Source organism: Oncorhynchus keta, chromosome 14 (genome assembly GCF_023373465.1).
Source record: "Oncorhynchus keta strain PuntledgeMale-10-30-2019 chromosome 14, Oket_V2, whole genome shotgun sequence".
Lineage (NCBI taxonomy): Eukaryota > Metazoa > Chordata > Actinopteri > Salmoniformes > Salmonidae > Oncorhynchus > Oncorhynchus keta.
This window is the reverse complement of record NC_068434.1, coordinates 42,855,222-42,988,030: the sequence shown is the minus strand read 5'-3', so window position 1 is coordinate 42,988,030 and position 132,809 is coordinate 42,855,222. Positions and strand designations below refer to the sequence as shown.

Here is a 132,809-nt window from a genome sequence, read left to right as displayed (position 1 = left end):
GCTTAAGTATCGGCATCACGGCCCTCGTCAGAGCTTTTGTGATTTAAAAAAAAATAGTACCCTTATGTAGACCTAGCCCCGCCCACATCCGTTCCACGCATGGGAAAGGGGTTGGAGGCAAAGGAAAAACAAATAAGTGCTTCCTGATATGACATGCATCTCACAAACACTACAAAATTGTAAAAATAAGACGCTTTAAACAATTCCATAAAACCACAATGAGGACACAGCAAGTTATCATTAATCATTGGGTACATCTTACGAAAAACAGAGTAATCTTAAATAGGGACATAATTCACGTTCAAATTCACAACATAACATACATAGACATTTCATCATTAAGTTCTTTAGGAAATACTGTCTGGAGGGTGAAAATCCAAAAACATTCTCTTTTGCTCAGAGTATTATTAATATCACCTCCCCTGTCTGATATCTTAACCTTCTCTATGCCACAAAATCTAAAGGTAGAAATGTCATGCTTTAGGTCATAAGTTTATTAAATATCAGTGATACTACCAAGAGCAGTGTGCAGTTTCGTTTTTCCTTCACCTTAAAGTTGGTTGCCAACTGCCATATAAAATCCACAGAAGAAGAATAACATTGCCTACAAGTGTGATCTGGGATTTCTGTTGGAGAAGCAGTTTTCGCATATCTTCATACTGTACCGTCTTTGGTTAATACAGCAAGTAGCTTTTCATGATCAGTAAACATAAACACTACATAAAGAGAGACCCAATGCAGCAACACATGACAATACAGCATGGTAGCAACACAACATGACAACAACACTACATGGTAGCAGCACAAAACATGGTACAAACATTATTGGGCACAGACAACAGCACAAAGGGCAAGAAGGTAGAGACAACAATACATCACGCAAAGCAGCCACAACTGTCAGTAAGAGTGTCCATGATTGAGTCTTTGAATGAAGAGATTGAGATAAAACTGTCCGGTGTTTGTTGCAGCTCGTTCCAGTCGCTAGCTGCAGCGAACTGAAAAGAGGAGTAACCCAGGGATATGTGTGCTTTGGGGACCTTTAACAGAATGTGACTGGCAGAACGGGTGGTGTATGTGGAGGATGATGGCTACATTACACAACATGTTGGAAATCAGGAATCCAACAATGAGTGGTTTGGAAGGAATCAGTGGCTAACTGCAAGCATTACAAAGCAATCATTAGCCTGCTATTCAGTGGAGCGGCTGTGTGGTCCCAAATCTAAGGTTAAGGGTCTCTTTTCCTTGTTTAAAATGATAAACATTCAACATTGGCCATGCTGTCAATGAAGCATGATTTATGTCGCGCTCAAAACAACTTAACTGCAAAATCTGACTTTAGTTTGTTCAAGACAACTGAGAACTCTGGAAAAATGAGCTACAACTGGGAAAATACGTTTTGAACTTTCATCCAACTCGGAATTGGAACTCGGGTCTCTTTCTAGAGCTACGACCTGAAGGTCACTGACGTCATCACTGATTCAACCTTTTTTTCCCGAGTTCCCAGTTGTCAGCACCATATGTCCAGAGAATGACAGACTTTGATGACAAAATTTGCCCATGAAGGACTGCCGCGCCACTTTCCTGTTCAAGTAAGCACAGCACAAAAGGTGAGTCCAAAAATGTATTGTATGCTGCTGCATAAATGTTGGGTAGTAAGTAAGCTGTTAGTAGCCCATGTGCATCACCCTAATAATTTGGTCTATTTTCACCTCTTAATTTTGCTGACTGTTCTGACTTGGTGGTGCATATGTAGCCTATAACCTGAGAAATGTTATCATAGAATATTGTAAGAGTTTTCATTGTCTGCATATATGCCTCCTTTATTTATCATATGGTGCTGACTTGGTGTACAAGAAGAATGCTGTGAGAACGGCCCATGTTCTGAATTCTGTCGCTGTACATTTCAAAAGTGCTGAACAAATAGTTATGTTGACTACGTCCGTCCCAGCTCGCTCATTAATGTCTTTATCGAAATTACAGATTGACGCTTATCCACTTGTCATCCACTTATGCCATAGTTTGTACATCTCAATTGTCAGTCGAAACCACATTTATTTAAGCAAGTCAGCCATATCAGCTATGTTTTTTTAAAGGCAGTAAATGAGGCTGAATGCTCTGTTTTGCTGATAGCCAGGGTGTAGCACTGGTATAGTGCAATTACTGTATTGTTTAGTGTTCTGTTGTGTAGTGACTTTGCTGGCATGCATCCCACATGTTTTTTTTGTGGTCCCACCAAGATTTACATGCTAAAATCGCCACTGTATACCACTATTTAATTTTAAAAAAAATCCCCACCCCAATCCAAGTCTGCACTTTCAGCTGATTGTTTCCTTCCAAATCCGTTGTGGTGGCATACAGAGCCAAAATGTTAATAACTTGGTCAATGTCCAAATATTTATGGACCTGACTGTATGTGCGTGTGTGTATATACACACACACATACAGTACCAGTCAAAAAAAAAAAGTTTGGGCACACCTACTCATTCAATGTTTTTTCTTTATATGTACATTGTAGAATAATAGTGAAGACATCAAAACTATGAAATAACACATATGGAATCATGTAGAAACCAAAAAAGTGTTTAACAAATCAAAATATATTTTGTTATATTTGAGATTCTTCAAAGTAGCCACCCTTTGCCTTGATGACAGCTTTGCACACTCTTGGTATTCTCTCATCCAGCTTTATGAGGTAGTCATCTGGAATGCATTTTAATTAATAGGTGTGCCTTGTTCAAAGTTCATTTGTGGAATTTCTTTCCTTAATGTGTTTGAGCCAATGCCAAGAACAGCGCAAGTAAGCAAAGAGAAAAGGTAATCCATTATTGCTTTAAGACATGAAGGTCAGTCAATCTGGAAAGTTTCAAAAACGTTTAAAGTTTCTTCAAGTGTAGTCTCTAAAACCATCAAGCGCTATGATGAAACTGGCTCTCATGAGGACCACCACAGGAAAGGAAGACCCAGAGTTACCACTGCTGCAGAGGATATGTTCTTTAGAGTTACCAGCCTCAAACATTGCAGCCCAAATAAATGCTTCACGGAGTTCAAGTAGCAGACACATCTCAACATCAACTGTTCAGAGGAGACTGTGTGAATCAGGCCCTCATGGTCGAATTGCTGCAAAGAAAACACTACTGAAGGACACCAATAAAAAGAAGAGCTTTGCTTGGGCCAAGAAATATGAGCAGTGGACATTAGACCGGTGGAAAGCTTTGATTTTTATTTCCAACCGCCGTGTCTTTGTAACACAGCGGTGGTTCCCACCGTGAAGCATGGAGGAGGTGCGGGGGTGCTTTGCTTGGACACTGTCTGTGACTTATTTATAATTCAAGGCACAGTTAACCAGCATGGCTACCACAGCATTATGCAGCGATATGCCATCCCATCTGGTTTGCGCTTAGTGGGATTATCATTTGTTTTTCAACAGGACAATGACCCAACACACCTCCAGGCTGTGTAAGGGCTATTTGACCAAGGAGAGTGATGGAGTGCTGCATCAGATGACCTGGCCTCCACAATCACCCAACCTCAATGCAATTGAGATGGTTTGGGATGAGTTGCACCACAGAGTGAGGGAAAAGCAGCCAACAAGTGCTCAGCATATCTGGGAACTCCTTCAAGACAGTTGGAAAAGCATTCCAGGTGAAGCTGGTTGAGAGTGCCAAGATTGTGCAAAGCTGTCAATCAAGGCAAAGGGTGGCTACTTTGAAGAATGTAAAATATATTAACACTTTTTTCCCCAAATGTGTTATTTCATAGTTTTGATGTCTTCACTATTGTTCTACAATGTAAAAATAGTACAAATAAAGAAAAACCCTTGAATGAGTAGGTGTGTCCAAACGTTTGACTGGTACTGTATGTGTGTGATGGAATGTATAGACATTATGGGTAGTATGTGGACAGAATACATAGTACATCTGAAGAATACATGTATAGAATTGTACATGTACAGCAATAGTTGAATAGAATGTACTTGACTAGAATACAGCATATACATATTTATTGAGTAACGCTGTATGTAAAAATGATTAACGTGACCAGTGTTCCAGATCTATGTACATAGGGAAGCATCCTCTAAGGTTCAGTGATGAGTAAGCAGGTGGTAGCCGGCTAGTGACAGTGACAGTTTTTCCACTTTGTCCCATGTCTTCCTGCACACTTCTCAAATCTTGGAATCTCCCTCCTACACTCTACTACAACATGACCATGAGCTTAGCATCAGAAACACTGTTGTGGGTTTGGCACAATAGCTTTCACTGAATAATTGACACATCCTATCATTACTTTATCAGGTAAAGACTCTGATTCAAAAGGACAGACGATGTCTTTTCAGTTTCACCACGCTCGCCACCGGGTCTGCATTTCACCAAGCGGCGGGCGTCATAGACACAGGAAGTCTTAAAAATTAAAGGGCTGCTTATTTAAAGGTATTACATTATTAGAAACATGCAATGTCCTAAATCTAAATCCTTAGTTCCAAACTGCCTCTGGAAGAATCATAAAACACGGGACGAGATGTTAAAAACTGTCCATTGTGCCAATAGATGGAATGCACTCGCATGAGATTTGCCGGGATGTTGACAGAGTGGCATGGGAGGTTTATTTCTTAGACTGGGGTAAGATGTCAATTTTTGGGACACATCCTCAGTAGTGTGCCTTCGAATCAGTGGGTGTTTCGGCCTTTAATCACTAAACACCCTCATCAAAGGTGGCCAGCTAAAGGGTGATCAAGCCTTAGCTTGTGTCCCATGCCCAATTAAGATGTCCCACGGGACTATGCAAGGCAGGGGCGTCCTCTTCCCTGAGCCAGCCATACAGCTGACCGCATACCTCATATGCCCTCCTCAAGTTGGAGGGATCTGAATTGGGTTCACAGGTGGGGGTGGGGGGGTCATGAATTATAGCCCAGCAAGGGTCCTTCCGTTTGATCCAGATCCACTGGCTGCCTCTTTCAGCTGCTTGAGAAACTGCTCTGACGGTCTGCCGCAGAGCCTGTCTATGGATTCCAAGTTCTTTCAGCAACCTGATGATGGAAGAAGCCACGAATCCTCTGCATCCCACTTCAACTGGCCAGACTTTTGCATTCCAGCCACGCTGAGTTGCGTCTGCTGCCAACTCTGTGTAACGCAGTTTCTTACGCTCGTAGGCCTCTTCAACAGAGTTTTCCCACGGGACTGTGACCTCTATGATGTACACAGCCTTTCGTGAAGGGGACCAGAGTACCATGTCTGGCCTAAGGTTGGTAGAAGCAATCTCAGGTGGAAAAATTAGTTGCTGGTCAATATCGACAAGCATCTTCCAGTACCGGGCCATGGCTAGGTGTCCAGTTTCTGGCTTTGTAGGAGGATACTTGGGCCTTTTCTGTCCCTCCCGGATGAATGTTGTTGTTTTGACGGGATTGCTTATTTTTGGAGGTAATGAATTGGTTGCACTCCTCTTGGTCTCAAGTGCTGCAGCCAGGCTCTTGAGGACCTGATTGTGCCTCCAGGTGTAGCGGCCTTGTGAGAGGCTGGTCTTGCAACCTGTCATTATATGCCTGAGAGTCGCTGGAGCTGGGCAGAGGGGGCAGGTCGAGTCCTCGCCATACCATTGATGTAGATTTTTTGGTGATGGAAGCACATCATAAACAGCTCTTATGATGAAGCTGATGTTGCTTGCCTCCATTTGCCAAAGCTCACTCCAGTTGATCTTTCTCCTCTCCAGGCTTTCCCACCGCGTCCATTGCCCAACATATGCACAAGAACTGTTAGTCGGGAGCATCATGAAATTGGTTTCAATAGCCGAGCAGCCGCACATAAGCATAAGATCACCATGCACAATGCCAAGCATCGGCTGGAGTGGTGTAAATCTCGCCGTCATTGGAAACGCATTGGAAACGCGTTCTCTCGAGTGATGAATCACGCTTCACCATCTGGCAGTCCGACGGATGAATCTGGGTTTGGCAGATGCCAGGAGAATGCTACCTGCCCCAATGCATAATGCCAACTGTAAAGTTTGGTGGAGGAGGAATAATGGTCTGGTCTGTTTTACATGGTTCGGGTTAGGCCCCTTTGTTCCTGTGAAGGGAAGTCTTAATGCTACAGCATACAATGACATTCTATCTAGACGATTCTGTGCTTCCAACTTTGTGGCAACAGTTTGGGGAAGGCCCTTTCCTGTTTCAGCATGACAATGCCCCCGTGCACAAAGCAAGGTCCGTACAGAAATGGTTTGTCGAGATTGGTGTGGATGAATTGGACGGGCCTGCCCAGAGCCGTGAGCTCAACCCCATCGAACTCCTTTGGGATGAATTGGAACGCTGACTGCGAGCCAGGCCTAATCGCCCTAATGCTCTTGTGGCTGAATGGAAGCAAGTCTCCGCAGCAATGTTCCAACATCTAGTGGAAAGCCTTCCCAAAAGAGTGGAGACTATTATAGCAGTAAAGGGGGGACCAACTCCGTATTAATGCCCATGATTTTGGAATTAGATGTTCGATGAGCAGATGTCCACATACTTTTTGTCATGTAGTGTATCTATATTAGATCATCAGAATAAATAGAAGAAAACAAATCAAATGTTCCTTGCCATTGGCGCTTAAAGGGTTTAATATTTGACAGGAAGTATTTCTCCGAGCGTACATTACTGCAAGTGTGCTTCCCGTAGAGAGAATATAGGTTGTTGGAACCTTTCTACGACTAAGTTGGGGACTTTTGTTATGAAAATATCGCAAATTCCGTGACCCGGAAGTGCTTTTTTAGTGTTGCTGAAGAGATGCTTATTAAGACTCTGATCTTATTTTGAACGATTCATGGCTTAATACATTTTATACACAGCGATTAGCTACAATTTAACCGCAGAGATAGCTACACACGATCACAATGAACTACATGCCAGGGACCGCGAGTCTCATTGATGACATAGACAGTAAGTAGGGATAGCGAATGTTAGGCTGAGTGACGGCAGCAGTGTGAGCAAGTCCGCACTGTTTCCAACCTTCGGAAAACAGGGATGATGATCATGATTATTAGATACAGTTACAGTTATATTGTAAACCCCTTCTTGTAACTATTTATTTTCCAAACTCAGTGTTGGGGACAACGATTGGATACTTTGTATCCGCTTGCTCTCGCGCTACTATAAACAGTCATTTTTATCTTGCAGAAAAGCATCTTGTACTTCTTCGCGATGGAAGAACGCTAATTGGGTTTCTTAGAAGCATCGACCAGTTTGGTATGGCAAATAAACCACCTAACAAATCCTATAGTAGTTTAAACACACTAGTTCACTTGGCATACTAAGTTAGCTCTAGTTTAGATCCCCTATGGATATCTTCCATACATTGAGATGGAATTGAATTTACTAAAACACCTACTACGTAAGCCTTGAAATAATGTGACGTATTCACAAGTAGCTACATTCAGGCAATCACAGGGAAAATTATATCACTGCACTGTCTCTTAACCTCTCTTTCAGCCAACCTAGTTTTCCATCAAACAGTTGAGCGCATCCATGTGGGCAAGAAGTTTGGGGACATCCCCAGAGGAATCTTCATTGTGAGAGGAGAGAATGTTGTTTTGCTTGGTGAAATAGTAAGTATTCATCCATGCCACCCTCTTGTTCTTTATCAATGATTATTTAGCCTTCCTCGTACAGTATGCCTACACATAGAAATGTGTTTGTGTTAAAGTAGCCTGTTGATTAGGCCAGTTAATTGAGTCTATAGCAGTTTTCCAATATGCTCACATGATTAATTTTGCCTGAAACTTTAGTTGTCACCTCAGTTGTGTGGTTCACACACTGATCACACAGTTGATGATAATCAGTTGCTGGGGTTTACATATGTGTGCCACTGCGATTGTTCTCCAGCAGGACATGTGTGACATGTAGGTTTACAGTATGTTTAATATGGTGTTTCCCTCTTTAGGACATGGATAAGCCGTGTGACACAGTCTTGCAGCAGGTTTCTATAGAGGAGATCCTAGAGGAGCAGCGATTGCAACAGCAAGCCAAGCAGGAGACCGAGAAAGCCAAGGTGACCGCACTGAAGGACAGAGGCCTATCCATCCCCAAGGCAGATAATCTTGATGAATACTGAAGGCACTTCTGTTCTATTTTCCTATGTTATACTAGACTTCCCAGTTCTGTGTTGAATATGGGATTATTTTGGCGATGGGGAGAAGAATGTGTGGTTTATAGATGAAGCAGCATCACACTAAATACTGTACGGATTTCATTTTGATAATGGCTCATTGGTGCAAAAGCAAGCAATGATTTAAGTGATGCATTTTTGTTAGATTTAATGACTGGCGTAATGCAGGAATTGAGGGTAGACCACACAAACTAAATTGTCTGGAAGACTACATTTCATTCGATAAATCAATTAAATATGATTTTCATACCACAAAACGTATAACTTGTCAATAGCACATAACGATGGGTTCTTTATGTTTGTGTAAACAGACTTAAACTGTAATGGTAAGATTTGTTTTCCAAGTGTTTATTTTAATACGGATGTTCACTTTGTAGAAATTGTAACAGGACTCTTTACTTGCGTATGACAATGGAACACTGTTCTACTTCATCAAGCAATACAGTTTGGGTTCATTCCTCCAGGCAACCGTTTTAACACAGATTCTCTGGGCGATGTTTACTGTGGCACAGGTTGCCACGGAGCTACAGCACTTCCTCACCAGTTGCATTTCAATTAGCTCAGGAAGTGTTATGGTTCAGGTGCAAGCTGTGCCACAGTAAACCTCTTCAGCTGAGTCTGTGGTGAAACAGTGTACATACAGTAAGGGTCGTTTTTGTACTTGGAGTTGATATGAAAGTATACTGTTTAAGGTTCCCACAATCAAGGTTTTATTGACATTGTGTGGGACGTTAGTGTGGGTCAAACAAAAACACCCTAATTGGTTGACAATAGAGCCACCCACAATGCAGGCCGTGGCTACAGGGTGCAGTTGGTGTCTAAAGGGTATGGGAATACTGAGACTTGAACATGGATGCAATCATATGACATCATTGTCCATTTTTGTCTGTCAAAAATACAACTCATCTCCACTTTTTTCAGATGTGTTCAGTCTAGTTGCATACTTAAAAAGATGGACAATTTGTGACTTTTTGGTCAGGAACTCTGTGTCATTTATCCGGTAACAGAAGACTCCTATTTGAAAAATAATTGCGTCCATATGGAATTTTCAGACACAAAATTGTAATGTGGCCATGGCCTAATGCAACACACATTGAAAGTTGGTGATCAACGATGGCCACTGACTGCAGAAATCTGATCTGCTCGAACACGCCCAGTAGTTGAGTTCCTTTCAACTTTCAAGCATGTGGCACATTGACTGAATTTGGATCATATTTGGATCCCTTGTCTTCTTTCTGTGTTATTAGGCCTACTGATGTTTTAATTTTTTTATATCATACTGCTCAATAGTTTCTCCTGTTATGAATAGAAGGGGAAAAGGGAGTGGAGGTAATACAAACACTCCCCCTAGTGTCCCAGGTGATGGTGCCAAATTCCCCAAATAACTAATAACTACACTGAACAAAAATATAAACACATGTAAAGTGTATTAAAGTGTATTTCTTTGAATTGTTCACAAATTTGTTTACATCCCTGTTTGTGAGCATTTCTCCTTTACCAAGATGGCAAAGTGTTGGTCCCATGTTTCATGAGCTGAAATAAAAGATCCAAAAAATTGTCCATATGCACAAAAAGCGTATTTCTCTGAATTGTTGTGCACAAATTGGTTTATATCACTGTTTGTGGGCATTTCTCCTTTGCCAAGAAAATCCATCCACCTGACAGGTGTGTCATATTAAGAAGCTGATTAAACAACATGCTCATTACACAGATGCACCTTGTTCTGTAAACGATAAAAGGACATTCTAAAATGTGCAGTTTTGTCACAACATATTCCCACAGATGTCTCAAGTTTTGAGGGAGTGTGCAATTGGCATATTGACTACAGGAATTTACACCAGAACTGTTGTCAAATAATTGAATGTCCATTTCACTACCATAAGCCACCAACAATGTTGTTTTTGAGAATTTGGCAGTACGTCCAACCAGCATCACAACCGCAGACCACGTGTAACCATGCCAGCCCAGGACCTTCACATCCAGCTTCTTCATCTGCAGGATTGTCTGAGACCAGCCACCGGGTCAGCTGATGAAATTGTAGGTTTGCACAACCCAAGAATTTATGCACAAACTGTCAGAAACTGTCTCAGGGAAGCTCATCTTGTCGTCCTCACAATGGTCTTGACCTGATTGCAGTTTGGCTTCGTAATTGACTTCAGTGGGCAAATTCTCACCTTGGATGGCCACTGGCACGCTGGAGAAGTGTGCTCTTCATGGATGAATCCGGTTTTCACTGTACTGGGCAGATGGCAGACATCATGTATAGTGTTGTGTGGGAGAGCAATTTGTGATGTGACGTTGTGAACAGACTGCCCCATGGTGGGGTTGTGGTATGGGCTGGCACAAGCTACGGACAACGAACACAATTGCATTTTATCGATGGCAATTTGAATGCACAGCGATACCGTGACGAGATCCTGAGGCCCATTGTAGTGCCTTTCATCCGCCGCCATCACCTCATGTTTCAGCATGATAATGCATGGACCTTTGTCTCAAGGATCTTTACACAATTCCCGGAAGCTGAAAATTTTCTAGTTCTTCAGTCGTCTGCATACTCACCAGAAATCAAATACAATTTTATTTGTCACATGCGCCGAATACAAGAGTTGTAGACTTTACCGTGAAATGCTTACTTAAAAGCCCTTAACCAACAATGCAGTTCAAGCAATGGAGTTAAGAAAATATTTACTAAATAAAATAAAGTAACACAAGAAATGTACTTAACAAAAACGAGGCAACACACAGGAGGTACCGGTACCGAGTCAATGTGCATGGGTATAGGTTAATTGAGGTAGTTTGAAAAGTGACCATGCATAGATAATAAACAGCGAGTAGCAGCAGTGTAAAAACAAAGATGTGGGGGGGGGGCATGTTCGTTGGTTGGTGATGTGGACACCAAGGAACTTGAAATTCTCAATCCGCTCCACTTCAGCCCCATTGATGTAAATGGAGGCCTGTTCGGCCCTCATTTTCCTATAGTCCACGATCAGCTCCTTTGTCTTGCTCACTTTGAGGGAGAGGTTTTGTCCTGGCACCACACTGCCAGGTCTTTGACCTCCTCCCTATTGGCTCTCATTGTTGTTGGCGATCAGACCTACCACTGTTGTGTTGTCAGCAAACTTAATGATTGTGTTGGAGTTGAGCTTGGCCTTGCACTCGTGGGTGAACAGTCCCAGGGTCCTTAGGTTAGTGATGAGCATTGAGGGCACTATGGTGTTGAACGCTGAGCTGTAGTCAATGAACAACATTCTCACACAGGTGTTCCTTTTGTCCAGGTGGGAAAGGGCAGTGTGGAGTGCGATTGAGATTGCATCATCCGTGGATCTGTTGGGGCGGTATGCAAAATGGAGTGGATCTAGGGTTTCCGGCATGATAGTGTTGATGTGAGCCATGACCAGCCTTTCAAAGCACTTCAATGTCACTAATTGAGCATGTTTGGGATGCTCTGGATTGACGTGTACAACACCGTGTTCCAGTTCCCTCCAATATCCAGCAACTTCGTACAACCATTGAAGAGGAGTGGGACAACATTCCACAGGCCACAATAAACAGCCTGATCAACTCTATGTTGCGCTGCATGAGGCAAATGGTGGTCACACCAGATACTAACTGTTTTTCTGATCTATGCAAATCTGTATTCACAGCAGTGGTGGTAAAAGTACTCAATCGTCATAAGATACCTTAATAGACAACGACTCAAGTAAAAGTGAAAGTCACCAAATAAAATAATACTTGAGTAAAAGTCTAAAAGTATTTGGTTTTAAATATACTTAAGTATCAAAAGTAAATTGAATTGCTAAAATGTACTTAAGTATCAAAAGTAAAAGTGTAAATCATTTCAAGTTCCTTATATTAATCAAATCAGACGGCACAATTTAATTGTATTTTTATTGACGTATATCCAGGGGCACACTCCAACACTCAGACATAATTTACAAACAAAGCATGTGTGTTTAGTGAGTCCGTCAGATCAGAGGCCGTAGGGTGTCAGGGAAAATGTATGAAAAGTACATTATTTTCTTTAGGAATTTAATGAAGTAAAAGTTGGAAAATATATAAATAGTAATGTACAGATACCCCAAAAAACGACTTAAGTAGTACTTTAAGGTATTTTTACACCACTGATTCCCAGTCATGTGAAATCCATAGATTAGGGCCTACTTAATGTATTTCAATTGACTGATTTCCTTATATTAACTGTAACTCAGTAAAATCTTTGAAATTGTTGCATGCTGCATTTATATTTTTGTTCAGTGTATATAAACCTATTGTAGACAGGCAGAGCATCACCAATGGTATAAATATTGGTATATATATATATATATATATATATATATATATATACTGGTAGGTCTATGAGATCTTGAGATCATACGATTTTGTATTTCATCAGTTTTTCATAATTATGTCAATTAAATAGAACTAGGTTAGGTTATCCAAACTATGTCATATGAAAAACAGCATATGACAGCCAGACACGGATACGCAATGGTCGTCACTAGCGTCTATACCAGAGAGGAAGAGGCGAAGAGAGGGAAAACTGGGCCCAAAATATGTCTTCTCCAGCAGGTGACGTTTTTTTCCCTTCACTAATCAAGCGAGGAGTTTTTGTATGGAGGTCAATGAGAGAGTATTGAATTTGGTGAACCAAAAAATGGAATTGCTTAGTTGCTACGTGTGGCTTATTTGGTCGAATATAAGTTTAGTTATGCTTAGGTTGTTATGAGTGTCCTGATATACGTAGAACATGTGACTTCCGGGCAACTTTGAGAAAAAAAAACTTTATATCGGAGTTGTGCCTGTTGTTCACCCAATATCTGCCCTCTCATTGGCTAGAATTGTCCCACCTGATCTTGACTCCTCCCAACTGACTTCCATTTTTGAAAAAAATATATTTCCAATGTTTGAGCGGCCACTTGAGTATCTGGTCAATATAAAGGATAATACGTGTCTTTAACCACAAGTAATAAACCCTGCGCATTTCTTAAATGTATCTTCTTAAAATTGCAAATCTTATGCTTAACCTTAAATGAAGACAAAAAAATATTTTTTTTGTTGCAAATTTGACTTTTGTGCCAGTGGAATCTGACTTTGTGGATATAGAAGTTAGTGGAAACCAATACTCTGTCTATTAACGTACATACGCCATGGGCCAAATCCGAATGGATGTGTGTAAAACGGGCGGTGGAATGGAATATTGGAACCAATTTGGTGGTTGAAGATTAGCGAACCGCTACTACAAATCACTCAATTTATATAGGCTGTGCGTTTAGCCCCCCTGCAAGCTATCCAAATGTAACCGAAATATTGACCAGACACACGCGGTAAACTGCTTGTAGCTTCGCCAAACGTGGGGGATATTGTTGGCCAAACCAAAAGAAAAAAACAAGCCCATTTTTTTTTATTAAGCCTTTGCACCGAGAGGGGGAGCACCTTGATGTTCAAGTACACTTCACCAACTCCCCCCAGTGCTACTGTGCTGTGCTTCAGCCGCTGTTAGGAATGCGTTACTAAATGATGTAGGTCTTGCCGTGGTCTCCGGCTGTATTGATGGCTCAACCGTGATCTATCCTTTGATGGGATTCCGCGCCAAATTACGCACGAAACACAACGGTCTTCGGAATTGGAATGGAAATGCCCTCCCAACGCTGCATTCGGAGCCGACGATATGAACCATGCCTAGTTAATTTTACAAGGATTTCTCCTTTATCCAGTGTGTAGACCGTGAACGAGTTTGAAATGTATACATTTTATTCGGATTTGGAATAAAACGAAAAGCAATTCATCCGTGAAGAGCGAGGTGTTGCTGTCGATTTCTTTTTTTTTAATCTATTCAGCAAATATCAAAGAATTTTAGATGGAACTGGAGAATATTGTGGCCAATACGGTACTGCTAAAAGCAAGAGAAGGTAGGTCTTCAAACAGCCTAATACAATTACTGGACAATTTTTACGCATAGAAGTGGTTTCGAATTCCATGTGGCGAATGCTACAGTGATGTAATCTACTTTGGCTGAAAACATCATATTTATACAGATGCTATGCTATTCAATCGAGCCTATAACATACATCATCATCAATATCAAACAACATGTTTTATTGGTTAATTCTAGGCTTTTAAACCGTATATTATTTATCTTATCTCCATTGATTTCCATAGCCTATTTCCAGGCCTAATATCAGTTTGACAGCTCTTACGTTACGGTGTGGGCAAAGGTCTCCAAATGCAACAAAACATCTAAATCAAATTGTTGACTGCGTGATTTATGATTAGACTATTGAGCAGCGATGAAACTGTAACCATTCAGCATTGCTAGAACTGGGGTCAAACTCTGATCTGATGATCATTTGCTTCAGTTGGCACATTTATGATGAAGAAATGACGTGATCTGAATCTAAGTTGCCATGGTGGTCTCCGTACAGCGAAATGTAGCCTGTTCCAATTCGCGACCCCAAACAACCCTGCGACTGTCGTTTTCATATTTACCGACTGTTTGCATCTGTGTTCAGCAGGTGGACAGTTTTAGAGTCGGGCTGCTTTGTTGTTGACATTCTTTGATCAAACACATATGCATACACCTTCACTTTAGACTCGACCACTGATCGAACTGCTGAAGTTAATGACACTGCCTTAGGTTACTAATGACAATGTTTTGGCTCTTATCTCGTGTTAATGCTGCAAGCTTCCGTCTATCTGAATAAATATTACAGAAACTGACAAGGCTGTGTTGCTCTTACTCAGAGAAACACACCCACACACTGTTGTGCATGGTGTAATGTGGCTATGGGTTCTTTGGGCCGCATTGGGTCACAGACAGAGACTGATGTTTGCAGTCAGTGTACCACTTCTGTACAAGGGTCCTTTGTTGTTTTGAAATGCTGGTTGAAACCATCTTATTACAGTGTAAAGAAACACCAGATCACAGATGATTCCAAAGAAAATCAGAGCATCAATCATAATCTCTATAGCACAGGTCAAGTATTTGGCAACCAGTCCTCAGGTGAACCAAGAAGATTAAAACCCAGTGGGGAACCGCAAGGCCTAAGGATGTGTGTGTGTGTATATATATATTCTTCAAGGTAGCCACCATTTGCCTTGATGACAGCTTTGCACACTCTTAGCAGTCTCTCAACCAGCTTCACTGGGTAGTCACCTGGAATGCATTTCAATTAACAGGTGTGCCTTGTTAAACGTTAATTTGTGGAAATTCTTTCCTTCTTAATGCGTTTGAGCCAATCAGTTGTGTTGTGACAAGGTAGGGGTGGTATAGATAAGATAGCCCTATTTGGTGAAAGACCAAGTCCATATTATGGCAAGAACAGCTCAAATAAGCAAAGAGAAATAATAGTCGATCATTACTTTAAGACATGAAGGTAGGCAATGAGGAACATTTTAAGAACTTTGAAAGTTTCTTCAAGTGCAGTCACAAAAACCATCAGAGAAACTGTCTCTCATGAGGACCGCCACAGGAAAGGAAGACCCAGAGATACCTCTGCCGCAGAGGATAAATTCAGTAGAGTTACCAGAGTAGGTGAACGGATAATCTCCGCATGTGTGGTTCCCACCGTGAAACATGGAGGAAGAGGTGTGATGATGTTGGGGTGGTTTGCTGGTGACACTGTCAATGATGCATTTAGAATTCAAGGAATACGTAACTAGCAGGGCTACCACAGCATTCTGCAGCGATACGCCATACAATCTGGTTTGCGCTTAGTGGGTACTGTGTGTGTGTGTGTGTGTGTGTGTATATATATATATATATATATATATATATATTTTTTTATATATATATTTATATATTTATATTTTTAAATGTATATTTCATCTTTACAATAATTGTAATGATCTTCTGATTTAATCTCTTCAGTTTGTATTGGAAAGAGAAGGGTTAATACTAAAAATAAAAAAATATATAATCAGGATTCTCTTTTGTGGTCTCTAGGTAGAAAAATCTAGCTAGCTCAGCAAGCCATTGGCTAGGCTTTCAGAAGTTGGACAGAAGGCCTCTGCCATTCAACTGTATTGGAGCAGAATTTGGTGTGATAGTGGAATGACCCAATCACATTTTGACTTACAATGGCAAAAAAAACTGAAAAGTAATGTGTCTAGGCCAGAGCTCTCCAACCCTGTTCCTGGAGAGCTACCTTCCTGTAGGTTTACACTCCAACGGCAGTTGTAATTTACCTGATTAAGTTTATCAACCAGCAAATTATTAGAATAAAATACGATAGATTAGAGTTAGATTAGAGTGAAAACCTACAGGACGGTAGCTCTCCAGGAACAGGGTTGGAGAGACACGTAACGACAGAGCACAAGAGAAAATAATCAGTGGAGGAAGCAGTAGTTTTCCCACGCTAACGATAGTATCGTTAGCTAGCTTGTGTTGTAGTGGTGTGATAATGAAAATGCTAGCTTGTGTTGTAGTACTATGACAATAGCGATGGCGGCAGCAGCAGCTCCTATCATCTTCAGGGTGGATGTTGTAGCTAATTTGTTAGCTACACCCTTTTCAAGATTAACTTTCAACCTTTGTTTACAAATTATCATCTGGTGAGTGGAACTGTTTTTTTTATGCAGCTCACATGCTGTTAGGTATCCCTTTGAAAATAATGACTGTGAAACATTGTTCCATTTAAACTTTAGATCACTGGTTAGTGTGGCGGAAATATATTTGCAATAAGAAGTAAAAGCTGGTTTGTTCATTTCATTTTTTAAATGAAATGGTTGTGCTTTTGTATTGTTATGATTTCATGGGGCCTACTGGAGTGAATGCGCTGCTTATTCTTTATAATTATTTCATGCTCTGTGTGACTGCTGTTACCTGTCTATCAGCCGTGTCTATGTGCACATGTATTATGGTCACTGTCCTTTCAGCAACATAAACCTGTCACCTTCGACGTGACACTTGTTGTTGTCACCAGTAGCGATTTTAGAATGTAAATCTTGGTGGGGCAAAAAAAGAAAAAGTTGGATGCATGCCAGCAAAGCCACAACACTAAACAATACATTAATTGCACTATAATGGTGACAAACGGTGCCCACAAACTGTTAGGGCCTTCATAAAGTTGTACCAACAGCAGTCCCAACATCTTACCACTGCTACACCTGGCTATCAGTGGAGCCTTGTCTGGCACCGAAACAGTTCATTCAGCCTCATTTACTGCTTTAAAAAAAAACAGCTGATATGGCTGAATTGATTAAACAAATGTGGTTTCTAATGACAGTTGCGATGTACAAACTATGGCATAAGGGGATGGCAAGCGGATAAGTGGCAATCGATAATTTAGATTAAGACATTTATGAGCGAGCTAGAACGGATGTTAATCAGTATAACTATTTGTTTAGCATTTTTTAAATGTACAGTGACAGAATTCAGAACACGGGCCGTTCTTACAGTGTTCTTCCTTGTACACCAAGTCAGAACCTTAGGATAAATAAAGGGGGCATATAAGCAAAAAAATAAAGCTCTTACAATATTCAATGATTACAATTCTCTAAAACAGATTATAGGCTACAGTAGAACAATACGTGAAATTAAGAGGGGCAATGAAACCAAATTACTAGGGTGAGGCACATGGGCTACTAATATCTTACTATACAACATACACCTAGTATTACTTCCTTAGCTGCTGTATACATATCTCCCTGGCATTATTACATCATTTATGCAGCAGCATGCAATAACGTTACATTTTTGGACTCACCTTGTTGTGCTGTGTTCACTTGAACAGGAAGGTGGCGTGGCGGTCCTTTTGTGGGCAAATTTTGTCATCAAAGTCTGTCATTCTCTGGATTTATGGTGCTTTCAAAACAACTGGATTTACAATTCCAAATTGGATGACCGTTCAAAATGTATTTTCCCAGTCAGAGCTTGTTTATTCCCAACTTCCCAGTTAACTTGACTTGACTTCAGAGTTCAAGACTTCACAGTTCCGAGTTAACAGTTGTTTTGAGCGTGGTACAAATCATGCTTCATTGACATCATGGCCAATGTTGAATGTTTATCATTTCAAACTTGGAAAAGTGCCTGTTAATCCCAGATTTGGGACCACACAGTGACAAAACACTGAGCCAATCACAGTGCAACGCTCTGTATTGTCTGATGGCTTGCCCCACTACCACAGAAAGCACTGAGCTAGGTTGAAACACATGCATTTTGGAGCTGCCTTACTCAAGAAAACAAAAAAGAGACCATGTTTGTATGCAGCTTTATTAACTCAATGATATATCTTATTTTTTACATTGTTTGCAAATTGATATGTGACACATATTAATGCCACAATAAGATATTAATGCCACAATAACATGCAAAACAGGCAAGCACCCCCAAAACAGGTGGGGCCCTGCCCTGAATGACGGGTTGCCACTGGTTGTCACTATTGGTGATGGTGGTGTTATGCTACCATAAGTTGTGTAAACAGTGTGTTTTTTGTTTTGCTGGTCGCATTATTTTATGCTGGGTGTCATGTGTTGTGTCCATGCCGCTTCTATCTCTGTGTGTGTGGCAGCCTGAAGCACGGCCTGTTTGTTTCATAATGTCGTTAAAAAGCATTGCTCCTCCTTCACTAGAACTAAAAGGGCCCGACTACAGAATATATAATATCGGACGCATCAAGTGATGCTATGTTTTCTGTTCTTGATTATTTTTGGGGGGGATACAAAGTATTAGAATATTTTTGGTCCCTCTGAATGCCTAGGTCCTATAGTCACGGTTCGCCGCTGTTCAAACCCATGGTATGACAACCCATGACATTCTTGTCGTCCCAGCTGCTCTATACCCGAGCCAGCATACGGGTTTGCAACTTGGCACAGTGTAAACCATGGTCTGATACATCGCCGGCAGTCGTGATCAACAGATTTTCCCTGTGAAGAGCTGTGGTATAAGATATTGGTGAAGATGGAGCCATAACAACTGATCAACTGTTGAGTTTTCTTTCACGATTCTTTGCTGATTTCAGTGTGTTGTATATTGGATCCATTGAGTGCTTAGTTGTTTAGATTTGGCCTGGTAATGTTAGAGTTACTAGGGGCGTTATCTGACAGAGCACATAGTGTCAAGGGTTGTGTGAATGCCTGTTGGAGTCTGCGGTGTACAGGGACGCTCCTATCTGTGTGTGTACGCACGCTGGTTGAGAGGTCACAGGCCAAGGACACGGCGAGAATGGGGAAGGGAGAACCATGTTTATTCCTGTTTATTTATGCAAGTATGTCTCAGCCAAAGCTGAGCGGAGAGACACGCATTCCCTGTCCAAATTCTCCCAGAGTAACAGAGACAACAGGAAGGCCTAGTTTACACTGCGCTTCCAGTGTTTACGCCAGTGTCCTCACACTTCCGAAATCACTGAAATAAAGTGAACCCTAGCCAAGCAGAGAAATAAAAAGCCATCAATATCCCCTTCCTTCTGCAACGCTGACCAGAGAGAAGGAGAGGCCCTCTTCCAGTACTTGGTAAATGCATCTCTCTGTTCTGCTTTCTTCCTTTTGAAGTAAGTAATCATCACTAATCTGACATGACTGGTTTGGTCTAAGCGTAAACTTTAGCCAATTCAGTTATGTTAGGTAAGTGATCACTCCAAAGAAGGATTTGTAAAAGGGGCCAGAGGACGGATTTGAACATATTCGGGCCTGCTGAAGAGGACTTTTGATGATGTCACAGTTGAGATTCCAGTAAGTCTATCTCACCTCCTCTCTCTCAAATACTAAGCAATAACGGAGTAGCGAGTAAGACCTGAGTGTTATTCAGAATCTGGAAAAGGCTAAACACACACAACAGTTACATTATTAAACGGAGTATACCGATCATTAGGAACACCTTCCTAATATTGTGTTGCACCCCCCGCCCTTTTGCCCTCAGAACAGACTCAATTCGTCTGGGCATGGACTCTACAAGGTGTCAAAAGCATTCCACAGGGAAGCTGGTCCATGTTGACTTCAATGCTTCCCATAGTTGTGTCATGTTGGCTGGATGTCCTTTGGGTGGTGGACCAATCTTGATACACATGGGGAAACTTGAGAGTGGAAAACAGCAGCGTTGCTGTTCTTGACTTAAACCGGTGCACTTACTACCATACGTCGTTCAAAGGCACTTCAATATTTATTTTGTCTTGCCCAGTCACCCTCTGAATGGCACACACGCTCAATCCATGTCTTAATTGTCTCAAGGCTTAAAAATCATTTAAATTGACTCCTCCCCTTCATCTAAATAAAGGTTAAATAAAAAAATCAAATCTATACTGATGTGTTTTGAGTACTCAGTGTATATCATGAATGTATCCTGCAGTGTTAGCTGAAGTGAAAGGTTGCATGCAGTTTTGATGACAGATTGACTGCGTTGTGGTCATCCAATCTCCATCCTTTTCTCCCTGGTGTCCAGTAATTGTGTCTTTGTGGAGGATGCTGAGGGGATGATGCAGTGAAATCCAAATGTCCATTCAGCCATTTCACCTCTGCTGAGGATCACCTAACAGCTCCTATTACCAGTCACAGACCACAGCATTTCAGAGATGCTGACATGTTGAACATAGAAATGTTAAAGGTACAATCCATAAGAAGTATTAAAGGTACAATCCATAAGTTCTCTCTCTTGTTCATAAGTTCTCTCTCTTCAAATGAAAACACAATGACTGCGCTTGTTGTACTGTTCCGCTGCGTTTTTGCTTTTGCGCTTAAAGACCTTTCCCCTCAGTCCTCCAAAAAGGGTTAAGACGACAAAATGTTTTTACGTTGATCTTTTTAATAGTAGTTTGAACATTAGGAAAGCAGAAGTGTGTGAACCCAGTAGGTGTTTTACCTATGACTACCCTGAAAGGGTTATACACGGAGTGTACAAAGCATTAGAAACACCTTTCTTATACTGAGTTGCACCCCCTTTTTGGCCTCCGAACAGCCTCAATTTATCAGGGCATGGACTCGACTAGGTGTTGAAAGAGTTCCATAGGGATGCTAGCCCATATTTGACTACATCGTTTCCCACAGTTGTGTCAAGTTGGCTGGATGTCCTATGGGTGGTGGACCATTTTTGATACACACGGGAAACTGTTGAGCTTGGAAACCCATCACCGTTTTAGTTCCTGACACAAACCGGTGTGCCTGGCTCCTACTCTGTATTGCAAACATACACAATCCATGTCTTAACTGTCTCAAGGCTTAATAATCCTTCTTTAACCTGTCTCCTCCCGTTCATCTACACAGATTGTAGTGGATTTAACAAGTGACATCTCTAAGGGATCATAGCTTTCACCTGGATTCACCTGGTCAGTCTATGTCATGGAAAGAGCAGGTGTCCTTAATGTTTTGCACACTCAATATATTACCCGCGAGAACAGCAGTGTTTTTGTTAAAATACTAGGCCTCACGTTTACTTGATTTTTAGGAAGCATTTCTTCAGAAATCCACTTCCTCTCTGTGCTGAGCTGTGGAAGGGAGGCATCTCCATTACAGAGGTGTGTGTGTGTGTGTCTCTCTTTAAGGAGTGTATGAATTCCTGTGTGTATGTAATTTGAGATAACAGATTAACATCCTTCAGTAGACCCTGAGTTTATTGTGTGTGTGTTCGCGCTTCCCCATTCATAACTCTCACATTGGCAGCAGCCGTGGAACCGCAGCTTAAATGAACGCCAACAGCCGTTTTAAATGAAGGCATAAGTAAAGGGAAAAGTTTGTTGTTGAATCCAGATGCTTTGTTGGTATTGCAGACTTGTAGCAACTGAACTGAAGCCTAGGTGCCAGCCTGAGATTTTTAGGTTCATGCCTAAACAACAAAACAGTCTAAGACAGCATTGCCAATCCACTTCTTCTCTGTTTTCAGATAGATACTCCTGCCCTTGTAAGTGAGGAAGGTTAAACTAAGCTATGTTGAATGGATGACCTTTAACCTGAGGCAATTATGTCATGTTAAGCAGCTGCTCTAAATTAAAAGGGTGTTCTATAAACTAGAGCGTAGGGACAAAGTGTTCTAGAATAAAGGAACAAGTGTTCTATCAAGAATGAACGGCAAACATGTTCTTGACCATAGAAAAGTGTTCTTGAATGAAGGAAAAGGATTATTGATTGTCTGATCAAAACAAACCAGCAGATTTTAGGGCCAAACAGACCCTAAACCAAAACCAAACATTGTAGAACAAACAACAGTGTAGTTACACCGATAAAAGGTAAGAATTCCACTCATTTCTACTGAGGAGAAACATGGCGAGTAAATGGTAGCCATCTTTCTCTAAAGCCAGCAGCTACCTCTGACCTGTACTTGACCCCACACACGCCTCTATGCACAGCAGTGTTATTGGAAAGGTCACCATATATTTCCAGGCACAAGATAATATAGCAGTTGGCTGAATCGGTGTGTTTTACTTCAGCAGTCTGTAGTGTGGTAATGAGACAAGGAAAATATGACATTCTTCAAGGTGATTTTGAAAGAAAGAACAAGACGGATGGATTAAAGGAGAACACCTATATTTCCAGGGAGGCTATACAGTGGGAAGGGTGAAATGGTGTGAGCCACCAACTCTGTCCCTAAATCCAGTGTAGTCTTTCATGTCATAGCTGACTATAGTGTAACCATGTCCATTCTCTTGTAGACTGATTTGTGATGGGTGAGTGGTTGGGTATACTGGCAGTGCCCTCGAAGGAAAGGGAACATTATAAAAGTATTACTAAAATGTTTTAACAATTTTGGAAAGGGGAAATTACAATTACAGTTTTACTGTTAGTTTGTACTGATAAACCACATTTCTATGATTTATTAAGTGATTAAAACCTGTCATTCTTTTGTGAAATCAGTAGCACAATGACTAAGAAAATCTAACAGAATAATTGCAACTGAATTGGCTGCAATGGGAATTCATAGTATTCACAGACCACAGTTGGGTCTCCTGCTACTGTCCTCCCTTCCACTGGCATACTGTTATGTTCAGCTCATAAATGTTGTCTTTCTCTTTCTGTCTTGTAGTGGTCTAAGCAAGAGTGTGAAAACAGTCTGGACATTTTCTCTCTTCTCACTCTCTCTTTCCAGCTAATGTCACTTCTCCCGGCTCTTACTGACACCTACACATGAGCCCCCCTCTCTTGCCTTTTACTGTAACCAGCCCTCTCACCCACTGAGCACCTACTGTCACCAGACGTCCATGGAAGTTGAAAAGTAGTTGAAATTTGGTCAGTCCGAATTGGAGCCAGTCAGTAGAGTAAAGAAAGTAGAGTTTAGTATTGGGCAGTACAATACAGTGCTGTAAAGTAGGGTTTAGTATAATAGAGCACACTAGAGTAGAGTACAGTAATTTAAAGTATTGTTCTTTACTGTACTGAACTACAGTGCCTTCGGAAAGTATTCAGACCCCTTGATTTTTTCCACATTTTGTTATGTGTTACATTTAGCCTTATTCTAAAATGGATTAAATACATAAAAAATCCTCAGCAATCAACACACAATACCCCATGCTTGCTAACCCGGCCTGCTAACTGCTAGCTTGCCCTGGTCTACTAGCTGCTAGCTTGTTTAGCTCCGGCCTACTAACTGTTAGCTTGTTAGCCTGCTAACTGTCTGAATCGCCGTGTCCCCAGCCAGCCCAACCACTCACTGGACCCATATGTTCACTTGGCTATGCATGCCTCTCTCTAATATCAATATGCCTTGTCCATTACTGTCCTGGTTAGTGATTACTGTCTTATTTCACTGTAGAGCCTCTAGCCCTGCTCAATATGCCTTAACCAACCATGTTGTTCCACCTCCTACATATGCGATGACATCACCTGATTTAAACATCTCTAGAGACTATATCTCTCTCTTCATTACTCAATGCCTAGGTTTACCTCCAATGTACTCACATCCTACCGTACCTTTGTCTTTACACTATGCCTTGAATCTATGCTATCATTCCCAGAAACCTGCTCCTTTTACTCCCTGTTCTGAACGTGCTAGACGGCCAGTTCGTATAGTCTTTTTCCGTACCCTTATCCTACTTCTCCTCTGTTCCTCTGGTGATGTGGAGGTTAATCCAGGGCCTGCAGTGCCTAGCTCCACTCCCACCCCCCAGGTGCTCTGTTGACTTCTGTAAATGTAAAAGCCTTGGTTTCATGCATGTTAACATTAGAAGCCTACTCCCTAATTTTGTTTTACTCACTGCTTTAGCACACTCTACCAACCCAGATGTCTTAGCCGTGTCTGAATCCTGGCTTAGGAAAACAACCAAAAACCCTGAAATCTCCATTGCTAACTATAACGTTTTCTGACAAGATAGAACTGCCAAAGGGGGTGGTGTTGCAATCTACTGCAAAGATAGATAGTAAGACAGAACTCTACAGGCTAAGTCTGTACCCGAACAATTTGAGCTTCTACTTCTAAAAATTCACCTTTCCAGAAACAAGTCTCTCACTGTTGCCACTTGCTATAGACCTCCCTCTGCCCCCAGCTGTGCCCTCGATACCATATGTGAACTGATTGCCCCCCATCTATCTTCTGAGCTCGTGCTACTAGGTGACCTAAACTGGGACATGCTTAACACCCCGGCCATCCTACAAACTAAGCTTGATGCCCTCAATCTCACACAAATTATCAATGAACCTACCAGGTACAACCCCAAATCAGTGAACACGGGCACCCTCATAGATGTCATCCTAACTAATTTGCCCTCCATATACACCTCTGCTGTTTTCAATCAAGATCTCAGCGATCAAATCAAATGTATTTATATAGCCCTTCGTACATCAGCTGATATCTCAAAGTGCTGTACAGAAACCCAGCCTAAAACCCCAAACAGCAAGCAATGCAGGTGTAGAAGCACGGTGGCTAGGAAAAACTCCCTAGAAAGGCCAAAACCTAGGAAGAAACCTAGAGAGGAACCAGGCTATGTGGGGGTGGCCAGTCCTCTTCTGGCTGTGTCGGGTGGAGATTATAACAGAACATGGCCAAGATGTTCAAATGTTCATAAATGACCAGCATGGTCGAATAATAATAAGGCAGAACAGTTGAAACTGGAGCAGCAGCACAGTCAGGTGGACTGGGGACAGCAAGGAGTCATCATGTCAGGTAGTCCTGGGGCATGGTCCTAGGGCTCAGGTCCTCCGAGAGAGAGAAAGAAAGAGAGAATTAGAGAGAGCATATGTGGGGTGGCCAGTCCTCTTCTGGCTGTGCCGGGTGGAGATTATAACAGAACATGGCCAAGATGTTCAAATGTTCATAAATAACCAGCATGGTCGATCACTGCCTCATTGCCTGCATCCGTAATGGGTCTGCGACCAAACGACTGCCCCTCATCGCTGTCAAATGCTCCCTGAAACACTTCTGCGAGCAGGCCTTTCAAATCGACCTGGCCGGGGTATCCTGGAATGACATTGACCTCATCCCGTCAGTAGATGATGCCTGGCTATTCTTTAAAAGTGCCTTCCTCACCATCTTAAGCATGCCCCTTTCAAAAAATGTAGAACCTGGAATAGATATAGTCCTTGGTTCACGCCAGACCTGTCTGCCCTTGACCAGCACAAAAACATCCTGTGGCGTTCTGCATTAGCATCGAATAGCCCCCGTGATATGCATGTTTTCAGGGAAGTTAGGAACAAATATACACAGGCAGTTAGAAAAGCTAAGGCAAGCTTTTTCAAACAGAAATTTGCATCCTGTAGTACTAACTCAAAAAAGTTCTGGGACACTGTAAAGTCCATGGAGAATAAGAGCACCTCCTCCCAGCTGCCCACTGCTCTGAGGCTAGGAAACACTGTCACCACTGATAAATCCACCATAATTGAGAATTTCAATAAGCATTTCTCTACGGCTGTCCATGCTTTCCACATGGCTACCCCTACCCCGGTCAACTGCCCGGGACCCCCCAAAGCAACTTGCCAAAGCCCCCATAATTTCTCCTTTACCCAAATCCAGATAGCTGATGTTTTGAAAGAGCTGCAAAATCTGGACCCCTACAAATCAGTCGGGCTAGACAATCTGGCCCCTCTCTTTCTAAAATGATCTACCGAAATTGTTGCAACCCCAATTACTAGCCTGTTCAACCTCTCTTTCGTATCGTCTGAGATTCCCAAATATTGGAAAGCTGCTGCGGTCATCCCCCTCTTCAAAGTGGGTGACACTGCTACAGACCTATATCTATCCTACCCTGTCTTTCTAAGGTCTTCGAAAGCCAAGTTAACAAACAGATTACTGACCATTTCGAATCCCACCATACCTTCTCTGCTATGCAATCTGGTTTCAGAGTTGGTCGTGGGTACAACTCAGCCATGCTCAAGGTTCTAAACAACATCATAACCGCCATCGATAAGAGACATTACTGTGGAGCCGTATTCATCGACCTGGCCAAGGCTTTCGACTCTGTCAATCACAACATTCTTATTGGCAGACTCGACAGCCTTGGTTTCTCAAATGATTGCCTCGCCTGGTTTACCAACTACTTCTCTGATAGAGTTCAGTGTGCCAAATCGGAGGGCCTGTTTTCCGGACCTCTGACAGTCTCTATGGGGGTGCCACAGGGCTCAATTCTCGGGCCGACTCTCGACATCAATGATGTCGCTCTTGCTGCTGGTGATTCTCTGATCCACCTCTACGCAGGCGACACCATTATGTATACTTCTGGCCCCTCCTTGGACACTGTGTTAACTAACCTACAGACGAGCTTCAATGCCATACAACTCTCCTTCCGTGGCCTCCAACAGCTCTTAAACGCAAGTAAAACTAAATGCATGCTTTTCAATCGATCACTTCCCGCACCAGCCCGTCCAGCATCACTACTCTGGATGGTTCTGCCTTAGAATATGTGGACAACTACAAATACCTGGGTGTCTGGTTAGACTTTAAACTCTCCTTCCAGACTCACATTAAGCATCTCCAATCCAAAATTAAATCTAGAATCGGCTTCCTATATCGCAACAAAGCATCCTTCACTCATGCTGCCTAACATACCCTCGTAAAACTGACCATCCTACCGATCCTCGACTTCGGTGATGTCATCTATAAAATAGCCTCCAACACTCTACTCAACAAACTGGATGCAGTATATCACAGTGCCATCCCTTTTGTCACCAAAGCCCCATATACTAACCACCACTGCAACCTGTGCACTCTCGTTGGTTGGCCCTCGCTTCATACTCGTCGCCAAACCCACTGGCGACAGGTTATCTACAAGTCTCTGCTTGGTAAAGCCCTACCTTATCTCAGCTCACTCGTCACCATAGCAGCACCCACTCATAGTACGCGCTCCAGCAGGTATATCTCATTGGTTACCCCCAAAGCCAATTCCTCATTTGGTCGTCTTTCCTTCCAGTTCTCGGCTGCCCATGATTGGAACGAATTGCAAAAATCTCTGAAACTGGAGGCTCACATGTCCCTCACTAGCTTTAAGCACCAGCTGTCAGAGCAGTTTACTACACCTGTACATAGCCTATCTGTTAAACAGCTCATCTATCTACCTACCTCATCCCCATACTGGTATTTATTTATTTATTTATTTTGTTAGTTTGTACCCCAGTATCCCTACCTGCACATTCATCTTCTGCCGATCTACCATCCCAGTGTTTAATTGCTATATTGTAATTACATCGCCACCATGGCCTATTTATTTCCATAACTTACCTCATTTGCACTCACTGTATATAGACTTTTTGTTTTCTTTTGTTCTACTGTATTATTGACTGTATGTTTTGTTTATTCCATGTGTAACTCTGTGTTGTTGTATATGTCGAATTGCTACGCTTTATCTTGGCCAGGTCGCAGTTGCAAATGAGAACATGTTCTCAACTAGCCTACCTGGTTAAATTACATTTTTTTTAAAATTATGACAAAGTGAAAACAGGTTTTTAGAAATTGTTGCAAATTTATACAAAATTAAAAACAGATACCTTATTTACATAAGGATTCAGACCCTTTGCTATGACACTCAATTTAGCTCAGATGCATGCTGTTTCCATTGATCATCCTTGAGGTTTCTACAACTTGATTTGGTGTCCACCTGTGGTAAATTCAAATGATTGGACATGATTTGGAAAGGCGCACACACACCTGTTTATATAAGGTCCCACAGTTGACAGTGCATGTCAGAACAAAAAGCAAGCCATGAGGCCGAAGGAATTGTCCATAAAGCTTCGAGATAGGCTTGTGTCGAGGTACAGATTTGGGAAAGGGTACCAAAACATTTCTTCAGCATTGAAGGTCCCCAAGAACTCAGTGGCCTCCATCATTCTTAAATGGAAGAAGTTTGGAACCACCAAGACCCTTCCTAGGGCTGGCCGCCCAGCCAAACTGAGCAATCGGGGGAGAAGGGCCTTGGTCAGGGAGGTGACCAAGAACCCGATGGTCACTCTGACAGAGCTTTAGTGTTCCTCTGTGGAAATGGGAGAATCTTCCAGAAGGACAACCATCTCTGCAGCACTCCACCAATCAGGCCTTTATGGTAGAGTTGCTAGACGGAAGCCACTCCTCAGTAAAAGGCACATGACAGCCCGCTTGGAGTTTGTGGAAAGGCACCTAAGGACTCTCAGACCATGAGAAACAAGAATCTCTGGTTTGATGAAACCAAGATCGAACTCTTTGGTCTGAATGCCAAGCATCACATCTGGAGGAAACCTGGCACCATCCCTACGGTGAAGCATGGTGGTGGCAGCATCATGCTGTGGGGATGTTTGTCAGTCGCAGGGACTGGGAGACTAGTCAGGATCAAGGGAAAGGTGAACAGAGCAAAGTGCAGAGAGATCCTTGATGAAAACCTGCTCCAGAGCGCTCAGGACCTCAGACCTGGCAAAGGTTCACCTTCCAAAAGGACAATGACCCTAAGTGAACCCAATTCAACATCTCTGGAGAGACCTGAAAATAGCCGTGCAGCAACGCTCCCATCCCCAGTATGTCATGGAAGGAGCATTTTCTTAATGTTTTGTATACTCCATGTATGTGGATGAGTGTACACTTACCGTTCAAAAGTTTGGGGTCACTTAGACATTTCCTTGTTTTTGAAAGAAAAGCATCATGTTTTTGTCCATTTAAAATCACATAAAATTGATCAGAAATACAGTGTAGATAATGTTAATGATGTAAATGACTATTGTTGCTGGAAACGGTAGATTTATTTTTTATGGAATATCTACACTGCCTTGCAAAAGTATTCATCCCCGTTTTTCCTATTTTGTTGCATTACAACCTGTAATTTAAATTGATTGTTATTTGGATTTCATGTAATGGATATACACAAAATAGTCCAAATTGGGGAAATGAAAAAAAAAAAATGGAAAAGTGGTGCGTGCACATGTATTCTCCCAATTTGCTATGAAGCCCCTAAATAAGAGCTGGTGCAACCAATTACTTTCAGAAGTCACATAATTAGTTAAAAATAAAGTCCTTCTGTGTGCAATCTAAGTGTCATATGATCTGTCACATGATCTCGGTATATACGCACCTGTTCTGAAATGTCCCAACACCATCAAGCAAGGGGCACCACCAAGCAAGCGGCACCATGAAGACCAAGGAGCTCTCCAAACAGGTCAGGGACAAAGTTGTGGAAAAGTACAGATCAGGGTTGGGTTATAAAAAATATCAGAAACTTTGAACATCCCACAGAGCACCTTTAAATCTGTTATTAACAAATGGAAAGAATATGGCACCACAACAAACCTGCCAAGAGAGGGCCGCTCACCAAAACTCACAGACCAGGCAAGGAGGGCATTAATCAGAGAGGCAACAAAGAGACCAAAGATAACCCTGAAGGAGCTGCAAAGCTCCACAGGGGAGAATGGAGTATCTGTCCATAGGACCACTTTAAGCCATACACTCCACAGAGCTGGGCTTTATGGAAGAGTGGCCAGAAAAAAAGCCATTGCTTAAAGAAATAAATAAGCAAACACATTTGGTTCCAAAACACATATGGGAGACTCCCCAAAAATATGGAAGAAGGTACTCTGGTCAGATGAGACTAAAATTGAGCTTTTTGGCCATCACTGAAATCGATATGTCTGGCGCAAACCCAACACCTCTCTTCACCCAGAGAACACCATCCCTGCAGTGAAGCATGGTGGTGGCAGCATCAAACTGGTCAGAATTTAATGAATGATGGCGCAAAATACTGGGAGAATCTTGAAGGAAACCTGTTTCAGTCTTCCAGAGATTTGAGACTGGGACGGAGGTTCAACTTCCAGCAGGACATTGACCCTATGCATACTGCTAAGCATCACTCGAGTGGTTTAAGGGGAAACATTTAAATGTCTTGGAATGGTTTCGTCAAATCCCAGACCTCAATCCAGTGGAATCACCAGTGGAATCCATCCAACTTGAAGGAACTGGAGCAGTTTTGCCTTGAAGAATGGGCAAAATTCCCAGTGGCTAGATGTGCCAAGCTTATAGAGACATACCTCAAGAGACTTGTAGCTGTAATTCTGCAGCTGGCTTTAACAAAGTATTGACTTTGAGGGGGTGAATAGTTATGCATGCTCAAGTTTTCTGTTTTTTTTTGGTCTTATTTTTTGTTTGTTTCACAATAAATATTTGGCATCTTCAAAGTGGTAGGCATGTTGTGTAAATGTGTTTAATTCCAGGTTATAAGGTAACAAAATAGGAAAAATGCCAAGGGGGAGAATACTTTCGCAAGTCACTGTACAGAGGCCCATTATCATCAACCATCACTCCAGTGTTCCAATGGCACGTTGTGTTAGCTAATCCAAGTTTGTCATTTTAAAAGGCTAATTTATCATAAGAAAACCATTTTGCAATTATGTTAGCACAGCTGAAAACTGAAAACTGGCCGACTTTAGACTAGTTGAGTATTTGGAGCATCAGCATTTGTGGGTTCGATCACAGGCTCAAAATGGCCAGAAACAAATAACTTTCTGGGGAAACTCATCAATCTATTCTTGTTCTGAGAAATTAAGGCTATTCCATGTGAGAAATTGCTAAGGAACTGAAGATCTGGTACAATGCTGTGTACTACTCCCTTCACAGAACAGCGCAAACTGGCTCTAACCAGAATAGAAAGAGAAGTGGGAGGTCACAGTGCACAACTGAGCAAGAGGACTAGTACATTAGTGTCTAGTTTGGGCTTTTGGCTGGTCTGTGTGGGGTCCTTGATGATGCTGCGAGACTTCCTCAGGCACCTTTTAAAGAAGATGTACTGGATGGGTGGCAGCATGGTCCCAGTCATGTACTGGGCCATCTTCACCATCCGCTGAAGGGCCTTGCGGTTGTGGACAGAGCAATCAGGATGCTTAGTCAGGATGCTCTTGATGGTGCAGCTGTAGTATTTGGAGAGGACCCGTGGTGGCATGCCGAATTTCATCAGCTGCCTTAGGAAGTAGCGTCACTGTTGCGCCCTCTTGACAAGCATGTTGGTCCATGTCAAGTCCTCAGTGATGTGGACGCCAAAGAACTTAACTGCTGATTCGCTCTACTACTTGATGTGGATCGGGACATGATCTTTCTTCTGCTTCCTGAAGTTAACAATCAACTCCTTTGTTCAGCCGACGTTGAGGGAGAGGTTGTTGTCCTGGCACCACAATGCCAGTTTACTTACCTCCTCCCTATAGGCTGACTTGTTGGTTATCAGGCCTACAACCATGGTGTTGTCAGCAAACTTGATGGAGTTGGTGTCGTGCAAAGCCATGCAGTCGTGGGTGAGCAGGGAGTATAGCAGAGTGCTGAGGACACACCCCTGGGGGCCCCTGTGTTAAGAGTCTGTGTGAAGGAGGTGTTGTTGCCAATCCTCACAGCCAGTGGTCTGCCTGTCAGGATGTCCAGGATCCAGTATACCAATTATAATGGCATACTTTTTTTGTTGCAAAGAGCAATTTCTCAAGCAAGAGGGGGAAATTGTAAACTAGCTTTTATTGGCACAGAGGTTTTGAATTCTCTTTTTTATTGGTCTATTAACAAATTTACCGCCTGGTGAAAATCGAAATATATTTTAGATTCTTCAAAGTAGCCACCCGTTGCCTTGATGACAGCTTTGCACACTCTTGGCATTCTCTCAACCAGCTTCACCTGGAATGGTTTTCCAACAGTCTTGAAGGAGTTCCCACATATGCTGAGCACTTGTTGGCTGCTTTTCCTTCCCTCTGTGGTTAGACTAATCAAAAACACATCTCAATTTGATAGAGGTTGGGTGATTGTGGAGGCCAGGTCATCTGCTGCAGCACTCCATCACTCTCCTTCTTGGTCATATAGCCCTTACACAGCCTGGAGGTGTGTTGGGTCATTGTCCTGTTGAAAAACAAATGATAGTCCCACTATGCGCAAACCACATGGGATGGCGTCTCGCTGCAGAATGCTGTGGTAGCTATGCTGGTTAAGTGTGCCTTGAATTCTAAATAAATCACTGACAGTGTCACCAGCAAAGCACCATCACACCACCTCCTCCTCCATGCTTCACAGTGGGAACCACACATGTGGAGATCATCCGTTCACCTACTCTGCATCTCACAAAGACATGGTGCTTGGAACTAAAAAATCTCATTCGGACTCATCAGACCATTTCCACCGGTCAAATGTTGATTGTTCGTGTTTCTTGGCCAAAGCAAGTCTCTTCTTTTTATTGGTGTCCTTTAGTAGTGGTTTCTTTGCAGCAATTTGACCATGAAGGCCTGGTTGAGAGAATGCTATGAGTGTGCAAAGCTGTCATTGAGGCAAAGGGTGGCTACTTTGAAGAATATCAAATATATTTTGATTTGTTTAACACTTTTTTTGGTTACTACATGATTCTATATGTGTTATTTCGTAGTTTTGATGTCTTCACTATTATTCTACAATGTAGAAAATAGTAATAATATAGAAAAACCCTTGAATGAGTAGGTGTGTTTAAACTTTTGACTGGTAATGTCTATAATATACAGTAACACAGAAAAATCATGTTTTTGACTGCACTGGGCCTTTAACTGGCTGTGACTCCTTTACCAAACACTAATAAATTATTTTAATGAAAGATGCATTTAAACAATTACTTGTTAGTATTGAATTAAAGCACTAACAAATACCTACAAAAACATACATAGCATTAAGACTTGGCCCTGTCTGTAAAAAAAGATTGTGACTCATTTACCACGTGACCTTGACCAAATGTAAATACACTATCTGTCTCATGCAGGAAACACAACTGTAGTGCTGCAAGCACCAACCATGCTCCAGCTAACTGCAGTTAGGATGTGAACCATGCACTATCAAGCTGCATTTTTCCCCCCCGACAGATGATGTAGATGGATCTGACCTCAGGCCTAGTTTATGAGGAGCCTTTGTTGTAAGGTGAGAAAAAAATGCTGCTTGATCGTATTATAGCACAAGTCTCAGCAAACCAGAAGTGCAAACAAAACGCTTCATGCTCTTTAAAGATTGAGTAAGTGGTCGGCCATAGGCTTGTGTGTGCTTATATATCGAAGTACAGTTGAAGCTTGGCAACTTTCTCGGTTTTCCTTTTTGTAACATTGGGTTTGGCAGTCCTCTCATATCTTTAGAGGGTGAGTCAACGAGGGCAAATTGAAGGGAAGTGAGCAGGTTATTGAATTGAAATCCACCTCTGTGTCAGACATCATTAGCCACTTTTTCAGTAGTTTTTACTAAACAAGCTTATTCTCATCTTGTGTCCTGTCTTCCACGATCACTTATCTGGTAGGTCAGTGACAGTCAGGAAAAACCGCAATGAACACGTATTTGCTATCCAGTGCATTTGTGAGGGAAAAGAGATGAGAGGATGCTATTAGACGGAATTTTGACACCGCCATCAAGTAGTGTGTTAATGATCTGTACACACACACACGCACGCACGCGCAAAGCTTGGAGTGTGTTCCCTCAGGGCTTCTCTCGGAGGGCTGAGCCATGACATAATGGTGAGGAGTTTTTATTGGGGAGACAACTGAACAACATTAATGGGAGGGGAATCAAATCCATAAGAGGAGAGTTGAGGACCAGGCAGGCCAGCCAGTTTCTCCTCTGGGTGGTTAAGTTTGTTTGCATGGCGATAAAAAGAAGACCAAGGGAAAAGGGTTTCCCATACGAGCTCTCTCTCACGCATAGCTACAGAGCAATGACTATCCGACTCTTACTGGACAGCCCCCATCTTCCTAAAGTTGAAAGGTAGCTCGAGTTTTGTACTTTGCTTGTAGAATTGTCTCTTATGTGAGTGCCTGTCCATGTATCTCTGTTTAATCTCTTTTCGACCTAATGAATATTTGATGTTCGTAAATTGGAAACTGCTCGACTCTGACAAGAGTTTCACTTGTGTACTTTCGCTGCACACACACACACCAGAAAAGGGAATGAACATGTATCAGTTATGGGGTAGATGTTGACCGACGCTGGCCTTTTGGTGTTGTGAAATTTGGGCTATTTTCCCAGTTCACAGACCTTATCAGAGTTCTCTATTTAAAGGCTGTTTTTGGTATTTCTGAGTCCCTTGGTATGCCCCAGAACCATTGCTCATTTTAGAGCTCCCAGCACGACATGAGACATGGTAGAATAAGGGAGAAGAGAGATGAGGGTTACAGGTCGGATGCTTATGAGGGGAGGGTAGGAGAGTGAGTGAACAAACGAGGAGAAGAGATGAGAGGATGAGCTGGTAGAAGAAAGAGGATGGATGAGATGAGCATTCAGAGGGAGGAAATATGTGTGTGTGTGTTTACAGAGGAAAGGAAATGGGGAACAGCTGGAAAGGAAGCAGAGAACCTAGAGAGGGCTATCGTAATCACTTTAACCCTGTTTCCGGGATTGCTGCGTGGCGAGTTGCTTTGATTTTGTCTTGTTGGTCTGTATTTTTGTATCTTGTGTGTGTGTGTGTGTGTGTGTGTATGTGTGGCTGTGCTGTGCTGTGCATTTGTTTGTGTGTTGTGCTTGTGCTGTTATGTTTGTCTGTGTTGGAGACCGAGAAATAGAGTAAGCCTATCTGCTTGACAAAAACCAGTTGGACAGAATCAGTGCTCGCCTAAGATTGGATCACTCCCTTAGTCTGTACCATTGTTCCTATTGCAGGGTTCATAGCAGTAGGCCTAGTGCTGGCTGCCCCTTTGGACTGTTCTGTTCCTCTCCTGTAGCTGTATAGCATGTGTCACCCAGTGTGCCCTCAGCTGTGTGCTGTCACACAGTTGCTTAATATGTAACTTCAGCCCAGAGAGTGAAGCTTGGGTGATGAGCATGTTTTCTCACATTACGTGTGTGGTATATTTATAGAACAGGAAGCTTGTGGTACCTGACTCTTCCCATACTGGAAGTGTCTTGTTCTCGCTCTCTCAATCTATCTCACTCTCTCACACACACACACACACACACACACACACACACACACACACACACACACACACACACACACACACACACACACACACACACACACACACACACACACACACACACACACACACACACACACACACACACACACACACACACACACACACACACACACACACACACACAGAGTGTCTAAGATAGACCAGCATCAGAGCGCGGTTTTTGTGTGATCAGGGACCGGTCTAACCACCTCTGTCAGGGATCTCTCTAGGAAGGCCTATTCATGACATCACCCTTGTTTTTTTTACTCAGTGTACATTGTACTTGTAGTGATCATGATTTGTATTCAGTATATTCTCACTACATATCATGCTGCAGAGTGTAAAACCTGTCTTGTCGTTATTATTCCCCAGTATGTTTTTTGTATTATTCCATTGTATGATCTCAATTTGAAAGAAATCCTCACAAAACTCAAAACATAGGTCAGTGTACCAAGTATACAGTGCATTAGGAAAGTATTCAGACCAATTTACTTTTTCCATATTTTGTTACGTTACAGCCGAATTCTAAAATGGATGATTTTTTTTCTCTCCTCAATCTACACACAATACCCCAATAATGACAACGAAAAAACTATCACATTTACATTGAAGCACCTTTGGCAGCGATTACAGCCTTGAGTCTTTTTGGGTATGACGATACAAGCTTGGCACACCTGTATTTGGGGAGTTTCTCCCATTTATTCTCTGCAGATCCTCTCAAGCTCTGTCAGGTTGGATGGGGACCGTCACTGCACAGCTATTTTCAGGTCTCTCCAGAGATGTTCAATCAGGTTCAAGTCCGGGCTCTGGCTGGGCCACTTTAAGACATTCAGATACTTGGCCCGAAGCCACTCCTGCGTTGTCTTGGCTGTGTGCTTAGGTTCGTTATCCTGTTGGAAGGTGAATGCTCATCTTTCCCTCGATCCTGACTAGTCTCCCAGCCATCGGGTTCTTGGTCACCTCTCCGACCAAGGCTCTTCTCCCCCAATTTCTCCGTTTGGCTGGTCGGCCAGCTCCAAACTTGATGAAGGGCACTGTGTTCTTGGGGACCTTCAATGCTGCAGAAATGTTTAGGTACCCTTCCCCAGATCTGTGCCTTCGACACAATCCTGTCTCGAAGCTCTACGGACAATTCCTTCGACCTCATGGCTTGGTTTTTGCTCTGACATGCACTGTCAACTGTGGGATCTTATATAGACAGGTGTATGTGTGCCTTTCCAAATCATGTCCAATCATTTGAATTTACCACAGGTGGACTCCAAGTTGTAGAAACATCTCAAGGATGATCAATGGAAACAGGATGCAGCTGAGCTCAAAATGAGCTCATAGCAAAGGGTAAGGTGTTGTTTTTTAATTTTTTTTATACATTTGCTGAAATTTCTAAAAACCAGTTTTTGCTTTGTCATTATGGGGTATTGTGTGTAGATTGAGAATTGAAATAATGTAATCCATTTTAGAAATAAGGCTGTAACGTAATAGAATGTGGAAAAAGGAAAGGGATCTGAAAACTTTCCTAATACACTCTATGTATTGCATTGAACATAAGGATTTATTTTGTGTTCTTTATTCATCAATGAGCAGAGCCAGGAGTTTTTATTAGTCAGGTGAGGTCACATTATCAGGCTATAACTTGATGGGACTGGCCCGATCTATGAAAGATATTTATTCTATGACCCCCACTAAGTAGTTTAGCATGTGCCACTGAGAAGAATAGTCCTGTGTGAATGCTACAGCCATACGTACGTCATTGATGTTTGCATAAAGCACACTAATAGATGTTACAGCTGCTTGGAACATCCCATTATTATTGTGACGATATAAGACATTTAAACACCAGGTCCGTTTATTCTCCATAAAAGTGCAAACAATGACATCACCTCAGTGGAACTGGGTAGCAATGAGCTGTTCCTCCCATAGTCCCCATTCACTCTGATGGTTAGGCAGAGCATTTCTCAGTATCCAACACACACACACTCTTTGTTTGACTGGAAGGATAGAGATCTCTTATCACTGCTTAATGTCTTTCTGTGGATAAATATTTGTTTTGGCTAACCACTGGATCCCTCAGAGTCAACAACACTCCCTTGATATCACGTTAATCCAATTTACTAACCTGGTAATTCACCCTGTTAGTCTCCCATTAGCAGTGTGTGTAGATGAGACCTGAAAGAACTCTCTCTATATGCTCTGACCTCAATGCAAAATATTTTTCTGGATCAGACAGGATGACATTGTTGAGAGCACTAAAACCTTGTATTACAACAGTATTGACTTCCTGGTTGTAAGAAAGACTCGGGTCACACATGACTTCCTCACAGTGCTGAGGAAGGTGGTGGCTTCACCTAGCTCTGCTGATGGCCTTGCTGCTGGGTCTTAGGTTCAAATCAAAATCAAATCAAATTGTATTTGTCACATGCACTGAATACAACAGGTGTAGACTTTCCAGTGAAATGCTTGCTTACCGCACGAGCCCTTCCCACCGATGCAGAGTTAATAAGAAAATAATGAAATCATTTCTCTAATCTGGCTCCGGTGGCATGCATTGAAATGCGTGGCTTTCTTTTTGGCAAAATTACTACGAATTAACGGACCTCTAAAATGAAGTGGGATGTTCCTTGTATGACAAGAAATAACTAGCAATGCTTTGTCCTCCTGCAGATAGCATAATCTGTCAGTTCACAATTCACCTGTGGTAACTAGAGGTCGACCGATTAATTTGAATGGCCGATTTAATTAGGGACGATTTTAAGTTATAACAATCGGAAATCAGTATTTTTGGACACCGATTTGTCCCTTTTTAAAAATATTTTTTTACACCTTTATTTAATCTTTATTTAACTAGGCAAGTCAGTTAAATGGCTGCAGGGGCAGTATTGAGTAGCTTGGATGAAAAGTGCCCAGAGTAAACAGCCTGCTCCTCAGTCCCAGTTGCTAATATATGCATATTATTATTAGTATTGGATAGAAAACATTCTGAAGTTTCTATAACGGTTTGAATGATGTCTGTGAGTATAACAGAACCCATATGGCAGGCAAAAACCTGAGAAGAAATCCAAACAGGATGTGAGAAATATGAGGTTGGTCGATTTTCAACCCAGCCCCTATTAAATACACAGTGGGATATTGGTTATGACTCACTTCCTAAGGCTTCCACTAGATGTCAAACGTCTTTAGAAAATTGCTTGAGGATTCTACTGTGAAGTGGGACAGAATGAGAGAGGTCTGGCAGCAGTCACGCGCTGGTCACATGCATTTCATATAAGAGGTAGCTGCGTTCCTTTGCTTTTCTGAAGACAAAGGAATTCTCTGGTTGGAATATTATTGAAGTTTTATGTTAAAAACATCCTAAAGATTGATTCCATACATCGTTTGACATGTTTCTACAGACAGTAACAGAACTTTTTGACATTTCGCCTGCAACTAGGGAACGCGCTTCATGACTTTGGATTTGTTTACCAAACGTGCTAACAAAAGTAGCTCTTTGGACAAAAATGATCGACATTATCGAACAAAACAAACATTTATTGTGGAACTGCGATTCCTGGGAGTGCATTCCGATGAAGATCATCAAAGGTAAGTGAATATTTATAATGCTATTTATGACTAATGTTGACTACCCAATATGGCGGATATCTGTTTGGCTGCTTTGTTGTCTGAAAGCTGTACTCAGATTATTGCATGGTTTGCTTTTTCCGTAAAGCTTTTTGAAATCTGACAGCAGTTGCATTAAGGAGAAGTGTATCTATATTTCCATGTCTAACAATTGTGGCTCTCTGCAATATCACCGGATGTTTTTGGAACTAGTGAAGATAACGCGCCAATCTATACTGAGATCTCTTTATATAAATATGCACTTTATCAAACAAAAAATGCATGTATTGTGTAACATGAAGTCCTATGAGTGTCATCTGATGAAGTTCATCAAAGGTTAGTGATTAATTTTCTCTATTTGTGCATAAATACCTCTTCCCCCCTTTTTCCTCTCTCTAACCTACTGATGTTACATTTGCAAAAACCTTGGTTAACATAGAGATTCTAGGAACATCAGAAGGTGGGGGGAAATTAACTATATTCTGGTAATCCGACCAATTGAACATATGCGGTCGTACTTAATGAATAGGATGTCAGTCCGGGGGTCATCTGAGACATTCTCATCAATGATAAGATGACATAAACTCTACAGTGGAAAGTCTACACATCAGAGTTATCGGAGTCACATGGAATTGTTGTTCAATTTAAATGTTTGAATAGGAAATTATTCGTGATGGGATGAAATGTGATTTTAGCTTCTAAAATGTGAGATTTGGGTTTTCATAAAATAGGTCTCTGCTCAATCAGTGGCTCGCCCCTGTGAAGGGACATGTACTATAAAACTTTTCAAACACGCCCTCCTCTCCCTTCCTATATAAGCCCTTGACAACAATATAACCCCCTGTTCCGAGGATGTGAGGACGACGGTCCGATGTCAGAATGGTTCAGAAAATAACTACAGAACAAAGCCAACATCAGTGTGAGCTTTGGTTGCGAATGGTATGAACTTTGAACTCTTATTCACTACAGAAGTGATACCTCCTAGCCGTTGAGTTAGCAACAGCAGCTGCAAACGCAGGTTAGGAAGGAACAGACAGAGTATCCCGTCTACCACACAACGACGTTACTACAAAGTATACAATTGATCACCAGAGACATTCTTCAAAGGACTCGGTTTGGCAACACGGCCTTCTGAGCGCAGCTCAGAGTAAATATTTATTTTATTTTCCTTTTCCAAATGGGCGGTAATTTACAATGCATAAGATACTGTATTTACGATAGCACAGCTTCGCTCTTTGTTCCTCAGTCTTCTCGCTCTTTCACTCAAACCCAGCCCTTTTCTTTTGTGTAACAAGCTGTCATATCTGTTCCGCCCGCTAGGGACGTTTTCCTTTATGACGTCATTTGTAATCAAGTTATGATTTAATTACGTGTATGTGTAATTCTGTGTGATTAGTTAGTATTTAGTAAATAAATAATTAAACACAATTTTGTATTACTGATTCAACTTGTTTGCCAGGGTTCGTGCAGATAACCAAGAATTTACAACTTTCAGATGAGACTAAATTAAGGTGACGATTAATATTGACTGCTATTGATGTGAAATATTACTAGGTCTTTAAGAGTTTATTCGGAAGATAACAGCTCTATAAATATTATTTATTGGTGCCCCTACTCTCTAGTTAATTACATTTACATGATTAGCTCAATCAGGTAATATTACTTACGGAGAAATTATTTTATAGAATAGCATGTCATCACTTAATCTGGCATAGCCAAAGACGCAACACCTGTCTTTGGCTGGAAAAATGGCTGTGTTTTTCTGTGGCTTGGCTCTGACCTAACATTATCATTTGTGGTGCTTTTGGTGTAAAGCCTATTTGAAATCGGACACTTTGGTGGGATTAACAACAAGATTACCTTTAAAATGGTATAAAATGCATGTATGTTTGAGGAATTATAATTATGCGATTTTTGTTGTTTGACTTTGGCGCTCTGCACTTTCACTGGCTGTTGTCATATCAATCCTGTTAACTTCTTAGGGCTGCAATCCCGTTTTAATTACCTAAGGCTCGTATTTCTGTGTGTTATCATGTTATAACTAAGTCTATGATTTGATAGAGCAGTCTGACTGAGCGATGGTAGGCAGCAGCAGGCTCGTAAGCATTCATTCAAACAGCACTTTTGTGCGTTTGCCAGCAGCTGTTTATGACTTCAAGCCTATCAACTCCCGGCAAGCTAGTTAGCGGGGTGCGCGCTAATAGCGTTTCAAGTGTCACTCGCTCTGAGACTTGGAGTGGTTGTTTCCCTTACTCTGCATGGGTAAAGCTTCTTCGAGGGTGGCTGTTGTCGTTGTGTTCCTGGTTCGAGCCCAGGTAGGAGCGAGGAGAGGGACGGTAGCTATACTGTTAAACTGGCAATACTAAAGTGCCTATAAGAACAGCCAATAGTCAAAGGTTAATGAAATACAAATGGTATAGAGAGAAATAGTCCTATAATTCCTATAATAACTACAATCTAAAACTTCTTACCTGGGAATATTGAAGACTCCTGTTAAAAGGAACCACCAGCTTTCATATGTTCTCATGTTCTGAGTAAGGAACTTAAACGTTAGCTTTCTTACATGGCACATATTGCACTTCTACTTTCTTCTCCAACACTTTGTTTTTGCATTATTTAAACCAAATTGAACATGTTTCATTATTTATTTGAGGCTAAATTGATTTTATTGATGTATTATATTAAGTTAAAATAAGTGTTAATTCAGTATTGTTGTAATTGTCATTATTACAACAACAACAAAAAAATTGTCCGATTTAAACGGTATCAGCTTTTTTTGGTCCTCCAATAATCGGTATCAGCGTTGAAAAATCATAATCGGTAGACCTTTAGTGGTAACATGGCGGCTCAACACCAGACAACAGAAAGAGCTGGCCGCTACCAACCGAGAGATTGTTTGTGAGGGCATTACCTCTGCTCTCAACTTGTAAATTAGTCACTCGAATTGCTTACTTCTAAAGTGGATGCCTATTCAACTAAAGTGGAAAGTCTGGAGAAGACAGCCAATGCGACAGAGGTGTGTCCTGGAAACAGCACAAACTAAGGGCAAATAAATCTCTTAAAAGACTAAACGGAATCTTTTATTTTAGCTCATAAAACATGGGACCAACACACTTTACAAGTTGCATTTATATTTTGGTCCAGGATATTAACACTGTGTTGACATCATGCCAATTTAATGAACAATGGTCAATATATTAACTTGTCACAAGGACTGGGGCTACTTCCTTGTGGGGCTACAGTGCATTGAATTCATACATGGGCAAAATATAGCTATATTAGATGGAAGCTATTCCCCTACATGATATGTTTTGCTACTGCTAAGGAGAAATGGCCAGTCCCATATGGGCTAATTGCTTTTGTTATTTTTTTTCTAGGACAGGCTATTTAATTAATCTCCCTGGAAGGACTTGGCCTATAGGCCATGATGAACAATTGTGAAGATCTATTGTACAGTACCAGTCAAAAGTCTGGACACCTACAGTACTCATTCCAGGGTTTTTCTTTATTTGTACTATTTTGTACATTGTAGAATAATAGTGAAGACATCAACACTATGAGAACACATATGGAATCATGTAGTAACAAAAAAAGTGTTAAACAAATCAAAATATATTTTCTATTTGAGATTCTTCAAAGTCGCCACTCTTTGCCTTGATGACAGCTTTGCACACTCTTGGCATTTTTTGTTACACATCCATGAGCTTATCAATACTAAAGATAACAATTCTATAATTAATATAACATTCCTTTCTGAAAAAAAATCGAAACACGATGCATAATGATGCATAATAAACTCAAAATCACCGTCTTGGGGGAAAGGCGAAGACCAAGAAGTCAGAATCGCTTTCCTTAATGTATCCATAATGAAAATAAAATTGTCTTTATTAATGTGTATGATCCTACGTTTATTGATTCTCTGAACAGCATATTGTTAAATTAACTGAGTTCCATTGTGTTATTATGTCACGCCCTGACCTTAGAGAGACGTTTTATTTCTCTATTTGGTGAGGTCAGGGTGGGGTGGGCATTCTATGTTTTGTATTTCTTTGGTTTTGGCCGAGTGTGGTTCCCAATCAGAGGCAGCTGTCTATCATTGTCTCTGATTGGGAATCATATTTAGGTAGCCTGTTTTCCCCCCTATGTTGTGGGATCTTGTTTTTTGTTAGCTCTGTGAAGCCGGCAGAACGTGATGTTTGTTATTCCTTTTATTGTTTTGGTTTGGTGTTCCGAGTATTAAAGATCATGAACACTTACCATGCTGCACCTTGGTCTACTTCTTCAGACGATCGTCACATACAGTGAGGGAAAAAAGTATTTGTTCCCCTCCAGAAAAACGCATGTCAAAAATGTTATAAATTGATTTGCATTTTAATGAGGGAAATAAGTATTTGACCCCCTCTCAATCAGAAAGATTTCTGGCTCCCAGGTGTCTTTTATACAGGTAACGAGTTGATATTAGGAGCACACTCTTAAAGGGAGTGCTCCTAATCTCAGTTTGTTACCTGTATAAAAGACACCTGTCCACAGAAGCAATCAATCAATCAGATTCCAAACTCTCCACTATGGCCAAGACCAAGACAAGCAGCTTGGTGAGATTGAGGGACAAGATTGTAGACCTACACTGGGCTGGAATGGGCTACAAGACCATCGCCTAGCAGCTTGGTGAGAAGGTGACAACAGTTGGTGCGATTATTTGCAAATGGAAGAAACACAAAAGAACTGTCAATCTCCCTCGGCCTGGGGCTCCATGCAAGATCTCACCTCGTGGAGTTGCAATGATTATGGGAACGGTGAGGAATCAGCCCAGAACTACACGGGAGGATCTTGTCAATGATCTCAAGGCAGCTGGGACCATAGTCACCAAGAAAACAATTGGTAACACACTATGCCGTGAAGGACTGAAATCCTGCAGCGCCCGGAAGGTCCCACTGCTCAAGAAAGCACATATACATGCCCATCTGAAGTTTGCCAATGGACATCTGAATGATTCAGAGGACAACTGGGTGAAAGTGTTGTGGTCAGATGAGACCAAAATGGAGCTCTTTGGCATCAACTCAACTTGCCATGTTTGGAGGAGGAGGAATGCTGCCTATGACCCCAAGAACACCATCCCCACCGTCAGACGTGGAGATGGAAACATTATGCTTTGGGGGTGTTTTTCTGCTAAGGGGACAAGACAACTTCACCACATATAAGGAAAGATGGACGGGGCCATGTACTGTCAAATCTTGGGTGAGAACCTCCTTCCCTCAGCCAGGGCATTGAAAATGGGTCGTAGATGGGTATTCCAGCATGACAATGACCCAAAACACACGGCCAAGGCAACAAAGGAGTGGCTCAAGAAGAAGCACATTAAGGTCCTGGAGTGGCCTAGCCAGTCTCCAGACCTTAACCCCATAGACAATCTGTGGAGGGAGCTGAAGGTTTGAGTTGCCAAACGTCAGCCTCGAAACCTTAATGACATGGAGAAGATCTGCAAAGAGGAGTGGGACAAAATCCCTCCTGAGATGTGTGCAAACCTGGTGGACAACTACAATAAATGTCTGACCTCTGTGATTGCCAACAAGGGTTTTGCAACCAAGTACTAAGTCATGTTTTGCAGAGGGGTCAAATTCTTATTTCCCTCATTAAAATGCAAATCAATTTATAACATTTTTGACATGGATTTTTTTGTTGTTATTCTGTCTCTCACAGTTCAAATAAACCTACCATTAAAATTATAGACTGATCATTTCTTTTTCAGTGGGCAAACGTACGAATCAGCAGGGGATCATATACTTTTTTCCCTCACTGTATTAGGAGAGACGAAAATGCAATTTTGGACTTGCGGGAATAATCTAATAAAACCAACTACAATCCACACGCAACCAAGGCTCTCCAACATACAGTATACTCTCTAATTACAACCTCAGTGATGCCTGGCGAGCACATAATCCAAATGCAAACGAGTACACTTTCTACTCAAACAAGCATAAAACATCATCCCGAATCGATTTTATATTTTTATCTATACCCCTATTTTCTCAAATTAAGAAAATATTTAAAAATTTGACCTATGAGCTTGATCACCGATCACCACGCCTAGTACTGCCAATTAGACATTCCAGAATATTTTCAAAGAGCCACAAGGCTCAACGTTTCATAACTACAAAATCCTGCATTCTGTAATTAATTTGAAACTAATATAATAATTATAATTTGAAACTGAACTAAATGAATTCATAATGATCAATCAAATTTGTCGATGACCCCTGCATTTTATGGAATGGCAACAAAAGGTTTTATGAAAAATAATGCAACTGCATTTGCGTCTGGGTTGAATAAATCACAATTAAAGACATCCTAATTAGAAATGTTGTTAATTGCGTTAACAGAGCGTTCTCAACAAACACTTTTTCAGACCAGTTAGCTACTACTCTTTCCAAAGTCAAGACAGAACTTAATTTATTGATAAGACGGAGAGCAGAATTTGCCATCCATCGAGTTGTTAGACTCAATCATTACTTCCATGGTAATCGTCCCAGTAATTTACTGGCCAACATGTTACACAGTAATGGGGCGGCAGGGAGCCTAGTAGTTAGAGCGTTGGACTCCCCGAGCTGTCTAGGTAGAAATCTTTAGTTCTGGCCCTGAACAAGGCAGTTAACCCACTGTTCCTAGGCCGTCATTGAAAATAAGAATTAGTTCTTAACTGACTTGCCTAGTTAAATAAAGGTAAAATTTAAATTTAAAAATACATTTCAAAATGATCAATTAGCTGACATAGCAACTATTGTATCTGAAACAGGGGAATTACAATCAAAAAGATTGTCCCAACTTTATAAAGAACTGTACACCTCTGATTGCAAATCCAGACTATGTCCTTTCTAAAATTATTAACAACTCCTCTTCTCTCAACAGAAGAAGCCCAAATCTCTCGTATTGAACATGAGCATTGGCAGTGGTGTAAAGTACTCAAGTAAACATACTTTAAAGTAGTACTCAAGTAGTTATTTGGGGTATCTTTACTGTCGTGACGTTGTATTAGTTAATGTGATGACTGTTGTTCATCGAATGATTAAAGTTTCTCATTGCGTGATTAACTGAATCAAGCAATTATTAACTCATTAACCTGGGGCACCATGGGAAAACTAGTTTTTATTGAGTTACTATTTCCATAATTAACTCAAAGAATATCAGAATATCGATTTTACAACAGCCGCTAATTAACCAGTTGCCTCTACCAATCTCGTTCTGAACGTCGTATAGCCCGTGAATCTGCACGGACCCGGGTCTCACCAATGAGATCGTACCACACCAATCTTAGTTGAATATTTATTTACTAAAAAGCTAAAATGATGATAAAAGATACACATAGACAAAACACATTATAGGCTATTGATTAGAACTTAATATAACGGGCCAACACACTATGGTGCGTGTTACCTAAAATGGGGATTTCAAAGAGAGAGAAAAAGAGAAAGTTCACGAGAGAAATATACATTTGGATGAATTTGTCAGCTATGCTTATTCTAACCCTAGCCTTGCCCCAAACTGCCGCTCTTATGGGTCAGAATATAATGATGTAATTACGTAGGGTAGACCTCCGAGGATTCTCTGCGTGGACCGGACCGTTCAGCTGCTCGATGACTCACTACTCCGGCGTACCTCTCTGATCTCTCCTCCCAATGTCAGTGTCCTTTTAGCTTCGGAGTCTGTTCCCTCACCCTTTGCTCTGGAAGGGGTCTTCTGAGGACAGACAGCTCTGTAGCTCAGAGCTCACAGCATAGGAATGAAACCCTTTAGATACCACGATTCGATGGGAGATTGAGGCTAGGTTGTTCGACTTGAATTCACCTGCTTAGACACAGCTACTCATCCATAGCTTGGGTAGAAAAGGATTTCTTTGTCTTCAAACTTGCGTTGCGTTCTGGGTTCGTTGACTTTTTAGACCTTTGCTGCAGCTTGGGTCAACCAGTCCTCCTGTAAATTCTATACTCACAGGTTTTATACCCTTGGGTCAGAAGTGGGCGTACCCGCCTTTAGGGCAATTCTCTGGGCGTACCAAGTTAATGAGGCAAGGTCTAGATTTGATTCAAATCTAATTTTAGACAACTAACTTAACATTTCATCTTCCCCAAAACATTCTCTTTGATTTGGATATTTTCCGTACAACGTACAATGTATAAACATCAAACATATACTAGGAAAACTCTTCACATTACAAGGTCTTCGTAATAACATCATCTATTAACCTTTAATAACAAAACATTCCATCTGTCGTCATGACCACCATTGTGGCTGATGGAAACCATTGTTCCAAAGTCCCTTTATTTCATGTTTAATGTTCTGAGGCTGGTTTTCCATAGTAACAGGACAAAGGAATTTGTCTGTGGCCTGAGATTTACCAGGGGCGTGAGGGGTCATAAAACCCCCACATCTTCAGACCCCTAGATTTCTCCTCCTCTGTTGGGGTTGAGAGATAATCTGTAAGGTTGTGGTCTCCTGTAACCTGACCTGGTCCGGACAGTCATGACAGTACTTTACTATTTATAATTTAGCCAACTTTTACTTCACTACACTCCTAAAGAAAATAATGTACTTTTAACTCCATACATTTTCCCTGACACCCAAAAGCATTCATTACATTTTGAAAGGAAAATGGTCCAATTCACGCACTTATCAATATAACATCCCTGGTCAGCACCTACTGCCTCTAACGGACTCACTAAACATAAATGCTTAGTTTTCTTAATGGAAGTCTGAGTGTTGGAGTGTGCCCCTGGCTATCCGTAAATACATAAAGGAATACCTAGGATAGGATAAGTAATCCTTCTCACCCCCCCCCTTTAAGATTTAGATGCACTATTGTAAAGTGACTGCTCTACTGGATGTCATAAGGTGAATGCACCAATTTGTAAGTCGCTCTGGATAAGAGCGTCTGCTAAATGACTTAAATGTAAATGTATAAAAAACAAGAAAATTGTGCTGTCCGATTTGCTTAATATAAGGAATTTAAAAGTATTTTTACTTTTACTTCTGATACTTAAGTATATTTGAGCAATTACATGAACTTTTAGACATTTACACAAATAGTATTTTACTGTGTGACTTTCACTTTTACTTGAGTCATTTTCTATTAAGGTATCTTTACTTTTATGACAATTGAGTGCATTTTCCACCACTGAGCATTGGATAGCATGAATGAAGTCAAATCACCTGGATCGAATGTTAGTCCCCCTGAGGTATATTTAAAATTAGGGAATCAATTAGGTCTTTTTTTTACCCCTTTTTCTCCCCAATTTTGTGATATCCAATTTGTAGTTAGTCTTGTCCATCGCTGCAACTCCTTTACGGACTCGGGAGAGGCAAAGGTCTAGAGCCATACATCCCCCGAAACATGACCCTGCCAAGCCACAGTGCTTCTTGACACACTGCTCGCTTAACCCGGAAGCCAGCCTCACCAATGTGTCTGAGAAAACACCGTACAACTGGCGACTGTGTCAATGTGCCTGTGCCCGGGCCGCTACAGGAGTCACTAGAGCGCAATGGGACAAGGACATCCCTGCCGGCCAAACTCTCCCCTAACCCGGACGAATCTGTGCCAATTTTGCGTTGCCTCATGGGTCTCCCGGTCGGGGTCGGCTGCGACACAGCCCTGGATTGAATCCAGATCTATAGTGGCGCTTCAAGCACCGCAGTGCCTTAGTCAGTGGGGAGAACAAGTATTTGATCCACTGCCGATTTTGCAGGTTTTCTGTAATTTTTATCATAGGTACACTTCAACTGTGAGAGGCGGAATCTAAAACAAAAATCCAGAAAATCACATTGTATTGTTGTTTTGTAATTAATTTGCATTTTATTGCATGACATAAGTATTTGATACATTAGAAAAGCAGAACCTAATATTTGGTACAGAAACCTTTGTTTGCAATTACAGAGATCATACATTTCCTGTAGTTCTTGACCAGGTTTGCACACACTGCAGCAGGGATTTTGGCCCACTCCACCATACAGACCTTCTCCAGATCCTTCAGGTTTCGGGGCTGTCGCTGGGCAATACGGACTTTCAACTCCCTCCAAAGATTTTCTATTGGGTTCAGGTCTGGAGACTGGCTAGGCCACTCCAGGACCTTGAGATGCTTCTTAAGGAGCCACTCCTTAGTTACCCTGGCTGTGTGTTTCGGGTCGTTGTCATGCTGGAAGACCCAGCCACGACCCATCTTCAATGCTCTTACTGAGGGAAGGAGGTTGTTGGCCAAGATCTCGTGATACATGGCCCCATCCATCCTCCCCTCAATACGGTGCAGTCGTCCTGTCCCCTTTGCAGAAAAGCATCCCCAAAGAATGATGTTTCCACCTCCATGCTTCACGTTTGGAATGGATTTTTGGGGGCTGTACTCATCCTTCTTCTTCCTCCAAACACGGCGAGTGGAGTTTAGACCAAAAAGCTCTATTTTTGTCTCATCAGACCACATGACCTTTTCCCATTCCTTCTCTGGATCATCCAGATGGTCATTGGCAAACTTCAGATGGGCCTGGACATGCGCTGGCTTGAGCAGGGGGAACTTGCATGCGCTGCAGGATTTTAATCCATGATGGCGTAGTGTGTTACTTTCTTTGAAACTGTGGTCCCAGCTCTCTTCAGGTCATTGACCAGGTCCTGGCGTGTAAGTTCTGGGCTGATCCCTCACCTTCCTCATGATTATTGATGACCCACGAGGTGAGATCTTGCATGGAGCCCCAGACCGAGGGTGATTGACCGTCATCTTGAACTTCTAACGTTTTCTAATAATTGCGCCAACAGTTGTTACCTTCTCACCAAGCTGCTTGCCTATTGACCTGTAGCCCATCCCAGCCTTGTGCAGATCTACAATTTTATCCCTGATGTCCTGTCACGCCCTGGTCGAAGTATAGTATGTTTGTCTTCATTTATTTGGTCAGGCCAGGGTGTGACATGGGTTTTTGTGGTTCGTTTTTGTCTTGGGGTTTTGTGGGGTGTCTAGCATAGTCTATGGCTGCCTGAGGCGGTTCTCAATCAGAGTCAGGTGATTATCGTTGTCTCTGATTGGGAACCATATTTAGGCAGCCATATTCTTTGAGTATGTCGTGGGTGATTGTTCCTGTCTCTGTGTTTGTAGTCACCAGATAGGCTGTATAGGTTTTCACGTTCCGTTTGTTGTTTTGTATTGTTCGTGTTTTTTGTCGTTCAATAAACATGTATGGAAATTACCACGCTGCATTTTGGTCCGACTCTCCTTTGACGGAAGAAAACCGTAACATGTCCTTACACAGCTCTCTGGTCTTGGCCATTGTGGAGAGGTTGGAGTCTGTTTGATTGAGTGTGTGGACAGGTATCTTTTATACAGGTAACGAGTTCAAACAGGTGCATTTAATACAGGTAATGAGTGGAGAACAAGAGGGCTTCTTAAAGAAAAACTAACAGGTCTGTGAGAGCTGGAATTCTTACTGGTTGGTAGGTGATCAAATACTTATGTCATGCAATAAAATGCTAATTAATTACTTAAAAATCATACAATGTGATTTTCTGGATTTTTATTTTAGATTCCGTCTCTCACAGTTGAAGTGTACCTATAATAAAAAATGACAGACCTCTACATGCTTTGTAAGTAGGAAACACTGCCGATTTTGCAGGTTATCAAATACTTGTTCTCCCCACTGTATATTGTAGAAATTAGACTTTTTATACTTAAGTATATTTAAAACCAAATACTTTTAGACTTTTACTTATGTAGTATTTTACTGGGGGACATTCACTTTTACTTGAGTAATTTTCTATTAAGTTATCTTTACTTGTACTCAAGTATGATAATTGAGTACCTTTTTTACCACTGTAAAAGAGTGTGGTCCACAGATCTAAGTGATTCTGAAAGGCCCTTTAATTGGAACAAAATATGGAAAAATATGATCTTGCCATCCCATAAACCGAACCATCAACTTATACATTTTTAAGTTTGTATCAGACGTTATTTAACATCAAGGAAACATTTTACGTTAGATGGAGAAATGTTTTATGGGGGAATGGGATGGGAGGCTCACTTCTTTTTTTTTTTTTCCTTTACATACTATTTTGTTATTATCAGGATAGATAACAGTAAAATAAAGAATGGAGTAGCAGCAGCATATGATGTGTGTGTGTGTGTGTGTGTATAGTGTGGTGTAGTGCGAGTTTTATTTGTAGGCGAGGGAGCAGATTTTAAATGTTGTATTACTTGATCATTTCCTCAATCAAAGTTTGTGCAGCCAATTGAATAGCCTATCATTATAGAATATGCATAAAATGCATCCTCCAATTGCAACTACTGCCTATGCCCACACATTGTCTACAGAACATGTTTTTATTTGAATACCCTCAAACACAAAGTTAGGCATAGGTTACCTAATTTAAAAACAGGCCATCATCACTGTCAATTGTGAATTATAATTCTTCACGTTTTACTGGTGAAACGTCCAAACTGCATCTTCATGCCAATCATTTGATTGATCTCAATCAGTGTCATCGAAATATGCATTTAGATCTTCTTGAATTACTTTCGTGAGCGAATTAGAGCAGATGGTGTTAGATATACTTGAGGATTTTGGCAACTTTATCTACTTCCCCAGAATCAAATCAAATGTTATTTGTCACATACAGTGAAACGCTTACTTTACAAGCCCTTAACCAACAATGCATTTTTAAGAAAAATAAGTGTTAAGTAAAAAAATAGATAAATAAGAAATAAATGTAACAAATAATTAAAGCGCAGCAGTAAAATAACAGTAGCGAGGCTATATACAGGGGGTACCGGTACAGAGTCAATGTGCGCGGGCACCGGTTAGTCGAAGTGATTGAGGTAATATGTACATGTAGGTAGAGTTATTAAAGTTACAATGCATAGATAATAAACACAGAATAGCAGCAGTGTAAAATAGGGTGGGTGCAATGCAAATAGTCTGGGTAGCCATTTGATTAGCTGTTCAGGAGTCTTATGGCTTGGAGGTAGAAACTGTTTAGAAGCCTCTTGGACCTAGACCTGGCACTCTGGCACCGGTTGCCGTGCGGTAGCAGAGAATACAGTCTACGACTAGAGTGGCTGGAGTCTTTGACAAATTTTAGGCACTTCCTCTGCTTGTATAGAGGTCCTGGATGGCAGGAAGCTTGGCCCCAGTGATGTACTGAGCCATACGGACTACCCTCTGCCTTGCAGTCGGAGGCCGAGCAGTTGCCATACCTAGGCAGTGATGGAACCAGACAGGATGCTCTCAATGGTGCAGCTGTAAAAATAATTGAGGATCTGAGGACCCATGTCTCCTGAGGAGGAATAGGTTTTGTTGGGCCCTTTATGACTGTCTTGATCCATTATAGTCTGTTGATGTGGACACCAAGGAACGTGAAGCTCTCAACCTGCTCCACTACAGCCCCATCGATGAGAATGCAGGCGTGGTTGGTCCTCCTTTTTCTGTAGTCCACAATAATCTCCTTTGTCTTGATCACGTTGAGGGAGAGGTTGTTGTCCAGGCACCACACGGCCAGGTTTCTGACCTCCCTATGTCTCATCGTTGTCGGTGATCAGTCCTACCTTCCACTGTTGTGTCATCAGAAAACTTAATGATGGTGTTGGAGTCGTGCCTGGCCATGCAGTCATGAGTGAATAGGGAGTACAAGAGGGGACTAAGCACGCACCCCCCGTGTTGAGGATCAGCATGGCGGATGAGTTGTTACCTACCCTTACTGACCTCGTCAGATGAACTTTTTATGTCTCTGTGTCCAGTATGAAGGAAGTAAGAGGTAGTTTTGCGAGTCAATGCTCACTAGCGTTAGCACAATGATAGGAGGTCTATGGGTATCTGCAGCTAGCAGACCTGCCGAGCGAATTTTGGCGCATGAGCTCTGTTGAGTTTTGGCACATGAGAATTTGACTTCAGCTAACCTAATAAGTAATAAGTATGACTATTAGGCATAGGTGCCGGAAGGACAGTGCCAGGATCGTGCAATGATCTTTAAGATGTTGAACCAACTTGTGGTGCTGAAGGATAGCTCGGCCATTCAGCCAATTATGGAATAAAGAACAACAATTTGCAGTAGGCCTATAGCCTAATAGGACTATAACTACTGTGTGGTGTAGCTATTTGTTGGCTATAGCCTAATAGGACTATAACTACTGTGTGGTGTAGCTATTTGTTGGCTATAGCCTAATAGGGCTATAACTACTGTGTCGTATAGCTATTTGTTGGCTATAGCCTAATAGGACTATAACTACTGTGTGGTGTAGCTATTTGTTGGCTATAGCCTAATAGGGCTATAACTACTGTGTCGTATAGCTATTTGTTGGCTATAGCCTAATAGGATTATAACTACTGTGTGGTATAGCTATTTGTAGCCTATAGCCTAATAGGATTATAACTACTGTGTCGTATAGCTATTTGTTGGCTATAGCCTAATAGGATTATAACTACTGTGTGGTATAGCTATTAGTAGGCTATAGCCTAATTTAAATACAAATACATACATATAGCTTAATATAATTTGCACTGTTTGCGAGGAGCGTTATTGTGAGTTACTGTTACTGTACACTATTACAGAATAAAAGAAAGCAGAGGTGAACTATATATTCATATAATTTATTTGCATAAGATCAAACATGATATCAAATCAATTGACCAAGTAATAAAGATAAATCATTACTATGTTGAATTTCAGGAAATTTGTTTTAAAACAACCATAAAATCAATCTTTTGGTGGTGTATTCATGCATCTCAATAAACTATAACCTAAACGCATTTTTACCTCCAACTTGGCCCAATTCACGTTTCCAATTGCCCACTCTGACATACCAAGAATATCCCAACCAGGGCTACAGCAACGTCCAGAGAGGGTCAGGCTCCGTGGGCTTTGCAGTGGCCACTCTGGTTTGGGTGTCCTCAGTAGAACGGTGTCACCGTAACCAAGTGGTCACATATCATTCTTGGTTCCACTGCGCGAGAGACGGCTCGTGGAGTTTTATGAACATTAAGACGCTATTTGGCCCAAGTGGTCGGGCCTCCAAAGTGCACACACACGTAGCCTATAGTTCTTCATCATTCTTGCCGCTGGCGAAGAAACCATCATTTACTATGCCTACCTCTAGGCTGCTTCACATTATTATTTGGTTTGGCATTCAATCATTTTTCATGGCATTTTAGTGGTAATGAAATATTATTTATTTTTGAATTCATCAGAATACATTTTACAATGTGCGTTCTCAAATTTTGTGGGAAAAAAAGTGAGGGATCTATCCTCTTCCGTGCTCTGGCAGCACTCCACCCCTGGGAAGGACCACGGTAAGTGGAACAGAAATGGAACTGGACAACAATGTGCCTTCCTCCAATGAACATCGGAGGAAGGCATTATTAGCCCACCTTCTATCAACTCTATGTTTGTGTTAGACCACTGTCAACACACTGATGGGAAATTGGTGGGCATTGGGTTCTACCTTACACATGGTTAAATGAGGATTCTCACACTATGTGCTAACAAGTTTAAATGTCACACGCACAAGTACAGTGAAAACGAAATTCTCTGACTTTCAAGTTCACCTGCATACATACAGTTTGCAGATGTGGGTTTTTTATTGTGTGTGTCATACAGTCTAGAATTCAGGATGTGGTTTTTTAGCTGTCACATCCGCAGTGTAAGATTGTGTAGTGTGTTGACTGTGTGTGTGGGATTTCACACTTGACTTTGTCCACATTTTGTTGTTATAGCCTGACTTTAAAATGGATACAATTGAGATGTTGTGTCCCTGCTCTATACACAATACCCTATAATGTCAACGTGGATGTCACATCCTGACCTTTGTTCCTTTTTTATGCCTCTATTTTTGGTTTGGTCAGGGCGTGAGTTGGGGTGGGCATTCTATGTTTTTGTTCTATGTTTTGTATTTCTGTGTTTGGCCTGGTATGGTTCCCAATCAGAGGCAGCTGTCTATCGTTGTCTCTGATTGAGAGTAGCCTGTTCCCACCTATGTTTGTGCGTAGTTGTTTCCTGTTTTGTGTTTTGTCACCTGATAGGACTGTTTCGTTTTTTCATTGTGTCACCTTTGTTATTTTGTGTTCAGATTAATAAAGTTAACATGGACACGTACCACGCTGCATTTTGATCCGATCCTTCATATTCCTCATCAGACGAGGACGAGAATCGTTACAGTGGAATTATGTTACAAATTAATTTAAAATTAAAAGCTGAAATGTTTTGATTCAATAAGTATTCAACCGCTTTATTACGGCAAGACTAAATAAGTTAAGGGGTAAGAATGGGCTAAACAAGTTACATGATAAGTTGCATAGAGTCTCTGTATGCAATAATAGTGTTTAACAGATTCAACCACAAAGACCAGGGAGGTTTTCCAGTGCCTCGCAAAGAAGTGCACCTATGGTAATTTAGGTCAAATTGGGAAAAAAGAAGACACTGAATATCCCTTTTGAGCATGATGAAGTTATTAATTACACTTTGGATGGTGTATCAATACACCCAGTCACTACAATGACACAGGCATCCTTCCTAACTTAGTTGCCAGGGAGTAGTGACATTAAAACAGTTAGAGTTTAATGGCTGTGATAGTAGAAAACCATGGATGGCACAACAAGTTTGTAGTTACTACACAATACTAACCTAAATGACAGATTGAAGAGAAGGAAGCTTGTACAGAATGCATACAGTATATTTAAAAAATGCATCCTGTTTGCAATAAAGGCCAAATATACACTGGAGTTGTTTACCAAGACGACATTGAATTTTCCTGAGTGCCTAGTTACTGTTCTGACTTAAATTTATGGCAAGACTGAAAATGGATGTCTAGCAATGAACAACCAACTTGACAGAGCTTGAAGACTTTTTTAAAGAATCATGCACAAATATTGTACAATCAAGGTGTGCAAAGCTCTTAAGATATTTACCCAGAAAAAACTCACAGCTGTAATCGCTGCCAAAAGGGATTTTAACATGTGTATACTTAGTGATGTGCATACTTATGTAAATTAGATATTTCTGCATTTCATTTTCAATACATTTGCAAAAATGTCTAAAACAATGTTTTCACTTTGTCATTATTGGGTATTGTGTGTAGATGGATGAGAAAAATAATTTCATCCATTTTGAATTCAGGCTGTAACATAACATTTGGAATAAGTCAAGGGGTATGAATACTTTCTGAAGGCACTATATGCTGTTTTTGTTAACAAACACCATGCTCTCACAAGTTACGACACTGAAACTTTTGTTCCTTTGTTTAATGCTATTGCCAGGGAGTTCACACATTATTTAACCCAATGAAGTCTTTTTGCATAAGTATTTTGAGTAATAGACTTTCTTGGCAAGATCTCTGGATGTTTTGCGCTGTTGAAGTGGTTCCCACGTAGTCCCAAAGAAGGGACAATCTGGTTGCAGTTGTGTGTGTGTGTGTGTGTGTGTGTGTGTGTGTGTGTGTGTGTGTGTGTGTGACTATGTCCTTTCCTGGCCTCTGTCCTAGCCTCAACTCAACTCTCCGCACTTCAAATACTCCTAAAACTATACTTTCTGTCTTACACACACACACATGCACGTGGACACACTCTACGAAGTTCCCTTTCACTCAGGAGCAGTAATATGATGGTACACACACCTTGAGTACTGTACACACACAGATTTTCAGGATGACGGTAACTCAAGGTCACTTACGTAACCCCGGTTCTCTGATAATATAAGTGATATTTCTCACTATGAGATTCAGTCGACTCACTAAGACTCTCGGAAGAAAACCAATGACAAGCGTCTCTTGGAGACCGCCATGTCGAGTGGAGAATGAGGTGAGTCCCTTACCTAAGGAGCCACTCGTTCTCCCTCTGGTCATTCTCAAGCATGCTTCTCTTGCAAGCAGGGAAATGCGCTGAGATATCTCACTCATATTATCAGAGAACCAGGGTTATGAAGGTAACGTTGAGTTCTCTTTCAGATATTTGCTCTCTCTCACTATGTGATCTGGTCATTTCCTGTATTGCAAACCTGCTCTCCGAAACCAGGGTAGTCCCAACATCAGCAACTCTCAGAGGCTCTGAAACTGAGGAAGTACGCACCACGTAGGTGTAGAGACAACCCGTCTGGAAAACAACTCATAACAGAGTGAAGGGAGGCCCAACATTGTATATGGTGTCTCAAATCTCTAAGAAGAGATTAGGCCCCTCCGAAGGCTGCCAGACTTGCTATTATATATGTATAATAGCCTCCATTATCCAACAGGATAGCTGTAGAAGAGTGAAGGGCCCATCCTCGCAGATGGGTGCTCAGGGAGCAAAGAGCATTGCGCTCTTGCCAAAAGCTCTCTTTCTATCCAAGTAGACATGCAATACTGGATCTAAACCAAGTTCTGGCCTGGCTATGCAGACGCTCGCAAGCAGTTTGGGTGAAATTACTGAATAACATGTACATTACCAGACAAAGGTTTGGACACACCTGCTCATTCCAGGGTTTTTCTATATTTTTTACTATTTTCTACATTGTAGAATAATAGTGAAGACATCAAAACTATGAAATAACACATATGGAATCATGTAGGAGCCAAAAAAAGTGTTAAAGTTCATATATTCTACATTTGAGATTCTTCAATGTAGCCACCCTTTGCCTTGATTCTCTCAACCAGCTTCATGAGGTAGTCACCTGGAATGCATTTCAATTAACAGGTGTGCCTTGTTAAATTATTTTGTGCAAATTCTTTCCTTCATTTGAGCCAATCAGCTGTGTTGTGACAAGGTAGGGGTGGTATACAGAAGATGGCCCTATTTGGTAATTAACCAAGTCCATATTATGGCAAGAACAGCTCAAATAAGCAAAGAGAAACGACAGTCCATCATTATTTTAAGACTTGAAGGCCAGTCAATCCGGAAAATGTCAAGAACTTTGAAAGTTTCTTCAAGCGCAGTCGCAAAAACCATCAAATGCTACGATGAAACTGGCTCTCATGGGGACTGCCACAAGAAAGGAAGACGTCTGCTGCAGAGGATAAGTTCATTAGAGTTACCAGTCTCAGAAATTGCAGTCCAAATAAATGCTTCACAGAGTTCAAGTAAGACGCATCTCAACATCAACTGTTAAGAGGAGACTGTGTGAATCAGGCCTTCATGGTTGATTTGCTGCAAAGAAACCACTACTAAAGGACACCAATGAGAAGAAGAGACTTGATTGGACCAAGAAACATGAGAAATGTACATTAGACCGGAGGAAATCTGTCTGTCCTTGGGTCTGATGAGTCCACATTTGCGATTTTTGGTTCCAACCACTGTGTCTTTGTGAGACGCAGAGTAGGTGAACGGATGATCTCTGCATGTGTGGTTCCCACCGTGAATGTAACGGCGTTCGTCTGTTGAAGGAGAGTCGGACCGAAATGCAGCGTGGTGGTTACTCATGTCTTTAATGACGAATAGCGAATACATGAAAATAACTATACAAATACAAAAACAACAAACGGAACGAGAACCTAATACAGCCTGTCTGGTGAACAACTACACAGAGACAGGAACAATCACCTACGAAATACACAGTGAAACCCTGCTACCTAATTATGGTTCCCAATCAGAGACAACAAGAATCACCTGACTCTGATTGAGAACCGCCTCAGGCAGCCAAACCTATGCTACACCCCTACTCAGCCGCAATCCCAATAACCACAAAACCCCAATACGAAATACAACAAAACAAACCCATGTCACACCCTGGCCTGACCAAACAATCAACGAAAACACAAAACACTAAGACCAAGGCGTGACAGCTAGCCAGTTCAACTAATAACCATATCATATAGCTGACAAGGTATTAACTTTAGCTCATTTGTATTAAGATCATTATTTACAAGTTAATGGCGAGCTAATTACAGAAAATAGGTTACAGTTGTGAGTATCATGAAATAAAAGCAGGGCATTCTACCCGGAGAATTTTAGAACTTGGACACTGTCTCGCTGGCGTAACGTTATATCCTAATTTGACCTTGGTGCAGGTCATGTTGTTCTTCACATTGCCTTCTCTGGTAAAAACACACTATATCAAATAAAATCTAAGTTTATAAACTCAGCAAAAAAAGAAACATCCCTTTTTCAGGACCCTGTCTTTCACGGATAATTCGTAAAAATTCAAATTTATTCACAGATCTTCATTGTAAAGGGTTTAAACACTGTTTCCCATGCTTGTTCAATGAACCATAAACAATTAATGAACATGCACCTGTGCAACGATTGTTAGAACACTAACAGCTTACAAATGGTAGGCAATTAAGGTCACGGTTATGAAAACTTAGGATACTAAAGAGGTCTTTCTACTGACTCTGAAAAACACCAAAAGAAACATGCCCAGGGTCCCTGCTCATCTGCGAGAACGTGCCTTAGGCATGCTGCAAGGAGGCATGCGGACTGCAGAAGTGGCCAGGGCAATAAATTGCAATGTCCATACTGTGAGACGCCTAAGACGGAGCTACAGGGAGACAGGACGGACAGCTGATCGTCCTCGCAGTGGCAGACCACGTGTAACAATACCTGCACAGGATCGGTACATCCGAACATCACACCTGCGGGACAGGTACAGGATGGAAACAACTGCCCGTGTTACACCAGGAAAGCACAATCCCTCAATCAGTGCTCAGACTGTCCACAATAGGCTGAAAGAGAGGCTGGACTGAGGGCTTGTAGGCCTGTTGTAAGGCAGGTCCTCACCAGACATCACCTGCAACAACGTCGCCTATGGACACAAACGCACCGTCGCTGGGCCAGACAGGACTGGCAAAAAGTGCTTTTCACTGACAAGTCACGTTCTTGTCTCACCAGGGGTGATGGTCGGATTTCCGTTTATCGTCGAAGGAATGAGCGTTACACCGAGGCCTATACTCTGCAGCAGGATCGATTTGGAGGTGGAGGGTCCATCATGGTCTGGGACTGTGTGTCACAGCATCTTCGGACTGAGCTTGTTATCATTGCAGGCAATCTCAACGCTGTGCATTACAGGGAAGACATCCTCCTCCCTCATGTGGTACCCTTCCTGCAGACTCATCCTGACATGACCCTCCAGCATGACAATGCCACCAGCCATACTGCTCATTCTGTGTGTGATATCCTGCGAGACAGGAATGTCAGTGTTCTGCCTTGGTCAGCGAAGAGCACGGATCTCAATCGCATTGAGCATGTCTTGGAACTGTTGGATCGGATGGTGAGGGCTAGGGCCATTCCCCCCAGAAATGTCCAGGAACTTGCAGGTGCCATGGTGGAAGAGTGGAGTAACATCCCACAGTAAGAACTGGCAAATATTGTGCATCCATGAGATGAGATGCACTACAGTACTTAATGCAGCTGGTAGCCACACCAGATACAGACTTACTTTTGATTTTGACTCCCCCTTTGTTCAGGGACACATTATTCCATTTCTGTTAGTCACATGTCTGTGGAACTTGTTCAGTTTATGTCTGAGTTGTTGAATCTTGTTACGTGTGTAAATACAAATATTTACACATGTTAAGGTTGCTGAAAATAAACGCAGTTGACAGTGAGAGGACGTTTCTTTTTTTGCCGAGTTTATGTCACATGCACAGGATACAGAAGGTGTAAACGGTACAGTGAAACGATTACTTGCATCGTGGAGTCTTTTGTTTAGACATGTAGCTAGCTAAACTATTAACCGTAACCCCAACTCATAACGTTATTACCCTGCATGAATCTGCAGGTAGCTAACCAACTACACTGAACAAAAGTATAAACACAATATGCAGCAATTTAAAAATTATTTTTACTGAGTTAAGGACATCAGTCAATTTAAATACATTCATTAGGCCCTAATGTATGGATTACACACGACTGGGAATACATATATGCATCCGTTGGTCACAGATACCTTGCCTCATGCAGCACGACACATCTCTTTCGCATAGAGTGGATCAGGCTGTTGATTGGGGCCTGTGGACTGTTCGCACAACCATTGAAGAGGAGTGGGAGAAGTTTCTGGATATTGGCAGGAATTGGAACATGCTGTCGTACACGTCGATCCCAAACATGCCCAATAGGTGATATGTCTGGTGAGTTTTCAGGCCATGGAAGAACTGGGATATTTTCAGCTTCCAGGAATTGTGTACAGATCTTTGCGACATGGGGCTGTGCATTATCATGCTAAACATGAGGGGATGGTGGCGGATGAATGGCACGACAATGGGCCTCAGGATCTCGTCACGGAAAATCTCTGCATTCAAATTGCCATCGATAAAGTGCAACCACCACCATGGGACACTCTGTTCACAACGTTGACATCGGCAAACCGCTCATGTGAGCATTACGATGGTTACGATGCCGAACTGCAGTCTGGTCAAGTCCATGGTGAGGATGACGAGCACGCAGATGAGCTCCCTGAGTCGGTTTCCAACAGTTTATGCAGAAATCTTTCGGTTGTGCAAACTAACAGATTCATCAGCTTTCAGAGTGGCTGGTCTCAGACAATCCCAGTCCCGCAGGTGAAGAAGCTCGATGTTGAGGTCCTAGGCTGGCGAAGTTACAATTGAGGCCGGTTGGACGTACCACCAAATGTTTTAAAACTACATTGGAGGCGGCTTATGGTAGAGAAATCAACCTTACGTTCTCTGGGAACAGATCTGGTGGACATTACTGCAGTCAGCATGCCAATTGCACACTCCCTCAACTTGAGACATCTGTGGCATTGTGTTGTGTGACAAAATTGCACATTTTAGAGTGGCCTTTTATTGTCCCCAGCACAAGGCACACCTGTGTAATGATCATGCTGTTTAACCATCAGCTTCTTGAACTGCCAGACCTGTCATATGGATGGACTATCTTGGCAATGGAGAAATGCTCACTTCCAGATATGTAAACAAATTTGTGCATGAATTTTGAGAGTAGGGAATATTTGTGAGTAGGGAATATTTCTGGGATCTTTTATTTCAGCGCTTGAAACATGGGACTAACACTTTACATGTTGCATTTTTATATTTTTGTTAGCTAGTTAACATTAGGCTATAACTAGCAAAGCAAATGGCTCTGAGAATAATATTACTGCACAGATCATACACGTAATGTTAGCTAGCGAGCCAGCCAGCTAATGTTAGCTAGGTAGCTAGGTAGCTAACAGTACACTTTAACTTGCAATGAAAACGACTTTATGCTTCGGTCACGGATGCCATGGTTGCCCTTATTTTGAAGATGTAATCCAGAGAGAAGTGTGTTATGTCTCTCGACTCCCTCTGTAAATTTGCAATCAAACACCAGAATTTTCTCCATCTCCTTAGCTGTCACAATCTGCTTCTAACGGGCATTCCACGGACTTCAAAACCCGGTGCTCTAGAAAGTTATTAGCAACACCTTTGCAGTTCTTTGTGATATCTTTCAAAAAAAGCTGCATTAGAAAGTATTACCTACACATACTGAGCAGATCATGTTATAGACAGAAGTGTGCTACATGGCAGACCAATCGAGCTCATCTCTCGGCATATCCAGCCAATCCATTATCTCAGCCAATCATGGCTAGCGGGATGGTTCCTGTCTTTTTCCGTGGCTCATAATTTATCCATTTTATTCATATTTTCAGATGGCATACATATTTGTTATTAAGGCACATGAAAAGTCACATGTTCCAGAATGCATTTCTGCCAAAAAACGCATTTTGATTTAAAAATTGTTTACGTTCAAATGCCTCTGGAACAGTGACATACGACTAGTTTCCTGAAACGAGTCACAAATAAGATGATTTTGGTCATAAATTTGGTTTCGTCTAAAATGGAGTTTGAAACATTCATCACAACAGGTAAATTAAGTTTGGGTTTTTATTTGACAATGTCCATTTACCCACTAACATGGGTGAGCAGCTGCGGTGATTGCTCTCCAATAACCCAGGTGCTCCGACTTTGTTTACATAAGACAAGACGTCGCACATTTTTTTACTTGAGAAATACTGCACCAAACACCTCATGGGAGACAAACATCTTTAACCAAATGCAAAATCGGTCAGGAAACACACCTCCAAGACTGAATTCTGTTTTTCTAATGATGAGCAAAAAAAAAAGAAAAATATCCCAAGGCCAGATCGTTCTTCAAGATGATGAAATGTTCATAGATGACCAGCAGGGACAAATAATAATCACATTGGTTATAGAGGGGTACAACAAGTCAGCACCCAGGAGTAAATGTCAGTTGGCTTTTAGTAGCCGAGCATTCAAAGGTTGAGACAGCAGGTGTGCTATAGAGAAAGGGAGAGAGAGGGTCTAAAAAGCAGGTCCGGGACAAGGTAGCACGTCCAGTGAACAGGTTCGATAGATGGCATACACGATAGCTGCAGGCAGAAAAGCAGGAACTGGATCAGCAGCACGACAAAGTAGCACTTCCGGTGAACAGGTCAGGGTTCCGTAGCCGCAGGCAGAACAGTAGAAACTGGATCAGCAGCTCGACTAGGTGGACTGGGACAGCCAGGCGTCATCAGGCAGGTAGTCCTGAGGCATGGTCCTAGGGCTCAGGTCCTCTGGGAGGGGAGAGAGAGATGGGACAAATAGCAGGAGCATACCTAAGGTCACACAGGACACCAGATAAGACAGGAGAATTACACCAGATAGGACAGTATGACCCTAGCCCCGCGGCACATAGACTATTGCAGCATAGATACTGGGATGATGCAGAATAGATACTGGGACGACTCATGCACTGGAGGCAGCTCTGCAGAGTGGTCACTAGCTGGCACAGCCACAAAGTCATGATTTCAACCTTAACCTTGAGCTTAACCACACTGCTAACCCTAATGCCTAACCCTAACCTTAAATATTTGTTTATATACATTTTTACAATATTGCCAATTTTGACTTTGCAGCTGGCCCATCAAGTTTCATGACAATAAACGTCAACCTGCTTGTCTAAACTTAATCAGGCGGAGATTCCTGCCTGAGTAGGATCTTAACAGTGAGAACCTTCCCTCTGTCCAAAAGGTCCTGCAAGAAACATAAAATCTTGGATAATGAGCTTATTTCAGTCAAACCATTTAAAAGAAATTCCCCACTTGTTTCCATACAGTGAGTGCGTAGAATGGTTCCTGGCACTGGATAGTCTAAAGGACCTTGTGTGGCAGATTCAACCTCTCACGGGTCAGGCTCAGAGGACCATAGTGTCTGGGTGAGGGTGGAAAATCTCTGTTGGCTTGGGTTAGAAGAACCCTACATAAAGGCAATTGCCAGGGCTCATCATAAAGCAGGACAATGATCTCCGCTAACCCAATCTGAGTGATGAGCCAAGACGGGGATTCCAGCTGGACAACCAGTTCCTTCCTACATTCAGTATGTCTGGCACATGAGTCACCCCTAGTGAGGGCACGACAATGCCTTTTCCCCCTCAGCAGGCTGAAAAGATTTGGCATGGGTCCTCAGATCCTCAAAGTTCTACAGCTGCACCATTGAGAGCATCTTGACTGGCTGCATCAACGCTTGGTATGGCAACTGCTTAGCATCTGACAGCAAGGCGCTAGAGGGTAGCTCCCTGCCATCCAGGATCTCTATACCAGGCGTTGTCAGCGGAAGGCTCTAAAAATGGTCAAAGACTACAGCCACCCAAGTCATAGACTGTTTTCTCTGCTGGGCCCGAAAGGCTCCTGAACAGCTTCTACCCCCAAGCCATAAGAATGCTGAAAAGTTCATCAAATAGGTATCCAGACTATTTGCATTGACACCCTTTTTTTGCATTCTTATACTGGCTCTTCACATTCACAGGTCACTACCCAACCCACACACTCACACATACACAACTTTCACACACACTTTCACACTCTTCACATACAGTGGCTTGTGAAAGTATTCAACCCCTTGGCATTTTTCCTATTTTGTTATCTTACAACCTGGAATTAAAATGGATTTTTTTGGAGGTTTGTATCATTTGATTTACACAGCATGCCTACCACTTTGAAGATGCAAAATATTTTTGGAAATAACACACACAAAAAAACTTGAGCGTGCATAATTATTCACCCCCCCCAAAGTCAATACTTTTAGAGCCACCTTGTTTAACAATAACAGCTGCAATTCTCTTGGGGCGTGTCTTTATAAGCTTGGCACATCTAGCCACTGGGAGTTTTGCCCATTCAAGGAAAAACTGCTCCAGCTCTTTCAAGTTGGATGGATTCCGCTGGTGTACAGAAATCTTTAAGTCATACCACAGATTCTCAATTGGATTGAGGTCTGGGCTTTGACAAGGCCATTCCAAATCCAAGACATTTAAATGTTTCCCCTTAAACCACTCAAGTGTTGCTTTAGCAGTATGCTTAGGGTCATTGTCCTGGTGGAAGGTGAACCTCCATCCCAGTCTCAAATCTCTGGAAGACTGAAACAGGTTTCCTTCAAGAATTTCCCAGTATTTTGCGCCATCCATCATTTCTTCAATTCTGATCAGTTTCCCAGTCCCTGCCGATGAAAACAACCCCACAGCATGATGCTGCCACCACCATGGTGTTCTCTGGGGGATGAGAGGTGTTGGGTTTGTGCCAGACATAGTTTTCCTTGATGGCCAAAAAGCTAAATGTTAGTCTCATCTGACCAGAGTACCTTCTTCCATATGTTTTGGGAGTCTCCCACAAGCCGTTTGGGGAACACCAAATGTGTTTTCTTATTTATTTCTTTAAGCAATGGCTTTTTTTCTGGCCACTCTTCCATAAAGCCCAGCTCTGTGGAGTGTACAGCTTAAAGTGGCCCTATGAACAGATACTCCAATCTGCACTGTGGAACTTTGCAGCTCCTTCAGGGTTATCTTTGGTCTCTTTGTTGTCTGATTAATGCCATCCTTGCCTGGTCTGTGAGATTTGGTGGGCGGCCCTCTCTTGGCAGGTTTGTTGTGGTGCCATATTCTTTCAAATTTTTTAATAATGGATTTAACGGTGCTCTGTGGGATCTTCAAAGTTTCTGATATTTTTTATAACCCAACCCTGATCTGTACTTTTCCACAACTTTGTCCCTGACCTGTTTGGAGACCTCCTTGGTCTTCATGGTGCCGCTTGCTTGGTGGTGCCCCTTGTTTAGTGGTGTTACAGACTCTGGGGCCTTTCAGAATGGGTGTATATATACTGAGATCATGTGACAGATCATGTGACATTTAGATTGCACACAGGTGGAATTTTTTTAACTAATTACGGTGCTTCTGAAGGTAATTGGTTGCATCAGATATTATTTAGGGGCTTCATAGCAAAGGGAGTTAATGCCTATGCAGGCACCACTTCTGTTTTTATTTTTTTGAAACAAGTAATTTTTTTCATTTCACTTCACCAATTTGGACTATTTTGTGTATGTCCATTACATGAAATCTAAATAAAAGTCCATTTAAATTACAGGTTGTAATGCAACAAAATAGGAAAAACAGCAAGGGGGATGAATACTTTTGCAAGGCACTGTACGCTGCTGCTACTCTGTTTATTATTTATCCTGATTGCCTTGTCACTTTTACCCCTACCTACATGTACATATTACTTCAACTACCTCGTACCCCTGCACATTGACTCAGTACTGGTATTCCTAGTAAATAGCCTCATTATTGTTATTTTATTGGGTTACTATTTCCTTATTTGATAGTTTATTTAGCTAATTACTATTTATTTTTCTTACTTTTTAATAAAGCATTGTTGGGAAAGGGCTCATAAGTAAGCATTTTACGGTAAAGTCTACAGCTGTTTGATAGACAGTTAGTCTGTGTAAACGCAGAGAGCAAGTGCCACCGTGACGTTTGATGTATGCCACCACAGTCGTATTGTCTGTCCTGATGTGACAATTCCAAAGGCAAGGCAGAAAGTGTCTCGGAGAAAGGGACATTGTCAACCGTTTACTGCTTTTCCCTCCTGAACTGCACCCCAACCAGTGAGTGACTCGTCTGTCATTACCACCTTCCTTATTGACACTACTCCTAGGGGAGTGACAGAAACGAAGATCGAAGGGCTCTTCAAGTAACGGAGAGCCGGCAGACAATTTGAGGTCACAATTATCTTTTGATTGACTGTGGACAAGACCTAGGGCTGGACTGCGCGTGCGCGCCAGTCCTCTGGTGGTGTTGGAGCAAATCGTCCTTTCATTGTATTTTATTGAAAGCGGCAGAGTTAAAACACTGGAATAAGGAAGAGTGCTAGGTGGCGACTGACAGTTTGTCTTCCTGCCTCGGCTACTTGAGAAAGAGTTGGGGAGAGCTGGTAAAGTGGACTCCCTCCGTCTTCCTTGTGAGCGAACGCATAGAAATTAGTGGCTGCACAAAGTGAAGTGTTCTAGGAGCACCCAAGAGGTAGCAGGGCAGGACACGGAGTGAACTGTTGGCTGCTCCTCTCTGCCACTGGGGCGTACTTGCAATACGCCTTCACTACATACGAGGTGCGTGGCGTCGTTGTACAAAATAGTCTTCAGAGATTGGATCGTCTCTAACCAATCAGAGTATCAAAGCCAATGCCAAATTTTGCCCAATCCATCGGTTTCTGGGACCAATCAGACAGTCTGAATGTGTCCGATTGTGTTTGCATTCTAGAAGGTTCGTGGAGGGAGTCAAATCCAGACTCATTGCGGAAAAGAAACAAACATTTGTGGGCATAGTGAATAATAATAATAATAATATATGCCATTTAGCAGACGCTTTTATCCAAAGCGACTTACAGTCATGTGTGCATACATTCTACGTATGGGTGGTCCCGGGGATTGAACCCACTACCCTGGCGTTACAAGCGCCATGCTCTACCAACTGAGCTACAGAAGGACCACCACCAGTGTTTGGCAGGAGCAGTCTGCGTAGACAGGCAATGGGCGTACCCCCTAGGTCAGGCGCCCCTTCGTTCCTGCTGGATCGCTGGTCACTCAGTTAGTACTGGCACTAGTAAACTGCCCCTCTATCTGATGCGGAGCCTCGTCCAGGGGGAGAGTGGAGACCAGGTCGCCACGATTTCCAGATCTACCAGGCAGGTTGTGGCAAGGCCAGTCTTGCCGCATTAGCTAGTCTGTTTCAGGCAGTCTCATGGACCGGCTTACCGCGTGGTGGAACCGGTTCAGTTAGTAGGCACAAAGCAACTTAATGCTAGACACACTAGACAACTAGTGGCATAGCTTAAGCTAGCATGAGCCAGTACAGAACTTGCAGGCCTTGTTAGAGAGCTGCCTGAGCATGTGTGTTTCCCATGGGGTACGGCTGCCCTTTATAACTCCAGGAGAAAGGCATTGCTAACCGGGTTATGATGCTCATGACTCAACACTTTATCATGAGGTGTTTGTGTTAGCTAGCAAGTGTTCACCCAGTGGGCTAACAGCCTAGCTAACGCTAGCTATCACATGGGGCAAAGCATGCTAGTGTGGTTAGCTCGCTTTCCAGAAAGCTAGCCAAGTTACCTTGTGCCTTGCGGCGTGGGCTAACCAAGTCTCAGTAGCTAGCTGTGTGACGCTAGATACCACAGGAGGCGAAGCAAAAATGTTCCTTTAGGTGAGAGCCGAAATACTGTACTTGCACTTGGCGGCATAACCTCGCAGCACACCTGTAAGCAGTTAACCTTATAATGTGAGGGGCTCCCCTCATTTGCCATTCTGTCTCTACCTGAATTTACCCTTTTTTTGCACTAACTCTATGCACACACACTGGACTCTACCCACACACTCACACATATTTACTTTGACAACGCAAAGCGCGTGTGCACGCACGCACGCACACACACATACTTCATACAACCCACACACATAGCATGCACACACATACATACTGACGCCACACCCACACTTTCACACTCACCATATACACTGCTGCTGTTGTCTTATCTATCCTGTTGCTTAGTCACTTTAGCCCTACCCATATGTACCTTACATATCTACCTCAATTACCTCGTACCCCTGAACATCAAGTCAGTACGGGTACTCCCTGCATCTGGCCATGTTATTTTAACTTTTTATTTATACTTGTTATTCACTTTGTATTTATTCCTTGTGTCACTATTTATATTTTTATAATATTTCTTATCTTTAACTCTGCATTGTTGGAAATGGACCTGTAAGTAGGCCTAAAGCCTTTCAGTGTTAGTCTACACCTGTGGTCTACGAATCATAAAATTTGATTTGATGATGGTGGTGGAAAACACTGTCTCAGGCACCGCTCCAGAATCTCCCATAAGTGTTCAGTTGGGTTTAGATCTGGTGACTGAGATGGCAAATGGTTTCATGGTTTTCACGCTCATAAAACCATTCAGTGACCACTCCTACACTGTGGATGGGGGCATTGTCATCCTATGGGGCATAGCCATGGTAGCCAAAATAATGGCCTGCCCAGCATTTTTATACATGAACACCAAGCATGATGGAGATGTTAATTGCTTAATTAACTCAAGAACCACACCTGTGTGGAACCTACTTTAAATGTACGTTATATCCCTCATTTACTCAAGTGTTTTCATTATTTTGTCAGTTACCTCTAGTTCTCTCTGACATAATTTTTACTTTGCTCGGCTCACGTTGATGATGTCAGAGCTGTAAAACAGAAATATGAAACAAAGGGAGTAGTCCGCATGGAACAAATTAGACTGACGGGTTCCTGTACGCAATGAACTCTGACCGGAGTGTGTGTGTGTGTGTGTGTGTGTGTGTGTGTGTGTGTGTGTGTGTGTGTGTGTGTGTGTGTGTGTGTGTGAGAGAAAGGGAGTGATACACTGACAGAATGTGTTGACAGAGGAGGAGAGAGAGAAAGGGGAGAGGATAAAGAAAGTTTATACAAGACTTTTTATGACTTTATTCATACTTTTACAAGCCAACCTTGTCAAACAGAAAGCAGTAACAAACCCAGACATTGTGCTCGCCAAGGGTTTCTACTTCACTTACTGGCACTCCAGTCTCCTTTTCACCTCATTTAACACCTGATTTACTTAACAAAAGACAGTAGGTGGTCCAGGTATGTCATGACATGGTATAATTGAGGGGGGGGGGGCTTTCCTCTTTTGTTCTCTATTGCTTGTCTATTATACCTCAAGCGAGAGGGGAGGCTGATGACATCACAGATTCCCATCAGACTAACTCCTTGAATGCCCTACTCCTAGAAGTTTGCAATTGTCAAAAAAAAACACTATTTTGCTCAACTTATTTTTTTATCGTTTAGTGTGTGTACTTTACTGTATTTATACTTGGGGTATCGCTTTTCAACTGTGAAAGTTTCAACAACAATTGCTGGAGGACATCTTTAAACATTATACTTTGATTATAAATCTGAACCTATTTGTTTATTATAGTGTCACATATTTCCACAAAAGCTTAGCACTATCACAAAGTGCCAGATGCATTCCATTCCAGGCAGTCTTGGAATGTTCATGTCAATGTTTCTCCTTCATTAAGCAGCAATGGTCGCCCGCCCTGGAAGTAACAGAATTATAAATCATGTGGAAGTAATGGGGTCATCTTTTATGCTCCCACTATGGCCCAGACAGCAGGAGAGGTTCAAAGACACTCACAGACAGACAGGAAGTGACTTATCAGCAAGCTTACGAATCCACTGCAGAGTTGATGGAATATTTAATCATGGGTAAGGGTAAGCAATCTTCCTGTCTACAGTAGTTATCATTGACTGATACAGACTCCTAGCTAGGTTGTTATTGTAAAAGGGAATTGAATGTGCTCCCAGAAAGAGACCATTCTTTGGTTACACAGCTACCATGTAGTTACATGTAGTTTAATTTCATGCTGTAATTGCATATACAGTGCCTTCAGAAAGTATTCATACCCCTTGACTTATTCCACATGTTGTGTTACAGCCTGAATTCAAAATGGATGAAATATGTTTTCTTCTTCACCCATCTACACACAATACCCATAGTGAAAACATGTATTTACACATTGAGCAAATTTATTGAAAATGAAACAGAGAAATATCTTGTTTATCTAAATATTCACATCCCTTTGCTATGACACTCCAAATTGAGCTCAGTTGCATCCGATTCCCTTTGATCATCCTGGGTCATCCTTGACAACTTGATTGGAGTCCAACCTGTGGCGAATCCAATTGTTTGGACATGATTTAGAAAGAAATGCACCTGTCTATATAAGGTCCCACAGTTGACAGTGAAGTCAAAGGGAACTGTCCGTAGATCTCCGAGATGAGGCATATATCTGGGGAAAGGTATTAAACCGTTTCTAGAATGTTGAACGTTTTCAAGAGCACAGTGGTCTCCATCATTGGGAAATGAAAAGCAAAGTATGACTACGTATGTAAAGGAGATATTTCTGTATTTCATTTTCTATACATTTACTAACATGTCTAAAAACATGTTTTTACCTTTTCATTCGGGGTATTGTGTGTAGATGGGAGATGAAAAATATATGTAATCCGTTTTGAATTCAGGCTGTAACTCAGTGTGGAGTAAGTCTACGGGTGTGAATACCTCTGAAGGCACTGTAGCTACACTGTAATTATACTTGTAATTACTTTAATGTGTCTTTGTCAACACTTTAGTGTGTAATGTCTTCCTGTCTGTGATAGTGCTGAGAGATTTAACAAAAATGCTGGTTCTTTTGTTTCTTCATCAACTAATTGACCAACATCAGATCAGTTATTTGTTCGTTTTATTTCTTCCTGTGAGCTTTAACGCGCAGTTTCTCTAGAGATAAATACAAAGTCCAAACTGTGTGATGTAGTAGGGAGTTGTAGGCTCCAACAGGCCAATATTAGCAGAAAACCTGATAATGAACTACAATGACCATAATCCATACCTTCTACTTGTCCGGTCTGTGTGGGGCAGACACAGAGAGGAAGAGAAGAGACAGAAAAACATACAATATCGCTACCTAAAAATGTGATAGTTGGTATTCAGCAGTCATATTACCATTTGGAATGAAGTAGTGGTCATTAAATAAAACAAATGTAATATACACAACTGAAATATTTTATTAAAGTAATGTGAGTAAATGATGGTTAATAAGTGATAAGCAGTAATGGGCATCACTACCATACAATATTCAAACCACGTAATGCATAGTGCATCTAATGTTTTTTTAAATAGTCGACCTGAAACCGAACCTCAAAAAAGCACTTATCGCTCAGCACTAGTCTGCGAGTCTCTTTGTCTGACTTGGTTATTGTTTTTAATGATGTTTTTAACCTGTGAAGTGAATTCATGGCCGCCCCTCAACCCAACATTTAGTTTGGGCTCTTTTCGCTGGAAGTACTTGCATGCTTGTAATGTTCTGAAATGTTCATCCCTGGTTCTGCTGTTTCTTATGTCCTGTCAGCAAGTCTTATAGCACCGCCTGTATTCTTGGATGAGATTCTAAGACTGTCCGTTACTGCTAACAATTAACTGCACTGACATAGGTACTACTCGAGTTTGCCAAGCAGTTAAAATGCAGTTAAAAACACACACACACACACACACACACACACACACACACACACACACACACACACACACACACCTCTGTGGGAGCAGTCCTGAGCCGCCTGTTTCTTCCTGTAGACTTTGTCCCTGTTTGTTTCAGTGGTGTGCACTGAAACAAACAGAGTTTAATTTGCCCACAGACACACTCGTGTTCATTGTGCTTTGATCAGTGTAGTAGTTTTCTCAATTACTTTTAAAGGGTGCGTTTCTGGTTCCTTTTGTATTGTCTTAACCGTAGAATTCGGCATCTATTTATATGGTCCCTAGACATGTTTAGCGAAAACAATGTGGCAAATATGGTGCTCCAATTCTCTACAGGGGGAACAACTGTTATGCTAAATAAAAACACAATGCATTTGACTCCTGACAAGTGTGCATCGACTGAGTACAAACTCTAAATGATGCAGTACAGTTCAACAGCCCCAATTCAAATGCACCATTCTTCATCCCAGATATGTGAATGCTGACCCCGAATGTATTTTCTCTACTAGGAAACAACAGGAAGGTTGTTAGTCTTGTTAACAAAATGTTTTCAAACCTGTGACCTTAAATTATCCTAGGAGGAGGTAATTGATTGGTCAGTAGCAGGGAAAGAGGTCACTGATTGGCCAAGAAAGCAGAAGTGCAGTTCAGTCACTGACCAGAATTCAGCATGTAATAGTGATGATTCCATAGGGTCGAATCAGACAAGAGCGAGACTGAGAAAGAGGGAGAGATTAGGTAGGCGATTGAAGGGAAGAGACAGACAGAGCTAGAAACAGTTGGAGGAAGGGAGCGACTGAGAGGAAGAGAGACATAGTAGGTTAGATTCAGAGGGAGGAAGAAGGTGTATTGTGGTCAAGTACATATTGTGTTGAATTGAAAGACAGGGTGGAGGGCCACTATTTAGACATAACGTTGACCTGAGATTGACCCTTCACAAGAAATAACCTCTTCTCTCTTCTACATGTCTACTTGTTCATCGTTCATTGTTTTACCCATTGAATCATAAAGGGGTGTATTTTTGTTCTCTAAGACGTAACTAGGGAAGTGCTCTGGGTAAAAATGTCACAGTTGGCCTCTTGGGTGGTGCAGTGGTCTAAGGCACTGCATGGCAGTGCTAGCTGTGCCACTAGAGATCCTGGTTCGAGTCCAGGCTCTGTCGCAGCCGGCCACGGCCGGGAGACCCATGGGGCGGCGCACAATTGGCCCAGCGTCGTCTGGGTTAAGGGAGGGTTTGACCGGCAGGGATGTTCTTGTCTTGCGACCCGGTCGCCAGGTGTTTCCTCTGACACATTGGTGTGGCTGTCTACCGGGTTAAGCAGGCGTTGTGTCAAGAAGCAGTGCGGCTTGGCTGGGTTTTGTTTCGGAGGACGCGCGGCTCTCGACCTTCAGTTGTTCGTACGGGAGTTGCAGTGATGGGACAAGACTAACTACCAATTGCATATTAAAAATAAAAAAAATAAGGTGTCCCAGTTACTGTTGCTAATACCCGATAGTCATTTTAGAATGTTTAAGGTCAGGGTTAATAATTCAGTAATAGGTTTGACTTGTTGGAGTTATATCTCCATTATATCCCATGGTTGGGGATGATGTGACCCAACCAGGACAATCTCTGGGCCCTAGTTATGAGAGTTGAGTTGTCAGAGTTGTTCCTGAAAGGCTTCCCTCTGCAAGGATTCCACTACATAGCTTTCACCTATCCAGTCAATGTCAGATCAGTGAGGTGGGAGGGGAGGAGGCATGGCCATTATGTAACCCAGGCCAGACAGAGGCCTGAGGAGAAGGTCTGTGGCAGCAGTCAGTGTGTGAGAGAGTTGGGGTTTGGTAAAGGGGAAGGGATGTGAAAGCTGCTAAAACATTCACACACACAGTGAGAGGCAAACACATGACGTCCTTGTTGGAGCATTCCTTGATTATTGCTTAAAGATGTAGCTTTCGCTCTCTCTCTCTCTCTCTCTCTCTCTCTCTCTCTCTCTCTCTCTCTCTCTCTCTCTCTCTCTCTCTCTCTCTCTCCATCTCCCTCATTGTTAAGGCATCCTGAGTGTGAGAAAGGGAAGGGGAAACCTATTGATCATTATCAACATTTCAGGATCAAACATGGCTCATCTTCTGATATTGATGAGTGTGTGGTGGGAATATATGCATGGTTATTCAGTATTATAGAATATGCTTTGGCCAAGCTCTGTGTTCCAATGGGAATCGGACTGGCCCGGGATGTATTCTCTGTTACACACATACACCCACACTGTTCTGCTTCGGGATGGCCACATTCCCCGGAGCATGACACAGAGGAAGAAAAGAAACCGGAGGAATAAAAAGAGAGAAGAGAGAAGGGATTCAAAGAGAAGCTGAGACGTTATGTAAAAATGATACATGTACACACTCAAGAGTTTGAGCTGAACTAATTTGTCAGTTGCAGAGCTCTCTCTCTCTCGCTCTCCTTTCTCACATACTGTTTCCGTGTGTGTTTGTGTCTCTATGAAATGGCTTGTTCCTATCATCCACTCATCCCTTCTTTTCTCCCTCTCTCTCTCTCTGTAGGTGGAGGAGGGAAGCGGAAAGGGAGGAGTAAGAAATGGAAGGAGATCCTTCGCTTCCCCCACATCAGCCAGTGCACTGAGCTGGGCAACAGCATCGGTATATTACTGTTGGTGTGTGTTTTTAGTTTTACTATCCTAGTCGGGACCAGAAGTCCCCACAAGGATAGTAAAACAAACGGCTGTGTGTGGGTGCAAGTATTACATGTGTGTCACGCTGCTGCTTTGCTGTTAATGTATTGTAAGTGTTTGTAAACGTGCCTGGGTCTTTCCAAATGTGTGTGTTATTTCTACAGATAGGCCCAGATGCTAGTTTGTGTGTGTTTCTGGCAGATCGGGACTACATGAGCCTGTGTGAGAAGCAGCCCATCGGCAGACTGCTGTTCCGCCTGTACTGTGAGACCAGACCTGAATTGCTGCGATGCATCCACCTACTGGACGCCATGGTAACACACACACACACGCACACACTTCTAAATGCATCACTTGGATTAAACAGTCATCCAAACAGCACGAATCATGTTCAGTTGACTGAGAGATTACAATCAAATTGAGTAGTGATTATAATAGCAGCCTCCTCCCTTTACTCTGTCTAGACACAGTGTCCCAGATTACAGGTTTTAGATGTGAAAATGCCTCTAATCGTCAGAGAAGAAACACTCCGAATCAAATGCCAATAGTAACCAGAAGCCAATAGTAACCCCCGAACCGTCTCCCCCGTTAACTTGTGTCTAGACGGAATGCCTCGCACATGACACATTTAAGTATTTTGAGTAAAGCCCAAAATATCACCGTAGGCATGTGACTGGACAGAATGAGAGGATTGTTTCTGGTCAGACCCCCTCCCGTTTTCACCCCTTCCCACCAACCTAAAAATGACCATCACACTCTGAGGGAAACTACCCTCGCCACATATATGCACCAACAAGAATGGGTCAGCTGCAGATGCATTTTTTGGAGAAAGATCTGAGGGTAATTGAAGATTTTATGAGAGTGAACCTGTGAAAATAATGAAATTAGATATCTAGCTTCCATCACCCAAATACTCTTGTTGAGCCATTTGGAAAGTTGCTAAATTGATGGACGGGTAGGATCAATGTCCAAAGGAAAGTTTGTGTGTTGTATTTTTTGTGAGTGTGTCCATGTGCTTCTAATGTATAAACGAGGGTGTTAGTGAGGGGAGAGAGAGAGAGAGAGAGAGAGAGAGAGAGAGAGAGAGAGAGAGAGAGAGAGAGAGAGAGAGAGAGAGAGAGAGAGAGAGAGAGAGAGAGAGAGAGAGAGAGAGAGAGAGAGATGTAACAGCAGAAGGAATGCGCCTGGGGGTCCCTGTGTTTCCTCTGACGTCAGTGCAGGAGGGAGGGGTGTATGTGTGATTGCTGCCGAATTTTGACTTGCTATTGTTGGCAAGATACTGCATTGTAAGAATCAAATGCACGCACACACACACACACACACACAGAATAAGCCACCCAATTGTTAGCCGAAGGGGTTAGCCGAAGGGAAATGGAGACGCCCCGTTGGCCTTTTGGCAGACTTTTTATTTATTTATCTATTTTTATTTAACCTTTATTTAACTAGGAAAGTCTTACACACACAGGCCAGAGAAACAGATCTAATGGCAGAAGTATGGCCTTTTCACCCAACGCCTTTCTTTCTCTGTCTGTCTGTGTCTCAGAGCAGAGTAGACCACTATAGTGGGCCACAGCCAGGGTCAGGCGAGAAACTCTAGGTGTGTGTGTCGGGGGGGATCTGGTGACGCTGGTCTGACACACTGTGACACTAAAGGACCTCAAGGAATCCTGCCGTGTTGACTGTGGTTGCCAGGCAACATAGGGTCACATATGGGGTCCCAGGCAGCGTGTGTGTCAGAGAGAGAGAGAGTGTCTGTTAATAACAGATTGTGAGTTAAAGAGGTGTTTGTGTGTTTCAGGTCAGGTGGGCTAGTGGAGAGAATATGGTTTGATCCTAGCAGAACTCAGCTAGGCGACACACGTCTGTACGCAAGCCGTGCGAGGGACAGACCTTCCTTAAAATAGTCCAAAAAAATCTAAGATAAATCAAGAAATCTGTAATCAATTTCGACGTTTTTAGTCACGCAATTTTACGCAATTTTACTACCTAAAATGTTTGGAGCAGTGATTCTCAAGTGAAGAAATTGCATGAAAGCTGGTAGTCTCTCGTTGAATGACAACAAACACTTCATCCACTTGTCACCCCAGCCACAAAGTCAAAATGGACTATATCGTAAAAATCTATGTTGTGTACTCGAACAGCCTAAAAAACAAACAGACAAACACCAAAACGAACAAAAACGTCACAAGCTTTCATCATAATATATGCGCAAACTGTTTTGACTGGGAAGCGTGCGACAGGCTAAATCAAATCAAATCAAATTCTATTGGTCACATACACATATTTAGCAGGTGTTATTGCGGGTGTAGTGGAATGCTAATGGGGATAGAGAGGTGAGAGAATGATCAGGGAGTGAAGGATTAACAGGCTATGCCACGACCCCTGGCAATGTTGTACCGCTCCGTGCTCTCTCACTCCCGGCTGATAAATACTGTAGCTGCTAAGGATATAGATAATGACTGATCATTTCAACTCAAAGCAGTCCACACTATGCTGATCTAGTCGTATGCTGCATGTTTCCACAACACTGGTAGCCACACAATAATGTCATTCAAAACATGATCTCGTCCATACATTGCCCCTGATAATGGAATAGAATTGTATTGTATGTCCAGTCGCACCTGGGTCGAAATAGTATGCGCTTTCTTTCAAATACTAGATTTGCATACCCAGGAAGCCAGTTGGATTGCGGTTTGCACTTTTGGGACTATTCCATTGGTTGAATTATGCCGGGCAGTATATTACGATAGTGCATTAAGCAAATCTTATTCGGCGCTATTGTTATATTATGATGTGCTGTAAGTGTATAATGACGCCGTGTTCTTTAGGATGACTATGAGCTGGCGCCTGATGAGAAACGGAAAAGCAGAGGAGGTGAAATTATTGGGAAGTTCCTCACTAAACAGGTGAGTGAAGTCTTTGTGGGAGGATCGATGAATGTAGATGGGTGAAACAACTGTTAGAGCAATATAACATGTTTGTTCGTCAAATTGTATTTGTCACATGCTTCGTCAGCAACAGGTGTAGACTAACAGTGAAATTATTACTTTACATGCCTTTCCCAACAATACAGAGAGAACCTTTAAAAAGTATGAATGAATCCACAATGAGTAACGATAACTTGGCTATATGCACGGGGTACCAGTACCGAGTCGCTGTGAAGGGGTACGAGGTAATTGAGGTAGATACAGTGGGGCAAAAAAGTATTTAGTCAGCCACCAATTGTGCAAGTTCTCCCACTTTAAATGATGAGAGAGGCCTGTAATTTTCATCAACTATGACAGACAAAATTAGAAAGTAGTCAGTGGTCTTGTATGTCTTCCATTTCCTAATAATTGCTCCCACAGTTGATTTCTTCAAACCAAGCTGCTTACCTATTGCAGATTCAGTCTTCCCAGCCTGGTGCAGGTCTACAATTTTGTTTCTGGTGTCCTTTGACAGCTCTTTGGTCTTGGCCATAGTGGAGTTTGGAGTGTGACTGTTTGAGGTTGTGGACAGGTGTCTTTTATACTGATAACAAGTTCAAACAGGTGCCATTAATACAGGTAACGAGTGGAGGACAGAGGAGCCTCTTAAAGAAGAAGTTACAGGTCTGTAAGAGCCAGAAATCTTGCTTGTTTGTAGATGACCAAATACTTATTTTCCACCATAATTTGCAAATAAATTCATTACAAATCTTACAATGTGATTTTCTGGATTTTTTTTCTTCCATTTTGTCTGTCATAGTTGGTGTACCTATGATGAAAATTACAGGCCTCTCTCATATTTTTAAGTGGGAGAACTTGCACAATTGGTGGCTGATTAAATACTTTTTTGCCCCACTGTATGTGTCAGAGCAAGGCCCTAAATATTGTCAAAGACTCCAGCCACCCTAGTCATAGACTGTTCTCTCTGCTACCGCACGGCAAGCGGTACCAGAGTGCCAAGTCTAGGTCCAAGAGGCTTCTAAACAGCTTCTACCCCCAAGCCATAACACTCCTGAACATCTTATCTAATGGCAACCCAGACTATTCGCATTGCACCCCCCCCCCCCTCTTGATTTAAAAGAGTTAGTGAAAATGGGGGGTTCAATGCAGATAGTTTGGGTACTATTTAGCAATCTTATGGCTTGGGGGTAGGAGATGTTCGGGTTCCTGTTGGTTCCAAACTTGGTGCATCGGCACCGCTTGCCATGCGGTAGCAGAGAGAACAATGTATGACTTGGGTGGCTGGAGTCTTTGACCATTTTTAGGTCCTTCCTCTGACACTGCTTGGTATAGAGGTCCTGGATGGCAGAGAGCTTAACCCCCAGTAATGTACTGGGCCATACACACTACCCTCTGTAGCGCCTTGCGGTCAGCTGCCAAGCAGTTACCATACCTGGCGGTGATACAGCCAGTCAAGATGCTTTACAGCTGTAGAACTTTTTGAGGAGCTGAGGGCCCGTGCCAAATCTTTTCAGCTTCTTGAGGGGGAAGAGGCATTATCGTGCCTACTTCACGACTGTGTGTGTGTGTGTACCATGTTAATTCCTTAGTGATGTGGATACAGAGGAACTTGAAGCTCTCGACCTGCTCCACCACAGCCCAGTCGATATAGTTGGGGGCGTGCTCGGGCCCTCCGTTTCTTGTAGTCCACGATCAGCCCCTTTGTCTTGCTGACATTGAGGGAGAAGTTGCGGTCCTGGCAACACACTGCCAGGTCACTGACCTCTTTGACCTCATCGTCGTCAGTGATCAGGCCTACCACACTAATTCCTGTGTGTGTGTGACTGTGACTGTGTGTGTGACTGTGACTGTGTGTGTGACTGTGTGTGTGTGCGTGCGCGTGTGCCTGTGTAGTCGTCAGAGTGTGTGGAGGCAGCAGAGAGCCTTGCTGAGCAGTGTAGAGAGAACCTGGAACTTCACCCCTGCAAGGAGATCTTCAGTGACTGTCGCAAGTAAGGGAATCTTTCTTTGGTCTCTCTCCTTTTTGTCAACTATGATATTCTTATGAAGAAACAGCTTGACCGTAGCTTATCGCTAGCCTCGTCCCGTACTCCATGTGCGGAAGCCAACTCTCCTATCATTTCTATCAAGTTGCTGGCATTTCGAAGCGTCAAACGTGACTTTCATTAGCACACTGGTAACAGTGGGAGAAAGGAAGTGGTTGGTGTAGCAGGTGTATATGCAATGTGTGCAAGAGACTGGGGATGAGGTTGCATAAGACAATGAAGGAACACGGAGAGGAGTTGGCTAAAGCGCAAACACACTGGACCATCAGCTGGCTTCCCTCTTACTGCAACTGAAGCTGTTGTCTGTCGCCTCAGGGCTTCAAACTTTCTTTAACCTTTCTGTTCTTCAGGGCTCTCCATGACTACCTGAGACGAGCTCCCTTCTCTGACTACCAAAACAGCATGTACTTTGACCGTTTCCTACAGTGGAAGATGCTGGAGAGGTAATGTGCTGCTTAAACTAAATCTAACAGAAACAATTGATTTTAGTGATCATTGAATGGCACGGTGCTAGCTTGGGGGGCCACGGGTGCGACCGGCGTAGGGACCACGCACCACGCCTACCACAAAGCAAAGTAAAAGCTTTCTTTAAAGCTGAGAGCCGCGATAGGCACAACAGCGTCACCGTCCATCCCAGGCGCTTTTGTTATTTTTACGAGGAAATGAGCATCCAGCATGGTGGTAAACAAAATCCCAGTACATACAATGTTGTTCTATCGCGTGTGCAATGATTTCTGAGAAGAAAACTGTCTGTCGCTATACCCCCTTGAGGGGCCCGCTGGCCTGGGACAGGAAGCAATTCGAGGGAAAAACAGATTCTAAAGCGCATTCTGCTGCGAGCGGTTGCATGTGACAGAGGGAAGAATCTAAAGATACCTTACTAGGAAGGTTTGCTAATATGAGTAGGGCTGTGCCTTCTGGCTTCTGGACCGCGAAAGAAGGTTGATGTGGAAACGAAATGGAACAGGAGAGAAATGCTGGTTTCAATGGCATCTTGACGAATCATTCCCATTTCTAAGTTTGGATTTTGGCCACTTTTTTTTAATCAATAGGCTATGAAGTAAAACATCCATATTGCAAACAATGAAGTACCTGTTTTCAACATGCAGACTGCCCTACAGCTCAGATGGTTGGCCAAATAAGTTCCAATCTCTGAGTTGAGAAATAAATAAGGTAGCTGGGATCCTCTATCAGTGGACATCAACACTCTGTGATCACCCGCGATTCCATGTAGAAATGTTGTGCATTGACTGGGCTTCATAAGAACATGTTTGAGGAGCTGCGAGTGTGAGCTGTCGCTGCGTGCTCAAACTAGGCTCTATATGCGGTAGAGAGCTCTGTTACCCGACCCGGGCCGGGCTCGTCGGGTTAGGACCGGGCAGGGTATCACTAAACTGATCACTAACAAAAAAAAAACATTTTGCTGACCTATTTGCTCGTGCTCTGCTACGCAATAGAGTCATATCTGACTAAGATCACAACATGGTGTCAGAAGCGCTTCAACCTCGTCAAATATAAGACGGGAGATAATAATATCCGTTGACGGCTGAACTGCGGTCTCAGCAGAGCGGCCCAAGTGGAGCCGTTGCTATGGATACTCACAGACTTGGAGCCACCATGAGCAGAACACGTGCAGAGTGAGCAGGGAGCGAGTGATGGACAGAGAGAAGCAGCTAATGGATTTACGACTGGAGGAAGTTGCTTCTCATTCCGGGCCGGGCCTTAAATTTGTCAGAAACGATCGGGCCTGGGTAGGGTAGGGGCCTATGGGTAGGACTTTAAATTGATGCCCGTACAGGGCTCTAGTATGCGGTGCGCGTCTCATAAAATAAGATGCATGACAAACGAATGAAAATACACACGCTCCAATTTAGTTATGCTAATGAACCTATAGCTAGACCGGTAACCGTGACAGGTAAAAACATGTTTTGCAGACTAACTGTTTAAGGACCCTAGTGATGATGCCTAATTTGCGTTTATCATAGGCCTTATCAGCTATGAATTTAATTGATTTGGTCAGAAGGGGCCCTCGAGAGCACCCCGCCCCCTATGTGCAGAGACTCTCTAGCTCTGTGCCTGGTACTGTTATTTACTGTGAGATGTGTTTTCAGACAGCCAATAACTAAAGACACGTTTCGACAGTACCGAGTACTGGGGAAGGGAGGATTCGGAGAGGTGAGGCACAATTTTCCATTGAGAGAATTATTAGAGAATTGTGTGTGTGAGATGAACTGGCCTATGATATAGTACTTTGTGTTCTCTCAGGTGTGTGCGTGCCAGGTGCGAGCCACAGGGAAGATGTATGCCTGCAAGAAGCTGGAGAAGAAGAGAATTAAGAAGAGGAAAGGAGAGTCCATGGCCCTTAATGAGAAACAAATACTAGAGAAGGTCAACAGCAGATTTGTTGTGAGTCTCTTCCTATTATTTGGATACATGACCACACAATACATGTCCACACGCTTTCACTTTATTCTCTTTCTCTCTCTCTCTCTCTCTCTCTCTCTCTCTCTCTCTCTCTCTCTCTCTCTCTCTCTCTCTCTTTCGTCAGTCTCTCTCTCTCTCTCTCTCTCTCTCTCTCTCTCTCTCTCTCTCTCTCTCTCTCTCTCATCATTCTCTCTCTGTCTCTCTCATATCAATCTCTCTCTCATCAATCTCTATAGGTTAGTTTAGCATATGCCTATGAGACCAAAGATGCTCTGTGTCTGGTGCTGACCTTAATGAATGGAGGGGATCTGAAGTTCCACATCTACAGCATGGGGACTCCAGGTTTTGAGAAGGAAAGGGTCCAGTTCTATGCTGCCCAGATCTGCTGCGGCCTGGACCACCTACACCAGGAATCGATCGTCTACAGGTGGCAGCTTGTTATCATAGCACCTCAGTTTCCCTTAACACAGATCTAGGTTCACATTGCAACAGATCTAGGATCAGATGGGGGCAACTACCTACTCCAACCTTTCGCAAAATTAGCAGTGGATTCTTCTGATTGTCATTCACTATACAAATGTCTCCCGAGATCACATGATGTCATCGCATGATGTATTGGTTTTAGTCCCAATGTCAAATGCCCCAAATTAACATTATTTTTTTTCTTCAGGGATTTAAAACCAGAGAATATTCTATTAGATGATAATGGTGAGTTGCCCTTACGACTGTACTGTAGCCTAACTACTGGGATTAGGACATTTGAACTCAGAGGCTCTGTTAAATAGGACTGATCTTTGACCCCTGAACTCTCTGCCCCTGTGCCATAGGACACATCCGGATCTCAGATCTGGGCCTGGCCATCAAAGTGCCTGAAGGGGACCCCATACGAGGCAGAGTGGGAACAGTGGGTTACATGGGTAAGCCACCTTACCTTCATATGTTATTACCACACATTAAAATGTATTTCTCATTTCTAATGCATCGGAAAACAATAATCATCAAACAAAATCCTGACACATTTTTTACCATACTATGATATTATCGTTAAACCTGTTGTACTGTGCTGTGTGTGTAGCTCCGGAGGTGATCAACAACGAGCGCTATGGGATGAGTCCAGACTGGTGGGGGCTGGGATGTCTCATCTACGAGATGACTGCCGGACGCTCACCCTTCCGCGCACGCAAAGAACGAGTGAAGAGGGAAGAAGTGGAGAAGAGGGTGCAGGAAGGAGAGGAGGAGTACAGCGACAAGTTTACAGAGGACACCCAGGCCATCTGTAGAGTGGTGAGAGCCCATTGATTGATTGACAAGACGTAGGATTAGTTAGTGTCATCAGGAACTGCACACTGTATTTGGTAGTCACCCTGAGTAGCTGAGCTCATGATATTTGAAAATGACTGACTGTACATTCTATCATCTCTCCCCCACTATTCTCTCTCTCTCCTCATCTCGCTCTCCCCCACTATTCTCTCTCTCTCCTCATCTCGCTCTCTCCCGCACCCGTCTCGCTCTCTCCCGCCCCGTCTTGCTCTCTCCCACCCCCCGTTTTGCTCTCTCCCGCCCCCCGTTTCGCTCTCTCCCGCCCCCGTTTCGCTCTCTCCCGCCCCCGTTTCGCTCTCTCCCGCCCCCGTCTCGCTCTCTCTCCCGCCCCCCGTTTCGCTCTCTCCCCGCCCCCACGCTCGCTCTCTCCCGCCCCCGCTCTCTCTCGCTCTCTCCCGCCCCCCGTTTCGCTCTCTCCCCGCCCCCGTTTCGCTCTCTCTCCCGCCTCCGTTTCGCTCTCTCTCCCGCCCCCGCTTTCGCTCTCTCCCGCCCCGTTTCGTTCTCTCCCACCCCCGTTTCGCTCTCTCCCGCCCCCCGTTTCGCTCTCTCCCGCCCCCCGTCTCGCTCTCTCCCGCCCCCGTCTCGCTCTCTCCCGCCCCCCGTCTCGCTCTCTCCCGCCCCCGTCCCGCTCTCTCCCGCCCCGTCTCACTCTCTCCCGCCCCCGTCTCGCTCTCTCCCCGCCCCCGTCTCGCTCTCTCCCGGCCCCCGTCTCGCTCTCTCCCGCCCCCCCGTCTCCCGCGTCTCGCTCCTCCCGCCCCCCGTCTCGCTCTCTCCCGCCCCCGTCTCCCTCTCTCCCGCCCCCGTCTCCCTCTCTCCTGCCCCCACGTTCCGCTCTCTCTCTCCCGCCCTGTCTCGCTCTCTCTGGTCTCGCTCTCTCTCTCTCTCTCCCCGGATTCCCTCTCTCTCTCACCCGGTCTCGCTCTTGCTCTTGCTCTCTCTCTCCCGCCCCGTCCGGCTCTCGCTCTCTGCTGCCACCCCCCGTCTCGCACTCACCCCCGTCGCTCTCTCTCCCCCCTCTTTCTCTCCCCCTCTCTCTCCAGCTGTTGACCAAAGATCCTAAGCAGAGGCTGGGCTGTACAACGGAGGGGTCAACAGGGGTGAAGGCTCACTGCTTCTTCAGGAACATCAACTTTAAGAGACTAGAGGCAGGCATCCAGGAGCCCTCCTTTGTACCTGATGTAAGTAGAGGAGGGGGAGGATGGCAACTCTTGTCCTGCTTCAGCTCTAGAAACAACACCAGGAAGTGTTTTAATATTGGAACCAACCAACTGTTCCAATTGTTTCAATCCGTTACATTCATGAATGGGTGAATATGTTATTTAGACCAGGGATCATGACCTCTACTCCAAATGAAGACTCTCATACTTCTTCCTCTTCTCCCTCTTTCCCGCTGTGCGTTTCTTCACTCTCTCAGCCCCGGGCGGTGTACTGTAAGGATGTGTTGGACATTGAGCAGTTCTCTACAGTCAAGGGAGTAAATCTGGACCAAACCGACAACGACTTCTACTTCAAATTCTCTACAGGCTGCGTGTCCATCCCATGGCAGCACGAGGTGGGTGAACTAACTGGGACGTCTTTCCCTCTCCTCTGGCCTCTTCTGAGAGGTAGTCTGCAAGGTAACCTGAAAGACTGAATAATTGGTGGTCTTGTCAGTCAGTGGCAGTCAAATACTGTCCTTACACCATCTCTCTGTTTCTCTGTCTCTGTGTGTATAGATGATAGACACAGAGTGTTTCAGTGATCTGAATGTGTTCGGGCCCCAGGCGACCAGAACCCCAGATCTGGACTGGAACACACCCCCCGAGCCTCCCCGACGCAGCCTGCTGGACAGGATCTTCAGGAGACATGTGAGGACACACACACACACACCAACATACTCAGTCTCACACAGAGTTTACACTGCACAGTTACATCCACACACTGATACTGAGATAACACAATCTCCCTTTCTCTCTCTCTCCACCCTCCAGCACCCCGAGGTGTCCATCGCCAACAGTCGCGTGTCTTCCTGCAGTGTGAACTCAGTGGACTCCATGTCAAACTCTGCCCCCTAGTGGCCATGGCTCTGTGTGGCACCACACACAGACAGAGGTGGAGCCGGAAGGATCTTCTCACTGCTGATTGGTTTACACCTGGTCTGACCAGCTGTCAGTCTTCCGGAGGCACACAACCTAAGCCCATGGTCAGTCTAGGGGAAATGCTGACCGTGACCCGGACCTGAGACCCATATGGGGAATTATTGGAGGGACGTTTCCATAACGCAAAGACGTTTTGAAAACAATGCTCAGACACTTCACTTACCTTCAGGATCGCTGGAGTAGAGAAGAGCCACTGACTGTGTTGATGAATAAGAAAAAACTAGCTAATTCAGGGGATCCACTGTCTGAGAAAGACCACAGGAAATACAAGATGGGGTCTTTGTTGCTGTTTATTTTTTATTTTGAAAGAAATCAAATTATTTGCATAAATTCACATTCACACTCAAATGCACTCTCTGTTCATTTATTCCTCTCTTCCCCCCCTCCCCCCTCTCTCTTTTTGTCTCTTTCTCCTTTTCACCTCCCTCTCCCCTAATCACTTATAAACGTACATGAAACCAACAACATCACCAACCTCAAGACACAATGTGCATATTGCCTTGTATACCCTCAGGCCAAAGATATAGTTCAGTTATGTATTTGTGTTATTGTTGCCATATCTGTTTTGGAGGAGGAAGGGGGATTTGCCTGGTCTTTATTCAATCACATATTAAACTTGAGGCAGCAGCTATGCTACACCTAAGTCACAATCAAACATGTGTTTGCATACAACAGGCTGCCCCCCCACCCACGCACACACAGAACTGTGTTATTAGAATTGTAACCACAATACTTGTCTTGTTTTCTGCACTTTTCCCAAAGAGTGCACCACCGCGCCCTGTTGACCGTGAGAAAAAGTAGATTTGTCAAACCAGTAAGCCACCATTTATACACCAATTAAGATGTTTTTACAGTAAAGATGTTATTGTTTTACCTCAGACATTAAAGTAATATTACTGTGATGTAAATGTTGTAATATCCATTGAGCCAGTGCTGTTTTGTGTTTGTGTTGCCATCACGACCATGGGTGCATCTCGATAGTCTCAATGGGGAGGTTTTCTCTCCTCCTTTTCTTCAGCTGCACTGATCCTAAAGGAAAGGTGAGGAATCCTGGAAGATATATGACCTTTTTCTACAGGAAAGGAGCTTTAACCAATCCAGTGCGGATAAAGGAGAGGAAGCCGTGTTAGACTATTGAGGTTCCGGGGCTCTGGTAGAGTAATTGGTAAAGGGACCACATGTCACCTCACAATGGGAAGCCTTCCAACACACTCGAACCACAGGGAAGAACAGCTCTGGTTTTGGAATTTGATGTCTTATTTTAAGGAAGACTAAATATTTACAGAAAACAATTGAACTTACACATTTAGTCTTGGCCAGTTATTATTTTATTCATAAATCATTTCACAAATTGAAAATCAGAAGTGCCTCCTCTTTAGCCTGATCTTCTAGACGACTCGCACACAAATGTTTGCACTTTGTTTCTCTCATGATCGATTTGTTTCTTTATGACACACACACACACTGTATTTGGCTGGTGGTGGAGGCTGGGGAGTGAGGAGGGAGAGAGAGAGAGAGGATAAGGAGGATGAAAAGGAGAGAACGAGGGAGGATCTCTTCCTGCTATTGTTGTACATTACAGTGCTGAGTGTACAGAATGTAAAGCCAAACCCACTGTGCTCTGCAGCTCCGAATAAATAACCCTGTGCTGCCTTAGCATCTCTGTACCATCTGTGTCTCATGTCTGTCTGTGTAGCAAATACAAGAGTCGGGGCATTCTCATACGGATGGATCGATACAAGAGTAATTTGTTTCATAATAACATTTCCACAAGATTATTGATACCATTTTCACTTAATGGGCCGGCTTCATAGTCCCAGATAATAGTAATCCAAAAGCAGGCCAAATTCAGTATAAATACATTTGAACAGTTGATTGAAAGGAACGATTTTGCTATGAGTTGAATTTGTCTAAAATTATACCAGTCTCCAGTGGTAGCTAGCGTCACAAGGCTCGCTATCGAGACCTAGTTAGCCCACGCTGCAAGACTTAAGATAACTTGGTTAGCTTGTTGGAAAGCAAGCTAGCCATGCTAGTTAGCAGTTCTTCCTGCACATACTGTAGCATTGCTAGCTCTCTCCTCTTGTGTAGTTTAACCTACATTCACTCATTTGTATTAAATAAACCGGCAAAGTTTAGGCTGACGACTTTAAGGTTGTGGGAGGATAACAGCCCGAAGTCTAACTAACCCAAGATAGACCACAGCCTGTTGTTTCCAATGGGAGCAAATTAATCATAGTGGGCAGAACAAGCGAGAAGATAGGCAGAGCCAAGCACGAGCTAGCGAGAGCCTATTGGCGTGTCCTAGCATGTATTTGCAAATGTTCTGTTAGTGAACGCCTACTCTGTGAAGTGTGTGTGACATAACTAAATTCACCCTTGCACTCCTAAACAACGCAATTTTTAAAACTTTGGCAAAGCCTAAAGTTTACTAAACTTACTCCACTCTGTTCATAACAGATGTTAGATTTGGAAACAGAAAACTGTAATGAGATCAAGTGCTTCATCGATGAGAAAATTAGCAGAATGTAGGCCAAAATCTTCTCCCACTGCAGTCCACTGGGCTTCCTCTCACCACCATATTTGGTAGTGAGTGGAAATGCCAACCGGATGCTTCACAGTCAGGTGTAATATCTGTCTCATTGATCTGTGCCGTGCTCTCTCTTGGTAGCTATGAGCTAGCCTCCTCCCATTGTAAGCCACCGGGCGCACATGTTGTTTTTTATGACAGCCGCTACAACACTAGCAGGCCCTGTTTTTTACAATGGCCATCCCAGGACGAGCCAGGCCATGCACTCGAAACCCCACGTTCTTGCATTTGCAGCTCCTGGATTGCGGTGAAGGATTCGGGCTTAAGGAGGCTCAAACGTACCTCCATCTCTGACCCCCCCCTCTCACCTCTGAGCCACCAGCCAAGGCTGAGGTCCAGTTCCCCACAACCGAGCCCAGCTGGGGCAAGATTATGGATAGTCTCAATTCCTTTCCCTCACTGTCTTGACGAATTGACAACGGGATTAATCTCTCGACTTCACGGATGCGATCGAAGATGGGGACAACAGTATCCCTCCCTCTCAAGCCCTGAGAGGGGAAGGGAGGGGGGAGATTCCACAAATCAAATCAAAATGTATTGGTCACAATACACATGGTTAGCAGATGTTAATGCGAGTGTAGTGAAATGCTTGTGCTTCTAGTTCCGACCATGCAGTAATATCTAACAAGTAATCTAACAATATCACAACAACTACCTTTTACACACAAGTGTAAAGGAATTAATAAGAATATGTACATATAAATATATGGATGAGCGATGACCGAACGGCATAGGCAAGATGCAGTAGATGGTATAGAGTACAGTATATACATATGAGATGAGTAATTTAGGGTATGTAAACATTATGTAAAGTGGCATTGTTTCAAGTGACTAGTGATACATTTATTACATCCAATTTTTATTTATTAAAGTGGCTAGAGATTTGAGTCAGTATGTTGGCAGCAGCCACTCAACGTTAGTGATGGCTGTTTAGCAGTCTGATGGCCTTGATATCGAAGCAGTTTTTCAGTCTCTCGGTCCCAGCTTTGATGCACCTGTACTGACCTCGCCTTCTGGATGATTGTGGGGTGAACAGGCAGTGGCTTGGGTGGTGTAGGTGTCCTGGAGAGCAGGTAGCTTGCCCCCGGGGATGTGTTGTGCAGACCTCACTACCCTCTGGAGAGCCTTACGGTTGTGGGCGGAGCAGTTGCCATACCAGGCGGTGATACGGCCTGACAGGATGCTCTCGATTGTGCATCTGTAGAAGTTTGTGAGTGTTTTAGGTGACAAGCCAAATTTCTTCAGCCTCCTGAGGTTGAAGAGGCGCTGTTGAATATGTTGAAAACATATTTTAAAAATGCAGGCGCGACACAAAACGCAGAAATAAAAAATATAAATCATGCCTTACCTTTGACGAGCTTCTTCTGTTGGTACTCCGATATGTCCCATACACATCACAAATGGTCATTTTGTTTGATTAATTCTGTCGATATATATCCAAAATGTACATTTATTTGGCGCGTTTGATCCAGATAAACACCGGTTCCAACTTGCGCAACGTGAATACAAAATATCTCAAAAGTTACCTGTAAACTTTGCCAAAACATTTCAAACTACTTTTGTAATACAACTTTAGCAATTTTTTTATGTAAATAATCGCTAAAATTGAAGACGGGATGATCTGTGTTCAATACAGGAAGAAAACAAACTGACGCTACCTTTCTGGTCACGTGCCTCTAACAAACAGTAAACTTGAAGGAAAAACCTCAACCAATTTCTAAAGACTGGTGACATCCAGTGGAAGCGGTAGGAACTGCAAGAAGGTCCCTTAGACATCTGGATTCCCAATGACAGCCCATTGAAAAGAGATTGACCTCAAAATAAATCATTCTGAATGGTTTTTCCTCTGGGTTTCGCCTGCTACATAAGTTCTGTTATACTCGCAGACATGATTCAAACAGGTTTAGAAACTTCAGAGTGTTTTCCATCCAAATCTATATGCATATCTTATCATCTGGGGATGAGTAGCAGGCAGTTGAATTTGGGCATGCATTTCATCCGGACGGGAAAATACTGCCCCCTGTCACCAAGAAGTTTTAAAACAGTGTCCAATGAAGGGCCAGAAGTATACCGAATGGTGTCGTCTGCGTAGAGGTGGATCAGAGAATCACCAGCAGCAAGAGCGACATCATTGATGTATACAGAGAAGAGAGTCGGCCCGAGAACTGAACCCTGTGGCACCCCCATAGAGACTGCCAGAGGTCCGGACAACAGGCCCTCCGATTTGTCACAATGAACTCTATCAGAGAAGTAGTTGGTAAACCAGGCGAGGGAATCATTTGAGAAACCAAGACTGTTGAGTCTGCCAATAAGAATGTGGTGATTGATAAAGTCGAAAGCCTTGGCCAGGTCGATGAATACGGCTGCACAGTAATGTCTCTAATTGATGACGGCTATGATATCATTTAGGACCTTGAGCGTGGATGAGGTGCGACCATGACCAGCTCGGAAACCAGATTACACAGTGGAGAAGGTATGGTGAGATTCGAAATGGTCGGTGATCTGTTTGTTAACTTGGCTTTCGACCTTAGAAAGGCAGGGTAGGATAGATATAGGTCTGTTGCAGTTTGGGTCTAGAATGTCTCCCCCTTTGAAAAGGGGGATGACCGCTGCAGCTTTCCAATCTTCGGGAATCTCAGAAAGAGAGGTTGAACAGGCTAGTGATAGGGGTTGCAACAATTTTGGCAGATAATTTTAGAAAGAGAGGGTCCAGATTGTCTAGCCCGGCTGATTTGTAGGGGTCCAGATTTTGCAGCTCTTTCAGAACATCAGCTATCTGGATTTGGGTGAAGGAGAAATCGGGGAAGCTTGGGCGAGTTGCTGTGGGGAGTGCAGGGCTGTTGACCGGGGTAGGGGTAGCCAGGTGGAAAGCATGGCCAGCCGTAGAGAAATGCTTATTGAAATTTTCAATTATGGTGGATTTATCGGTGGTGACAAGTGTTTCCTAGCCTCAGTGCAGTGGGGAGCTGGGAGGAGGTGCTCTTATTCTCCATAGACTTTACAGTGTCCCAGAACTTTTTTGAGTTTGTGCTACAGGATACAGATTTCTGCTTGAAAAAGCTTGCCTTAGCTTTCCTAACTGCCTGTGTATATTGGTTCCGAACATCCCTGAAAAGTTTCATATCACGGGGGCTATTCGATGCTACTGCAGAACTCCACAGGATGTTTTTGTGTTGGTCAAGGGCAGTCAGGTCTGGAGAGAACCAAGGGCTATATCTGTTCTTCGCCTTGGCCTTCGCCTTGGCCTGAAGAAGCTGCAGTTCAAGGTGAAAGACGTCCACTTCCATGGCCACATTCTCTCGGCAAAAGGCCTGAAGCCGGACCCAGACAAGGTCAGAGCGATCCTCGACATGCCAAACCCGTCTGATGCAAAAGGAGTACAGCGTCTCATCGGCTTTGCAAACTATCTTGCAAAGTTCATGCCACACCTATCAGCAGTCTGTGAGCCTCTGCGCCGGTTTCTGGACAAAGACACACCATGGCACTGGCTACCCAAGCACGAGGCCGCAGTGCAGGAGATGAAATCTCTGGCTTCATCCATGCCAGTGTTGCGCTACTACGACGTCATGAAGCCTGTCACAATCCAGAGCGACTCCAGCCAAAGGGGACTTGGATGCTGCCTTATGCAGGAAGGCCAGCCCGTTGCGTTTGCCACCGAACAAAACTATGCACAAATTGAGAAAGAGTGCCTCAGCATCATCTTCTCCTGCCAGCGATTCCATCACTACTTATATGGGCGAGACCTGGTCATCGCTGAAACTGACCACAAACCACTCATTGCCATATTCAGTAAACCTCTCCTCAACGCGCCCAAGAGGCTTCAAAGCATGCTCCTGACTCTGCAAAACTACAGCCTGAAGGTCATTTACAAGCCAGGACCAGAGATGTACATCAGCGACACACTGAGCAGGGCAACAACACAATGTACAGGCAGAGGCACTGTCTATCAGCGGCAGGCCATCTGTTCGCTACAGCAGGAACAACAAGATGTTCAACAGATCAATCAGGCAGACTACTTAAACGTCACAGATCACCGCCTAGCCCAGATAAGGCAACACACTGACAAGGACGAACGCCTACAGTCACTGAAGTCCATGGCTCTCGCAGGTTGGCCATACCTGAAAGAGGAGACACCTTTCACAGTGAGAGAATACTGGACCTTTCGAGATGAGATCAGCGTGCAAAATGGTGTCTTGTTCAGAGGTCAGAAGGTCATTATTCCCAAATCACTACGTCCAGAGATGCTTACCCGCATACACTCCAGTCACGTTGGAGGTGATGCATGCTACCGCCAGGCTCGTGAAACATTATACTGGCCAAACATGCAAGCAGAAATTAAAGACTTTGTCAGCAACTGTACCACATGCAACGAGTACGCTCATGAACAGCAAAAGGAAACCATGATGTCACACGAACTGCCCACAAGGGCCTGGCAAATCAAAAGGACTATCTTCTCATCGTTGATCACTACTCTGACTTTTGGGAAATTAAACTGCTCCCTGACTTGTCTGCAGAGACGGTCATAAAGCGCTGCAAGGCGCAGTTTGCAAGGCAAGGTCAGCCTGACAAGGTAATCACGGACAATGGCCCACAATTCACTGCACAGTTGAAGCGTTTCGCCTCAGAATGGGAGTTTGACCACGTGACCTCCTCTCCAAGACACCCAAAAGCAAATGGCAAGGCAGAATCAGCTGTCAATATTGCAAAAAACCTGTTAAGCAGGGCCTTGCACGACAGCAACGACCCATGGAAAGCGATCTTACAGTGGAGGAACACACCCACTGAAAACATGGACAGCAGCCCAGCACAACGCCTTCTGTCCAGATGTCTGAAGACCACCATCCCCGTAGCTAACAAGCTACTTGAGCCCTGCGTCATGGTTGGCGTCACGGACAAACTGCATCACAGAAAGCAGCTCGCTAAGTGCTTCTACGACCGGACTGCTCGGGACCTACCAGAGCTGGAGGTGGGTGAAACGATAAGGATGAAAACGCTGCCGGGAGACCACACAGGACTTTGGAGGCTGGGCACCGGCCTGCAGAGAGTTGCACCACGTTCTTACCTGGTGGATGTTGGTGGCTCCCTCTATCGTCGCAATCGGGTGGATCTGCACGTAGCAGAGCAGACAAACCAGAACACGCCATACACTCACCTAGATGAGCTGGATCACAGTCCAGGCCTAAGGGTAAGGGGTGCAGAATTGAGACATGGGCCAACTGAAGGTGAGGCTTCTACCCCACCAAGCTCTCCAGCTCGTGCCCCTAATCCTACCCCTGTCAGAGCCAATACTTACTCACGGGTGGGTCGGCTGTGCAAGCCACCGGACAGGCTTACTCTGTAAGCAAGAGACTGTTAACTTGCCCTCGGTTAATTAAAATCTATATTTGTTCTTAAATAATTAAATTGAAATGTAAAAAAGGAAGATGACAACTGAAGTAAAAAAGAAATGTAATGCTTTTTCTATTGTTATGACCTGACTGTTAAGAATTTAATGTTATGCCTTTATGTTTGCACTTTCTATTGAAAAGGATGATGTTACGGAGTCTAGTTGATAGGTATAATCGACTAGCCGGACTGTTCCCCGGACTCCAGTTGTAGCCATTCGTACAATGCACAAACAAGGCTATTGAACCTGACATTGGTGTCTGTCGTTATTCCTTTATCTAACATATCATACTGAAACAATGGACAAGGCATATTGACGTTAGGGAGAGGCATGCATAGCCGAGTGATCATGGGAGTCCAGTGAGTGGCTTCAGGAAGCTAGAGGGCCGGGGCTAGCAGCTAGCAGAAAGGCCTTAGAAGGACGTCGCGATGAAGGAAAGTCTATTGTGGCCCCCTCGTGCTGAATATGTCGGCAGACGGATCAGCAGGGCTCTGTGTGGTAAACCAAGCCAATTGGCAAAATAGTTATAGTGGCCAAAAAATTTGTCCTATGGGCCTCTTAAGCTAACAGTCTGGTGTGCTCTAGACAGCTAACATTAGTTGGCCGCGGCTAGCAGTGCCGCGGAACCAGTTTGAGTACCCCCTTCAGCAGATTTTGTCGGTAGTCCAGTCGTGAAGGATCGGCGGGGTTCCGTGCCCCGTACCGGCAGTAGAAGTGGGTCCGGGCCAGTTGGCAAAAAGGGTATTATAGCCCAGGAGTGGCTGTTGGGCGTCTTCTGCTAGCCGGCATTACAGGGGTATTGCTCTAAATACATACAGCAACACCTCCCCCATAAGTGTTTCCGTTTAGATGTTGTATCCTTGTATTGGTACTGCTGTATCATCAAATGAATGATCTAAGTGATTCTCAGAAATGGCTATTATATGAATGTTATCTGATGTTAGCAAGTTATTGATTACCTTATTTCTAAGGATATATTTATTAATATGAGCTATTTTCAGCACTTTCCTGGGTAGCTTATCAGAGATAGACATAATATGGAAAATAACAAACAAAGCAAGAGACAAAAACATATATATTCAGCAGTCCTTTAATAATCAATTGGTGTGTGTGTGCTGCGGGGTTGAAGCTACGAACCTATAGTCTTAGCTCTCTCATCCTTTCCAGGCTTCTGGGAGGGAGGGTGGACAATGAGCCTCTCATAGCAGATGTAAGCAATGTCCCCACTCGCTGGGATAAGTTCTTTCCTCTTCTGGCGCACAGATTCAGGATAGCCCTCGTTTAGGAAGATTTACGTTCCTCTCAAGTTCTTGGCTCTTTCCAGAACAGCGACCTTGTCCTTGAACCTCAGGAACTTGACCACTATCGGCCTGGGCCTGTCACCTGGGCCAGTGGTGGGTTTTCCAGTCCTGTGGGCATGCTCCACCTCAATCTTCCGCCAATCCGTGGTCCCAGCCATAATGGCTAACCGCGGCACGGGCTGCGTTCAAGCCCTCAAGAAACCCCACTAGCTTGATAGGCAGCTAGCTAGCAGCTAGGCTAGCTGTTACACCAAATAGCTCCTCAGACCTGGCCTTGGCAGGATCACTGGACAGAGAGTAGCAGTCCCAGCAATTGATGCCAAGTGCATCGCGGGATCCAAACAAACAAGTTAGCTAGCTACTAAGAAACCCCCCTCCGGACCACCCTCCAGCCATCCTCACATACTTTGTGCCCCCTCAGATTTTTGGGGTGGGTAACGCTCCTTCCTCTATGGCCAGGGAAACTCTGAGTAGGAGAGATCCCCCTCTGGCTTTACAACGAGTCCTTGTAACTACACAGGGATCTGTATGACCCAAGCGAGCTAAGATACTTCCCACTCTCACCCAGTAACCACGGCCCTCTAGGTCTGACCAGTGAGAGGATGACTCTGAATGCAACAGGCTTACCACTCAAAGTCATTGAGACTATCCAGAGTGCCCAGAGACCCTTCTACACGCTCAATGTGCAAGTGACATGTTTGAGGCTCCATCCAGGACCTTTTGACACAGGGGAGTTTTTTCTCTACTGCAAAGGTTTATTTAGCCATTATGTTGGCCTATAATTATAGGCCTTGACATCTACACAGTAGGGTAGCACCCTTTGTCATATCACTTTACGAAGGGTGCGCTTCGCTTACATCCAGTGTCGAAGCCTTTGGTTCATCTTGGGACCTGTCTATTATGCTTGAGGCTTTTTCACAGCAGCCTTTTTTGAGCCACTGAAAAGTGTGGAGATGAAATATATCTCCTCTTTTCAAACCACTTTACTAATTGCCCTTACGCTGCAAAGCGAGTGAGTGAGCTGCACGCACTGTCAGTTCACCATTCGTGCCTACTGTTAGCCCCGGGGCAAAAAAGTATTTAGTCAGCCACCAATTGTGCAAGATCTCCCACTTAAAAAGATGAGAGAGAGACCTGTAATTTTCATCATAGGTACACTTCAACTATGACAGACAAAATTATAAATAAAATCCAGAAAATCACATTGTAGGATTTTTAATGAATTTATTTGCAAATTATGGTGGAAAATAAGTATTTGGTCACCTACAAACAAGCAAGATTTCTGGCTCTCACAGACCTGTAACTTCTTCTTTAAGAGGCTCCTCTGTCCTCCACTCGTTACCTGTATTCATGGCACCTGTTGAACTTGTTATCAGTATAAAAGACACCTGTCCACAACCTCAAACAGTCACACTCCAAACTCCACTATGGCCAAGACCAAAGAGCTGTCAAAGGACACCAGAAACAAAATTGTAGACCTGCACCAAGCTGGGAAGACTGAATCTGCAATAGTTAAGCAGCTTGGTTTGAAGAAATCAACTGTGGGAGCAATTATTAGGAAATGGAAGACATATAAGACCACTGATAATCTCCCTCAATCTGGGGCTCCATGCAAGATTTCCCCCGTGGGGTCAAAATGATCACAAGAATGGTGAGCAAAAATCCCAGAACCACACAGGGGGACCTAGTGAATGACCTGCAGAGAGCTGGGACCAAAGTAACAAAGCCTATCATCAGTAACACACTACGCCGCCAGGGACTCAAATCCTGCAGTGCCAGACGTGTCCCCCTGCTTAAGCCAGTACATGTCCAGGCCCGTCTGAAGTTTGCTAGAGAGCATTTGGATGATCCAGAAGAAGATTGGGAAAATGTCATATGGTCAGATGAAACCAAAATATAACTTTTTGGTAAAAACTCAACTCGTCGTGTTTGGAGGACAAAGAATGCTGAGTTGCATCCAAAGAACACCATACCTACTGTGAAGCATGGGGGTGGAAACATCATGCTTTGGGGCTGTTTTTCTGCAAAGGGACCAGGATGACTGATCCGTGTAATCCTTCCATCAGCAAGGGCATTGAAGATGAAACGTGGCTGGGTCTTTCAGCATGACAATGATCCCAAACACACCGCCTGGGCGACGAAGGAGTGGCTTCGTAAGAAGCATTTCAAGGTCCTGGAGTGGCCTAGCCAGTCTCCAGATCTCAACCCCATAGAAAATCTTTGGAGGGAGTTGAAAGTCCGTGTTGCCCAGCAACAGCCCCAAACATCACTGCTCTAGAGGAGATCTGCATGGAGGAATGGGCCAAAATACCAGCAACAGTGTGTGAAAACCTTGTGAAGACTTACAGAAAACGTTTGACCTCTGTCATTGCCAACAAAGGGTACAGTGCCTTGCGAAAGTACTCGGCCCCCTTGAACTTTGCGACCTTTTGCCACATTTCAGGCTTCAAACATAAAGATATAAAACTGTATTTTTTTGTGAAGAATCAACAACAAGTGGGACACAATCATGAAGTGGAACAACATTTATTGGATATTTCAAACTTTTTTAACAAATCAAAAACTGAAAAATTGGGCGTGCAAAATTATTCAGCCCCCTTAAGTTAATAATTTGTAGCGCCACCTTTTGCTGCGATTACACCTGTAAGTCGCTTGGGGTATGTCTCTATCAGTTTTGCACATCGAGAGACTGACATTTTTTCCCATTCCTCCTTGCAAAACAGCTTGAGGTTGGATGGAGAGCATTTGTGAACAGCAGTTTTCCACAGATTCTCGATTGGATTCAGGTCTGGACTTTGACTTGGCCATTCTAACCCCTGGATATGCTTATTTTTGAACCATTCCATTGTAGATTTTGCTTTATGTTTTGGATCATTGTCTTGTTGGAAGACAAATCTCCGTCCCAGTCTCAGGACTTTTGCAGACTCCATCAGGTTTTCTTCCAGAATGGTCCTGTATTTGGCTCCATCCATCTTCCCATCAATTTTAACCATCTTCCCTGTCCCTGCTGAAGAAAAGCAGGACCAAACCATGATGCTGCCACTACCATGTTTGACAGTGAGGATGGTGTGTTCAGGGTGATGAGCTGTGTTGCTTTTACGCCAAACATAACGTTTTGCATTGTTGCCAAAAAGTTCAATTTTGGTTTCATCTGACCAGAGCACCTTCTTCCACATGTTTGGTGTGTCTCCCAGGTGGCTTGTGGCAAACTTTAAACAACAGACTTTTAACGGACCTCTGAGACTATCACAGTGCAGGTGCATTTATACGGAGACTTGATTACACACAGGTGGATTGTATTTATCATCATTAGTCATTTAGGTCAACATTGGATCATTCAGAGATCCTCACTGAACTTCTGGAGAGAGTTTGCTGCACTGAAAGTAAAGGGGCTGAATAATTTTGCACACACAATTTTTCAGTTTTTGATTTGTTAAAAAAGTTTGAAATATCCAATAAATGTCGTTCCACTTCATGATTGTGTCCCACTTGTTGTTGATTCTTCACAAAAAATACAGTTTTATATCTTTATGTTTGAAGCCTGAAATATGGCAAAAGGTTGCAAAGTTCAAGGGGGCCGAATACTTTCGCAAGGCACTGTATATAACAAAGTATTGAGATAAACTTTTGTTATTGACCAAATACTTATTTTCCACCATAATATGCAAATAAATTCATTAAAAATCCTACAATGTGATTTTCTGGATTTTTTTTTCTCATTTTGTCTGTCATAGTTGAAGTGTGCCTATGATGAAAATTACAGGCTTCTCTCATCTTTTTAAGTGGGAGAACTTGCACAATTGGTGGCTGACTAAATACTTTTTTGCCCCACTGTATGTTATTATCTAACCCTGCCTTCATGCCTAAGGTCAGTGACAAGTTTCTAATTGAAGAAGTGCATCTCTACTGTTTGTGTCCAGTACGCTTGTTGAGCTTTTAATTGGATTATATTGACCTATAATAGCAATGGTTGAAGCCCTCGAGGGCCTGAGGGCTAGTTCCACCATAGGTTTGGCTACCTCTTGGGCACCATTCAAAGGCATCTCTTCATAGGAGATTTGTGATGTGGCATGTTGACCTCATACATTATATGAGGTTTTTACCAACGATGTCACTGCACCGTTGTTGGTGCATACTGTCCTCAGTGTCAGAGCCTCTGAGGGATGGTACGGTTTGAAGACTACCTTGACTTCGGAGAGCATGTCTGCGATATGGTAGTTGGCCATATCCCATATGTGATACATCAAAACAAGTATTTGCAAGAGACCTCAAGGTTACTTTCGTAACCCTGGTTCTCTGATAATATGAGTGAGATATCTCACCACTTGTCCCTCCATGAAGCGGAGCGCAAGGAAGAGAGACATGCTTGAGAATGACCGGTGGGCACCCGAGTGGCACCTTATGGGGAGGGGCCCATCTTTTTCGACACTCGACCTGTCTGTCTCTGACAGATGCTGTGTGATTGGTTACTTCCTGTAATGAAATGCACTAAGACAATTTCCCATGATGTGATACGTCTCACTCATGTTATCACAGAACCGGGTTACAAAAGTAACCTTGAGTTCTGTGTTCCATTTTTTATTTCAGAACTCAGCCATGATAAGGCTTTAAGGCCCAAGATATAAATCAATGCAGCCAGAGGGACAAGGGGTTTCAGGTTAAGGTCACTCATGATTTATGATCTGTTCTCTTTTTTCCATGACACTTTTTATTGACTTTTCAGTTCAGATGGCTTGTTCTCTTATGCTCCAGTGATATGAATGCTGTTGCAATGGTCTTGAACAATGTTGACTTTCTCTGCCTAGGTTGACACGCAAGTCATTGGAGCAATATTTTCACAAGATCATTTGGGTTTTGGTTGGACTCAGAAAGCAAGGCTAAAAAAGCATGTAAGACTCCTTGAGTAATAGTTTGTTACCACAAGCGACAGTCAGTGGTTTAGCAACCCACAGTCACAGCTACAGTAAAAGGATGGACACCTTCCAGAGGGTTACACAACCCCACAGACATGGACATTTGGCTGGTCCGTTTTGTACCATGATACTGGAATTATTTCTACACTGCAGCATATCTGGTAGGCTATAGTTTGGGGTGGCAGGGTAGCCTAGTGGTTAGAGCGTTGGACTAGTAAACGGAAGGTTGCAAGTTCAAACCCCCGAGCTAACAAGGTACAAATCTGTTGTTCTGGCCCTGAACAGGCAGTTGACCCACTGTTCCTAGGCTGTCATTGTAAGTAAGAATTTGTTCTTAACTGACTTGCCTAGTAAAATAAAAATAGGGCACATTTTCAGGTCAGTTTTACACTTTACATGAGTTTGCCCGTGGGACATGTGCTTAGGTGCCATAATTCCGAATTTTGACATGTCCCTCAACCCCAACATTCATCATTATAAAGTCTTAGTTATTTTGTTGCTTTGACAAAGTAATTTCTGTAGATGATTATTTATTTCATGTAATTAGTGAATCATTTTGAGGCAGGAAAAAACCCTGTCCCTCATTTTAATTTACTGAACTCTCGCTGAACTGAACTCTCGCTGGTGAAACTATTCCTCCCCCCTTCAAAATAAATATTGAACATCTAATAGTCAAATCAAATGTTAAATGCAGGTGAACTGGTTCTACTCTTTTTGGCAATTATTGGGTATTTTTTGGTGGAAAACTGAGCAGGTCAAGTAAGTCAACCCTGCTACCCATAGAAATGATTTAACATTCAATTGCCCCTCCCTGTTGCACACAACACGTTCTCATTCCAAGGTTTATGGATGATTAAAGATGAAGTAGTCAACCCTGTTACGGTCAACCCTGTTACTTTATTTAGTAGTTAATAGGCACTTACTATAGTATTTCTACTTATTTATTTATTTTATTACAGTTTTTCTCAATTGTGTATTTTATTTTTGGAACTGTGGTTAAATGTTCCAAACAACAATGATCAAATACTTAAATACAATCTGCAGAATTTTCTTGCTTTTGTACCTGGAATGCATATCTTAGACCCACTTTTGCAAAACTTGAAATACAATTGTCATCAATGAATACAAGATTTATTGTAAAGTGTTACGTTCACAGAATATCAACACATGAAGAGGAAAGGTTGCAAAGGTGTTCATTGTTTCTGGCAATCAGTCAATTCTACTGCACATTGTAAATGTTTTTTAAATCAGTAGTAAGGTACAATATAGGTACAGATCTAAGTTAACGACACCATGACATTTTTATGATTTCTTACAACATTGCGGACTTGCAGAAATCCAGAGAATGAAATTAATTTACGTCTACTTAACTTGAGTTACTTTTAAGTCATCATCTCCAACATTTTGACCTTCAATTACAGAGCTTTGCTTTGGTGTGGATTGAGACCTATAAATTCATATCAGTTGTGTTCCTCCACTCTGTTCATCTTTGCTTATTTCTATTGGGGATTGTGTTTCTACTTGCCGATGGAAAACTACAAACCTATGAGCAGACCAGCCTGTGTATTGAATACACGGAATTGGATTGTGATGATACCAATGAATTAATTTAGCACATAATGTGCTTATTTTCCGTTTTCTTTTTAAAAAAAGGAACAATATTGGATTTGATGTGTAGGACATTTTTTTAAGTAAAATATGCATAGAGTAATAGAGTAATAGCTAAAAATTCTGCACAATTTGATAGTGATTCGGTGACTGCAAATAAAATATATTGATCTACTGGGATTTTTTAAAAGACAGACAGTGTTTTTGTCAGCTTCGACTCAATAGATAAGTATGTTTGTGTTAATATTTTTGCAGACAGTCGTGTTCTTTTGATTAATGTATTTGCAATGTTGACAGTATCATTTCGTTTTGATGAATGTACAGCACCAGTCAAAAGTTTGGACACACCTACTCATTCAAGGGTTTTACTTTATTTGTACTATTTTCTACATTGTAGAATAATAGTGATGACATCAAACCTATGAAATAACATGTATATGGAATCATGTAGTAAACCAAAAAAAGTGTTAAACAAATTCATAATCTATTTCAGATTTTAGATTCTTCAAAGTGGCCACCCTTTGACAGGTTTGCACACTCTTGGCATTCTCTCAACCAGCTTCACCTGGAATGCTTTTCCACTAGTCTTGAAGGAGTTCCCACATATGCTGAACACTTGTTGGCTGCTTTTCCTTCCATCTGCGGTCCAATTTATCCCAAATCATCTCAATTGGGTTGAGGTCGGGTGATTGTGGAGGTCAGGTCATCTGATGCAGCACTCCATCCATCTCCTTCTTGGTCAAATAGCCCTTACAAAGCCTGGTGGTGTGTTGGGTCATTGTCCTGTTGAAAAACAAATTATAGTCCCACTAAGCCCAAACCAGATGGGATGGTGTATCACTGTAGAATGCTGTGGTAGCCATGCTGGTTTAGTGTGCCTTGAATTCTAAATAATTCACTGACAATGTCACCAGCAAAGCACCCCCCACATCCTCACACCTTGTCCTCCATGCTTCCTGGTGGGAACCACACATGCGGAGATCATCAGTTCACCTACCCTGCGTCTCACAAAAACACGGCGGTTGGAACCAAAAATCTCAAATTTGGCCACATCAGACCAAAGTTGTCACACTCTGACCATGATTTGCGTTGTTTGTTTCTATGTTTTGTTTGGTCAGGGTGTGATATGAGTGGACATTCTATGTTGTATGTCTAGTTTGTCTATTTCTATGTGTTTTGGCCTGATATGTTTCTCAATCAGTGGCAGGTGTTTGTCGTTGTCTCTGATTGGGAACCATATTTAGGTAGCCTGTTTTGTATTGTGGTTGGTGGATTATTGTCTATGTTATGTTGCACGTTAGCACAGTGTTTTGATAGCAGTCACGGTCGTCTTGTTAGTTTGTATACTTCCTGTTTTTTTCGTCTTTCATTAAAATCATGCATTCACGCTGCGCTTTGGTCTACTCAATACGACGATTGTGACAAAAGGACAGATGTCCTCTGGTGTAATGTACATTTCTCATGTTTCTTGGCCCAAGCAAGTCTCTTATTTTTATTGATGTCCTTTGGTAGTGGTTTCTTTGCAGCAATTTGACCATGAAGGCCCGATTCACGCAGTCTCCTCTGAACAGTTGATGTTGAGATGTTTGCGTTACTTGAACTCAGTGAAGCATTTATTTGGGCTGCAATTTCTGAGGCTGGTAACTCTAATGAACATATCCTCTGCAGCAGAGGTAAACGCATTAAGAAGGAAAGAAATTCCACAAATTAACTTTTAACAATGCACACCTGTTAATTAAAATGCATGAGAGAATGCCAAGAGTGTGCAAAGCTGTCATCGAAGGCAAAGGGTTACTTTTTGGTTAATACATGATTCCACATGTGTACTTCATTACTATTCATTATTAGTCTTCACTATTATTCTACAATGTGGAAAATAGTAAAAAATAAAGAATACCCCTTGAATGAGTAGGTGTGTCCAAACTTGACTGGTACTGTATATATACAAAGTTTTATATACAACCAAGTTACACTTCTCAAAAGGCACATAATCGGTGGAATTGCCCATGCACTGTATGAGGACAGTCAACTTCTGCCAAGCTAAAGATGTCCAATATCTCTTAGTGTCAGAGCACCATGCTCTGTTTAGATCATATCATATTGTTAGAGATGGGATCATATTCATCATAAAGGTGGTTTCAACACATACTGTTGCCAGAATATTCTGTCCAGCAAACATCCAGTAAAAACTGTTTATTTCATACATTCTCGTGATATGGAGGTGAGGGACCTTGGGAGTGTGAGCGGATGTGACTGTTACTGGTCCTTCTCCACCAACTGGCGCGTGCGCGTGTGTGTGTGTGTGTGTGTGTGTGTGTGTGTGTGTGTGTGTGTGTGTGTGTGTGTGTGTGTGTGTGTGTGTGTGTGTGTGTGTGTGTGTGTGTGTGTGTGTGTGTGTGTGTGTGTGTGTGTGTGTGTGTGTGTGTGTGTGCGTGTGGTGCAGTGTGTGTGTGGTGCAGTGTGCCGGAGCACTGGATGTTATCTGACACAATGTTTATTAGAGCCTGGAGACATTCTCAGCTTGTCCAAGAGGTATCCTTGGCCACAGGGTCATTAGAACGGCGGGATGATGTGTGTGTTTATCTCCGAGGTGACAGCATCACGGCCTTGCTCCATGCTTATATAGACACACATACTGCAACTCCCACAAACAGAATCTAAAATCCTCTCGACAACACAACCAGACTGGTCCTTTCTGTTTCACAGTTCTAGGATTCTCTATTTCTCTCTTTGAGACACCAAGAACAAAATCGACAATCTAAACGGGTCCTCTCTTTTATATCTTAGCAATATCTATTTCACTCAGAAACTAAACACTAAATTGATACAAAATGTTGCCTGCAACTTTCAAACTGTGCGCTGGCATCTCCTACAGACATATGAGGAACATGACAGGTTAGTGAGAGACAGTTTGTGAATGATTCTCTAGTGTTTCATAGCCTTGTTTCATAGCCTTGTGGCCCTGTGGCCATGGCATGGTCTGAAACTGTCATTTTCAGTTGTGGAACGTTAGCTAACAAAACAATTTACAACAATTTATTTAGTAATTTGGTTTAACAATAATATATATTTTTAATTATGGCACTAAAGATTTTCAATTTGTACTAACAATTTAATGTATTGTAGATTCCTCTACTGCTTTTTATAACACTGTTCTTATCTACTTTTTCTCCCATTCTCCTTGTCCCAGGTTTGAGGAAGAATGCGATGGTGGCCATTCACCATGAGTTGAACATGCTAGCAGGCCCCAACCCTAGCAGCTGGATCAGCCATGTCCGCCGCAGGAGCTCACTGCTCAGTAAGTCCACACCCTCCACTCAGAATACACTTCTTACTTGTTTTTCTTTCTTTCATTCACAAATACCCAAAAAGGAAAGTCTACTCTAACTCAATTTATAATGTCGTTTTCTCTCTGTGCTGTGCTCCAGGCTCGCGGATCGAGGAGGAGCAGGGCTACAATGAGGTGGAGATGTCATATGTGAAGCAGGGAGAGGAGGCGCTGCAGAAGTCTATCAGCATCCTCGGCGATCAGGATGGATGGACCACTGAGATCATTGCTGTGAGTATAGAGATATAGTGCCAAAGACAGGAGGGCTGGCACACGGAAATTCCTTTCTTCACCTATTCAACGTAGTAATTACAGACGTTTATATTTTTGGAAATTGCAATATAAAAGGTTGTTGTTTATGGTTGTTGTTTATCCTTGCAGTTCTATGAGTTTTAATGATCTGGTCCCATGATCCCAGGCGAATGGAGACAAGGTGCTGAGTAAGGTGTTACCTGATGTGGGGAAGGTGTTTAAGCTGGAGGTGCTGTTGGACCAGCGCTCTGATAACCTTTATGTGGAGCTGGTGGGCAACATGGAGCAGATGGGAGACTGGAACCCTAACGTCAAAGAGGTCAAGGTGGGACAATCAACTTTATAAACAAGGCACTGTAAGTCGCTTTGGATAAAATATATAACACAACAACAATACAAAACATTAAGAGGAATTGGCTCATGTGTACACAGATTGCATGGATTGATTAGAAGTCTTCTACTCTGGGTTGTTTTGTTCAACGTAAGAGTCCCAATATACATTCTCGCATTGAGGAATATACAGAGGTTTTTGACTCTCTCCTCTCCATCTCTCTCTCTCTCTCTCTCTCTCTCTCTCTCTCCCTTCCTCCCATTTTCTTCCTCTCCTCCCCCCTTTAGATCCTCCAGAAGATAGGTCAGGAGACCATGGTGACCCACGAGGTGTCGGGACCCACGCCTGGCAACGTGGTGGGGCCGCGGGACTTCGTTAGTGTTCGCTGTGCCAAGCGCCGGGGGTCCACATGCTTCCTTGCCGGCATGTCCACTCAGCACCCCACCATGCCCGAACAGAGGGGAGTTGTTAGGTAGGCTAATTTAGACCCAAGGGATGGATGGAAAGATGGATGGATGGATGGATGGAGGCTATAAGTCACTAACAATACACCATATAAAACAATTATTTGAATATTGTGTTGGACTCCAACATATGCTAACATAAGTGTTCTACACACTATTGTTGACTTTTTCAGGGCAGAGAATGGACCAACATGTATAGTGATGCGGCCCAGTGCCGATGACCCCAACAAGACCAAGTTCACCTGGTTGTTAAGCATAGATTTAAAGGTATGGAGGCCATTAACCTGTATCTTATCACTAGGGTCAGACAGATACAACTGTAGCTATCTGGTTTGACACCCTCTGCAAAAAGCATTTTCATAATTTGACATTTGACATTTTAGTAATTTAGCAGATGCTCTTATCCAGAGTGACTTACAGTTAGTGCATTCATCTTAAGATAGCTAGGTGAGACAACCACATATCCCAGCCATAGAAAGTCAATTTTTAATCAATAATGTAGAGTAGAGTGCAAGTGCTGGGGGGAGCAGCCATAGGGGTGGGGGGTCCAAGAGGCCTGAGGTGGCAGAACGGAGTCCTCGGGTTGTGGTGTAGGGTTTAAGCATATCCTGAAGGTAGGGAAGGGCAGTTCCTCTTGCAGTTCTGTAGGTAAGCACCATGGTCTGGTAGTGGATGCAAGCTTCAAATGGAAGCTAGTGGAGTGTGAGGAGAGGCGTGGTGACATGGGAGAACTTGGGATGGTTGAAAACCAGGCAGGCTGCAGTGTTCTGGATAAGTTGCAGGGGTTTGATGGCACAAGCGGGGAGCCCAGGCAATAGCGAGTTGCAGTAGTCCAGAGGGGAGAGGACACGTGCCTGGATTATGACCTCCGCAACTTCCTGTGTGAGGTAGGGTCGTACTCTACGGATGTTTAAGAGCATGCACCTGCAGGAGCGGGTAACTACTTTGATATTTGCAGAGAATGACAGGGTATTGTCCAGGGTCACACTAAGGTTCTTTGCACTCTGGGAGGGCAACACTGTGGAGTGGTCAACTGTGATAGAGAGGTCTTTGAGCGGGAAGGCCTTCCCTGGGAGGAAGAGCAGTTCCGTCTTGTCAAGGTTGATCTTGAGGTGGTGGGCCGACGTTGAGATATTGGTGGGCCGACGTTGAAGTTGAGATATCTGCCAGGCATGCAGTGATGTGTGTCGCCGCCTGGGTTTCAGAAGGGGGGAAGGAGAAAAGTAGATAAGTGTCATCCGCATAGCGATGACAGTAGAGTCCATGTGAGGATATGACGTAGACTAGTGACTTGGCGTATAGAGAGAAGAGGGCCTAGAACCGAGCCCTGGGGGACACCAGTAGTGACACAGACACAGATCCTCTCCATGTCACCTGGTAGGAGAGGCCTGTCAGGTAGGATGCAATATTAGAACTCGCAGAGACGACCAGCCCTGAGAGGGTGGAGAGGAAGGATTTGATGGTTCACGGTGTTGAAGGCAACTGATAATCTAGGAGGGTGAGAACAGAGGAGAGAGAGAAAGCTTTGGCAGTGTGGAGAGCCTCCGTGACACAGAGGAGAGAAGTCTGGGTTGAGGGACCCGTCTTGAAGCCTAACTGGTTAGGGTCAAGAAGATCAGAAGATCCTAATGGACCCATATATATTGTTTGGCCTTTAATCATAATGAGGGATTTCTGTTAAAAATAACACACCTGTGTTGTTATAATCAGATGCTACTGATCACTGCCTAAGGTTGTGGTTGATGATGGTTGCATTGAAGACACTTAATTGTTGTTTCTTATCATGTTCTCTCTTCCTGTCTTGTTCTCTCACAGGGTTGGATCCCAAAGACCATCATAAACAAAGTACTCTCTCAGACGCAGGTGGACTTTGCCAACCACCTGAGGCAAAGGATGGCTGACAACAGTGTTTCCATGGAGATGGCACCAGCATGCTGACACACCATGCCCTTTGACCTTTCGATTAGTGTGTACACCAATGGCAGGCCACCAAATAGACAGCTCCGCCCAGTCATCTTTGCCACTTTCTCCATCAAAGGCACTCCAAGAGAATCAAATTCTAACTACTCTCTTGAGTTCTTAGGACAGAATTTCAGTACAATTGAGTGAAACCTTCTTCTTTTGAACTCTGGATGCATTAACAGTATAAAGTGGCTTACTCTCCTCATGTCCTTTCCTTCTCTCCTATACACCAAACCTGTTCACACACCAGTCCAGATGAAGGGGAGAGACTAGGGCTACGTTTACACAGGCAGCCCAATTTGGAAATTTTCGCATTCTAATTGGTCTTTTGACCAATCACATCAGATCTTTTCATATTAGCTATTTTTCAGAGCTGATCTGATTGGTCAAAAGACCAATTTGTGAAAAGAAAGATCAGAATGTGGCTGCCTGTGTAATCATAGCCCTAGGAGAGGATACTTAAGACTAGATGCAACCTGTGAGCCCCCTTCACACACCTCCTTCTCAAAACATATACTTGTTCCCACAAGTCTGTATAGTGTCTCTACGGCACAATAACCACCCAAGTCACTTTTTTTCCAGCCATGGCACTGGTAATTACATTGTCATTGCACTCTCAATGTGAAATGTGCACTTTTATTTCAATATTATATTTATTGTAGAACAATGTCATTGCATTACACTGGGTTAGGATGACTGCCAAGTGAATAAATGATTTTAACATCATTCAAATGTACAAGGATTCTTCTTCTATTATTATCTCGCTTGACAAAATGTGGAAAAGCACTTACAAATGAAACATTTTAGGCATACCACTCAAACATGATCAATACTATCGTCAGTCATAAAATCATTTAATACGCCGCAAATGAAAAATACCAAATTATTACACATCTGAACACATCTCACATCGACCTAATACAACCATAATATGACAAGAACATCACAGGAAAAACTCAAACAAGCGAACCGTCTCAAGTCCTCACAATCATTACGTAAATATTCCATTTCAACTGAGGGGAGGAATTCAAAAAGGTATTTTTTAACCACAAAGTTTAGTTCATAAAATATTTTCCTGTCTTCAATGGATTTGGCTGTTGTGTTTGCCAAGGCAAGCAGGTGTTTGACCATTCACATGTGTGTGAAGGACTCTGCAGCACTGTGAGCCTTGGCCTGGGTCTGCAGTACATTCCCCGGGATGAAGTCAACAGCACAACTCACGCCAAAGGGGAAGTCTGCCCTCTGTTATTGTCCTTGTAACATTTTCCTATGATTTATAGTTGCAATTGTTCCAGAAAGTTCTGTACTTTTCTAGGATATGGTGTGCGCTCTGAAGGAAAATGGGTTTCAGGGGTGAGAAAGGGGGGTCATATTTGTCAGAGAGACAGGCTTTTTCTTTAATAGAAGCCAGCGTCTTCTAGGATTACAGATGCACACGTCAGAGCACAGCATGTTGCACTTGCCATGATCAAAATCTTTGAGAGTAAGGCTGACAAAATCATTTCACTTGGATGAAGATATACATTTTATTGGTAAAGGAAATGTTCTGAATTTGAGTAACAGCTAACATTGAGGTAATGAGCTAAATCTAACATGAGCAATGACTGTCAGTGGAGGCTGTTGAAGAGAGGGCGACTCATAATAATGGCTGGAACTGAGCAAATGGAATGGCATTAAACACATGGAAACCATGTGTTTTATGTACCGTATTTCATACCATTCCACTAATTCCACTCCAGCCATTACCACTTGCCCGTACTCCCCAATAAAGGTGCCACCAACCTCCTGTGGTGACTGTCATAACTAACATTGGTATATTCTTGGCAGCGGTTTAAAGTATAAATTGTAAACATTTTAACCTACACTTCTTAGGCAATTAAACTCATAGCAACAACGTTGGCTGTTGCATACACAGATTATTCGAGGATTGTGAATAGTTAAGAGGGTGGGTTTCAGTTATGGAAAAAATAAATGTATTGGAACTGTGTTCTGAGGCATAATCATTTAAGTTTGCATGAAATCCTTTACAGTAGAATAAGTGTTCAAGGCACTCCAAGGCTTAATACATGGGAAGAGAAGAAGAGACACTATCACAAACATATGTTAAGGGTAAAGGGGGAAGGGGATGTATAACCTCAAAACACAGCCATAAAGTGAAATAAGTGAAGTACCCCAACAAAATAGACAAAACAAACAATCGGAATATCAAATACAATACTTGACCAAGATGACAACCATGGTTCAATTCCCTCTTTTGAAATTACATAAACTATGTCCTCGACTGCAATATAGTCCTCATGCCCCCAGTCTTTCTCTGTGGCCGCCAGGCAGGCCAACCCTGACGCTGGATGGGATGGAGAGCACCAGTCTAACTACCTACTGTACGTCACCCCGGCCCACACATGTTCTACCACAATGATGTCAAAGGTTTACATAGGTGGTGTGCCCAGGGGGATCTGGTCAGAGAGCTGTTATTTCTCAGAGTACATGTCCATGCCGAGCCCTGCGAGCTGACCACAGCCAAGGACAGCCAGTCACCAGGAATAACTGCTTTCCTACCAATAACTGCTTTCCTACCCCTCCACCATTGGATAACTGTAAACACACGGGTGAACTAAACGCATGTAGCGCTAATCGTAATGTTTTGGTGCATTGTTTCACCTCTCATTTTAGGTATTTTTTCCCCCTTCAAATTTAAAAGCGGAAGAGCATGTGAATGTGCAGTCAGCCAAATGAATAAAATGTGCCCTGGTCCAGGTGCTGGACAGTTTTGTGATTGGGTGTGGTTAACCTGACTCTAGATCTGTGCCAATGGGAAACCAATGCAGAGCGGTCAAATAAGTCCGTTTGTGTTAAATGCCAGATGTCTCTATTGGGGTTTGAGAGATGGACCGTGAAGACATGAAATTAGAGTCGTAAATGTATTATTTTTCTACTTTGCTTCAACAAAGGTATAGAGTACAGTGAGTAAGGTCACATCATTCTGACCTCCTCTGACCTGTACAGCATCCGATCACAACCATGGCCTCAGCGCACACCCACACATACCATTTGTCAGGCCACTTTACAGGACCTGTGCATTGTGGTTATATTACCATAAACAGTTTACTATACCATCGATTTGCAGTGTCCAGTACAATCAATGTCCATTCTGGGAAATGTATCACTGGCTTTGCTTTAGCCATGACGTAATCGAAAAGGAACCGTCCAAGCACAGGCAGTTTAGGCAGGGCAGGAAACCACAATTCCCAGAATGCACTTGAAGTTAACTGTGGAAAGGGGGAAGGGAAACTGAGATTGGAGGGAGTGATACTGAGGTAAAAATAAACTGTATTAAACGATAATTAACTATTATATAGATAATCGCTGCTGTGAGATGAATGTTTAAGAAATAGGGAGAAATAAAACAAATCCGAAAATGTTTTGACAGTTTCCAGAAGGGCAGTAGTTAAACTAGTGGTTGGCTTGTGAAAAAATATTTAGCTTGCTAACTAGGCTAACTTAGCTTAGATTTAGAGTTAGCTAGCTAACGTTAGCTAGCTGGATGACAGTACTTCAGAGCTACTGATGCTGACTGTCTTCTGAGCACATATGTTATGCAACAAAAAAAAACGCATTCATGATGTAGATAGCTAGCCAGTGCTAACTGAATGTACAGTAAGTTAGACTAGCTAGCAGTAGCCTGTCAGCTCACGTAGCTAGCTTGCTAACGTACCGGTAGTTAGCTAATGTTGTCAGTTGAGTTACTGGTAACGTTAATCACGTTTCAGATTGTACCTTGAAGTTCTTTTTTTTCTGTGTGTAGGCTGTGAGTGGGTCTTCGGTATCACGTTACCATTTGGTGAGCCTAGTTTGACAGCTTGATAACGGTTCTAGCTATGTAACGTTACTGTAGTTCGCTAATCATTCAATGAGTTTGGTTTGGATACTTTTTCCAAAGATAATTGGAAATAGACAATTGATCAGTTTGTGTTCATAAATAATTAGTATGCTTTTGACATTTTATTTGTGAGCAAGCTAGCTAGTTACCCACCTTATTTTTCTGCCCCAAATTGCAGATATCCATGACAACCAGTTTGACATAGCATGGCATGAGTGCCCCCTATTGGTTAGATCCTGTCAATGAGAAGGCCCACTCCAACTCTGCAATACTTCAAGACTTGCCCCACAAGGGTTTGAACATTGTTACATCGTGAATGTGAGGTGCCAACATTGAGTGTCAAAGCAATGAAGCGGCTGGGAAAGAAAGAGGCCATACCAGACCAGCAGTGTCCATACCCAGCCCTGCAGCCCCTCTAATGGGGCAGGATGCACAACAATTGAATTCAATGAGATCAACCTGTTGACTCTAGTCTGGACCAAGAGAGAGGAAGGAAGGAGAAGTTTGAAACGCAGTAGTTGTGGAAAGGGACACAACAGACAACATGAGGGTCTTCCCAATAGCACTTTTGACCGCCTTAGTCTGAGAAATTAGGCTTTAAAGAACAGGGTTTACCCACTCACACATACATAGGCTCACACACTCATGCCATGGAAGAGGACAGCGGTGTCACATCACACACGGAGGTAGGTGTTTTAACCTGGAGTAGTCTAACCTTTTGAAGTAGTTTAAACTGTGTGTAAACTATGTGATTAACAGTCGCATCAGCTGTATACAATGAAATGGAACAGTATCAGTCAACAGACATCAGTCAAGTTCCAAATCAACATTTTAACCTAATGGCCTGTTCTGTACACATGTTAACTGTATACTGTCTGTGATACCATCACAGGGGTAGACAATGTGGGTGTGGTGGTATTCAATCAGATTGCACAATGAGACTTGCTGCACTAACAGATCTATCTGCTTGAAGGTACAACCTTATAGTACTGTAGACACATCCATTAGACTGTTTTTCTGACTATTGACTGTGAAATGTGTGGTGCTTAGCTGAATTTCCATCTCTCCCTTCTGTTTTTAATCCCCATTGTGTTAGTGAGTGGAGGAGGAAGTAATGAAGCAGCTTCCCCTCTAAAGTGTTCACATGGGGAAATAAAAGGTTTCCACCACAAAGTAGCCTAACAGTTCTCTTTCTCTGCTGTGTCTGCACTGGCACTGTACCATCTTGCCAGGGGTGGATTCATTAGTTGGATTCTGTTGCTAAACGTTTGGTCTCTGTTTTGCAACGGAATCCATTTATCATTTGCTATAGGAACCAACTGGACACAAACGGAACGAAATGTGGAGGGACCTATCAGAATCTGTCCAATAGAGAAACTCGTTTTCTTAGCAAAACGTTTTCCGCTTGGAGTAAACGTTTTAAGTCGCAAAACATTTAGCAACCGACCAAACGTTTTGCAACGGAATCAGACTAATAAATACACCCCAGGTCAGGTGAGAGGGCAATCACCTGATCCTTAGCTGCATATCATTCCACAGAGATGTTCCTGCCCCCTTTCTTCCTGTTCTTCCATGCTACCCTGGCTGTGTCTGATGATGCCTCTCGGTCTGTCCCCCTCCTCTCAGGGTCTGAATGGTGTGTCCCATGAATGTAAAGAGACAGAGGAGCTAACCAATGGCCACTCTAACCACAAACCTGTGAGTACAACAACCAACAAGAGGTTCCCTTTCAGAGATGTTTCTTTAAACATTTTTATTAAGCAGGAATTTCTGTATACCTCTCCTGTTATCATCAGTATAGACTGGTAGCTTGTTGGTCCTGCTGTTCTATGTTGCATTGTGTAGTGGTGGAAAAAGTACCTAATTGTCATACTTGAGTATAAGTAAAGATGCCTTTAATAGAAAATTACTCAAGTGAAAGTCACCCAGTAAAATACTACTTGAGTGAAACTCTAAAAGTATTTGGCTTTAAATATACATAAGTATCAAATGTAAATGTAATTTCTAAAATATACTTATGAATCAGAAGTAAAAGTAAGGATACATAATTTCAATTTTCTGATATTAAGCAAACCAGACAGCACCATTTTCTTGTTTTTGATTTATTTACGGATAGCCAGGGGCACACTCCATTTGTGTTTAGTGAGTCCGCCAGATAAGAGGCAATCGGTATGACCAGGGATGTTATCTTGAGAGGTGTGTGAATTGGACCATTTTCCTGTCCTGCCAAGCACTCAAAATGTAACGAGTCATTTTTGATGTCAGGGAAAAGGAATGGAGTAAAATGTATATTGTTTTCTTTAGGAATGTAGTGAAGTGAAAGTAAAATTTGTAAAAAAATATATATATATAAAAAGTAAAGTATAGATCCCACAAAAAACTACTTTAGTACTTTTAAGTATTTTTTACTTAAGTACATTCCACCACTGGCATTGTGTAACCTGTTGTGTTTCTGTATTCCCAGGTGATTAATGGACTGACGCCAGGTCATAGTGTCAAAGAGCACGCCAATGGCAGTTCACTGCTCAAGTCTCTGCCAGTGAGTTGCTCTATACTGTCCCTCATGTCAAAGACATTCCAGGAAAGGGAACTGACCCTACTGTTGTTCTTTAAATACAATTGTGTGTTTACAGATACACTGAGTATACCAAACATTAGGAAAACCTTCCTAATATTTAGTTGCACCCCCTGCTTTTGCCTTCAGAACAGACTAATTTCGTCGAGGCATAGACTATAAGGCATCTAAAGCGTTCCATTAGGGATGCTGGTCCATGTTGACTCCAATGCTTTCCACAGTTGTCAAGTTTGCTGGATGTCCTTTGGGTGTTGGACCATTCTTGATACACACAGTTCAGTGTGATCATAGCTTTCATCTGCATTCACCTGGTCAGTCTATGTCATGGAAGGAGCAGGTGTCCTTAATGTTTTTGTGATTTGTCTAGATTTCAGCTCTGAAGCAGAATGGCCTTCTGCAGTCTCTGGCTACAGGAGGAGAACAGCCCAAGACTGAAGGTAAGACACAATACACTCAGCGGCCCCTCTTCCCAAAGGAACAACCATGTCTCTTCCCATAACCAGCCGGCTATGGGAAGAGGAAGAAGAGGATGAGGGGCAGGGTATGAAATGATGGTGTCATGGCGTAGAGGGGGAGAAGGTGTCGTTCAGATTGAAAATTAACTGGAGAGGTGGTGGGACCATAGCACCATGACTGAACGATTACTCCTCACCTGTGTATGTTGCTGCTGTTTAGCTGTGTCTGTGATGTTTCTCAGTCGTGTGTATGTGTGCGTTTGCAGAGGAGAGTGCGGAGGTGGAGCAGGCTCGAGAGGAGTGGGAGGCTCTAGAGAGTATCCAACCAGGTGAGCTGTTGTTAGGGGCAACATCTACCTATTCCCTGGCTGCCTGAAAGCTGTGATGTTTTACTCCTCCATTATAGGTTGTATACGAATCTGTTGAAGTGTGTTATTGTCCTGTGTGTCTCCAGTGGTCAGTGAGGAGTCCAGTCTTACTCCTCTCATCTCCTTTAATGAGGCGTTGCAGCACTTCCAGACTACAGACCTTGGCGAGGTGCTGGTAAGAATGTGGGTCTTTCTGTGTCTGGGGGTTTTAGGACTGCATTGTAGAGTCTCACTCTCATTATTACGAAAAAAAATGTCAGTTCTCACTCTCTCTGTAGAAGAACATCCAGCCCACCATCCGTAGGACGGGTCTGGCCGCTATCACACACTTCCTGTTCGGCCCGCCGCGACTTCACAGAGAACTACTGGAGGAGAGGGACCTGGTCTTTGCCATCGCACAGTGTAAGTGTGTGTGTTTGAATGAGAGAGCGGGAGAGCCGTTTTGCAGACGATAAGAGGCTGATTGTGTGTGTTTCTCTCTTTGTAGGTTCTTTGGATAACAGTCAGGCTGTACACATGCGTGTTCTACAGACCATCTATAAGAGGCTGACAGGCAGCAAGCAGGACTGTCCTCGGTTCGGCACCCACTGGGAGAATGTGGGCTTTCAAGGTGAGAGACATCTTCTGTATCTTTGCTTCATTAGATGCCGCTCTCACACTGAGATGAAAAGTGTGATAAGAATATATTGCTATGAAGAAATGAACAAAACACTGAAATGTTGAGTGTGTGTCTGTGTGTAGGTACGGACCCAGCCACAGACCTGCGTGGTACAGGTTTCCTGGGGCTGATGCACACCCTGTACCTGGTGATGGACCCTGAGACTCTGCCTCTAGCCAGAGACATCTACAAGCTGTCCCAACATCCCACCCAGGTACATACACACACACACTGGCCACAAACTATTCAGGTTAAGGCAAGTAGGGACATCTATGTAATGTGTGCCTGGCTACTTGAATAGTCTTTCTATTTACAAATCCCATTTGGTTTCTACTCTTTCTGCCCAATCTTTCTCCAGAACTTTCCGTTCTGTGTGATGTCCATCAACATGACCCGTATTGCCCTGCATGCACTCAGAGAAGAGGCCCTCTCCAAGTAAGTGTCCTGTCCTACTGCTAGAGCCTAGTCACTTGCTTTACAAGATGTCCTCACTTTTGTGTGTGTGGTCTTCCAGGGAGTGTAACCGTCGACAGCAGGTAGTGGGGGTGTTGAACGAGTTCTATGTTGCCACGTTCCTGCACCTCTACCAGCTTTGGAAGAGCCAGCAGAAGACTATCTCTGACTCTGGCTTCGTCCTCAAAGGCAACTCTCTGTGTTTTACCCAAGGCTTAACAAAGCCCAGTTGTTTTCAGAATAATGTCATTATTAACAACATCCCTTTGTAACACAATCACATCCTTGACATCCACTGTGTCTCTGCTCCCCTGCAGAAGTGGAGCTGTTTGCCAAAAAGAACCCCAAGCAGATGCTGCGTCGGCTTGACGTCTTCCTGAGGGAGAGAAGGTTGGGCGGCGCCCCCCGGGCCTCCCCAGACCCCACGGCCCAGCAACCCTCACCCTGCCTGGGGGAGAGAGGTGCCAGGTCTGAGGGAACCAGAGGCAAGGAGATGCACTTCACTGGAGTGTGTGAGCTGACCCCAGACATGGAGGGAGAGGCCAGGCTCATCTGAGACATAGGGAGAGATTGAGAGTGAGACTGTGAGCACAGCTACACTAGTCTTAGCTGGAAAGAGAGAGTGTGTGTCTGTTTGTGTGTGTGTGAGACAGAAAGAGAATGAGGACCCCACCAAGCGCTGACCCCACTAATTTGTGGTACATACCCATTGATGCTGTAAAGCTGCTCTCAGATAATTTTGTATGGGATCCCTTTTCTCCCAACAGAAGTACATGATGGTGTGGCATTCAGATAACACTAAATCACAGACATGGGACTGATGGATGAATAGAAGATGTCATTAAAGAGGACGAGAGAGTGAATTAAATATTAGCGTTTTCTCTGGGTCTAGTGCAGGGACAGGCATTTTTACGGTACTAGGACGCACCTGATTCTTCTTCTAATCATCCAATCATAGTCTTTAATCAAGGCGTCGATAAGTTGAATCAGGTGTGTTTCAGCTTGGCTGGAGCCAAAGCCTGCAGAGTAACAATGCCCACCCTTGGTTTATTGAATAGCTGCCAAGCCCCAGGGCACCGATCTGTCTATACGGCCCTAGTAGAGTTCTGGAAAGCCATAGTGTGTATGTCTGTTTTCTACTGTCAGCAGAACCAAGCCTGGGTGTGTTTGTGTGTGCGTGCTGGGTATGAAGGTAAAGGTCTGTGTTGGCTATAGGGAGTTGGAACAGTGAGCAATGTGTTTGTGTGTGTAGTTGGGCTTATGTGTGTGGTGGGTCTGTGGGCTCCGATGGTTCTTGTCTCCATCTCCCAGTGCAGGTTGAATAGGCCCAGAGCCCCCCCTATTGTATGGGGGATATATTTTTTAATAATTTAAAAACTATTTTAGTCCTTTCCAAAGGGATAGCTGTTCATGACAATAGATGAGATTATACTGTATATGAAATGATATTATATGGATAGGGTACTTGATGGTATTTATAAAAGCGAGAGGAACTTATTATGCTAAGAAACTCAGGATGAGGGTTAGAATTGTTAAGCCCAGTTCAAATACATAATGAGACGAGACGCGACGCAACTGTCTTTATTAGGTGAACTCAGCAAAATGACATTGCCACGTGCGGCAACGACTTCAAGACTTCGCTCTCACCATCTGCGCATGCGCACAGGTTCGCTTCAGGCTGTTGGCGTGTGGCTGCCACAGGACCAAAAACAACGGAGAAATTGAGCCTCATTGCGTCAAGTTGTTGCGGAAATTTACCCACTGTGCTGTTTGTGCTGTTTACTTTCTGCGTGTTAGTCATACCGCCGAGTCTACCTTTTAAGGAGTTGTAGAACTAAGTTTGTTTGATATGAACGGTGTCGCCTTAACGTTTCAGGTCGTCGGCTGCAGCTTCCCAAGACTCTACAATTCAAAGCTTTTCGCTAAAGTCTTGCGACGAGCCTGATCCATTTAGCCAATCAGAGAAATACATGCGCTAACGTTCTGTTTTCAGCCAAGCAGACAATTAGCTAGCTGCTAGCTATGTTGCTGCACATAGCTAGCCTAACTTGCTGATAATATTATTTATCTGACAAGTCATAAAGTGTACCCTGTTTCTGGTGCATGTATTTCAGGACACTCGTTTGCTACAAGTGGCAAGTTCGTTTCAAAGTTTAATCACGTCATTATAAAGTGGCAGTGTTACTGTGGAAAAGGTCTCAACTGCGCTTCTCGTCTTGATCTGATTGCCCCTTTAGTCAGTTGTACAACGTTCTAAAATGAGCTACTTGATATCTCGTCTCATGTCGGCTGTTGTATCTGAACTGGGATTTAGCCTTCGTCTCAAATATAATGTTTAGGTAGTCCCTGTATAATGTTCTACTTTTGATCATATGCCCTGTGTTTCTCTGGTCAAAAGTAGTGAAATACATAATAAAAATGGTTTCATTTGAGATTAGCATTTAGACAGGTCAGTCAAGCCAACAGCTGACTAGCCATGGAGTAGCAGAGTGTTTAGTCAGGCTAGTGATTGGTTTAGTCAGACTAGTGATTGAAGTCTGCTGGAAACTTTCTACATGCATTCCGTTATAGAGCATCCAACTGGAGTTGTTTGACTAGGGCAATCGTCTGGGTTATCTGACTAAATGGATAGTGCACACAAATGACACATTTAGCTAATCTCATGGATATCTAGAATGAGCTAAAGGTTAGGGTGACCATAGACAACATGGTATTGTTATGATGAGGAACATTTGTGATTTGGGAGAATTTACTCATTTTAAATGATAAGATGATAGCGATGATAACAGTGAAGGGTGTCTAAGAAGGTGTACCGTATGCAATCCCAATTCTGTCATGGATAATCAGTAATAATAGTGTTGTATGATGAGGGAAATCCTTCCTTATTTCAGGGTGTGTGTGTGTTTGTGGGGAATGGTATAGTATGGCAGGGGAGCATAGCTCTGCAGTCTCAATCAGTAGCATGTTCAGGTAGCACTAGTACTGTAGCATCAGATAGCATCCTTGTTGTTTTATCTTCCTTAGAATTTGTTGCTCTTGGTCATGTCTCATTTACAGTCTTTGGTGCCAGTGAGTGTTCAAGCTGTTACTATAGGACATCCCCCCCATCTACAAGAGACACACACATCTCATTAGTGGAGCTACTCAGTGGATGAATGTTTTTGAGGTACTTGTAGATCTTCGGTAGCCTGTTCTTAAATATGATCTTTGTCTTCTGCTCTGAAAGCAGAACAAGTAGGAGGGGGTCATTTGAACCATACTGTAGAATTACAGTGATGTCATTCTGTGAGTAGGATGCTGCTTGTGTTCCAGATGGTTCTATTGTGTCTGCTCGCCCAGAGGATGTCATGTTGCCCTCTAAGGGAAGCTTATAAAAAAAATGGATGTATCACTGTGTCAGGGGTTTGAGGTAACAAACCCATTCAACTCATTCTAAAGTATACACATTATATAAACATCTATAAAGGTGGACATTATCAGCTCCTATACATAGCCTACCTTGTTTTATTGGGTTATTTCCAAGCACATTACTCTCCACATCTACCCCCCTATTTTTTTAAAGGAATTCGTGCTCATTATTTTGCCAAGCGTATGTGTTTTTTTTATCAGCAAAATTTGCACTCTTACAGAATGTTGGTGTGTACAGTGTGAGTGTTGCTAGGTGGCTAAATATTATGCTTTGTCTGTGTTGTGTTTTCAAATCGGCATAAAGGAACTCTTTGTAGCCGTAATCTCATCATAGCCCTCTTTAAGCTGAAATAATGGACTAAAGTCTTATTTTAATTTATTTAAAAAGGCAAGTCCGTTAAGAACAAATTCTTATTTACAATGGCAGCCTACCGGGGAACAGTGGGTTAACTGCCTTGTTCAGGGGCAGAGTGACAGATTTTGACCTTGTCAGCTCGGGAATTCGATCCAGCAACCTTTCGGTTACTGGCCCAACGCTCTAACCACTAGGCTACCTGCCGCCCCGTTAATAATTTAACTGAACGTGCATTTCAGATTGTGAAGATACACAAAGTTATTTTTTGTTCTATTTTAGCAGAGGGGCTTGTTGCAGTTCAGTGTGTGAATCAGGAAGTTTGTACAGAAGGTGATTGTAACTATATGATTGTCAGTAGGGCGTTCTATTGAAACACATTGCTTACCTCAAGACTTCAGACAAATCTTCTCTTTCTCTTCTTTGAATGTCTGTTAAGGACAATGGCTTTTCACTTCATATAATGGCAGATTGTATCTTTTCTCTTTCCTTAGTTATACACACTCCCTCATACACAGCTTGGATGTCAAATGTCATGTATATTCTACACCTGAAACACTAGTGAACTAACACTGAAGCTGGTAGGTCTATGTACTTTATTTGAAATGACACAGGCCCACTATAGGCCCAACCACATGCTTAGATCCACATAGCTTTTTGTCAGCTTGACTGCAGATCCACTCCAATGGATTTTTGAACAATCATTACTGATGTTGACTATGTTAATGATAAGCTAATTTACTTGTCGCTTCGACGGTATCCACTTTCTTGTGTGTATTAGTGATTGTTCCCACCTTTTGACCATGTCAGGGGAAAAAACGAGAAATAACAATGATATTAGTTTCTGATCGTACATAAAAATTGTGTTGCTTCTCCAAATTTGATTTGCAGTCCTAAATCAAGGTTCTGGCTTGAAATTTGCACCAGTTATGTCATATTTTGTTTTCAACTGATAGATCTCAGTTCAAAACCAAGAGAAAACGGGTCTTAAGCAGGATGCAAGGTACTCTGAAATGAGTGGTCTGAATCTCTGCTTTGTCGACAACAAATTATTTCCTGAATCCCCTGCGCTTTATATGAAGATGTTCTACTGTTGCTTTTGTCGTCTTTTTTTCCCTGAAATCATTTTATGACTGTACCTTAATTGTAGATGCCCTATTTTATAATGGGAGTTATTTCAGAAATATGTGCCGTTGTACAGTAAAATGTATGGTATGGAGAAACCTAAATAAATGCAATTGAAAACAGTTATTTGCTCTCTTTCTTTGTGCTGTGGTTATTATTGTTGTATTTGTATTTATTATGGATCCCCTTTTAGGGTTGCACATTTTGGGGAATATTCAGAGGTGGAAACATTCTGTCGGAATTAACGGGAATATATGGGAATTAATACAATTTAAACGTAGATTTTTTTTGTTGCATTGGATATATTTACCTTACCACATATGGAGGCAGAAACATAAACCCTTTACCTTAAGTATACATAATTGCAAATGATTAAATCCTTCCAAAAGAAATAAAATTATAAAAAGTATTTGTTACGAATTTAGCTTTAATTAAATGAGTTGACTCAACTAAAGCTTTGGTTGTCTTCCACTCAGGCTTCCATGTCTTCTCCCTGGACCTCCTCAATGTCCACCTCTTGAACATCAGACTTTGAGGCCTCATCTTCACTCACTTTCCAACCTTGTTGAGGCCCGGAAGGCCACCCATTTTTCATCCCTTGTATTGATCAGCATGTTGCGTGCTTTTGTGTGTGTGTTCCCAAACAAGGACCAGTTGCGCTCTGAGGTGGCTGATGTTGGTAGGATTTGGAGGATGATGGAGGCAACAGGAGAAAGAGCCTCAGATCCACAAAGTCCCTTCCACCAGGTGGCTGATGAGATATGATGGCACGACTGCCATATTGCAACTCCATCCCAAAGCCCTTGCTTGGAAGTGTGCTTTGCCAGACTGCCAAGAACCGTGCCATCATCCAGGCCAAGGAGGCGAGACACAGTAGTGATGACACCATTGGCTTTGCTGATCTCTTCACCAGACAGGATGCTCTTGCCAACATACTTGGGGTCCAACATATACACAGCGGCGTGTATGGGCTTCAGGTATAAGTCTTCACGCTTTAAAAAAATATATTTCAGAACTGCAGTTTCCTCTGCTTGGAGCAACAGTGAAGTAGGCAGGGCAGTACGGATTTCTTCTCTTACATCTGCAAGCAGAGTCTGAACATCATATAGGATGGCATTGTCTCCCCCAATCTGTGCAATTGCTACTGCTATAGTTTTCAGGAGTTTCAGGTTGCTTACCACTCTAGAAAGAAAAAAAACCTCCCAAAATACAATCTTGATGGGGCTGTCCATATCGGCAGACTGTGATATGGCCAATTTCTTGGAGAGACTCCTTCCCATCCAGGAGACTGTCAAACATGATAACACCACCCCAGCTGGTGTTGCAGGGCAGCTTCAATGTGGTGCTTCTTATTCTTCTCACTTTACTTTGTGAGGTAGATTGCTGTGATAACTTGATGACCCTTCACATAGCTAACCATTTCATTGGCTCTGTTGTAGTGTATCCATTGTTTTCTGCACCATGATGTCCTTGAGGAGCAGATTTAATGCATGAGCAGCACAGCCAATGGGTGTGATGTGAGGGTAGGACTCACTTTAGACCAAGCAGCCTTCATGTTAGTAGCATTGTCTGTCACCAGTGCAAATACCTTCTGTGGTCCAAGGTCATTGATGACTGCCTTCAGCTCATCTGCAATGTAGAGACCGGTGTGTCTGTTGTCCCTTGTGTCTGCACTTGGTAGTGGTGGAGACCATGTAGTTAATTATTCCTTGTCAACGAACATTCGACCACCCATCAGAGATGATTGCAATACATTCTGCTTTCTCTTGACCTTCACTTGAACTCTGTTGAGCTCTGCATCCAGCAAATGAGTAGATAAGCATGTTGGGTTGGAGGGGTGTATTGCTGGGCAAAGAACATTCAGAAATTTCTTCCAATACACATTACCTGTGAGCAACTTTATGCAATTGGCCAGATGATTTTGCATCTGGTTGCATTCTTCACATATGATTTGGCACAGTATTTGCAAATATACACAGCTTTTCCTTCTACATTATAGCTGCAGGGAAATGTCTCCACACATCAAATAGTGCCTGTGGAATTTTCCTATAAAGATTAGTTAGCAGGATCAAGCAAGCTAAAAGTCACATGGTAGCAAAGACTAACTAGCAGAAATTGTTAACCTCTCTGGAGCAGGCGTTCCGCTAGCGACCCACCTCGACAACATCCAGTGAAATTGCAGAGCGCCAAATTCAAAATACAGAAATACTCATAATAAACATTCATGAAAGATACAAGTGTTATACATCGGCTTAAAGATGAACTTCTTGTTAAATATAGCGGGCAAGTGAATCAGGTATCTTTCTCAACGAGAAATAAATACCTCAACATACATATAGCTTAATCGAGCTGCAGTGTCAGATTTCAAAAAAGCTTTACGGCGAAAGCATACCATGCGATTATCTGAGGACTGCGCCACACTTACAAAAGCATACAAACATTTTTAAGCCAAGTAGAGGAGTCACGGAAGTCAGAAATAGCAATAAAATGAATCACTTACCTTTGATGATCTTCATCTGGTTGCAGTCACAGGAGTCCCTGTTACACACGTCCCTCTTTATTTCCCAATATCTCCGTTTTGTTGGCGCGTTTTGTTTAGTAATTCAATGGCGGTCACAACATGCAGATGAATACATCCTAATAGTACCGGTAAAGTTCGTTGAAACATGTCAAACGATGTTTATAATTATTCCTCAGGTTGTCTATTATCTAAATAAATGATAATATTTCAACCGGACAATAGCGTATTCAATAGAAAGGAAAATCGGCCACGTGCGCAAACCAGCTCTGCTTCATTCTAAAGTCCACTTACAAAATGGTGTCAATCTTCTTCATTTTTTCAGAAAACAAGCCTGAAACAATGTCTAAAAACTGTTGACATCTAGTGGAAGCCATAGGAACTGCAATCTGGGTCCAAACCCATTACATACTGTATAGGCATTCAATTGAAAACTACACACATCAAAAATATCCCACTTCTGGGATGGATTTTCCTCAGGTTTTTAGACTGTAAACTTTCCTTCCAGACTCATATCCAAAATTAAATCTAGAATAGGCTTCCGATTTCGCAACAAAGCATCCTTCCCTCATGCTGCCAAACATACCCTCGTAAAACTGACTACCCTACCGATTCTTGACTTCGGCGATGTCATTTACAAATTAGCCTCCAACACTCTACTCAGCAAATTCAATGCAGTCTATCACAATGCCATCCGTTTTGTCACCAAAGCCCCATATACTACCCACCACTGCGACCTGTATACTCTCGTTGGCTGGCCCTCGCTTCATATTTGTCGCCAAACCCACTGGCTCCAGGTCATCTATATCTCTTTGCTAGGTAAAGCCCCGCCTTATCTCAGCTCACTGGTCACCATAGCAGCACGCGCTCCAGCAGGTATATCTCACTGGTAACCCCCAAAGCCTCCTCATTTGTCCGCCTTTCCTTCCAGCTCTCTGCTGCCAGTGACTGGAATGAAATGCAAAAATCACTGAAGCTGGAGACTCATATCTCCCTCACTAACTTTAAGCATAGCTGTCAGAGCAGTTTACAGATCATTTCACCTGTACATAGCCATCTGTAAATAGCCCACCCAACTACCTCATACCCAAATTGTAATTATTTCACCACTATGGCCTATTTATCGCCTTACCTCCCTAATCTTACTTCATTTGCACACACTGTATATAGACTTTTCTATTGTGTTATTGACTGTACGTTTGTTTATTCCATGTGTAACGCTGTGTTGTTTGTGTCACACTGCTTTGCTTTATCTTGGCCAGGTCGCAGTTGTAAATGAGAACTTGTTCTCAACTGGCCTACATGGTAAAATAAAGCTGAAATAAAAATAAAATAAAAAACTTTGCTGTAGACTACTATTTACTAGTTATGTCATATAAAATATATTCACTTCACCCAGTATTGTAATCAAAACTTACCAGAAAGCATGTAGTCCTTGGCCCAGACAGTGTGCTATTGTGGGCTCAATAGCATCTCATTAGTGTGCAAGATCTTGAGAATCAGCTGTACATGTGATGGAAGAATGCACTGTGCATGCAGATGGTTGCAATTCCATTGAATTGGGGATAGTTTAACCAAAATATCCCACAAGACCTAGAATTGCCTTATATGTATCCCACAAAAATGGTTCCCTGTTGTAAGCTAACTTTTTTGATGAATTGAAGGAAAATTCCCAGGCTTAAATTCATTTATGGAAATTTCCCAGAAAGATTGCAACCCTATCCCCATTAGCTGCCTTAGCAGCAGCTACTCTTCCTGGGGTCCAGCAACATTAAGGCAGTCATATACAATTTTAAATATTACATGACATTACATTTCAGAACCCCTTTCACAGCACATTAAGTGTGTTCCCTCAGGCCACTACTCTACTATCACATATCCACAATACAAAAACCATGTGTACGTGTGTGGAGTGTGTGTCTTATGTGTATGTGTGCCTGTGTCTGTCTCTTCACAGTCCCAGCTATTCCATAAGGTGTATTTTTATGTTTTTTAAATGTGATTCTACTGCTTGCATCAATTACCTGACGTGGAATAGAATTTAATGTAGCCATGGCTCTATGTAGTACTGTGTGCCTCCCGTAGTTTGTTCTTCCCTCTTTGTGGCACCTGACCACACTACTGAACAGTGGTCCAGGTAGGGACAAAACTGGAGCCTGTAGGACCTGCCTTGTTGATAGTGTTGTTAAAAAGACAGAGTAGCGCTTTATTATGGACAGGCTTTTCCCCATTTTAGCTACTGTTGTATCAACATGTTTTGACCATGACAGTCAATTTCCACATGATTTATTACAAGATTTAATTGAGGTTTAGAATTTAGTGAAGGATTTGACCCTAATACAAAGCTTTTAGTTTTTGAAATATTTATGACTAATTTATTCCTTGCCACCCATTCTGAAACTAAGTGATTTCACTCGCTGTTGTAGCTGATGTGTATAGTGTTGAGTCATCCGCATACTGTACAAGGCTGGTGGAATGTCATTAGTAAAGATTGAAAAAAGGGGCTTAGTCAGCTGCCCTGGGGAATTCCTGATTCTACCTATGTTGGAGAGGCTCCCATTAAAGAACAACCTCTGTGTTGAGTTAGACAGGTAACTTTTTATCCACAATATAGCAGGGGGTGTAAAGTCATATGTTTTTCCATCAGCAGTCTGTGATCGATCATGTCAAAAGCCTCACTGAAGTCTAACAAAACAGCTAACACAATCTTTTTATCATTAATTTCTCTCAGGCAATCATCAGTCATTTGTGTAAGTGCTGAGCTTGTTGAATGTCCTTCCCTATAAGCGTGCTGAAAGTCCGTTGTCAGTTTGTTTACAGTAAAATAGCATTGTATCTTGTCAAACATCATTTTTTCAAAAAGTTTAGTAATGGTTGGTAACAGGCTGATTGATCTGCAATTTTGATTAACCTTTATTTACCTAGGTAAGTCAGCTAAGAATACATTCTTATTTACAATGACGGGCTACCCCGGCCAAACCCGAACCCGAACGACGCTGGGCCAATTGTGTGCTGCCCTATGGGACTCCCAATAATGGCAGGTTGTGATACAACCTGGAATCGAACTAGGGTCTGTAGTGACACCTCTAGCACTGAGATGCAGTGTCTTAGACCGCTGTGCCACTCGTGAGCCAGTAAAATGTGCTTTACTATTCTTGGGTAGCGGAATTACTTTTGCTTCCCTCCAGGCCTGAGGGCACACACTTTTTAGTGGGCTTAGATTGAAGATATGGCAAATAGGAGTGGCAATATTATCTAAATTTGCTAATCTTGCCAATGAAAACACCATTAAAGTAATTGGCAATATCAGTGGCTTTTGTGATGAATGAGCCATCTGATTCAATGAGTGATGGAGCTGAGTTTGCCTTTTTGCCTAGAATTTCATTTAAAGTGCTCCAAAGCTTTTTACTATCATTATATAATATATGCCATTTAGCTGACGCTTTTATCCAAAGCGACTTACAGTCATGTGTGCATACATTCTATAATTTATCTTTGTTTCATAGTATAGTTTCTTCTTTTTATTCAGTTTAGCCACATGGTTTCTCAATTTGCGGTATGTTTGCCAATCGGTTGTGCAGCCAGAGTTATTTGCCATTCCATTTGCCTCATCCCTCTCAACCATACCATTTTTCAATTCCCCATCAATTCACAGATTTAAGAGGTTTAACAGTCATTTTCTTAATGGGTGCATGCTTATTAGTAACTGGAATAAGAAACTTCAGAAATGTGTCAAGTGCAGCGTCTGGTTGCTCCTCATTACTCACCACAGACCAACAAATATTATTTACATCAACAACATAGGAACAACAAAAAAGTTGTAAGTTATTGTATGACATCTTATACACTATATTAGGCCCAGACTTTGGAACTTCAGTTTTCCTAGATATGGCTACTTTATTGTGACCACTACATCCGATGGATTTGAATACAGGTTTAAAGCAAAATTCTGCAGCAATAGTAAAGATGTGATCAATACCCCCAATCTTGGTCAGTTGTGATACAGCCTGGAATCGAACCAGGGTCTGTAACAGCCTTAGACCGCTGCGCCACTCGGGAGTCCCAATGTGGGCTATTTTTAGCACTTTTCTGGCATGCTTGATTGTTTTCATTGCTTTACTGGGAAGTTTAGCAGACGTAGACTTGCACATGTTATTTATGTTAGTGCAGGGTGAGCAGCACATGGTGGACGTCCTACTAGGGCATATTGCCTCAGTGCTAACAGTATAACTTTGGTTCATAGGCACATAGGCACACTTTAGAGGTCGACTGATTAATCAGAATGGCCGATTTCAAGTTTTCATAACAATCAGTAATCGGTATTTTTGGACACCGATTGTGGCCGATTTTTACATTTTTTAAAATCTTTATTTAACTAGGCAGTTAAGTCAGTTAAGAACACATTCTTATTTTCAATGACGGCCTAGGAACAGTGGGTTAACTGCCTTGGGTTAACACTCATTCCTACCTCTCACAATTCGTGGAACCTTTCACGGGCCACGAGAAGCAGGATAACATTATGCCCACAGCTCCCGGCGATAGGTCCAGACCTCCCACAGCAGGCAGTGCCCCGTCAGATCCAGAGAGAGGAAAAGGAGCCGAACTCGACGACAAAGCCACCGCTGGAGTCAGCGTAGTTGGAATCAGCACAGCCATCGCAGAAACAAGCAGTCCCAGCGATGAAGGCGCAGGTAGATCAGGTATCAGGGTGGCAAAGCTATTCCTCATGCCAATCTCTGGACCTCTCGCAGACACTCCAGTCTGCTTAGCAGCATGCCGCTGCTTTCGGTTTCCACGACTTGTGACATGGTACCAGCGCTGATTGGAACAATCCTCTTGCTGCTCTTCGTCTACACCACTGCAAGATGGAGGAGGAGAAGCAGATGGAGACAACTTCCTTGGTAGGCAAGTTCCATATAGTACTGGCCATTCGGATAAGGACGGATGAGGGGATACATCCACCAAGCCAGAGCGGGGTACACCCACAGGAGATGAGAATCTCCGATGTCAACAACTACAGACCAGTATCCCTTCTTTCTTTTCTCTCCAAAACTCTTGAACGTGCCGTCCTTGGCCAGCTCTCCCGCTATCTCTCTCAGAATGACCTTCTTGATCCAAATCAGTCAGGTTTCAAGACTAGTCATTCAACTGAGACTGCTCTTCTCTGTATCACGGAGGCGCTCCGCACTGCTAAAGCTAACTCTCTCTCCTCTGCTCTCATCCTTCTAGACCTATCGGCTGCCTTCGATACTGTGAACCATCAGATCCTCCTCTCCACCGTCTCCGAGTTGGGCATCTCCGGCGCGGCCCACGCTTGGATTGCGTCCTACCTGACAGGTCGCTCCTACCAGGTGGCGTGGCGAGAATCTGTCTCCTCACCACGCGCTCTCACCACTGGTGTCCCCCAGGGCTCTGTTCTAGGCCCTCTCCTATTCTCGCTATACACCAAGTCACTTGGCTCTGTCATAACCTCACATGGTCTCTCCTATCATTGCTATGCAGACGACACACAATTAATCTTCTCCTTTCCCCCTTCTGATGACCAGGTGGCGAATCGCATCTCTGCATGTCTGGCAGACATATCAGTGTGGATGACGGATCACCACCTCAAGCTGAACCTCGGCAAGACGGAGCTGCTCTTCCTCCCGGGGAAGGACTGCCCGTTCCATGATCTCGCCATCACGGTTGACAACTCCATTGTGTCCTCCTCCCAGAACGCTAAGAACCTTGGCGTGATCCTGGACAACACCCTGTCGTTCTCAACTAACATCAAGGCGGTGGCCCGTTCCTGTAGGTTCATGCTCTACAACATCCGCAGAGTACGACCCTGCCTCACACAGGAAGCGGCGCAGGTCCTAATCCAGGCACTTGTCATCTCCCGTCTGGATTACTGCAACTCGCTGTTGGCTGGGCTCCCTGCCTGTGCCATTAAACCCCTACAACTCATCCAGAACGCCGCAGCCCGTCTGGTGTTCAACCTTCCCAAGTTCTCTCACGTCACCCCGCTCCTCCGCTCTCTCCACTGGCTTCCAGTTGAAGCTCGCATCCGCTACAAGACCATGGTGCTTGCCTACGGAGCTGTGAGGGGAACGGCACCTCAGTACCTCCAGGCTCTGATCAGGCCCTACACCCAAACAAGGGCACTGCGTTCATCCACCTCTGGCCTGCTCGCCTCCCTACCACTGAGGAAGTACAGTTCCCGCTCAGCCCAGTCAAAACTGTTCGCTGCTCTGGCTCCCCAATGGTGGAACACACTCCCTCACGACGCCAGGACAGCGGAGTCAATCACCACCTTCCGGAGACACCTGAAACCCCACCTCTTTAAGGAATACCTAGGATAGGATAAAGTAATCCTTCTCACCCCCCCCCCCTTAAAAGATTTAGATGCACTATTGTAAAGTGGCTGTTCCACTGGATGTCATAAGGTGAATGCACCAATTTGTAAGTCGCTCTGGATAAGAGCGTCTGCTAAATGACTTAAATGTAATGTAAATGTAGAATGAGAAAAGTTCCAATTTCCGTTTTCCCCATAAGTTTGTGCAGAATTGAAATTTGCTACCTCATTCCTGTAATCCTCCACAAGCAAACGAATGCCGCATTGGAACTCCGGATTTTCAATATTGTCCTGGACAAAGCGGTATAAACACAGCTTCTACAGCACTGTAAATGTTTGTTAGTTATTCCAGGTGAAGCGGGCTCCATTGCAACCTAGCTAGCTAGTTAGTTGGCTAGTGTGGTAGCAATTCTATAGGAGGAGAGACTGTAGATTCTTTCAAACAACACTTTAGTATAAGATTAGCAAAAATGGAAAATCAACTATCCACTCAACAGTGCAAAGTTGAAAGCTCAACGAACAGTGCCGGTTCAGCTTTTATAGTGAACCACATCCTTTTTGTATACGTGGCAGTCAGATGGGGTGTAAAAGACAATTAGTTGTCTGTGCAGATTTAAGATACCACAAGGTTGATAGCCTGAGGGCTCAACCATCTAACTGCATTCACAACAGTAAAACACCATAATGTTCACCTTTCTTCAAGTTTCCATACATGGGATGTCACATGCTGTCGCAGCCAAGCGGACCTTGGCTATACGCTGAGTCTTAGAACTAAGTTCCACAAAGACATGTTTGTATCAGGTTAGAAAAAACACACAAAAAAATGTATTGGTCACATACACATGGTTAGCAGATGTTATTGCGATTGTAGCGAAGTGCTTGTGCTTCTAGTTCCGACAGTGCATGAATATCTAACAAGTAATATCTAACAATTCCACAGAATATACCTAATACACACAAATCTAAGTAAAGGAATGGAATAAGAATATATCAAGATGCAATAGATAGTATAGAATACAGTATAAATATTTGAGATGAGTAATGCAATAAATATAAATATTATTAAAGTGGCATTATTAAAGTGACCAGTGTTCCATTTATTAAAGTGTAGGCAGCAGCCTCTCTGTGCTAGTGATGGCTGTTTAACAGTCTGATGGCCTTTTTCTGTTTTTCAGTCTCTCAGTCCCAGCTTTGATACACCTGTACTGACATCGCCTCCTGGATGGTAGTGAGGTGAACAGGCAGTGGCTCGGTGGTTGTTTTCTTTGATTATCTTTTTGGCCTTCCTGTGACATCGGGTGCTGTAGGTGTCCTGGAGGGCAGGGAGTTTGCCCCCTGTGATGCATTGTGCAGACCGCACCACCCTTTGGAGAGCCCTGCGGTTGTGGCTGGTGCAGTTGCCGTACCAGGCAGTGATACAGCCCGACAGGATGCTCTCAATTGTGCATCTGTAAAAGTTTGTGAGGGTTTTAGGTGACAAGACACATTTCTTCAGCCTCCTGAGATTCAAGAAGCGCTTTCTTCACCACACTGTCTGTGTGGGTAGACCATTTCAGTTTGTACGTGTTGTGTACACCGAGGATCTTAAAACTTCTTCTCCACTGTTGTTTCGTCAATGTGGATAGGGGGTGCTCCCTCTGCTGTTTCCTGAAGTCCACAATCATCTCCTTTGTTTTGTTGATGTTGAGTGAGACGTTCTTTTCCTGACACCGCACTCAGAGAGCCCTTACTTCCCTGTAGGCTGTCTCATCGTTGTTGGTAATCAAGCCTACTACTGTTGTGTCATCTGCAAACTCGATGATTGAGTTGGAGACGTGCATGGCCACGCAGCCATGGGTGAACAGGGAGTACAGGAGGGGGCTGAGCACGCACCCTTGTGGGGCCCCAGTGTTGAGGATCAGCAAAGTGGAGATGTAGTTTTCTACCTTCACCACCTGGGGGCGGCCCGTCAGGAAGTCCAGGACCCAATTGCACAGAGCAGGGTCGAGACCCAGGGCCTCAAGCTTAATGATGAGCTTGAAGGGTACTATGGTGTTGAATGCTGATCTATTGTCAATGAACAGCATTCTTACATAGGTATTCCTCTTGTCCAGATGGGATAGGGCAGTATGCAGTGTGATGGCGATTGCACGGTCTGTGGACCTATTGGGGCGGTAAGCAAATTGAAGTGGGTCTAGAGTGACAGGTAAGGTGGAGGTGATAGGATCCTTGACTAGTCTCTCAAAGCACTTCATGATGTTTATTCCTGTCGGTGCTACGCACTGAGAATCCAGGTGGCTGTACCGACTCCAACAGCATATCCTGGAAACCATGTTTCCGTGAAACAGAATATGTTACAATCCCTGATGTCTCTCTGATGTCTCTCTGGAATCCAACCCCTGCCCTGGTTTCATCGACCTTGTTATCTAGGGACGTTAGGGAGTAATATACTCGGAAGCGGTGGGTGGTGTGCACGCCTCCAAAGTCTGACCAGAAGACCGCTCCGCCTCTCTCTTTACGTTGGTAACTGCTGGTAAATTGATGTCGCTCTGATATCCAATAGTTCTTCCCGGCTGTATGTAATAACACTTAAGATTTTCTGGGCTAACAATGTAAGAAATAATAATGCAAAGTTTCCTAAGGACTAGAAGCGAGGCACTATCATATAACGAGACAATTATTTAAAACAGTAGAACAGGGGATAGCATGACTAATTATGTCATTTCCCACGATACTAGTAGCAGGTTGGTAGCAGGTTGTGACGCAA

At 43.0% G+C, this 132,809-nt stretch overlaps 4 protein-coding genes across 8 annotated transcripts; all 4 read left to right on the top strand.

Moving 5' to 3' along the window:
- Positions 1 to 6,719: 6,719 nt before the first annotated feature.
- lsm1 (LSM1, U6 small nuclear RNA associated) lies at positions 6,720 to 9,689 on the top strand. Of its 2 annotated transcripts, XM_035786155.2 has the most exons (4): positions 6,720 to 6,904; positions 7,142 to 7,210; positions 7,454 to 7,569; positions 7,905 to 9,689. In XM_035786155.2, exons 1-4 carry the CDS (start codon positions 6,859 to 6,861, stop codon positions 8,073 to 8,075), a joined length of 402 nt encoding a protein of 133 aa, XP_035642048.1. In that variant the 5' UTR covers positions 6,720 to 6,858; the 3' UTR covers positions 8,076 to 9,689. The 2 variants fall into 2 exon arrangements, with proteins under 2 accessions (XP_035642048.1, XP_035642049.1); XM_035786156.2 differs by lacking the exon at positions 7,142 to 7,210.
- Positions 9,690 to 12,667: 2,978 nt separating this feature from the next.
- Positions 12,668 to 87,469, top strand: LOC118393463 (G protein-coupled receptor kinase 5). 3 transcript variants are annotated; one of them, XM_035786153.2, is made up of 16 exons: positions 12,668 to 12,698; positions 74,821 to 74,916; positions 75,150 to 75,262; positions 77,777 to 77,854; positions 79,769 to 79,866; positions 80,271 to 80,363; positions 82,032 to 82,095; positions 82,186 to 82,326; positions 82,581 to 82,771; positions 83,015 to 83,052; positions 83,172 to 83,261; positions 83,420 to 83,628; positions 84,705 to 84,842; positions 85,079 to 85,216; positions 85,380 to 85,511; positions 85,635 to 87,469. In XM_035786153.2, the coding sequence occupies exons 1-16, from the start codon at positions 12,683 to 12,685 to the stop codon at positions 85,716 to 85,718; spliced, it is 1,719 nt and encodes a 572-aa protein (XP_035642046.1). In that variant the 5' UTR covers positions 12,668 to 12,682; the 3' UTR covers positions 85,719 to 87,469. The 3 variants fall into 3 exon arrangements, with proteins under 3 accessions (XP_035642046.1, XP_035642045.1, XP_035642047.1); XM_035786152.2 differs by lacking the exon at positions 12,668 to 12,698 and adding an exon at positions 13,564 to 14,038; XM_035786154.2 differs by lacking the exon at positions 12,668 to 12,698 and adding an exon at positions 33,203 to 33,330.
- A 16,768-nt stretch (positions 87,470 to 104,237) lies between these two features.
- star (steroidogenic acute regulatory protein) lies at positions 104,238 to 108,663 on the top strand. Its single transcript, XM_035786150.2, has 7 exons — positions 104,238 to 104,495; positions 104,791 to 104,898; positions 105,029 to 105,159; positions 105,347 to 105,505; positions 105,799 to 105,983; positions 106,149 to 106,242; positions 107,791 to 108,663. The coding sequence occupies exons 1-7, from the start codon at positions 104,432 to 104,434 to the stop codon at positions 107,911 to 107,913; spliced, it is 864 nt and encodes a 287-aa protein (XP_035642043.1). The 5' UTR covers positions 104,238 to 104,431; the 3' UTR covers positions 107,914 to 108,663.
- A 2,484-nt stretch (positions 108,664 to 111,147) lies between these two features.
- On the top strand, positions 111,148 to 121,333 carry LOC118393461 (ELMO domain-containing protein 3-like). Of its 2 annotated transcripts, XM_035786148.2 has the most exons (14): positions 111,148 to 111,254; positions 111,743 to 111,778; positions 111,996 to 112,503; positions 113,444 to 113,515; positions 114,282 to 114,356; positions 114,760 to 114,829; positions 115,114 to 115,176; positions 115,302 to 115,390; positions 115,494 to 115,617; positions 115,703 to 115,825; positions 115,957 to 116,087; positions 116,232 to 116,308; positions 116,388 to 116,515; positions 116,644 to 121,333. In XM_035786148.2, exons 3-14 carry the CDS (start codon positions 112,468 to 112,470, stop codon positions 116,880 to 116,882), a joined length of 1,227 nt encoding a protein of 408 aa, XP_035642041.1. In that variant the 5' UTR covers positions 111,148 to 111,254; positions 111,743 to 111,778; positions 111,996 to 112,467; the 3' UTR covers positions 116,883 to 121,333. The 2 variants fall into 2 exon arrangements, with proteins under 2 accessions (XP_035642041.1, XP_035642042.1); XM_035786149.2 differs by lacking the exon at positions 111,743 to 111,778 and having other exon boundaries at positions 111,178 to 111,254.
- The last annotated feature ends 11,476 nt before the right edge of the window (positions 121,334 to 132,809 follow it).

Coding starts and splice junctions, on each gene's coding strand:
- lsm1 (XM_035786155.2), top strand. CDS start 6,859: ATGAACTACATGCCAGGGACCGCGAGTCTCATTGATGACATAGACA. Junction 6,905..7,141: donor TCTCATTGATGACATAGACA/GTAAGTAGGGAT, acceptor TTTATCTTGCAG/AAAAGCATCTTGTACTTCTT. Junction 7,211..7,453: donor TAGAAGCATCGACCAGTTTG/GTATGGCAAATA, acceptor CCTCTCTTTCAG/CCAACCTAGTTTTCCATCAA.
- LOC118393463 (XM_035786152.2), top strand. CDS start 13,987: ATGGAACTGGAGAATATTGTGGCCAATACGGTACTGCTAAAAGCAAGA. Junction 79,867..80,270: donor ATCTTCAGTGACTGTCGCAA/GTAAGGGAATCT, acceptor TCTGTTCTTCAG/GGCTCTCCATGACTACCTGA. Junction 82,096..82,185: donor GGAAGGGAGGATTCGGAGAG/GTGAGGCACAAT, acceptor GTGTTCTCTCAG/GTGTGTGCGTGCCAGGTGCG.
- star (XM_035786150.2), top strand. CDS start 104,432: ATGTTGCCTGCAACTTTCAAACTGTGCGCTGGCATCTCCTACAGACAT. Junction 104,899..105,028: donor CCGCAGGAGCTCACTGCTCA/GTAAGTCCACAC, acceptor GCTGTGCTCCAG/GCTCGCGGATCGAGGAGGAG. Junction 105,506..105,798: donor CTAACGTCAAAGAGGTCAAG/GTGGGACAATCA, acceptor TCCCCCCTTTAG/ATCCTCCAGAAGATAGGTCA.
- LOC118393461 (XM_035786148.2), top strand. CDS start 112,468: ATGGAAGAGGACAGCGGTGTCACATCACACACGGAG. Junction 115,391..115,493: donor CAGACCTTGGCGAGGTGCTG/GTAAGAATGTGG, acceptor CTCTCTCTGTAG/AAGAACATCCAGCCCACCAT. Junction 115,618..115,702: donor GGTCTTTGCCATCGCACAGT/GTAAGTGTGTGT, acceptor CTCTCTTTGTAG/GTTCTTTGGATAACAGTCAG.